General features: G+C 41.6%; 2 protein-coding genes across 8 annotated transcripts; both read right to left on the bottom strand.

The window, feature by feature from the left end:
- Positions 1-54,498: 54,498 nt before the first annotated feature.
- tnk2b (tyrosine kinase, non-receptor, 2b) lies at positions 54,499-109,947 on the bottom strand. Of its 6 annotated transcripts, XM_047589632.1 has the most exons (20): positions 108,617-109,947; positions 98,211-98,431; positions 85,249-85,944; positions 73,485-73,662; positions 72,086-72,156; positions 68,967-69,236; positions 68,607-68,759; positions 68,046-68,209; positions 67,334-67,453; positions 66,875-67,001; positions 66,630-66,776; positions 66,271-66,365; positions 65,883-66,077; positions 64,888-64,979; positions 64,501-64,545; positions 63,713-64,146; positions 62,402-63,604; positions 60,957-61,052; positions 59,251-59,381; positions 54,499-57,232 (listed from the first exon to the last, which is right to left on the bottom strand). In XM_047589632.1, exons 3-20 carry the CDS (start codon positions 85,327-85,329, stop codon positions 57,226-57,228), a joined length of 3,609 nt encoding a protein of 1,202 aa, XP_047445588.1. In that variant the 5' UTR covers positions 85,330-85,944; positions 98,211-98,431; positions 108,617-109,947; the 3' UTR covers positions 54,499-57,225. The 6 variants fall into 6 exon arrangements, with proteins under 6 accessions (XP_047445588.1, XP_047445589.1, XP_047445587.1 ...); XM_047589633.1 differs by lacking the exon at positions 85,249-85,944 and having other exon boundaries at positions 64,423-64,545; XM_047589631.1 differs by lacking the exons at positions 85,249-85,944; positions 98,211-98,431; positions 108,617-109,947 and adding an exon at positions 76,927-77,477 and having other exon boundaries at positions 64,423-64,545.
- A 155-nt stretch (positions 109,948-110,102) lies between these two features.
- Positions 110,103-125,238, bottom strand: LOC125010806 (transferrin receptor protein 1-like). 2 transcript variants are annotated; one of them, XM_047589638.1, is made up of 18 exons: positions 125,082-125,238; positions 118,512-118,561; positions 117,734-117,971; positions 117,350-117,545; positions 117,013-117,235; positions 116,806-116,928; positions 116,562-116,657; positions 115,988-116,127; positions 115,731-115,882; positions 115,526-115,645; positions 115,259-115,344; positions 115,061-115,124; positions 114,846-114,913; positions 114,676-114,737; positions 114,452-114,545; positions 114,122-114,343; positions 113,725-113,883; positions 110,103-113,065 (listed from the first exon to the last, which is right to left on the bottom strand). In XM_047589638.1, the coding sequence occupies exons 1-18, from the start codon at positions 125,122-125,124 to the stop codon at positions 112,823-112,825; spliced, it is 2,379 nt and encodes a 792-aa protein (XP_047445594.1). In that variant the 5' UTR covers positions 125,125-125,238; the 3' UTR covers positions 110,103-112,822. The 2 variants fall into 2 exon arrangements, with proteins under 2 accessions (XP_047445594.1, XP_047445595.1); XM_047589639.1 differs by lacking the exon at positions 125,082-125,238 and adding an exon at positions 123,949-124,070.
- Positions 125,239-125,848: the final 610 nt, after the last annotated feature.

The raw sequence follows: 125,848 nt of genomic DNA, 5'->3' as shown, positions 1-125,848 counted from the left end.
TAATTTTTGTCAATCAGCAACACCAGTGTTGCTTCAAACCAATCTTATTACTGTCGTTTTAAAATGGTAATAAAGATAAAGAAGGATTAATTAAACGTTGGGCAGCGCAGTTTGTCTTTGCTCGCTGGTGTGTTCTGATGTGCAGTATCACTTCAGAGAACAAATATTCACTTAAATCACCATTAGCCTACCAACCATCTATGGTTTATACAATGTACTGATGAAAAACAGTTTGTTTCACTTTTCAGTCGTTGACAATAATTCATTTCCCCCCTCAGAAGCTAATTTTTCATGCTTTAAAACTGTAGAATTAAAATAAAGGATAGCAGTTTCTTGGCTGAATCTGAGGCTCAGTCCTACCACACAAATGAGAGGTAATGTGTTTTTACAAAAGTCACTACTTACTATTCTCTTCTATAAAGCTAAGCAGTGTAAGCATCCTCCACTCATCCATTGTTGTCTGCTTGCAAAAGAGAAGCGTAATTTCAGTAGTAGCCCCATCTGTGTTTTGAAAGCCTCCATATACCGTATATATTTAGCTTCCCTCCATCTTTGCACAGTCCTAGGCAGCACTTATTCCACTTATCAAGAGTCGGGACTGTCTCTGTGGAGGTGAGCAGCAGAGTTTCAGCAGTGATAATGCCAGCGGTACCACACTGCTGTAATGTTTTACTCCTATAGCTGCCACATTATGGTCTGTGTGTAGTGAGCCAAAGTGTTTCAAAACAAAGCATGTATTTGCGTCAAGCTCAACTGCTTTTTTACTGAAAGAATGTGGTTGTAGTGTTTCCAAATCACATTTGGCCGCGTATTGATCAGGTGTGAATGCTTCAACCACTTTATCTAAAGCAGGGGCGGGCCGTGCATTTTCCACCTAGGAAGCAAACAGAACATATGCAATTACTGAATAGGTATTCATGGAAAATATAATTACGCCTGTTATTCAGATATTTTATAGGCCAGTAGCCTTGCAGGCATTGATGGCCCCTGATCTGAAGCTATCAGGTGTTAAATTTCGGATTAACTTAATGATTATGAGTTGAACAAGGAACAAATGCAGCAGAACTTCACACTAGATCGATTGATTTAATGTCTTTGTAAGAACAAGAAAATCAGACGGTTTATTATAATCTCCCCGCAGCAGTAATAGCATTGCATTTTAAAAACGTGTTGCTGCAGAACGTGCGCACACACACTCACTACAACTTAAGAATCCACTCGAAGAAACATCGGGAGCTTGTACTGCAAATAGCTGATGACTTTTGTTGTAAACAACTGTTAACATATATCCAAGATGTCCTTTCTGCCCCATATCCTACCATCACTATTCTGTCCACAGCTTTGTGACTTCCTAGAAAGTGATGATGTCCTCCAGGTGCGGGCGTCAGGGTTTAGACCTGCTCTTTGAACACTGATTGCTGCAGGTGATATTGTTAACACTTTTGATGAAAGCTTTACTCCTTATAGATGTATCCAGTGTTTTTCGTTCTGTTGAGCACAGCGTTTTGTTGAATACTCTGCTGTTTGCAGGTTTCTGTAGTTCTCCTTACAACTGGTCCGAATGATAGCTTTATGTTAAAGGTCCCGCGGTGGATGGGTGGTGCATTGTCTCACTTAAATCAGATATAGGCAAATAAAGGTTTTACGACTGCTACTGTTTATTACACCCTAACACTATATCAGCAGTGGTAATGCCTATATTTATGCTGACAAAAAAGAGGCCTAAAATGCAGGTGGCTTTCGGTAAATTTTAAGCTTAGACTTAATATTGAATAGAGCGTGTATCACTGACGCCTAACAGCTCTTCCTGGTCAGGCAAAATTGTGATCTAATTGCTACGGTCCATAGTCTAACTCAGCAGCATTCCATTTATTATATAAGAACCGAGAATTATACTGTATGAAAAAGACGTCTGGTTATCACTGCCATCTGGTAGGCAGTGTCATCATTTATCGCATATTTAACATGACCTTAGTTAAGTTTTCAAAGCTGATAGTGACACTAGTTCACACAGTGTGTTTTTAAGATGCAACAAAGCTCATTCCCCGAGATAACCAAGCCTTAGAGGATTTTATTTGTATTCGACATCCAGTGCTTGTGTGCGATGGTTGTTCGGAATGAATGCTTTTCCCTATTGTGATGTTCTGTGCGTTTAATTTGTAATCAGGTCACTCTTGCGTGTCTGGATCTCAGTGAGATTTCCTCAAAAAATAAGCTATTGAATGCATCACGTTAGCACTGATGAGTAACTGAATAAGACATATGCTGAATAAATATGTGACATGTTAAGAAACGTCGTGATTAGTGCTAGCCACTGAGAAAAGGCTTAGAATGTGAATGTCAGATAAGAGCAGAACAAAGAAAAAGAATACAGAAGCAATGACCACCTGACCCTCTGTTCTTTAGAAACTGTAACACAGTGTACCAGTATGATAAGGCTTTTAAATGAAGGTTGGACATCTTCCCCACAGCTGAAAAATGATGATAGTACTTGATGGATTATATCTGTCATTGTAGTGTCTAGCAGGCTATCACATTATCAGGACATCTGACTTAACATGCTAATCATTGAAATAATACAGATGTATCAAGTGGCATCTCCTCTTAATGTCAGCTAGCATTTCAGGTTTCATGACATGTTTAGCCAGTAGAGGAAAAATTGTGTAACCCTGTTATCTTCTCCAGCCACAGTTCATTAGTGTGATAGTTATTAAGATGATTGACTGAGTAAAAGCTGGAGAATACAAAACATGTAAACAATACAAAGAGTGTGGTTTCTGTACTTGTCTGCCATTGCTTATGGAATAAAAATGAGTAAAAATAAACAGCAGTCAAGCTTTCAGCACACGCAGGCAAAGACACCAGTCCCCTGTAGTACTCATTTAGAAACAGGATAGGTGAATGGCTAAATGAAACGCAGGCAAAGGTAACAGTTTGCACAGTTTTCACAATTAAGCTGAGTAAGCTCCCTAATTAGAGCTGTGATCTAAGGACAAAACCCTCTGATATCTGATTTATGGTCCTGCTTAGCGCTTTAACGTGGCACAAAATATTGCTTTGTCATTTGCTTTTATTGCTTGAAGACAAAAGGCCTTGTTATGTTTGTTGCTCCCTGTTGACTCTGCCTATTGTGGAGTAGCGGAAAATCCTCAGACAGACGTCTGCAATTAGAAGATGAGTGGAAGAAGAAGTCATAAATCTGTCAGCAGTGTGAAGTGGTCAGTTTACATTCCAATTTAAATTTAGCAGGCAGCTGGGACAGAGTTAAACCGAAGTAATATGATCACAGGATGTACTGGTTTGCTCCATCAATGAGCAGGGCTGCAGGAGGCCTCCATGCCTCTGCTTTGTCAGCACTGCACACATCATGATCGCACCAGACAATCATACTTTCCATTTAAATTAAATGTTGCGATTACGGAAGCCGTGGGTCGGAGAAAACGCTGCATAGCTCTCAATTTCTCAGCAGAGATGTAGTGTTTGCGTGTTCGCACACTCAAGTGTGCCTACTGGCATGCAGGTGACTGTCTTTCAGTTACAGCCTCACAGGAGCGTAGTCCCTCCTGAAGCATAGGTTTTTCATTTGACGGTCATTACTCTTTGTCACTGGCAATACGAGGAGGGAAGCGGGTGAAGGAGCAACTGTGCAGTGAGGCCTGCTTCTCGGTTTGTGGCCACTCTCTGGGGGTGAACGATGCATTGAATTTGCAATTACAGTGGGGGAAATAAGTATTTGATCCCCTGCTGAATTTGTAAGTTTGCCCACTTCCATAGAAATGATCAGACTCTGGTTTTTATGGTTGTTTACTGGTTATGGGTATAGACAGAATATCAATCGAAAATGCATAAAAAACACACAATCTAAAAGTTATAAATTGTTATGTATTTTATTAAGGGAAATAAGTATTTGATCCCCAACAATTCACTTAGAATTCAGGCTCCTACAGATTGGCTGGTGCGCATGTGGCACACAGCTGTGCTCAGTCAACTAATTACCAATACTCCTGAACTTAACTCGTCATGTATATAAAGCACACCTGCTCTAAGAATCAGTTTCTTACATTCCAACTTCTACAGCACCATGGGCAAGACCAAAGAGCTGTCAAAAGATGTCAGGGACAAGATTGTAGACCTGCACAAGGCTGGTATAGGTTACAAAACCATCAGCAAAAGGCTTGGTGAGAAGGTGACAACTATTGGTGCCATTATTCGCAAGTGGAAGACCCATAAAAGGACCATCAACTGTCCTCGGTCTGGAGCTCCCCGCAAAATCTCGCCTCATGGAGTGAGGATGATGATGAGAAAGGTGAGGGAGCAGCCTAAAACAACACGGCAGGAGCTTGTTAATGATCTGGAAGCAGTTGGGACCTCCGTCACCAAGAAAACAGTTGGCAACACACTGCGCCGTTATGGATTGAACTCTTGCAGTGCCCGCAAGGTCCCCCTACTCAAGAAGGCACATGTACAGGCCCGCCTTAAGTTTGCCAGTGAACATCTAAATGACTCAGAGAAGGCTTGGGAGAAAGCGCTGTGGTCTGACGAAACCAAAGTTGAGCTATTTGGCATTAACTCGACCCGCCGTGTTTGGAGGATGAAAAAACGTGAGTATGACCCAAAGAACACCATACCCACGGTTAAGCATGGAGGTGGAAACATCATGTTTTGGGGCTGTTTTTCAGCAAAGGGTACAGGGCAACTTCACCGCATTATGGGGCCAATGAATGCAGCCATGTACTGTAACATCTTGGACAAAAACCTTCTTTCCTCAGCAAGAACACTGAAGATGCCTCGTGGGTGGGTTTTCCAACATGACAATGACCCAAAACATACTGCCAGGACAACAGAGTGGCTCAAGAAGAAGCATATTAAGGTCATGGAGTGGCCTAGTCAGTCTCCAGACCTTAACCCGATCGAAAACCTGTGGAGGGAGCTGAAGCTCCGAGTTTCCAAGAGGCAGCCAAGAAACTTGAAGGATTTAGAGACTGTCTGTAAAGATGAATGGGCCAAAATCCCTCCTGCGCTGTGTGCAAACCTGGTGACCAACTACAAGAAACGTCTCATCGCTGTGCTTGCCAACAAAGGTTTCTCTACAAAGTACTGACTTGTGTTGTGCTTGGGGATCAAATACTTATTTCCCTTAATAAAATACATAACAATTTATAACTTTTAGATTGTGTGTTTTTTATGCATTTTCGACTGATATTCTGTCTATACCCATAACCAGTAAACAACCATAAAAACCAGAGTCTGATCATTTCTATGGAAGTGGGCAAACTTACAAATTCAGCAGGGGATCAAATACTTATTTCCCCCACTGTATATCGCAATATAATAAAGTGCGATTACATGGTGGTCCCGTGACTGGAGAGCAACGTATTGAGTCACTGAACGGCCTGAGACTGACACAACTGGCACGACGTTAGAGGAACATCAAGTCGATTGTCTGAAATTATTTCGGTTTTAAAAAAAGATGATGCTGAACAGCGTCAAGGAAAAGTCTGTTTACATTGTGCAATGCTACAATTGAGTTTTGTTTTTTTCCCCCAGCTTTATCTGTGGAACTTTTTGAAAATTATAGTGTGATACAACCTAACATATCAACGCTACGTCCACATGTATCAAAACTATTTTCTCTCTTGCCGTCGTTTCACCAAACCATCTAGTTGTAGGACGGCTGTATTACATATCCCGGGCCTATGTGTGGCGCTGTTTCTGTTACATAACTCAGCCAAAAAGAGAAGAAGAGGCTGAGCATGCGCATCAACCCTGCACAATGTATACAAACATACGGCCCAGATTACAGTCAGTTTTAGCTCATGGTAGTGGCGAAGCAACAGTATATATTGCTCCAGCCACCCAACAAGGGTCAATATCTGATGCAGCACTGTCACAGGCTCCACCACTGAATAGTGGTGGAGCCTGTGACAACATCAGTGTCCACCACTGATGTTGTGAATGAAACGTGAATGGAAAAAAAAAAAAGAAACCACACAGGCTCCATGTTTGTCTTTTTCACCCTGGGACCTGGATTCAAAAAGATACAGTTCCAGTCACATCCGGATCCGAGATGGGATAAGATTAAACGTTTAGATTTAACATTTACGTTTAGATTTGATATTTACATTTAGACTTAACTTTACCCTTTAGATTTAACATTTAATCACACCTCCTTTTTTTTTGTATGTTGGAGCTAAGTGTAGTAACGATTGTGTGTTCATGCGCAACTTCTCAAATGGCGCCCCCTAGTCACCAGCTGATTAACGTTTTATTGTGCTAATTTTCCAGACTAACGTGTTTATCCAAGTTAACATGTCATATAATCTCTGCTATAACTACTGTCCATTCAGTTCACTTGTGCAAACCATGTTGTACGTTTCAAATTTTTCACTATGCTATCAAGCCTTCAGCCGAACAAGTCCTAAGCTGCCATGAGACACTGAATGACAATCCACTATTCTACATACGGTACTCTGACATCTCCCAACTGGGTTCATCTTTGCCGGCTACTGATGCTCCTGATTATCTTGAACATCTCTCTGCTTTCATGGCCCTTTCCTGGTCCGTCAACACTGCTGGAGGTAGAAAGTTGAGCTAGGATGCTAGCAACCCTACTTCCAGTCACAATCCCTACGCTTCACAGACAAGGACCTACTTTCCATTACCTGTACCAGACTAATAACCTATGGGGAATAGGGCCTTATGTGCAACTGCCCCTGCCCTATGGAACGATATACCACTTCACATCCATTCTGCCCCTTCTCTGCTACTGTCAAAAAGCACCTAAAAACATACCCCTTCTCTATGACCTACTTAGACTTTGTTAAGTACCTGGTTTGACAGCTAACAGTGGCTAACTTTAGCCCCCTTTCAGACGTTTAGCTTCAACTTTATTTTTTTTCTTTTAACTTTATCTTTTATAGTCACAAAGTAAAATGCTCTGCCTCTGCCAGAGAGGTGACAGCAGTTGTCAACTAGAAGGGGACGCGGCGACAGATGACAGCCAGAAAGCTCAGTAAATCATTATATTCAGAACGAATAACAATATTGGTCGGACTTTTATAACAAATATGTGAGAACTGAATATTCATGACTTTCAACACCTGGTGGATTTGTTTTACATTTTAGTGTGCCATACGCTTATTAAGGAGCATTTTAAGACTACAAAATAAAAATGCCAGAAAGGTAAGAATTGCTTCAATGCAAAAAAATTTAATGCTTTTACTGCTCAGCCAGATGCCAGTAAAAGCATCGGTTTAGCATGTTTTGATGCATTACATGGCAGTATCCTCCATGAGTGGGTGTGTGAAACTATCCTTACATAGTGCAAGAGTAATAGTGTAATATCTATGGAGATTCTCAAGACTACCTTATGGCAATAATAATATGGCATCGTCCAGTTAAGATGTGGAACATGCCCATATTACTGTTTAGGATCATACTTTGGACATGTTTACAGTGTATTCAGTTCATTCTCCTCAAATGGTGCTTTTTTCACATAGCCTCTTACCTATTTAGAGTCATCTCCGTGTGTGGCACAAAAACAGACTAGCCAACAGTTTGCACGAACTCGGTAGAGTTTGACAAACACTTATGAGAGACAACAGATTGTGTTTGCGCAAACATTTCAACACCAACCTTTTCTGGAATATGACTGAAGGAGAGAAGAAGAGAGCAGAACACAGAAAAATATTTTGTGCATGTTAACGTAGTGAGTGTGTGTGCAAGCTCTGACAGCTTTCTCCATTTATTTTTCTCCTTTGTCTTTCCTCTTTCATTCATCATCTTATTTAATCCATCCTTTCTGTTTCTTTTTATAGTCATCTTCCCTCACACACATTCATGACTCCTCATCTCTTCATTGAGATCTCTGTCTAATTTTCTCCCTCATCTTTTATCACCACTCTGCCTTCTTTGCCATCTCTTGTTGCTTTTCTTTTCCACATCTATCAAGCATGCTTAACTACATGCTTCCCGTCTCCTCTCCCTCTGTTCTTGGTTCTCATCTGTCTCTGTTTCCTCTTTGTTCGTCTCCCCTTTTCCATGGATCTGGTCGGCTCTGTGAAGTAATTTAGCAGCTAGTGAGACCTGGGCCTAATCTGTCACTACGGACATACCAGCAGCAACACGAGTGATTTCCCATCGGGGCCGGAGACACATCTAATCACATCCTCAGGGACATGAGGAGAAAGAGGCCTAGGGTGAAGAATAATAGACAGGTGGTGAAAAAGAGAAAGAAGCTCTTTGGGTAAACAGGTGAGGACATAACCCCTAACAGAGCTACATACTGTTCCGGTGAATCAATTATGGGCAGGAGTCGGCCAAGCAGGAAGTACAATGACCTCGTAAGAGGGACCTCCTTAGTGTTGACGTTTGATTGGTTGAAAGGGTTTCTTCTCGGTTATCCGCTGCTAATTTTAGAACAGTAACACAAAATGGATTCAAATCTCACAAATGTGTTCCGACTCGAAAACTAGTCCAATCAGTGTGTTTGAATAACCCACCATACCACCATCCTATACAGTTAGGACCATGCTAACTTACTTGTTGTAGCATGAATGCAAGATAAACACAAACTAAATGCTTAGCATGTACAGCCATAGTATCGTGTCAGCACATTAACACTGGAACCCTAAAGCATTCTTCAGGCAAATCCGATGATAAGGAGAGACTGCCTGCGCTGCTAGTTGTGTGATGCTTTGTAACTATGTACCTACACTGGTGACACAGCTTTACATTGCCTTGTCCCGGGCGGGTTCCCACCAATTTTGCCTGAACAGAATGCCAGCATACATTTTCTGCCGCTGTGCTTTACTAGTAGCACCATCGATTCTGCTCAGCACTGTAGTCACTCTGAATTCAGCGTTTTCCGTGCGTTCGCAGTCTAAACATAGCTGAAGAAGTGCTTTCTCCACTGAATAATGTTTTTCACAAGGATGTTCCTATCATTCTGCCACTGATATTCCACCCGAATAGTTTCATTAGCGACTCCTATGACAGCCAATCAGAAGAGGTAACGCAAGACTTGAGAGATAACACACCCAAAATGAACTCAAGGCCCAGATACATGGCCTGTTCTGTGATGTGGCTGTGGACTCCAGAGCAAACATCATCACACATCCACCTGATTTTCTGGCAGGAAGCCACTTTTCCGCTACGACCCAGCCAGCTAAATTCTCCCTCTGTGCACATCTGTATATGTACATATTGTAGGTGAGAAGAAGACCCACTGGAATTTAATTAAAGAGTCAATTAATAAGGACACTTTCTGTTTGTTCTTTCTATCAGCCTACTGGAGTAAATAGAAAAAAGACTTCTTTTTGTTCCTTCTGTCAGTCTGCTGGACTCTATTTTTGTGGCTTCTGTAGCATTTTGTTTATTTCATCCTTGCCGTTCTGTTCTGTTCTCATATACTTTGTTTTATATGTGTCTCACATACTGTGTATATATTCTTGTGGAACCACACTGATCATATTGCACCAAACACACCAATACAATGTGAATTGATGTGTTTTGAGCATCTTTTTATTTATTTTGATTTTTTCAATGTTTTTTTTTCCCCCTCTTCTCTTCAGTGTTTAGGAGCTAAACACTGAAGGATGAGACTGAGACTATTGATCCATGAATGTCAGAGAAGGTGGAGCTGATTTACGTACCCATGGAGCCAGATTTTATTTAAAAAATATATGTTTCATTATAAATCCAAATCTGTAAAGTAAATAGTATAGTAAATAGTAAATTTATAGTAAAATAATAGTAAATTTGTTTTATTAAATACTACTCAAACTTCAATTAACGTGCACAATCTGTCATGGTTGTGTGTCATTGTCTTTTACCTGTGAACCTAGTTTTACCATACAACCGCCAAACCTTGACACAATCAGCTTTGCAATGACAGATGGTTACATCTGTCTTCAGATAACACATTTAAATAAATACGTGTAGCCTGACCTATAGGAAGATGAGTGTGTGCATTTTCATGCAGATATGCCAGTATGTCCCTCTTATCTGACATCTTCCTTTGATTAAAGGGAAAGGCGACCTCCCCTGTCAACCCGCATGCCACATTTAGAAAAAGACTTATGTCCGTATTACAGCCCCACAGGTTCCTTCCTGATTAGGAGAGGGTGGATGGAGAGGTGGATGGAGAGGCGGATGGAGAGGTGACAGACGGGACCCTGAGTTCATTATGTATCTGGATGTGGCACTGGCAGCTCTGATGACGGATGGGGAGAGGCTCTGTAAATTTTGTGACCACGGCAGCCATTTATTTGTATTGACTATGATCATTCAGGAGATGGCGAGACCTGCCTTCGTTTGCCCTTAAAAAGCCATTTAAAACAGACAACACATCTTCTAAAGTAAAAACATCTGTAATGACCATGTGAAAGTTGACAGTACACAGCTGAAAACATTGGCTAAATCCCATTTAAAATGACGAGGACCATATCAGTGATGTTTTGGCTCATTAACTACAAATTGCCTAAACTCATCTGCTCTGCTGACTGTATTCCAGCGCTTCATATATTATTCCGCTACCTTCCTGTCAAGTTTTTGAATTTTGAATGTTTTCTGTGACCCTGTTTGTTTGTCCTCGTGTTTCCTGTTTTGTAAAGTTCTTCCTTGTTGTCCTGCTGAACGTATTGTGTTTTCCCCCTTTGACTGTTGGAATGGTTTCTCCTTGACACTCATCAGTTTCACCTGTGCCTCATTAAACCCCCTGCCCTCTTCATTCGGCGTCTTCACAAACGTTCTTTGTCTGACCCTTCACCTAGGACCAATCTGCCTTGGGACACTTACCAGGGGTAAAATGCCCCGGACAGCACGGCCCCTGGGCTTATCCCGAAGCCGCCTTTTCCACACTGGTGTTGACTCAAGCATTTGGGCATATTGACAAAAAGTCTGTATACTCTTTTGATTTTTACATTTGTGCCTGGATATCATCAATATTATTAAGCATTACTGGCTGGTAGGAATGTACTGTATATCGTTGTGATTTTATCAATACCGATACCAATATCGATACTCCTTATCAATACTCTTATTGATACTACAATGTAATTTAGAGTAAATAATAACAAACTTTTGCCGTGTCTAAGCAGTTAAAGGCAGCGCACTCCCTCAGTTTTATATTATGAGTGCGTGGCAAGTGCTTCATGTTTCTGTTTTCTGGTGGGCTCACACTTTGGATCGCTTAGACCAGGGGTATTCAATTAAAATTCAAAGAGGTCCAGTTACTAAAATTTCCTCTCAGCAAAGGTCTGAATCTATTGTCACTTGAAATAGTGTACCCTGATGTAAATAAAATCAACAACGTATGGAAATTTCAATAATATTTATTGACAAAGTTCAATTGTTTTCAAACTAATACTATAATAATAATATAATAATAATAAACTTTTAACATACCAAGTCTTAACTTATAGAACTACAATATATTTGATTGGCTTGGCCATTGATGATGCTCCTGACATATTAACACAATTAGCGGTGCATGCACGAATGATTAACCTTTTTATTTAAAGCCAGAAGGATCCGTCAAAGTACCCAGATTTTGAATTACCGTTGTTTGCGCTATTGACAATATTCAAAGTGTGGCTGAACACTGGGAAGTTGTGCTTTTGTTTGGAAGACCTTTGTGACATCTCAAGGGTATAACTAACTTAGTTTTTATCAACAAATTCCTCCAAACAACTCTCTCTTCCTGGGGCTCTGCAATCTAACTTCCAGTGTTCAACCACACTTTGAATTCCATCAATGAGCTACAGTAATTCAAATACCGCAAGCTTCTTTTTGTGCGCAGGTCTTAAAGGGTTAATATTAGAATTTTAATGGGTCTGGGCAGAACTGTCACTGGGTCCGTTCCCAGGCCGGGGTCTGCCATTTGGTGATTTGCCTGGTTTAGACTTTTCCGAGGATTTAATCAGTACGCTCATATTTTTTTTTTGTTTGTTTTTTCGCGTTGGAAAGTTGGTTTCTAACTCCTCTGCTGGGAACTGAATGTGCTCCAGCAAAGTGACTGAGACCCCTCAAATCACAGCAGATTACTTGTGGGTCGGTAAACGACCAAACGGGTGCAGTCGGACTCAAGGTTAAATTGGTGGAAAGCTTCAATTTATTCCTCAAATTGCAACAGCATAGAAGCATAGAATATGATTGTTTGAGTTATATGAGTTTAAATATTAGGCAGCGCTTCTCTTGGCCGTCCCCATCACTCTTGAGAAATGAGTGACTTTCCGTTTTGTGAGAGTTGGTATTCTTTCTGGATTTATCATTTTGAAACCAATTTTGGCTCATGCCATGGAGAGACCATAACATTAAGACCATCTCTGTGTCTTCCAGGTTGTCATAGTAACTAACTTGTTCACCTTACCAAGAGTGAAACTGTTGGATGATTGTGACAGATGAGATTTTAGTCTATTAAATTAAAAAAACAACCTTGCTCAAGATGGGAAATATATGTTATTGCACTGCAATAATAATAAAAACTGCTGCTGAAACAGTATCTCCCTCCACTGCTGTACATAACCATCGACAACTCTTCACATAGTCCCTTTAACATCACTATCTAAAACTACACAGGTACTTAAAGTGCTTCTAAGATATGTAGCTCTGAGTCAGATTGAATTACTCTGCCAACAGGTGATTAATGACCCCATGCAACATGAAGGGAGGGGTAATGACTACTATGTTTTTTTCAGTAATTTTTCATAGATTAGTGTGTGTCTTTCAAGCTGTGTATGTGTTTCTGTGTGTATGTGGCTGACACATCATGTTTATGACAGCTGGGTTGGATCTTGTTCAACACGTGTAATGAGCCGGAAAAGTGCGTGTGTGTGCATGTGTGTGTGTGTGTGTGTGTGGACTGAGGATTAGAAAGGGAAACGGTTGAGAATCTCCTGAGAGCCAGAGGTGAGAATGTCCAGTACAAGGCCTCATCACAGCATTGTAGTGAGCTTGTAGAAGAGTCACTGAGGCACAATGAACATGGGCATAAAATTAAATATAAAAATAACAGTAACCAGTCATTCCTACCTGTACATAACCATTCATGAACACATGGTTTCACCAGATACAATATGCATCTTTAAAAGATCCTCGGTGGTGGACTATTTGGCCTGTCACTTTTTTCCTTTTTTCACTCACTCACTCACTCACTCACTCACAATTTTTTCAATTATTATTTATTATTATTATAGTCAATGGATTTTTCACTGATTCACTTCCAAATTTCATCCATTTGATCCACTCACCTTTTTTCACTCACTCAGTATTTGTTTTATTACTCATTCATTTAATAAAGATGTCACTCATTTATTCGTGAACTCACTGAGGCACGACAGACTGTCACTCACCCATTCACTCGCTCATCTTTTTTATAGTAATACCCACTCACTTTTATTTTCTCAGTCACGCACTTAATGGATTTTTTTCACTTATTCACTGCCCAATTTCTCCCCTCACTCATGGAGTAATCCTCCAGTTATAAGTGCCTCAGAGAGGCCAAAGAAAAAGTTCATTTTCATGTCATTTTTATTTGTGGACACTTCTTTCATTGTGATTTATACAGAGATATCTATTCATGCCAGACAAAGTCGAGGAAAGCCAGTTGCCTTGACAAACACATCACATTGGTGACCAAAAGGTTGATGGCAAAAGTGGGAAAAACAGGGAGAAGGGAAAAGGCGTCTGGGAAGCTGAGGAAAAATAGTTTAGCTCGAAAATATTGGAGAGGTTTCTGAAATATTAATGCTTGACATTCCTCAGCCAGATTCACCGTGGCGTTATTGTGAGTGAAGACATATTGTTGTGATTGGGTGATGATGACATTCCTGTGCACGCTCACTGTCATTTTGAATGACAGGCAGGCTGAGAGCACGGCGACTGTCAGCTCCACACATTTCCACAGATTTCTACAATTTCCATGGAAATTAAAAGCAGGCTGCCATCACGTCTCAGTGACAGTAATGAAAGGAACGAAAAAGGAGCTTTTCAATTGCGCGTGTGCATAAATAAGGCAGAGACAGACAGAAGAAGACTGACGTGAGCAAACATCATTAAGCGCATTACGACCCTGATTTTTTTTGGATTTGTTCCCACTTTTCAAAATTAAAATGTTGCATCAGATTTGTAAGCCAGAGTCTCTCCTTTTTAGGATTTCTTATCTGAAAACTTATATATTCCATCTGGTAGAATTTCATTTGTTGTGTTTTTGTTTCATTATTTAGGTTTGAGAATGATGCTGTTAGAGACCACCACAATAACCATAATAACTAATAATTAACACTGAGTCTTTTCACTTTGTAATCTGGTCTTGTTAGAACAGTTTCTTTATGAAGCTTTTTTTCAGTTTCAGTTTTTACATCAAGTCATCCTTCAGGAATTTGGTATCATTCCTAGGGGGAGCTGTGATCTAATGGACACGCAGCTGTAGGACTGTGAGATTCAATCCTCATTCCACGGCTGAAGTGCCTTGAGCAACCATCTAAAACCCCACTAACTTCTCCCCCGGCGCCTTGCATGGCTTCCCAGTGCTCCAAGTGTGGTAGCTTAGATGGGTTTAAACGCAGGGAACATTCCTTGTATGCGTGTTCATTTATACCTGGCAAACAAAGCTGATTTGATTAGAATTTGAGCATATTTAACTCACAGCCGTATTATTTGAGTTTACCAGTGTTTTTTTGTTTTTGAATCCACAAAGAAATGTCGAGCTGGAAAGCATGGTTGGCAATTTACCGAATTATTCACTGCAAAATATGTCATTCAGAGCAAAAAATAAAGAATAAAAAGCCACTCCAAGCAATAATGCTTGGAACGCGGTGACAGCCATACACTCAGATCGCAAAATAAGTTACCTGTACCTGCACAACTTCCTGGCAAGTTACAGGAATAGTCTGACAGCTACTGAGATCAGGGTCCAAAACCAAGGCTCTTTTCTCTCATTCTCACTTTCAGTGAAAACATCTGTTTTATCCACTGGAGTACAAAAAAAAAGAAACCTGAGCTCCTAAATGCATTGATAAATGTCCCTTGTTAATACAGCTAGAATATGTAATCATTTGTTTTTGGTAACTGCAAACCTTATTAACAGTGGGAAACAACAATGTGTTTATTCTCCAACAAGCTGACATACTCTGCAGTGAGGAGGTATAGCATGGGAATTCAACTAAACTTAAAAAATGATCAATTTGAGAACATTTCTTGAAACAAAGGTGATGATGATTCAAGATGTTTCATTTGCTGACAGCATTGAGCTCATACACGTCTCCACCAAGTATGATAAATACAAAAAACAAGACATAATATTACCTCATGTAGTAGACCACCTTAAATCCCAGTCCACCTTAAGTGAGCTGGGTTGGGTTTTCGGTGGGCACCAGAGAGATATTGCACAAAATCAGGATAAGGGATTGATCCTGGATATGTTGCTAATCCTGGGTGAACTTAGCCCCAAGTCACTTGCACTAAAACAGGTTAACTTTATCCCGGATAAGTAACCATGGTGATTTATCCTCTGCAGCTAGCCTGCTCCGGACCAGGCTAACAACCAGGATTAAGATCAATCCTGTGTTGGATCTGCTGTCTGTATTGTGAGAAATGGATGTGTTTTACAGCTTTCCCATGCTCTTTCTACACATGTTAGATAATTTCAATCATCCTGCATCCAACTATTATAAATATAGTATATATATGTAGTAGTATATATATTTCTAAGTCAAACAGTATAATATTGTCAAATGTGTTTAATCTGGAGTGGAACTGCAGTATGTACCTTTTAAGAAGTTGCTACTTCCATCCATCACGGTACCTCCTGGATCGCCTCCATCACTGGTCTTCCTTTATTAAGATCCACTCCCAGCTCCTCTGCTGGGGTCAGCTCCTGGCTAGGTGGACTAACCCCCCCGTGCCATTTCTATGTGCTTTTTTTTTTGACCGCAGTGAATATCACACAGAAATTCATTGTCTGCAGACAACAAATCTATCACTTCATTTAAAAATGGCTATTCAGGCTACAATAATGTAACTTCTTTATGAAAGGAATACGACATGGGGAGAAAAGATTCAATACATAACTGACACACAGAGTACATCATTTCTTTGAACTTAATTATACTCTACATGACCTGAGTAACATGCACTTCTATGGGCCACATTAAAGAAAAAAGAGACACAACTATTGATTATTGGACTTGAAAAGTAATCAGCTCCTGGATGTCTTTATCCTTCCTTTGCTGCTCCCCATTCCTGTGGTCAGTTGGTCAGTTGGAGTTGCCTTGTTTTATTTCTTGCATGGAGACGTTACTTACTCGACTGCCAGCAGACTCCCTGGGGTGATCATGGCTGATGACTGCCTGTCCCTGCCCTAGTGAAAGCTGATTCAATCCATTTCTTGGCTGCTAGGTAAAACAAGTAAAACAAAGAGATCATGAAACCCTCTTTGGTTTTTTTAGTGGTTGGGTCCGGTGTAATCCTTTTTATTCTTGCAGGGCTGCTGTTTGGCCTAGGGTTATGGATAGAAAGCATTTTATTTTATATTGGTGTTTGCTTTTTAGAGGATTTTGATTTAATTAGTACTGAGTGTCTTCTCTTAACTTGACTCGGGCTGGACTAATTGTATTTTCTGTTTCGCCAAAGCCGCACCTGATACGAGAAGGAGGGTCACTGCTGCTGTGTGTTCCACTGTGGTTGAAACTTCACTGTCCCGTTGTATGGACTGTGAAGTGAGTCCCTTGTGGGCTACGTTTATTCCCGGCTTGACAGACAGCGTTTCTCCCCTCTGAGTAGTGGCCTGTATGATCAGTGTCCCTCTTGTCCACCCTCAATGTCCAAGCTGTAGCTTTCCTGGCCTTGAACATTAATTGGTTTTCTTGTAGAAATGTTGATGTACAGGGAAGTAGAGATAATTCAATAAATGTAATAATTTTTAATCTTATAATTTTGTCTCTCTCTTTTGTGTTTGTTATTGTGGATTAAACTCCTGTTTACCGGGTCACACTCACTATGTCTCTGATGCATCTACTTGCTTTAGTAGAAACACTACATACACTGTTTGCTCAACTGTTTATTTCATGTAAATATTAACTCGTGTATCTAAAGAGTGTGACATTTTCACCGTGTATCCAGGAACAAATGTGGTCACTTTTTTATCACAGCAAAGTGACTACATTCCACCATTATGAAATTTGATCATGGCATCAATACAAGGCAGTTGCAAAATATCAATATGTTAGGTGTTATTACATAATCAATATATATTTTGCAAGATGCAGCTACAGAGCTGTAGGTAGGTAGTTCTTCTGTTTTTCTATCAACAGCACCATTCACAGACAGAACAGCTGTAGACATTTAGTGTACATACTGACCTTTCACAGGATATGAAACTTTACTGATTTGATAATTGGATTTGTACTGTGTTCACAGGGGAAAAGTGAAACATTTTCCACGATTCACACTGGAAAACTGGGAAGGTATTAGTCACCTTGAAAAAATGCATCATTTACCTTGAGAGAATCCAGATAAATGATAATAATGCATTGGTTTTATTTAGCGCTTTTCAATTTTTAGATTTTTACAGTTTTATTCATTCGCTCACACAGTCACGCCCTGGTGGTGGTAAACTACCTCAGTAGTCACAGCTGCCCTGGGGCAGACTGATGTAAACGTGGCTTCCATTTTGCGCCTACAGCCTCTCCGACCATCACCAACATCACTCGCTCGCAACTTCATACACCAGGAAGCATACACAAGGCGGGTTAAGTGTCTTGCACAAGAACACAACGGACAGACTAGGAATCGAACCGCCAACTTTTCAGTTATTGGACGGCCACTCTACCTCCTGAGCTACTGCCACAGAAGCATCAGTTCTCATAATACCAGGAAGCCTTCAAAATAAGCCACTTCATCATCATCACATGTGTGTTCTATGTTGCTGACGATTTGTCTCAAGTTTATTGATAACTACTGATACTGATCACCTCCCAGGAATTCACCAATACCAGCCAACTGGGTGAGCGAAATCAGATCCTCCTGTTAAAGGAGGTCATGACTTCAGACATGATGCGGCCGTCCAATAACTGAAAGGTTGGTGGTTCGATCCTGTCCTATAACTAGTCCTTCTGTTATGTTCTGGGGCAAGACAGTTAACTCACCTTACTGCCAGTGTCAGTGTACCTGCACTGGTGCATGATTGCGAGTGTGTGATGTTTTGTGGTGGTCGGAGAGGCCGTTGGCAGACGCGTTTTCGTCAGCCTGCTCCAGGGCAGCTGTGACTACCATGGTAGCTCACCACCAGTAGGAGGTGAGCTATTATTGTTTTATTAGTCTACTTTAGATATGAAAGCTGCCTCCAGAGAGACCAACTGATTTACTGATCCATACCCTATTACCAACATGGTGACCATGTGCTGCTGGGACAATTTTCACTGTGTAATATTTGCTGTGTCATTTTTCTGCTCCCTGTGGTAATTTTGTTTCTTTTGATTGTCACTTTTGTTGTTTTCTTTTGTTGTTCGTGAGTGTTTGTAATTAGGACTATCCACCATTGACAGTATACAAATAAGGACAACATGTGCCCACTTCCTTGCATTGGCCAAACTGCCGCTATTGTCACAGGGATACGGAGTACCGTCCGAGAGTGGAGCATCGACTTCATTGACCCGAGCACACTTCCACTAGACTAATGTTTTCATTTAATTAATACTGCGCTTTGCTCTACCTCCACCAGTTACAAGAAAATGCTGGATTATTGGGCTGTACTTTTTTCTCTCACAGTCCCACAGGACCACTTTATGGAGCGGTTGGCATGGCAACTGGTGGTCGCCATTATGTCACATCCTGTTTCTATAGCATCAAATAATTTACTTAAACTGAACTTGCCCAAAACTTGATACTTAGGCATAGATGAACATTATATTAACTACGTAAAATGACAGAAGCTATCCTTTAAAAAAATGTATTTGACATGTATTTTAGTGTTTTGGCCCAAATCCCATCCACTAACATGGCGTAGGAGGAACTTATGGCCTATACTGCAGCCAGTCACCAGGGGGAGCTCTACTTGCTTAGGCTTCAGTTTTGAGGAGCTGTTCCACCGTCCATATTTATACTGTCTAGGCTTTCAACCAAGAACTATTAAATATCACTTAGGCCCTGACTAAGGGACCTCCTGACCCTTTGGGCCTATGGGTTAGTGTTTACCTTTTTGGCAGTCCATCTATGAGCGCACGCTGCCAGTTAATGAACACTCTGAAGAAAGTGAGCACTTGGTCTAAAGTGTGACAGAATCCAGGCATCTTAACCAGTGCAGTGTATAGAAATTGTAACTTCGAAAAGTACATAATTTAATCCGTTCTTTACAATACTGCTATTGTGCTTTTGTCTTTGATCAATGGCTATTGTTGTGCAGAAAGTTTTGCTTTACGTTGTTATAACCGGTATAACAGAGCGGTGAAACTTCCACTGGGACACAGGGGGTCTGTCCAGTACCTGCAATGCAGAGGTGACTGGGTCTCATTACCCACTGTCACAGAGTGACTGGCAGGTACATCAGCAATGGAAATGTACACGGTGTGGTATTTATACACAACAGTGACAGGAGCTCAAAACTGATGTCCCACTTCATGTCAAACCCCTCCCACCACCAACAACACTATTACTATATGTCTTTTATCTGAACAGCTGGCACAGGTGCAACAGGACCATCCCACATCCAAACATGCACAGTGACCTTTTTCTTTATAGTGGTCTCCCATTGGAAAAAATACACACATGTGCTGATCATGGCACTATTGTCCGCCTGTCACACACTGACATGCAATCCTCCCTGAGAGGAACTCCCATTCAGGGTTTCTTTTAATTGGTTGCACCTCTCTCCAGAGCGAGAGCTGTGTCAGAAGGCGCGGTAATAGAATGCCATGGGAGCTCTGCATTAAACATACAGTTCAACCAAGTCACCAAGGAATATTCAAGCACATACACCTTGCATCACTACACATGTGGATGCCTATTACTCGGATATCAGGAAATAAGCACATCCTATTTCCAGTGTATAGGATATTATGTGGGTCACACAGCAGTGAATGTTCAGTATGAGGTGATCCACGGCAGCCACCGGAGAACAAAGTTAGTTTTTATAATAGTTTCTGAAAAGCTCATAGTGACAGGTTTATAAGAATGAGCCATTCTTTTCTCAGTTATGTAATCTCTGGAAAGTCAATAAAAAAGCGAGTCTCCCTGACAGTACTGTGACCTTTGGTTAGTGAGCTCGCCTCTGTTAAGTATTCTGATTGCTGAGTGAGGCGGCGCTCATCCAGTTATCTAGTGTTTCTATATCCGTGTGTATTCAGTCGAACTTTAAGTAGACACATGATGACTGCCTCATCTATGTACTGTGCATATATAGTTTTCTTCAAGTTTATTACATACTTTAATGTACTTTTCAGAGTAAATGACCCCTACTGACCCCATTACTGGCTGCACATTTATGCCCGAGCCCACTTATGAAAAGCACATGCTGCCAACTGAACATTTGTTATTGAAACTGAAGCTGAAACTAGAAACCTGTGGTAGGAATAATGTGAAGTCAACACAGAGCAAGGTAGCACAGTTACAAGCATACCTGAACAACCCATAGACAAATACAAGGTGAGAAGGTTTAGGGTTAACATTGAGTGCTGTATTGAAGCGATGCATGCACACACACTCATGCACAGTAACATACCTGAAAGTGCATGACTTTTCATTCGGTTATTCAATTACCTGGGAACATGTCCCTGAATATGCCAGGCTTGGCAGAATCCATACCTACCCCGGGAAACAAACAGGTAAATAAATAATAGCAGGGTGCTTTTCAAAAGTAGGTTTAATTATCCGCAGGCAGCTTAATGGGGAGTCAGGGCGGGGGTGTCTCGAACCTTCCTACAGACACAAACTCGCGGACGCACACGCACGGACAACCACATCTTGCGAATTGAAAGCCATTCATCATGGTGTCAGTAGGAGGCCTGTGGGGAGGACTCTGGGGTAAAAGCCTCTTGAATTAGAATCCTATTTCATGTGTTCCTCGATTGTCTGCGAGTTCTGGTAGTGTTAGGTTAAGTGTTTGTCTGTGTGAGAGAAAGTGATGAAGAGGCCCTTCATGCTGCGGGAGGCAAGAACACATGATTAGCATATAGCTTGAACAGTCTCACGCGTAAATTCGATGCTTTCACGAATAACAAGCTTGACTGCCTTGCGCAGAGGGTTTGATGCAATGAGTCGCTCATGATATCTTTTTGTTTTTCCCGAATTGTATCTGTATTGCTGAATAATTATCGCTGATTCGCGATTTCAGATTATATTGTACACAATCTGAATGTGTTGTCATTACCAAATTGTAAACATTTGATAGAAGGACGTTTTGTGAACTTAATGAAATATACATGAACCGACACACTCACTGAATCAGAATAAGTCTCGGTGAAATTCCTTTCGTTATTCAGGGACTTGTCACGGAAATAAAAAGCTCATTTTACAGTAACTCATTTTACATTAGCCAGTTAACCGCAGTGGTTTTATCAGGTTTATTACCCCATTTTACCCATTAATAATGACAAACCATTTACTCAGAACAGTTATTGCTGATTAAAATTATTATTTATTTAACAGAGAGTAATGGAATCCATATCAAGTTTTGTTTTTCGTCTAAATTAATATTGTCAAGTTACGACTCGCAATCAAATCTGGTCTTGCATTTTAAACCCTTGAAATAGAGACTTTACTCTCAAACCTCAGACTCAGGGACTGCATTTTCTTCTGGGCGGATACAAGCCGATACTTTTGAAAATGATGACTCAGACACCCACGTTCGCTTCCTACCACTTTTCCATTGGCGAAAACAAAGTGCGAGTCGTCAGCCTTCAGTACATGTGATTCGTTCAACATGGATCACGAGCTGTTGTCAGCGGCAGCATGTGATGTGTTAAATGATGCGTTTTATCACCCCTGCTGCCTACGTGTGCAGGCGAGCCCCTTTATGTGCCCAGCGGTGTTATCAGTCATACGTGCAGCCCCACACATTTTCAGTAGCGTGTTGGATTATTTCTGAAAAGTTTGCCGAAATGCTCAGCTAGAAGGAGATCATTTTAGTTTTAGAATGACATGTACAGGTGTCGACTGCTCTGGGCAGTTTTGACACACTAACATCAGATGCTAATGGTTGCGGGGCCATATAACATATATTTCTTACCCTAGATTTATTTGCCGGGGAAATCAGTCTCATTCTATATCTTTCTTCTCGTATTTTCTTTTCCCCAAGTCGTGGTCTCGGTGAAATTGCAGCATCTGTGGCATCCCTGTCACACACCAAGGACAGGTGCACTGCAGCTCGAGACACACTTAGAGACATGCCACTCTCTTTAGCTCCGCAACGCTGCCAGTGGGTTCATAATCTGTTCCACAAATCTTGGCACACTGACACTCACACCCATACACACGCTTAAATTGTGCACATGGCAATAGCACTGTTGCTGTAAACCTTTGGAACATTTGTTATATTTTTTTTGGTTTTCTTGAACACCGGACTCAGACAGAAACCGGGAGGTAAGTGAGCATGTTGGTGAAGTGAGAGGCAGAATCATGCTCAAACTACAACTTTCTAAAACTTGTTTTTTCACACAGTTCAAATCAGAGTGGACTTTGGGGTATTATGCTCACACCTACTGTTTATCGGGCTGTAGCTGCATTATCAGTCTCTGTCTGACACTCGTATGAGAACAGAACTGGCAACAGTTTAACTTCTGCAGCGTTTCAGTTTATTCCCAGACAGCCGCCCTGCATGTGAACTCATTACTGGCCAGACCTTTGTCAAAGGTGACCGTGTGCTTTGACCCCTCTCCTTCTGCTTTGATGGGAAAGGTGAGCTCCTTGCACAGCGCGTCGAACGTACGTAATGGAAAATGAGAGCGCTATCTCTTTCAAACTGTTGATCTTTCACAGGTGAAATGGAAGTCTTTCATGTTGGGAGGATGCAAAAGGCCAAAGAGGCAGAAGAAACCTGTCAGACAAAATTTTCAGCCTTATATAATTATTTTCCATTTCTAACTTCTTTCTTTTTTTTCAAACTTGAAAGCCAGCAAGCGGCAATAATGGCATTTGCATTTGAGGCGATATCAGTAAAAATTATTAATGTTCAAAGGTGAGAAAGTTGGATAGGATGATTACACTTAAAATATGCACATAAGCATTGCTTATTAGCATGCAAATACATGCACCTGAGCACACACACACTGGTATTATAAATACCCTGCCTTGCATCAGAACTGCGGTGTCCTTTCTCTCTCCTAGAACGGGTCAGACGGTTCATAAGTAAAATATAAATCATCTGTAGCTGCTGGCCTCACCTATTCTGTACACCGAAGGAGCACTTCTGAGCAAATGGACGGCAGCAAATCCCTGACTGGAGGATGGTATCAAGCTTAACAGATTGCTAACCAAGGCTAAATTGTTGGCAGCCATTTATAGGAGTTGATGGTACAGATGTGAAACATCATTCAAACAACATTAGTGAAAAGGGCGGGGGGACAAAAAGGACCCCCTCGTCTGATGTAACATGTACAACTGAGATTGTCCTGAAACTGCAGGTGAATCAAAAATAAAAGGAACTTCAATACAGCTATAACAAAGGAGACATGAATTAGGAGAGGAGAGGGGAAGAGAGGGGAGGAATTCCTTAATGAACTGGGAGCATGATATTCCCAACCCCATTAGTTCACCACCAAGCCATCTGCTGCAGCTCTAGATACGTTACATATAGACAACATACACAGTGTGTTCCCACGGAGAAGATTCTCTTAAGTGTTGCATATAGTTTTTATACGTTTTTGCTTCAAAGCTATGCCTGTGTTTTTCCTGATATTTCAGACACCAATTATTATGAATTGTCTTGCAGACCAATTAAAGACAATTGGTCAGTTGGGATGTTTGCTCTTGAGCTAGAGCAGCATACCTAAAAGGACACGCAGGCACAGAGAAAAGTGATGTTGGTGGTGTTAATTTGCACTCACTTTGCACACTGTCCTCATACGAAATGTGTCTATATAGGCGACTCTTTATCCGCTGTCCAAAATATACTTGGTGACAAAGTTACTGTTGCTTGGAATAGACAACATTTCAAGAATGGATAGAAGGAAACCAATTAATTCCTTTCCTCAGTCTGCATTGTTCACATTTGCAGTACTAAGCTACTCAGGACAATGGACTTTCTGTCTTACATTTAAGTATTGTTGACTTTTCTAGTTTATGATTCTTAGTCAATACAAGAATACACTTGTTTTATGTTTAGCTAAGTGCATTGTTTATAGTGGTTAGGATGTTGTAGAGGGTGTGAATGTCAGAATCAATACCAAGACTCAGACAGAAGCACAAAGGAACAATTCAGAGAGAGAGGAAAGTGGATAAAGGAGTGTCTTATGAGAAGTAGAGTTAAAACGGTCTTCCAAAAAAGTAAATACACTGACTACAATCCACTAGACCAGGGGTCTTCAATGTTGTTCAGGCCAAGGACCCCCAAACTGATGGATTAAGCATCCCTTTACTAAAATATGTTGGATTCATGTATTTACAGAAATTTAAATTTGTGGGGAAAAATTAAAAAAAATATATAAGAAATGTCTAATCAACCCTGTAATACCTGCAGGACCCCCTACCTACTATATGTGTATTATATTAAACTGGACCTAGTGCAGATTATAAATATATATCATTAATATCGTTTTGCATTCAGATTTTGCCGGGAACCTGAGACAGTCAGTGTAAGACCCTGTGATTGGCTCAGCAGCGATAGGGGCGGGGCCTAATGTGTACAGGAGGCTTAGATTGACAGGTCCCACTCTGTGTTAAACGATGCACTGCTGAGTGCTGACTGAAAGGTAACATCTTCTGCCTCCATTTAGCCCTTTACTAAAATATGTTGGATCCATGATAATGTGTATGTAAAGAAATTTAATTTAAGTTGATGGGGGAAATTGTGCATATAAAATGTCTAATCAATCAAAGATTTTGCGACCTCTGTGAACCCCCTAGGGGCCCCGACCCTCTGTTGAAGACCTAAATACTAGATAAAGTCTAAATGAGTAGTCCGAGCAAGATTTGGGTGAACAGAAGAAGTGGTGAAAAAGTTGTAGAGAAGGTGCATGTGGATCTGTAAAACTATCTGCCCATACCTAGAGATACAGTACATACTCTCCAGTGTGTTTGTGTGGACGCATTCCTCCACCTCTTCTCATCCTCGTGGGGAGAAGATGTTTCCATCTAGTTTAACTCTGTCCTCTCACTACCCTCATCGCTCTGGCGTATGTTTTCCTTGCTCTCTCCTCCTTCTCTCCGCCATGAGCACTGTTCAGTGTGATACCCAGCAGCCACGGGCATCCCCAGCGGCTGTTCACAGCACTAATGGGACACTGACAGAGAGAAAGAGGTACACACAGGAAGAGACAGACGATTGAGGTATGAGTAGTAAAAAAAAAAGAGAGAGAGAGATCGATACCACGACTTCATGGGCATGGCAGCACACTGAGCACACAGCAGGTGTTAACTGTTCGAGTTTCCTGCACGCACGTGTGTCAAGTACTTGCCTGACCCCATCATAGGTACCTAGGGAGTGAATTCTTTTTGTTTCTTTTTATGTTTTAATGCACATGTTGATAATAGGCTTGCAAGAAGAATTATGCCTTCTGTTTGTCTGCTTCAGTGATCCATGTCATAGCTTTTTTTTGTCTTACAGCACTTACAGTATATGTCTGGACTGTCATCGGTAATACAAAACAGAGCGAAATGCCAGCCATAAATATGGAAAACAATCAAACTTGGATTCCACACCTACGAAGTTTATGTGCATGTGAGAAACGTGATGCGACTTTTACAGAGCGATGGTGAGAAGTGATGGTATCTCTGCGGACAGCCAATAATCGCGGCCCAGTAAATGTGCGCCGCAGGCAACCAAAGTGAAATAACACTGGAACAACGTGATGTAAACTGTGATAAAGGACGGCGCAGATAAACACAACGCTGCTGCGTCAGTCTGTTCTTCATTCGTAGCCATTGTACAAGATGAGATGATGTTTCCACTGTGTCAAATTCTATCTATTCCACCCTGTTTAACTGAGTTGGGTGGGGAGCAGGTTGATTGGTTCACAAGGTTTCATTTCTTGTTGAATCAACTGTGCAATCTGCTGTATGTGAGGAAGCCATGTACTTAAAAATTACCATCTGGTTCATTCTGCACACTCCCCAGTATTCAGCGGAAAATATGCTCGAGTTGACACTAGAGCTAAAAAACAAAACTGAAAAAAAGTTCAGTTTCAATAACTGAGTGAAACTGGGTTCTTCTGGTTATTGAAATTGGTTCCTTCTCGTTGTATTTCACTGTCATTTAAGTGGCAGTGGATGTGTTATGTTAGTGAGCAATATTGCCTGCTCTCACCCGACAACGGCAGAGTAGATGGAGTATTCATAACAAATTGGGCTCAACATAACCACAAAACATTGTTTCCTGTGTAGCAAAAAGTACCAAATAGAAAAGTTTTGGCATCGCCATTTGTTAAAAAAAAAAAAAAAAAAAAAAAAACAAAAAACAATTGCCCCTGTAGTCCTCAATCATTACTTTTTATTTGGAATATTATGTAAATCTCTCCTCCTCGTAATGCAGCTACTGCATCGGTAAAACCAGTAGGAATTCTGTCTAGATGTTCCATCAAAAAATGTGAGATATATTACTCTTTCCCAATTTGGTTTGGTTTGTTTATTTGCTGAACTTACTTCACACTCAATTAACACTTCCTCTCTTCTGTTAGGACTAAAATCAACTTTATCTTGTGCCACCAGAGGAACTTTGATGACCGTAGTGCTCAACCATCAGACACTGGGCACAGGTCATCCTCAGTCTGGCTGCACAGCCCCTCTTTGTTCTGAACACCTCTGTCCACGGCAGAAATAACTGGACAGATGGCAGAGCAGGACCAGGTCACAGTCGTGAGGCAAGATGTTTTATTAGCTTTGTTCTCACTCTGGGTTGCTATTCCCTGAAATAGAACAGCCAAAAGACTCACTGCCGTTATTAAGAATTTACATGTCACATGAAACCATTATCGGTTTACCATTATTTGGTAATAGGAAAAATAGTCTCATTCTGTTTCAACTGCATCCTTGCTTCACCACCAGTATTAACAGTATCATCATGTATCTGTTGTGGGAGGTGTGTGTGTGTGTGTGTGTGTGTGTGTGTGTGTGTGTGTGTGTGTGTGTGTGTGTGTGTGTGTGTGTGTGTGTGTGTGTGTGGAAAAACAGCCTTTTTCAAATCACAATCACACAAAGCTCTAGAATAATTACAGTCCGATGCAGAGCATGTGAGTCACCCAAATTGTGTTTGGCTACAAATGTAACTTCCAAAATGAATTTGGAACTTCTAAACCATTGTGGTAAATGCAGGGAGAGGGAGCTGTGTAATTCCAAAAAGATCTCCATTCTGGCTTCCCACACTTTTGAAGCCACACACAATCAAACATCTATCTCATCTGCACCTGTTTCACAATTCGGCTACTCAGCTTTTGTCCTCACCCTCGCACAACAGCAGAGAACAGAAGTGCTGTAGAAGTGCTGTGCCTGCCCTAAATTATTTATTTTTTTTTTTTAGCAGATTTAAACTTGCATAAACTTCTCCCTGGCACGAATAAAGTTCAAATAGTTATCAGCAACTTTTTTCATGACTGCATTTTAAAATCCACAAACTGGTTTGGCAGCGTGTCATTTTGAGGGACTAACAGTATAAGTGCATGCACAGTCACAAAGGCAGATGTTGTTTTAATTTCATATGTGCCGCTGCTGCTGTTGTTCTTCTACTTTATTTATAAATCTTATCCAGTGTGGGTTTATGATAAGTGATTGTAAACAGTGGAGACTACATTTAGTTTTTTCCCACAGAGGGGCAGCCAATTCACAAATGGGTCGGTTGTTAAGGTTCATCTTATGTAGATAAATATTCTGTCTTTTGACCTGATTCTGAAAAAGATTATATTTCCCCAAAGCTGCTGACATGATGAATTAAAGTAAATATTCCACTTCTTGTCCAGTTCACACAAAGCACATTAATGTTCTACTTGTAGCAGACTTCAACTGTGCACAAGACAGCTCCTGTTTTTCATTCCATATTTCTATATGTCCATAACCCTATTGAGTGAGTTTGGCTTTCATGCCTACATCTCTACCCCAGCCTGGCAAACTGTTGGCTAACTGGTTTGACAATGTACAGAGCTGACCCTAAACAGCCATAAGGCTGTGTTGCAAACTGCAATTAATTAAAACGAGATATGGAGGACTGTTATAAAGGTGTTAGATATCCATCTAAAGAATGGAAACATGAAATCAGATGTGATGAAGTGAATGGATCACTGGAAATAGCCCAAAGTGACTATGGACGAGTAGAGAGGAAACATGTGAACAGAACTTCTTCATTAAACTTTTGCTTAAACTCCATTTAAACAACAAATACTGTTAACATCTTTACTGGCTTTTTGGTCTAGGGGTATGATGACCGAAGGGTCCCAGGTTCCCAGGTGCGCCTCCTGCCCTCTCCCGCCCTCTCCATGGCTGTGGTGCCCTGAATAAGCACTCAACCCCCAATTTGCTCCCCGGGTGCACCCACTAGAGGCTGCAGCCCACTGCTCCAACTGTACACACTACTGTGTGAACAAATGGATGGGTCAAACAGCAGGAACAGAATTTCCCCTTGGGAATAAATACAGTATATAAAATATATATATATATTGTAGATCTTACCAAGCATTCAAGAAAATAACCAAGCTGCATGCCTTATTGCATGATCAAAATCGTTAATTTTTACCATGCATTTTGCTAACTTAGAGGTTGTCCATGTTGTTCTGCAGACAAGGAGATTTGGTCAGACAAAATGCAACGGACGGACAGTGGACAGATAGTGGAAGGGGAGGGCAATTCTGCAGGAAATATCCCTAAACTGCAAAAATAAAGGTTTTGTGTGTCCTGTAAAACTAAAAGTTTTTACCCCTGAAAAAAGTTTGTTTTACATTAAAATATTATATAAAATAAAGCTGCCATGAAATATGACAGGTTGGTGGTTCGATTCTGCCCTGTCCCTAGTCTGTCCATTGTGCCCTTGGGCAAGACACTGAACCCACCTTGCTCCCAGGTGTTTGGTCTCTGGTGTATGATTGTGAGTGAGTGATGTTGGTGGTGGTTGGAGAGGCCGTAGGCACAAGTTGGCAGCCACGTTTCCGTCAGTCTGCCCCAGAGCAGCTGTGAAACTGTCCATCAACTATGGCAAAAAAAAAAAAAAAAAAAAAAAAAGGCCAGTTTTGGTAAACAGTAAAAATGTAGAAGTAAGAAGCAAAATAAGTCTTACACTGTTGATCTCAAGAAACACTACCACTATGACTGTAAGAATATTTTAAACTTACTCCTATATAGGAACAATACCAAAAGTAGGTAGACAGTTTTAGGGCAACATGGTATATTCTAGTTATATTCTAGTGCAATGAAGCAGAACATGTGTTTACCAAATTTACCATTCAATTCACCTAGTAAAACTATATAGCAACCTTCAGTGTAATTTCGACAAGACAATTTCAGCAGTGTTTGTTACTTGCTGTATAATTTGATAGTTTAATGATAAAGGAATCATTAAACTACATTGTAACTACATTGTCATCTTGGTTAAGTTTACTTATCACACAAAATACGGCAGGGTGTTTCTGGCACATCTGAACCTCCTCAGCAAGTCTTGTCTTTTCAACATAATGGAACAGATGTTCTTCTTCCTCTCCAAAATGAGCCAGTCGGTTCCTCTGAGCAACCACTGGGCATCTTTCTATTTGAAGTTTGAGGGGACAATCCAGGTGTTGCAAATTGCCTGCTATTCCAACACCTGGATTGACTGCATTTTTTTTTTTCAGTCAGGCACTCCTTACAACAGACGAAACATGGCAAAACTCGTGGGATAAGGCAAGGCAGGACATTTTCTAATACACAAAAAAGCACAGGGAAAAGTAATAACTGCTTGGTTACAGCAGGAGAGGCGTAGTCACTACCAGAGTAAGACTCAGACACTGTGGTCTTAAGCCGCAATTATGCTTCTGCGCATGGCCATGCAATGACCTAACGCACGGACCCTCCACCAGTGCGAGACATTTATACATGTGTGCTGGCCTCTCTGATTGCTCTGTAACAACTCCACTCAAACATTAGATGCCTCTGTGTCTTTTTTGCCAGTTGGGTTCATTTTTGTTTTTACTTCCTGCTTCACTTTCAACTATGGCGACTGAAATTTCAGCCGAATTCCACCGAAATTTTGCTGAACACGAGTCATACAAAAGTCTGTAACTCCAAACTTCCTCAAGTAACTTTTTTTAGATTCTATATTGCTCCAAATCAATCAATTTAAAAATAGCGGAGATGGAGAAGCAGCTGGGAATAGTAAAACAGAAGCGCGTGACTATCGAGCAGACCACTTGCAGATCTTGCACTCTCCGTCACAGAGTAGTAATAGAGTAATAGTGGCCGGTGTTCAATTAATAGCCTGTTAATAATAGGGTCTGTTATAATGGCCTGAGCGTGGTTTACACAAACAAATAAAGGCCAGCCTCAAATGAAGGCCGTGTGTCCTAGCCAGATAATTATAGTTGTAGTAACACACCAGTACCACAGATGACAGTAGCTGCATTTGAAGTGACACATGATTTTCAACAAAACACTGTGAAAACAATGGAGAGCTTTAGCAGCATGGTGCAAAGAAGAAAATTTGAGTGGACTTCAACAAGAAGATTTTGAAATATTAGGAGCAAAACCCTTTAATGTTGGCCCGTGAAGCATAGGTTGCTCTGACACCGGGATAGTTACTCTGTGGTAGCTATGCTATGGCCATTCAAGATGCGGTAAAATTTTCATGTGTGTTTTGTACCGTTTAAAAACCGTGTCATTTTGCCCAATAAATAGTCCCTGTTTATTTTTGAGAGTTCAAACTGATACAGTGGTGTCAGTTATAGCTGCTGTTGCAAAATAGCATAGGAATAAGATCGCATAGAAAAACTTTGAGCACAAATACAATCCGAAACAAATGAAGTTATAACTAAAGGCCTCCCTCTAATTAAAGCCTGTCTCAAATAATGGACGGATGTTCTGGGCGGCTGAGTAAATAAAGGTTCCTGCCAATATTAGAGGAAATATGGTCTGCAACACTTTAGCCAAGAGGCCTAAATTGCGCTTTAGAAGTGGGCTGTCTCTGATTAGGAAACACCCTGATGGACGATTTGAGTGTGGAAAGCCCTAGACTGTGACACATGTAATTTTGCAATGCAAGAGATACTTATTTCAAAGGAGGAAACTTTTCAGAGGTCTGGGAGTGACTGGAGAGACAGTATATAACATATACACAATGCTAAATCTGCAAGACTGGAAAAAAAAAAATAAAGAAGCTGCAGCAGTATCTGCCCTCCATTGGAATCTACAACAGCACTAACTGAAATCGCATGGAAATAGCACAGACTGCTGCTCTATTTCTGAGAAAGTGTTCATGAAGAAAGTAAGTCAATGAGCATATCTACATCACATTTGTGTCTTGGCACAGCAATAGAGCTAAGGGTGTGATTATTCAGTGTCACCAAAATGAAGCACTGAAACCTGGTCTGGTTACTACTCTTTGCATCAGAACCATAAAGTGCCTTCATGATAAAGAGTATCGGTACCCATCCCTAGCTTTTTTAGGCTAGTTATGTCTCACACGCTTATGCTAGCAAGCTAGCTAGCGGTATCAGGGCTGCAAACTTGGACCTTCAACTCATGTCCTAGTATCTGGTATGTTCTCTCTCTAGATTCACAGGACATCACAGCCCAAGATCAGTGCTTCATAAGATATATGACAGACATTGCTCATGAGAGACTTGTTGACACCAGATACCTAGCCTACTCAACAGCAACAGTAGGCAGTGTGCCACACATCATTGAGGTTTTCAAGTGGACTGACTGAACGCTTCAGCATTTTTGACTTTACCATAAGGTGATCAGATTTCTGAAATGAAATCCAAAAACATTTACAGCTCGGAGAGCTGTTGCTATCCTTAGCCATTATCTAACAACAACAACAAACCACTCCCTCACGTAAACAATCAATGCCTTTCTTCTCCTCTGTGGCTTTCTTCCACTGCTTCTTAAGCAGTCTCCTCCCCTGTATGAGTCTATTGATTTCTTGGAGACGCTTAGATCTATTTGTCTGTCCCCCTAGTTTCTTCTGTTTCTCAATGATGCCAAATCTTTCCTTACCATAATTGTAAATGAGAGCTCCCATTTTCTCCAACTTACTCTCTGTCATTCCTTTCAGCTTACGTAGCACACTAGCCAAGTCATTATTGATATCCTCCCACTTCCTAGTTTCAGCTGCACCTGACCTGACCACTGATCTGGCTGGCTGTTCTCTCTGTCTGCCTCAGTGCTAGTATCTTCCTCAACATTGGGGATGCTGATGTCCTGCGAACTGTGGGTTACTTCTTGTCGCTGGACTTCAACCAACTGACTTGATACACTTCTTAAAAAGTAGCTATCAATGGGGGGGGGGGGGGTCCCTGTTCCCCCTACCAAGCACTTTTTTCTTTCCTGATGGATTCTGAGGCTCTTTACCGTTGTTGCCTTTTGCCAGCCACACAAACCAGCTGCTTTTTCCCCATCTCCATCTGAACTACTAGCTTCCACTAACATCTTTTGCCTACTCATTATCAAGTCAAGTCCAAAAACCATATTAACCAAAGGTGATTCATCTTCTGACTAGGGCTGCACGATTCTGGAAAAAAATGTGAATCATGATTTTATTGCTTAGAATTGAGATCAGGATTCTTTGGCACGATTTTTTTTTCTTACAAATTGTTTATTGCACTGATGAACTTCAACAAAACAAAACAAAACAAAAAACATTCAAATGGTCATTCAAGTAGAGTATCAAACATTGAGATTTCCTTAGAATGTAGAGCATATGTTTGAACAATTAGCTTGTTAGCCATCCATTTAACTCTGTTTACCATTGACTTCTCTCTGCTTCTCTCCCTCACTGTTTCCACACACTCACCTGCAGACGGGCTTCCTCCACTGATGGAATCACGTGATGTAAAGACACTTTACCATAGGTTGAGGGAGGAGTTAGCGGCAGTGCTGCCTTTAGGGGCGCTTGAAAAAATCTGTGAAGAAATGGGAGCATTTGTTTGTGATGTCGCTCGTGAAATAAAATGCTTAAGAATCGTTGTCTTTGGAAATGAGATCACGAGTATGTGTGAATTGAATCGCGATTTTTTAATAATTTATCATGCAGCCCTAATTAACATGTCAGCTTGTTAAGCGTTTAAGAGGGGACGACATCATGAAATTTGTATAGCCACAGAGGCGGATCTGTTACTAGAGTTGGTGGAAAAACTTCCATCAGTCGTGGTGTGGGAGCTCAGATGAAGTGCTCAGCAGCACGGTGCAGCCCAACTGTCGGAAGCAGAAGTGATTCAAAAGCCAGATGGTTTGGAGACGGCCTCTGCCAGAGGCAAGATGAGTTTCAGTCAACAAATGTTAGTGCGACACACACAACTGTCTCAACTCCTGTCTGCTGATCCTGTTAGCTACAGTAAAACATATTGAAGTGAGTAAAACAGCTAATCCTCCATTCTCTAGACACAACTTTGTCATCTTTCTGTTGACATGTAGTAATGATCCTTGGACTGATGATCTATTATTACTGTTGTCTCAGGTAATTATTTTCCAGACACTTTTGATCTCGTGGTGTAGACCAACACACATTCTACACAGGTGTTTATACACTCCCTTTTTCCTAATGGTTCCATCAAACTGCTCCAAGCTCCCATGATGCTTCCAACAGCTGATTAATTAATGTCCCAAGAAAGGACAGAAGAACTGCTCCTCAAAAAGCAAGCAGACAGAGCTCCCCCTTGTGACTGCCCGCAGTATAGGTCATAAGCTTCCTCTATGTTAGTGGATGGGACTTTGGCCGAACTAAAACACTATCAAGTAAATTTTTTTTCAAGGATAGTTTCAGCCATTTTTGGTAGTTAATATAAAGTTGAAGCATTTTCAAGTGTAAATTTGGATAGGTTTCATTTTATTTGGCAATTTGATGCTATAGAATCTGGACTCTGGACATAATGGCGACCACCAGTTGCTATGCCAACCGCTCTGTAAAGTGGTTCCATGAGGCTGTGAGAGTTGTAAGAACAAACTTTAAGATTTTAAAATGAATTGCAGTGTATAATCCAACACTTGTAACTGGTGGAGGTAGACGAGAGCGTAGTTAATTAAACAAAAACATGAGTGAGTCTATGAGGTGGTGGCTCTTTGTGACTGTATGGTCAGACTCTGGCTCCAAAGTCATTTCTGCAATGATACAGCTCTTTGGAGCTCTTCGTCAGATTTTTCCCTGTATATGCTAATTTAAAAAAGAAATCAAAACAGATCGACAAAAACAACCTTTGTAGTTGTTCCAATCAGTCAGTCAAATGCCACATTTATGGTACCCTAGCTGCAGCCATCCGCACTGTTGACACAAGCTGTGAGTGTTAATGTTTTCCTTGACACTCCATCTAAAGGTTTGGCAGGCTGTAAACAACATATTTCCACTCTGATGCTTTAACCAGATGTTGCCACGGGAAAAGTGTTTATGCTAATGTGATGATGGAATATGTGGCTAAATATGGCCACGCACGACGTGGCCATATTTGACGTCTGCCAGTTTAGACCCATCAAATGTAATGACCAATGGAGGAATGAGTGTTAATAACACTACTTTTGTTGTCAGTACAATGTATTTACAGCTTCCAGGCAGCCCATGAATAGACCACACCTGCTGTAATTAGTGTTATAGCGCCACTGCAATGTAGCCATTTTTGGCTACTACTATAATGACTACAAGTGGGATGTTAAGGTGATCATTAACTGTCAGGAACAAAGTTGAAATGGTAGTTCATATCCAGCTATTATTACTGGTATATGTATAAGTAGTGGTCTGGCTGCCTTTTTGTGAAGATTTTCACTGCTGTCTTTTTGTGTTAGCCCGATGACAGACTGGCGACCTGTCCACTGTGTACCCCTGTAGCCCAATGACGCTTGGACAGACTCCAGCCCCCTGTGACCCTCTGGAGCAGGAGTGCCCAATACGTTGTGTACATTGCATTCGACTAGTAGATTGCGAAGGTAGTGCGGGCATGTCGTGTTAAATTTTGTTTGCAACATGCCCACACTTCAATGGCCTACATCCGCAGTCATGCACAACATCAGTAACTCAAGATTATCATCGTCCTTAAAGGGACAGTGCTACTTTTGTGTGTTGCACTTCTCTTCTTAGAATATATATATAACAAAAAAAATTTAAAATTGGATAGAGCTATAAACACTGTAGCAACAATTAATATGACTTGAGGTAGGGTATATTAAGTAGAATTATCTGGTAATGAAAAAAAAAATAGTTTCGAAGAAAGTAAGCTGGCCCTAGGGGTGAAATGAAAGGACTGCCATATTCTACATTTATGTTGACTAGTATATAGTATTTTTAGTATTTTATATAGCGTTTCTGATTCAAATTTCTGAAAATCCGTACAGTGGTGAGAGCATCATGTTAATGGGAAGCTTGTCAGCAACAAACCGTATATGGCTAAGAGTAAAACTGCTTTTTGAAAAATCTAATTGTATATTTCAAATTCATTCACAGTATTTTGTGGAAATCTGTTCAGGACGTTTTATTTATTTAATTATTGATTTTATAGACAGAGTTCTCCCAGCCCACACTGATGATGTCACATTCTTTTAGAGACTCACTGATGATGTCACAGTCCCATTCCAGAGTGTACACAAAAGCTCACAGATTCATTACATTCAGTTAGTATTCGTTACAATGAGAAGACAGTTGGTGATAACTAAAGCTTGTTCTGAAAAGATATTTTCAAGACGCAATGTGGGAACAATATGCTCACAGGAAAAAGGAGTGACTGGGTACTCTATTACTATGTGATGGTCATTTTTACAGGTATGCTAACTGACATTTTTGTCAAAAATGTATTAAACATTTATTGTATTAAACTGGAGAATATCAGACGCTTGCAAGATGTTTATCCTCACTCAGGACTAGCCCCTGAACATTCAAGTTAAAGTGAATAGAAGTGTGTGCACAGATGTTTGTTGTTGTTTGCGGCCATCATGTTGTGTTGTTAAATGAGTTCATGTTTTAATTCCTTCTTCCCTGGTGAATATGAGAATGAAGTGATTAGCTGTTGATGGATGCTCAATGCACATTACAACTGGTTTACTTTGGAAGAGAAGACGTGAATCCTACCTACTTTGCAGTCTCCAAACTTTTCAGTTTCCTCTGGGGTCAACATCAGTCTGGATTGATTGGAATTCTGATGGCACAAATGAATAACTGCCTGGTCAGGACTGCTTCAGGCAACGTGTACCCTTAATATAGCAAAATACAGAAAAAAATGATTGAATATTTTGCCAGGAAGATAACCAGTTTCAGCTCAAATCTGCAAAAATGATTGCAGACTTAGGTTGTCCGGATGCCAGTTGTGCAGTGTGTCCTTCTGATAAGCATTCTATTTCTTAATTTCTTGGTGAGGGTTGAGATGTAGATGCCAGCTGAAATTAAGTAGTGAAATTGTCTGAAGAGAATTTATAAGCTAATGACATAACCCCTTATTGTAGTTAGAGCATATTCTGGACAAACATACACTCTCAACCAGAAAATGAGAAGTACAAATACAAAAAAAGGACCATCAGTGTGTCAGCCAATGTGCGTTTTCTGCACTACTTCAACCACCATGTGGAAGATAAATTCTGATTACTGGAAGATCAAGTTTAATAACAGAATCTAAGACGAGTCAAATAGTATTTGACTTATAGTTAAGAATAAATGCATGTATATATGCTTTAATCTTGCAAGTGGAAGTAAGTACTGTTTAAGAGAATAATTTAACATTTAGTTAAATCCTTCATTTCTCTTTTGTTGATAGATGAGAAGATTGATGAAACAGATGTGTATACAGCTATAGCAAGAGCACACTTGAAAAGCCAAAAATACCAATTTTTAAAACTTTGTTCCGTGTTGATACAAGGTCCTACTGGGCCTACTGCACAAAAGCTTAAGAGGTCACAAGGCCCCTGTTCCAGAGCCACTGTCTGAAGTCGTGGTTAATATTTCTTGTTTGAAAAAAAACAAACAACCACAGGGACGAAATGTCCACACACCAGATCAAAACACCAGTGTTTTTGTCTCAGTTTCGGTGTTTTTCCTCTTTGCAGGAGGAATAGGGAGTTTGTACCAAAGGTCCTCATAAGCATTTTTGGTAACACTTTATATTAAGACACACATATTCACAATTAATTAACTGCTTACTAACATGTATATTAGTAGCATACTAGCCATTTGTTCGTCATTATAAGTCACTAATTAATACCTTATGCTGCAAGACCTTATTCTGCCCTTACTAGACCCTGAATTACGAATTTCCCCCATGTAAGCACCTAATTACCCCTTATTCATAGTTAAGTAAGTTGTTGCATGTGAATTATGACCTAAATATGCCTGGCTCAGTAAAGGGCATGTTAGCATGAATACAAAAATCTTTTTTTTTAATGGAGAACTTAAGAAATTAACATACAAATTCATTAAAGTGAGCTATCTAAGATTTATTGGATCTTGAACCCATGATAGGCCTATTGTGTTGAGCTCTTGAGAGTTCTTCTGTATGCAATGTTACCCATATTTTAAATGGTATTTGATAAGACTCTTTTACACACACTCATCATCACACATTCTGTTCCTCATAATTGAGCACTCTAAATCTCCAAGACAGGCAACAGCAGAAAGGAACAAGTCATAATCAGGCATGTGATTTGAGGTTATAAACAGGGTTATACTGACGCCATGCCAAACAGTAACAGACTCAAAATCATACATACTCTAATGCCACAAAAACAGATATTCATACATCTAAGACCACACAGACCAAAAGCTCCCTCCTATTCAGATTTTATAAATCCACTACTGAAATTATTAGGTATCCAATTTATGCATGTGTTTTTACATTACAATTAAGAGTCAAACTGTATCAACTCGCATATGAACAGTACAGTACAGTACTCATACATTTCTCACAGGATATTTTTTCTTAATGTCATGTAATAGCATTCCTAGTGGTCCATCTCTGTGATGGCCTCCATGTGAGTAGGTCCACTCAATTACATCTAAGTGATCTTTCAACATATTTTGTGTGCGGTTCCATCTTAGTCTCCATATAGCTGACTTGAAAACACCCCAAAGACGCTCCAAGTCCTGTGTATGTGCACCTGTAATGGGGTCAACGAACTATTCCTGATGGTTGACAGTCAAGTGATTATAACCTGCATTCTGAAGATGGTGGTAGGACCTCCATCCATCTGAAATGATGGAGCTTCCCCGTCAAATGTGCTTCTTTATAAGTGGCATGAGATGACTAGCTGAACGGTGGCGCACAATCTTAAGAATAGGTCTCCTTCTCTCATCCTTGAGGCCTAACATTCCAAACACCCAGGAACTTCGGTTACAGGCCCGCCCTCTGTTATACTGATATTCACAAATTCAAAGTAAAGATTTTAAACTCTGGACTGACACCCATAGTAAACCAACAAAATGACTCTGCAATCCTATAGATTAGTAGACAATAAATTATTAATCAAACTTTCATCTGTGGGGGAGCAGTGCAAGACTGTTGTGATGTTCTTAAAGGCACACCAGCAACATTTTATACTGTTTTTAGGTTAATTTACTAGCTTTGTAGGACTTTGATGGTTAAATGGCTCATTACAAAGCAAATGAAAGCTCTCTCGCCCTTGTTGTTAGAAAAAAATGGTGACAATAGGGGGGAAAAAATATCAGGCTTGCATGGTATGCTTTTAAAACCGAAATTCTTGCTGACATAAATTGACTACCTACTTTACAATTATGAAGCAATTTTCAGAAAGACTTTTAAATCAGTATATGTGCCCATAGACAATTCAAGTGGAATGCCCACAGGCTAGTTAGTAACTGTTCTTCCATCATGTCCTCCATTTCATTTGACCTGAAATTGTCTTTCTCGCTACATGCACCAGGCTAAACACAGTCAGTATATGCAAGTGATTATCCTTACTCTGACCTTACTCAAAATGCTCTGTAATCTGTAATATGGTGTATGTATCAATTAGACCCTGACAGTCAAATCATTGTCTTTGTGAAATTCTGAATAAATTAAAATGTTTTGTGTATGAAATGTACTGTCTCCACACTCCCTAGCTGTGGTTACCATAAAGGTATCTGAAACTTAACTTCTTTCAACAGACCTTGTAGCGTAACTAAAGTTCAAAATAGGGATAATAATCGAATTTATTTGGGCGCCAGACAGACAATCAATCAATGAAGGTCAAAAATCAGTTATGTGCCTTTTGTCTTTTTCTTTAACCAACATTTTAGGGCAACTGAAATACAGGAATCTCAAGATTTATAACAACAACAAAAAAAACACTCAAAAATTCCAATCAATAACATGAATTCATTCCCGCAGATAAAGACCTCAACTGTCCCAACAGTTTAATACATGTCCAAGGCCGACAACCAAAAATCTATCAGAGTAAATGTTCTTTAAGCGCAGTCACTCCTTAATTATAACGTCCCTTTCCCAAAGTTCTTGCAAAATCAAATTGAATATCCCAAGTCCAAACAAAACCCAATCCCCAAAGTTTGATGTAGTTTTGTATATCAAATAATGTTAGTGTGTAAGTGTGAAAGATAAGGAGAGGGAGAAAGAGCAATGGGCACCCTTGCGGTTTGGAGAGTTGGTTTGGGAAACAGTAGGCTATCAATCCACAGACTGGAGGGTAGTCCTGGTACCAGAAGACTTCAGTACCCAGAGGCCCCATGGCTCCAGAGTACAAAGGCTGATTAAATTCACCAACTCTGGTTCCCTTTGAGTTTCTTTGTCTGTCCTTGGCAGATATATCTTACTTTACCTGTATTTTGGGTATTTACACTCCCTCTGTTCACTTCCTACACTTGCCTTCCCATTGTCTCCTGCCCCCCACCCCATCCCCCCAACTCAGCTCACAGGTGTTGACAATTACTAATTACCACCATCTCCTCCCTTACCCCTCTCCCACTCTCTCTCTCCACACTACTGTGCAGCAGGAATCACCTGCATACCTTTCTTTTATGGCCAAATTTGCTTTCATCGATCAAAACAAGTTGTCCTCTTTTTCCAATAGTCTGTTTGCCTCTCCGTCTTATTCTCTTCATTGCAGATTTGCAAACTCTTTGCAGCTTGTCAGCAAGTTTGCTCAGGGCTGCAGAGCTTCCAGTAATCCCTTCCTGCAGCATGTCCACTTGACACAGACAAAGACATTGTGCAAAACTGTAACAGATCAACCAAAATTCTGAAATTTAGCAGTGACTGTTGTAGTCAATTTCCTAAATTGTCATTGATCTCCCTATCATGAGCACATTTTTTTTCTTTGCTGATGCATATAACAGCTATACAAAACCTACACGAAATGTGATCTATAGTTCTCTAGTCTCTAGTCTTTTTCAGAAATGCCACCTAAGACATAAGTCCACAGCTATTTTTGGACTTGTTGATTGTTGTGAAATATCATCTGGTTTTAAGAATAGCTTATAGAACAATATGTACATTTACAAGGTTATAAAACTCACCTGTATATGAAATGCATCCATGTGTGCAGCCCAACGTGAGAGTTTTCAAACATAGAACCGTTTCGGATGGGCCTGGTGATGGATTTCCTTTTGTGACAAGAATCTTGGCACATCCTGACAATCAGATATTAGGTTAATTTTGGCTAGATCACAGCAGTGGTCCAAACTGCCATGCCTTGCAAATAGCTACACAAAGAGAACTGAAGCAACATAATGGAAAGTAAGCCACAGGTGTGCGATGATATATCGGGTCAGGTAATAGGTAGCCTATAGCCTACTCACCATGCTGACTCCTTTGTACCGTATGGCTTTCTCAACATTTGGGTTTAAGATCAAAACATGAGTATGAGACAAGAGTTCAGAATGTCAGCTTTTATTTCCTGGTATTTACATCTAGATGTGTTAAACAACTTAGGGTATTTAGTGCCCTGCTGTAAATTAAATGTATTTACATGTGTTTGGTTTACAGATATTCAGTACATTTTTAAATATTGTCTGTTATATTAGTTCTATGGTGAAACAAGCTTGAATTACTACAGAGAAATTAATAAGTGCACTTCATTTGGGGGAAGATACTAAAATGTCCCATGTTTTCATGGTCTGTGAATGTCTCATGAGGATCAACCAGGTACCAGATTCTGAAGGGGGTGGGACTAAAAAAAAGAGAGGGAACGAAGCTCGTGCTTGTAACGTGGAGAGACGGGGAAAAGAGTGACAACGCCATGGAAGAGTAGTTGTAAGCCATTTTTGAAACCGCGTGTGTGTGAGAGAGAAATACTTTGCACCGAGTTTCCTGGGTGAGTATGGGCCTTATTTGAACTGGTGACAATTTGAAAATGTATGAGAATGAACAGTGAGTTTATTAGTGTCTTGAATTTATGTTAAGTGGACCTACACACCTAATAAAAATGTCTACCTGCCTGCCTGCCGGTTCACCCGCCGCGGGCCTCCTGCTGCTGTAGAGGGTGCTCAGGATTCACACTGTTGCCGGAGAACCTGCTGCTGCAGGAGGACGTGTCTCCGGGACTAGTTGTCTTCATCTCCATTCACCTTGTTCCTCTGAACCGAGGGTTTGAGGAAACTGTGCTTATCCGTGAGTACTGAGAAACATTTTCACAAGGATACATGAGTTCCAACCCAACATGCACGCCAACGCTATGGTACTACAGCTGAGTTGCAAAATTTTTAATTTTATTTTATGGACTCAAAGGGTTAACAGGTAAAAGTAAAGGGTGATTGTTTTCTTCTGTGTAATAAACATCTCTTTGTTTCAATGTGTATTTGTAGTAACAGTGTTTATTTGAATGTGGTGTTATTAGGGCTATAGCGTGTTAAAGGTACATGCATGGGAGTATTAAAGCTCACAATAACAATATAGCTGTAAAATAAACTAACCAGGCCTCTCTGGATCCTAGGCAGAGTCATATGCTCTAGTTTAAGTAAACACATTATTTTAAGGATACTCCCTTCAATTCAGCTCCTATGCTGAAGGTGTCATCAGGTATAAGGGCTTTACCATGATAATTCTCTAACAAATTCGAGTTGGTTGTGAGGACTACAGATATATCGTCGTTTATACTACACCACAGAATTTTTAGGTGAGCAAAAGTAATGCTATAAATAATCTTAAAGTAAATAACGTTTAATCTTTGGTGGCATAACCCTTGCTTGCAATGACTGCCTCAAGCCTGCGACCCATCGACATCACCAAACTGTTGCATTCTTCATTTGTGATACTGTTCCAGACTTTTACTGCACCTTCTTTCAGTTCTTGTTTTTTTTTCGGGGGGTGTCTCCCTTCAGTCTCCTCTTCAGGGGGTAAAATGCATGCTCAATTGGGTTAAGGTCAGGTGATTGACCGGGCCAGTCCTAAACCTTCCACTTTGTTCCCCTGATGAAGTCCTTTGTTATGTTGGCAGTGTGCTTTGGGTCGTTGTCCTGCTGCAATCATAAAATTCCTCCCGATTAGTTTGGATGCATTTCTCCTTTAATTGGCAGACAAAGTGTTTCTGCACACTTTGGAGTTCATTCTGCTGTTACCATCATCAGTTACATCATCAATAAATATTAATGAGCCTGTTCCAGAAGCGGCCATGCAGGCCCAAGCCACGACATTACCTCCACCATGCTTCACAGATGAGCTTGTATGCTTCAGATCATGAGCACGTTCTTTCTTTATCCACACATTGACCTTTCCATCCCTTTGGTAGAGATTAATCTTGGTCTCATCAGTCCATAAGATTGTGTTCCAGAACTTTTGTGGCTCATCTCTGTACTTCTTTGCAAATTTCAGCCTGGCCTTGTGATTCTTACTACTGATGAGTGGTTTGCATCTTTTGGTATGGCCTCTATATTTATGCTCTCAGAGTCTTCTTCCAACAGTGGATTGTGATACCTTCACCCCTGCACTGTGGAGGGGAATGAGAGTACAGTTACATGTCATATCAGCCTAGAAAATTACGTTTCATTTTCCACTGGTCTTATTACATCTTACAACTACAGGAGAGTCAAGTTTTAATTAAGGAAAATATCAGAATTCTTAGCCACTTTTGAACAAGATGCTAATAGGCAAGATGCTAATAGTCTAATCTGGTTCAATGGTCTATGCTAGGCTGGAGCTAAAAGTGCTACCCTCAGACTAAAAGACGGCTGGATGAACTGGAGAAAGTTAAAACTCAATTGTTAAACTCGAGGGGAGGTGGAAAATTAGTGTATTTCCCCAAATGGTGGCATATCCCTTTAAAACAACACAAGGAGCATTTAAAAGCTGAGTTGATAGGTGGTAGAGAAGAATATTATGTGTTGAGAAATATAAGCGGTCCATAGACTAGAGGGGGATGTGTGTGTGTGTGTGTGTGTGTGTGTGTGTGTGTGTGTGTGTGTGTGTGTGTGTGTGTGTGTGTGTGTGTGTGTGTGTGTGTGTGTGTGCAATGTGTTAGGATGTGTTACAGCCCCTCTAGATTATTATTCTAGTAATGGGTAGAAATTAAAATTCAATCATTTAGAATACAGTTGTAGATAAGAATACTTCCTGATAACTATAAAATATCTCATATAATAGCATAGAGAATATGCTGTTTTGAGTTCATTTGCATATGTTACATGTACTGTATGTGATTTTTACTTTTTATCTTTTTTGTCTTAAAGCTTACAGCACAATGCTGTAAATTTTTTTGTGTTGGAGTGATACTGTATGTATGTATGTATACTATGTCATACCAAGTACCATTAAAGGAGTGTGTGGTTCAATCCTTAGCTCTGCTGTTTGAGGTCAGTAACGAAGATTAAAGTGCTGTCTGTAGGGAAAAGAACAGAGAAAATCTGATACAACATAAACTGAATGGCAAACCGACAACGAACATTTACTGAATGGGGCATAGGTAAATTAAACTGAAAGTGAGTCTCTATGCCCCCATCAGTTAGTGTTAGCTGCCGGTTAACTATAGATCTTTGATGAATCTAATTTTCTCATTCTTTTTCCTACTGACTCTGACGTCAAACAGCAGAGCTATAGATTGATTCACACCGGATGTCTTCTTTTACGTATGACCCTTCACACTCCAAAAATAGTTTGACACCTTTGATTACTCAGGAGCCAAGAAAGTTGGCGAGAAAGGCCAACCTGAATACATTTGTATGCCATCTCGTATTCATTAATAAAAGAGTTATTTTTTATTTGTGCTAACTTGGCTGCCTGCTTGTTGTGTAGCCTACTGTGCGCTGTAATACAGCTAATAGGTGTGAATAGGAGGCACCTTAAGTTTAGGGGACACATGGGGGTTAATAAGTGTCAAATTAATTGTGAATTAAATGTGAACAAAGCCCCAACTTTAGAATAGGCAACATATTACATTACAAAGACTTAATTATGAGTTGTTTGTACACTATTAGCACTTGTGGTTTTGTGTCTAGTTCCATATGAATAGACCATCTTTGATAAGTATTATGAGGGGTGAATAACTGTTCCTGTGGTACTACCACCTTACAAGCCCCACACTGAGCCACGCATATTTAGGTCAAAATTCATATGCAACACCTTACTTAATAACTATGAATAAGAGGTGATTGGGAGCATATATAGAGGAAATTCTTAATTACGGGTTTAGTAATGGTAGAATGCAGGATAACATATTAATTACTGACTTATAATGACTAACAAATGGCTAGTATGCTACTAATATACATGTTAGTAAGCAGCTAATTAATGGAGAATATGCGTGTCTTAAAAAGGGGTTTCGTGATCTTAAGAGCTGCTTGTAGTCTACCATTGTAACACTTGGATAGTGTCAGTCCCCAGTTTTCTGTATCTATGCTAAGCTAAGCTAACCTAACCAGTGTGTGGCTGTAGCTTCATAATTCATGTGAAAGGTTGTGTAGCATGGAGCAGCTGGGCGTTCACTGGGTGTATGTGTGTGCTCTTACTCTTGTGGAATACAAAGATTGTGAGCATATGTCCTCGCGGGCCATTTGTCTGGGCCTCACAACTTTTTTGACCGGGTTAGGGAATGGATTATGCCAATGAAAAGTCCTTTCAAAGATAAAAACATGTTGGTGTGTGTATATGTTTGGGGTGTTTGTGTGTGTATGTGTTTGTGTGTGTATGGTGGGCAGGTCTGTTGACAGCGAGGGAGAAGTGAGCCAATGAAAGTTTAGAGATGAAAGGGGCTCAGGGAGCAAGGGATGAGGGACACTTTCACAGTTACTTTACACACACACAAGGACACAAAAGTCTCCAAACAGATCAGTTTGCTCACCTGCTTTCTGTGGGCAGGCAGCATCCAACAGACCCCAGAATACAAACAACGTTTAAATGTTTTAGCATCACTATTTCAGCTTGATTCATGACCAGAGCAGCAGATTCTCTGTGACAAAGCGGCTACAAGAATAACGGTGACAAAATCTACAAAAATATGCAGGCTACACGGGTAAACTGTCAGTATGGAGGGAGGTCACAAAAAACTTGTTCCTTGATCAGCTCATTACTACGAGTATTAAGCTTCATAAATATTTAAAGACTCTTGTATCATTTATTTAAAGGTGCAGTCTCTAGCTGTCAGCATTCATTGCTAACAGTAATTACAGTTTGCCTGATTATAATAATTAGCAACATCATTACATCATCAACAACTTTAGATACATCAGAAATCTCCCAGCCTCTACAGTAAGTGACTATCTTATCTAACAAAGCTTCAGCTGAAACCAGCTCATGTGTGGGGATCGATCTGCTTGAGGCTGACTGGGTAGATAATCAACAACTTCACACTGATAGTAATCACATTCCAAAACATGGGAGGGAAAAGACTTACAACCAGGTTTGACCCAAGTTGGTTGGTTTGTTGGCATCAAGGAAACACAATGTTTAATGGTAAATATACATTTGACGTAAACAGTGATTTATATCAACAGTAAAGCACACTTTTTTTTTTTACACAGTTTGAGATTTTGCAGACAATACAGACCAACTGTCAACCCAACACTGATCACCAATCACTTGACCAATTACACATCTTGCACACATATCGCAGTGTCCTTCTTTTAGTGACCCCTCAAATGTAATGTAAAAATCACCTCACATCTAGTTTCACTTGTGTTTTTGGATCTCCACTAATTCCTGAGTGGAACCATAGAATATAATTATTGACTGAACCAGATTTAAACAGAATTTAATATCTTTGGTTGAAGCTGGTGTTAGCCAGCTTGATAAAAAGAAAAACCAGGATGAGGTCCACCTGGGTATCCTTGAACTGAGTTAGATACCAAGAAAGCAGGGGCCATGGATTATCTGATGCAACTGCAGCAACCCAATGGGATTAATGCTAGACGCAGATATGAGGCAATAATTCTTTTTTTCACATGCATGTAAACACACTGACTGTCCTCCTTTATCCTCAGTTTATCGTGTATTGTGTTTGTGCTGTAGTCAGACTGAACTTCTGACATCTCATACAGTACTACTGTCCTCCACATTAGTATCCAGAGCCACTCCTCAACCCTGTCTCACTGCCGAGTTTAAATTTTGGTATTGTTGATGACCAACTAACTTTCATTGAGCTTGTTGCACATGTCTGTACTTCATGTTCCTGTTTCACACTGTAAAACTTAGCAGAAAGAACAGGTGATATCTGATTGTGTATGAAGCTCACGTGTGCAGGTGTTACTTGAATCCACATTCATGATACTGCTTGTTCACTCCAGTCATCCCATGAATGGCAACTCTTCCTGCCATCAGTGTGAGATAGAACATCTCCTGTTATTCTTATCACAGACTACTGGAACAAAATACTCTTTTCTGTAAGAGCGTTTTTCTGAGAGTACCCTCCCTCTGTCCTAATAAAATGTTATTTTCTTCATGGCACTTTTGTGCTACTTCACTCATCTACAAGGCTTTTCCTTGAGGCATTGTTGGTTTGATTATACCACATTGCCACGTCACCGAAGGTCCAGTTTCTCTTGACCTCCACTGCTTGTGCCCTTTCATAATGAAACATCTTTCATCTTTCCTATCTCTTTCTGCCATCCTTTGGTCCACCCCCTCTCCCCAAACTGCATCTTCTCTCCTCTTATCTCTCTCATACATCACTCCTTCTCCACTTCTGTCATTTTCTTATATATGTCACACTGAAAGTGTTGAGCAGCTTTTCTATAGCCATGACAAAACTTGCAGCCCTTTACTGTTTCTTTTATCCTCATTTTCACTTGCATTGGTGCATGTCTTCACTAATTACAGAGTGTGATTTGCATTTAGAGAACTCGTTTTTTTCTGGAGCACCTAGACATGGGCTTTTGAAAAAAAAAAAAAACTAAATGCCTGACATGACAGCATGACATAAAAACAAATTGAATGTGTAATTATACAGAAAGGAGTTTTGGGAGAGGTTCTATTGCTGTTGAAACACAATTAAGGCTGTTATGCATGAGGATAGGCTCCTCTTTATGAACATCAGACCTTCCCTAGATTATTGGACAATTACTTTTCACATTGATTACACTGTGACTCTACATGGAACCACCCTGTTTATTTTGCAATAACAGATAACAGTCACTGTGGCAGCAAAGTTGGGTTGTACAGTTTTTATACTACCACTCTTCACATTTCACACATGCACCTGCTCTATGCTACACCTAGGTGTGTATGTGTATTGGCACTTTGCGGAAATTCAATTACATCCATGAGTGGAGGTCTGCTGTGGGAACATGTGCATAATATACCAGCGTAACAGCCATTCACAATCGCAATAACAGATGGGCTCTCGAAGCATTTCACATTCACACATTCATGTCTCATTATGTTGAATGTTCCGCAGTCGCTTGGCTCGTTCAGTTACATGTGATGTTTGAGGCCTCCGGGGAGATTAATTTCAGTATAAGTTAATATTGTAGCTCACAAGGCAGATGATTGAACCGCATATTGAACGAATGTCCAATGTTCACTTTGAGTTTATAGATCAAAATGAGTTAATTAGCTGCTGAAGGTCGGATAACCTAAAAGCACGTGGAGACGTCGAACAAAAGGATACCCCTAGCCATGAGCAAAATGATTAATTGATGTCTTTTGTGTGGAGGATCATTATTGTGTCTGCGCTTTCAATGGCAAAACACACGCCACCTCCCTGTGTTCTCGCTCAGCTACCCAAGTGGACATATGGAAGTAGGCGACAGTATATCCTGTCTCTGCGCCCCATCGATCAGCGCATCTAAGGACTGGACTTTATATTGGAGGACCAAAGAAGAGAACAAGTGAGCAAAGTCAGAGCAGGAGACGAAGAGGAAAATTGGAGAAAGAAGGAAATAACAAGCGCTTTGAGGATGTATTGATTTCTGAAAACACATTAAGTTTTGCTGTCTTAAAGTTGTGCTAGTCAATATTTGTATATTAACAACAGATCAAATGACTATGTGCAAAGTGAGATGTGTGACTCACTGAATAAATATCACCAAAATTTACATTCCCCCTCAGCTCAGCGGCATTTAAGATATTTGCAACACACTAGTTATACAGCTTGCAATGTAACATATTTTTTGTCGTTTTTGTTGTTGTTGTTGTTGTTGTTGTTTTTAAATCATACATATTTAATATAAGTGGACAGCAGCTTGTTCACTCCACACTTTGGATGAATGTCTTGCTTATAAAATTTGGTTCTGCATCTATCACTTTGCAGCCCTTATTCTCCACATGACTGCACTGGCAACATCTCATCATGGCATCTATTTACAACAAAGATTAACGCGTTGTTATTTTCTCAATTTTGAATGCAGGGTTTTGTGATTACTATCTCATGACAGTTCAGAAGTAATAGGGCAGAAATTGAGCACTAGAGAACACATCTGAGATATATTTCTTTTGTCAAATTTTATCGTCACAGTCATACACTAGTGTAAGTTTATACATGTATATGTGTTTAAACCTGTCAGTTATCAATAACCACTTTAACCTGATGTCTCGAAAGTTTTCTTTTCTTAAAGCAATGCACTTCTTTACTATACGCTGCTAAAAGGCTAGCCATATCCTTAAAAAAAAAAGCTGTAGTATGTTGTTGTATTTACACTGCCCCCAAGTGGCCAAATGTTTGAGAACAACCAGTAATATCAAATTAATGATTTCATGCCAACAAATTAACAAACCACAGTTTAGTTATGTTGTAATAGGGAGGGCAAACACAGTTTCACACAGGGCCATTGGATTTTTTTTAAACAAAATTATATTTCTTTATTTTTTTATATATATATATTTTTTCTTATATTTAAATTAGTTTGATGCTCTGATGTGACAAACATGTTGGAGATGAACAACACATGAACACAGAGTCCTCACATCCAGTTGTCCTCACGCAGCAGATTCACAGCAAAAAAAAAAAAATAAAATAAATAAATGGTATAACAGTCCCTGAGTCAGTACGTCATGCAGACAAAAGATACATGGACCACATGCCAAAGTGTCCTCAAGTAAACAACTGGACCTGAGTTGCCACAGTGGTATGCGAATGTGAGTTTCCATTTATTACAGTGTTAATACTGTTTACTTATATAGGCAGAGAGTAAACAAATGAGACAGAAATAGAGAGTGAAGGAAAAGTCCTTCACATTAACGGTTCTCTCAGTCCAGTCACCCGTCCTTCCCTTCTCTTGACTTTTCTCTCCACCCACTTCTCTGATGTCTCTCCTATGCACCTTCCCTTTCCACATCCTCCTATCACCACTCTGTCTTTCTCCTCTCTCTCCACAGCCAGCAGATCCACTGTGGGCTCAAGGTGTGCGTGCCTGTGCTGCTGTTTCAAGTTGGAACAACAAGGGAGATGGTGGGGAAGAAAAACGACACTGCTGCAGAAAAAAAAAAAACCCATACCTTTTCTCGAGAAATAAAAAAGGAAAAGCAGGAAATGTGGCAAAGAAAGATGCTGAAATGATATTCTATAAAGCAGACAGTAGATACACACATATATAAATACACGTGGCAGAGGATGCCGTTTCGGGACAGCACACTCCTATGTGCTCCTTGGCACTTTTTTTGACTGCTTCTTTTCTGCTTTTCCTTAGTCTCTCCTCGCCTTTTTTTATTTACTTTCTCCCGTTTGCGATAATTTCTCTGGGGATTCTTATGAGTCCCCTACCTCAGAAAAACAAGAGGAACTCTAGACATTAATAATTTGCCAAGGGTAATTTGCCTAGGGATGAAACTGTACACAGACAAATACACCAGAAAGATGAATGCAGGGAATGCTGGGTCTCTCATTAGTAAGCAGGAGTTCTTCACGTTCAGCAGTAAAGCAGCATGCGTGTATGTGTATAGAAAAGTGGGATGGTGAATGATGAAGCAGGGAACCGGATCAAATATGATATGTATTTGTGTGTCTGAAGGTTCACTGGTTCCTCCGTGCCAGCCCTTTGTTAGGTTTTATTTTGTAATCAAGTTTTATGTTTTATTGAGCGTGGGACATTATTCATTACCAGCATTCCAGCCAGGTCATCAATAAACAAATGAGCCCATGAGATGCACCTTTGGATCCTAACTCATCGGAAATAGTTTACGGATAGTGATTCATAAAGCGTTCTGTGCTGCAGAGGAGCATGTGAATATAGAATATGAAGGTCAATTGACTGGTGTACGGTGAGGATCAATGTCGTTGACACATGAGACGTCTGGGGTTCTGTTTTCTCAAGGCCTCGCATTGTCGGGATGTTGATGATTACAAACAAACATGGCATAATTGATTGGGATCAATCCGTCTCAACGCACAGTGAGGCCATGTGGGCTGTGGGTGCAGTTTCAACAGCAACCTGTGTTACCACTATTTGTATTAAACACAGTCCACTGCATATATTCCATTTATTCCAATTCTACTGAAGTTCCCGTAGCTCAAGACATCTTCTTCAAATCTCCAAAAGATTCCCCTGATGGTTACAGTACATAAAGAGTCTCATCTATTAGGTGATGGATTGACATGACAGTTCATTTTCTTCATAGGAATAACTACAATGCATTTGGTTCCTCAACTTCACATCTAGTGGTGCAGACAAAAGCAGTAAACTTTTTTGGGGCAGGAGACCCCCGAAGGCTGATAAATATTAAATTATAGTTGTGGAAGTTCTGAATGGCAGTGAGAGACTTCCCTAAGGGGCCTCCACATGACACAACTCTGGGCACAAACTCCCCTTGCATGTCATGGGCAAATTCAAAATGAAATCAAAATGTGAAAAAAGAAAGAGGAGGAGGAGAAAAGAAAGCGAGACTGTAAAGCAGATATTGGCACCTAGTAATAGCACTAAATATTTAGCCTTAATATGGGGAGAGACATTTGAATATAATAACTTTCAGTAGCATCACCTTATATATCAAAATGGGGAGTTTGATTGGAATCAGTGATGGGATCAGTAATGCTTAAAATTAGACGTACGTAAATTTCAGAGCGCAGCACATAAAAAATAAAGCTGCAGCTTGTAAAAGCTGTTACTTTTCTCTACGAAAATATGAATTTTTCACAATGTAAGTCTAGAAAAACTATGAAAAATTTCCCATTGGGACAGGTGAAAAAAAAAGCGAAAAAGAGTTTTTCAAACGGCTACTTCATTTGTTCTTTCTTTGACATCATTTAACTCAGCTAGCAGAGCAGCGCGTCCAGCTCTGGACCAAGTCTAGCTCATGCAACCCAAGGGGGAGCTGTATATTTCATCTCATCTCATCTTCCGTACCACTGAATCCTGCACTACGTTCGCGGGCGTTGCTGGAGCCTATCCCAGCTGGCATCGGGCGAGAGGCGGGGTACACCCTGGACAATTCATCAGCCTATCACAGGTTCCTCAGCTAACACTGAGACATACAACCATTCACACTCACACTCACACCTAGGGTCAATTTAGTCACCAATTAGCCTAACGAACATGTCTTTGGAGGTGGGAGGAAGCCGGAGTACCCGGAGAGAACCCATGCGAACATGGGAGAATGTGCAAACTCCGAGCTACTGTGCCGCCCGCTGTATATTTCATTACACTGTAAATGTAATGACCCATTTCATTTTGGTTCAAACCATTTACCCCCCCCCCCCCCCCCCCCCCCTCCTTTGGGTCTCTCTAACAGCATCTTCTTTAAGGTTATTTATTTCTGTCAAACCATAGCTTGTTTATTTTTTTCTGTTGTAATTGTGTGCAACATTTGCTTCAAATTCTCACCGGAACAAAAAATGTCAGTGTCGTCTGCAAACAAAACAAATTTCCTAATACTGACCCCTGTGGTACCCCACACGTAATGTTCATTAAATCTTTTTGATGGTCACCTATCTGTACAAACCATTGCCTGTTTCTTAAACAGCTTGACAGACAGCTCAACCCAACTCCCCTAATACCGTACTTTTCTGGTTTATTTAATAATGCGTTTTGATGAATGGTGTTTTCAGGTCCATAATTACTCTAATTGCATTTTTAGTTGTCTATGCAGTTTGTGATTTCTTCTATTAACTCCATTAGTGCCAGAAATGTTGATCTGTCCATTCTGAATCCATGCTAGGTAGGTTGTGTTTTTCAATGAATTTTAAAGTGTATCTGTAAAAAGTAGTATTTTGAAGAATTGGCATAGTAAAGCAACAGGCCTGGAGTTTGTGAAATGGTGTCTAAACAGTGGTATCACTTTTGCTATTTCCATCTCGTTCAGAAATGTACCTGATTGGTTTTGCAATTCCTTCAATAACTGTCTTCGCTGTTGCTGAATTTGGAGGTCAGGTCAACACCTTGTGCTGTTCTTCATGTTTTCTGAGTTGTTCCTCAACTATTGTCTCTTGTGCTTGTGTTAGGCTGCATCCCAAGTCTTTAATGTTTAATGTGCCTCATCGATGTATTTTTATTACATTTATTAAATAGTATATGCAACATACTCTAAAGAGTTCATATGAAATGCTATGGTATGTTTCTTTTTAGTCTTTGTATCAGCTCAATGGTCCACCTGCACCTCCTCCATGATCAGAATGATGAGCATGAGGATGATACAGCATCAGCAGATCACAAACCTTTTCAAAAGACTGGTCCTGGAGTTAAAAAAAAAAAAAAAAAAAAAAAGTTTGTCTTTCAGAATGTTCTTTGTCTGGGTCAGATTATTCTTGGACCTCAGTGGACTCAAGTATGGCCTCTGACCACACAGCTCAAGCTTGTAACTTTCCAACACATAACACATTATTTTTTAATGGCGCTCCCATCAGTCTCAGCTGTACTTTTTGTTTACTGCTGCCACACTGGTAAAAGGTGGTGACAACGGTACATACAGTGTACACACTACACAGCAGGCTGCTAACATTATTGCCGCATTAGCATTTAGCTCAAGGCAAAACTGAGTCTATTGACAATGTGGCTATAGAGAGTCCACTTATTTCTCTGCTCTTTATATGTATATAGAGCAAAAATTCATATCGGTACATTCTTGTTTGTCAAGATGTGAGTTTCAGGACAATCAATTTTACATATAATAATTTACATATAATAATATGTTGGATTAAGTGTCCTGATCCTATCGACAAGGTGGCCCTGTGGGACAGTGGCACGATGGATAATCCATCTGACTATAGATCAGAAGATTCTAGCTTTGACTCCTGGCTGGCTCGTTATAAGGATCAATTGTAAGGATTAAACACAAAGGAAGCTGAAGCAGAGACTTACTTGGTTACATATGCTGACTACATATGCTGTTTAAGTCATCCATTGACTTTAGTGTATGCAGCTAATCAAGAGACCATGTTTGCATCCAGTTCAGAATTTCCATATCTCCTTGTTTTCTTCATAGACATCACTTGGTCCAATCATACAACTATCTGCAACTTCCTCTCACGCTGTGATGGCTGCCTGATATTTTGAAACCCTCCTGTAAGTTTAGGATGTGGCTGCCCCTGGTCTGTTCAATATAGCAATCACTTCCCTTTGTACCAGCAGTGTCCTGTGTCTTATTGGATTTGAGTCCCAAGACTGATTAAAAACTCTCGAAATTCACTCGTTGCTTAATTTTGACCAAGAAATGTTCAGTAGTCAAGTGTGTAAAAACATTCCTTGCAGTTAAAATGCATTTGTACATGTATATCTATCACATACTTCTTTATCTATTATGGGATTTCAGGAGAAAGTTGTTTCCAAAGTGACCAAATACTCAAGATGTTAAGTAACTAAACCACATGTAGGTCCTCAACTAATTTCAGTTTTTATCTCACTTCAGAACTTATCTACTTTGAGCATTGTGTGAAGTTTAGTAAAAACAAAGAAGAGAATGGTTAAAAAATAATTAATTCTTTAATAAAAAATACATTTATAAATTCTGCAGCATGAACTTCATTTCCATCAACCCAGGAGGAGAGAAACAATGAAAACCAACTGTACAGTAGGCATTTATACGCACACATTCTGGGAAGCACATATAAACACATAGAAATGAGTAAGAACAAGTTGAAAGGATAAACCGCACAATCAGTATAAAGGACTTTAGGAGAACAGAAACAGACCGGGCAAAGACAATCCACGGGGAACTGAGCAGGTTTCTAACATCGTTGTTTCAACACCACAAAAGGAGAACTTTGCTTTGGGTTGATCACCACAAGGTTCACTTCAGTCCTAATACAACTACAGCAGCTTGGTTTGAAGACGAACAACACATGAACACACCGTGGAGGCCGCCCTCACATCTAGTTGTCCTCATGCAGTCAGCTTCACCCCATCACACTGAAGGAGAAATAATAGAACTGCTCCTGCGCCAGGGCTTAAGGACAACTTCATCTTCTGCGGAGCAAAACTGAGACACCAAACATTTTCATGGCCTGATGGCACTGATGGATGGAGAGGCTAGGAGATTACAGACTTAACAGCAGCCCTATTGCACATGGTAGAGAGCTTTTACTGGAACTTGTCTTCCAGAATCGGTGCTGTACAGCCTTTACAAATATGTGTACACACACACACACACAAACACACACACGCACACACACACACACGCACACACGCACACACACACACACACACAAATACACTAGCCTCTTCATGTGCTCAGTTTGTTGCAGCTCTATATGAGCTTTTAAGAGGCCATCTGAAGTTCTGCTTAGATGTGACATAATGGAGTTGGGTTGTGGACGCATGGAAGTGTTGAATTGTTGGATGTCAGGGCTTACACTTATGTTGTACTTACTAAAAACTACTAAAAAGATGGGGACCAGTTGGTAAAAAAAAAAAAAAAAGGTTCTTTTTTTCTACAGAGACAAAATGAATATTTTTACAACATTTGTTTGACAACATTAAAGTGGATTTCAGGCGTCAATGCATTCCTTTTATTTCTTCTACGTTCAGTTTTCCACCTCACGCAGTGGATGTACAGAAACCTCGACGGGCCCAAACGTTCTCTGCATTGGCTCTAAGTGACATTCACGGAGAGCACTGTCACGTCCAGCACCGACTTCACCCGGAGCCGACACGTCCTCTCAGTCTTAAATTATTGCCCCTCAAGCTGCTGACGAAAATATCACGAGACGTGGCTTTAAGTGATGATTATGTTACAGGATGTGTGAGCCTCTGGGTAGATTTCACTATTCTGCTGTTATTAGCTGCCAACAGAGTCTGGGCGAACACGGACGACAATACGACGGCAGAGTTTTCAGGTGATGCACAGGAGCTCTGTGTCTGCAACGTGCTTAGAAAGAAGGAGTAAGAAAAGACTGTATCCAAGGTGTACGAAGCTTTACTCAATCTGTGGTCTTTTTGTTTTTCTTAGCCACTTGTGGTGATGGTCATGGATTAGTATGAAAATAAAACATATGCTGCGGCCAGTAATGGACATAACAGTCTTCTCTTGTCTCTGAGGATTATGCTGGAAATATATTAAATTAATATACTAGAATTTAATACACTTGCCACAAATACAAACAAGCCTCTCTGCCTCATTAAACATAAATTAAACAGTTTTGTATGTCTTTCAAAGCAAACAAGTCCTGTGTTTATATTGAAGTCTTGATTCAGGTCAATACTGCACTGGTTTGACCTTTTAGTCTTTGCACAGACAGCAAAGCGCTGCCTCACGACCTCCCTCCTGTAGCTGTAAACGTATTGAGGAGATCCGTTTTTTTTCTTTTATAAAAGAGAAACCTTAATGTTTCTTTGGGAGGAGTATCTTTCCCACGCACATTTTCTCTTTCCACCACAGGCTTTCAGCAGCAGACATTCTTCATCATTTTTTATCTCCACTCCTCGTAATAACAGTTATCAGGCCAAATGACTTCCTGTGCTATATTGCTTTGACATATTTTACTGTGCTCGGGTGTGTCAGAGGTACTGTGTGATTTTAAAACATTGTCAGAATAATTGCTGGCACGTGAGGTTCCAGCCGCTAATGCAGGAGGTTGAACTGTAATGAACTGTACACGTACACACACACACACACACGCACGCACACACACACGAGCGCACACACACAAATTGTACAGTATTTAGCTTCTGTGCTGAACTGCACGATATTATTTCAGTAACGCTCTGCCAACTTCTTCACTGAGTATTACTGTGCATGTTGTCATATTTTGCCTCTTCATAGTCATTTCAAGCTGTATTTCTAATGCAGTCCTAAGTATCTCACTGCACATGGTCAACAGTGTGTCTGTGGCAGTAAGAGGGCCTCACATCTGAGTACGGTAGCACCCGGAATCTGTGACTGTGACACAGTCATTTTTGAGAGGACGGTGGATGAAAATATACAGTTTCTTCCTAAGTGCAACTGTCACAGAACTTTCAGGCCACAATCAAACCGTGGCCTTAAGTCTTTTTTTTTTTCACTCAGTGGTAACTATGACTGGCACCATCACGAAGTGGAGTATTCTGAGCTTGATTCTTCCGTCCTCAGATGACAAGTCTTCTGATTGGAGTTGTGCCATCGAACGGAGAGGGTCAGGAGAACGTAGCCCTTCTCTGATGATGTTCTGCTGAGGATGAGCTCCCAGTCAGAGCTCAGCAGCTTGGGATTCCTGTCACCGCCTGCAAATAAACGCACGCTTTAGATTGCATTGAGGAAAACACGAGATGAAATGCTAAGCGCTCCTGAGTGATTTTATCATACTGTCCCGCAATAGAATCCAATATCAACTCTTTTTACATCAGACACGCGTCATGGGGACCTACTTTTATCAAATTCGAGCATGTGTGGAAGACAGAGCACCCGAATGTTTTTCGTGGTGGAGACTTGGTCTGTAACCGCTCTGTTTGGAAGTTTTTATGCTCCAGGAAAATCTCATTGTTTGGACAGGATTCGTGTGCTGATGGCCAGAGGAGTAGCAGCAGCGTAGTCACACATGTCGTCTGTGTGCGGTGGAGGGGAATTTGTTTACGACAAAATGGCTCAGATTGGTCAGACGACTATCAAATTGCGGAGGAATTTTTTTTTCTCTATCAGTTGAATCACGCCTCATAATGAGATCCACATGGCGTGTTACCAGACTAGAAGTATTTCAGTGGAAAATGCCTTTTTGAATCACTCGTATCAACAATGGCAAATCAAATACACAGAGGAAAGGCTCTGTGACAGGATAATATTTACAGTGTGAATAAACCATTTTAATGAATCAGTCAGCCAGTAGATGTGTATGTAAATTTGAATAACAAAACGAATGCTTATTGTGTTTGAAGCAGCAGCGTCAGTAAATCAGTCTGCATTGATCTGTATGATTTATTCTGACTCCAGTGACAAGCCTTCAAAACAACCAGGAGTGGCCAGCGACAGATGATTCTAAAGCGTCCGTTTAAAAATAAACACTGTGTGATTGGCTGGCATGTCTCTACGTCACTAAAAAAGTTGAAGCCAGCTCCGTATTGATGTGTTTCAGTGTGAGGCTTCATATTGTTGGCTTTCTTTGACTTGTAGCCTATTGATTTCTGCTCAAGTTCATTAACTGCATCATTTAAAGGGAGCGTGACACCTGCAGTATGTTCATAATGCTGAAGCAGTGCACAGCCATTACACACAAAATCGCAGCAGACCGGCAGAAAATAAGCTCTTTAAAAATACATCCATCAGATGGGGAATTTACGACATTGTACTTATGTTTTTTTTTCTTTTTTTTCTTGTCAGTTACGTCGGATTACAGACGCTTACCGGAGCTCTGTGTCTCTTTTAGCTGAAGCATATGCTTTGGCCTTGATGGACGGTGGTATAAGCGCTGCTGTGGCACATTTCACACTTCGATAACTGACTGCATGAACATTTTTATTCATTTCTCTTTAAGAAAAGTCCAAAACCATCTGTCATCCTCTAGCTGCAGATTGTGCTTCTTTGCCTACAATAACATCGTGTCCAGGAGAAGCCTATTCTGTTTATAGCTTGCTGTTAGCTGGCACAGCTGCTTTAGACTGAATCTATTAACCATCTATCATGCCTACCCATTTGCATTCAATTTCATTTACCCCCTTTGCACACGGCACGGCTGCATATACATGAACATAAATGACTGGTGTGTTTGAAGATGCAGGGTTGGAGCTGTGCACTAAAATATGGCCCCAGTTGTCCAAGCATTAAAAACACTGTTGTTTTTTTTGTCAGTGGAAATGTTCAACAAAGCTGAGGACTTTCACAAGCGGGAGCACACGAGCATTTTCATTGCATCAAACAACGTCTACACTGTGCATACGCAGTAAACACTTTTACAGCAGCAGCATTTCCTGCAGCCCAAATAGGAAGCAGAGTTTAGAGCTTATTTGTCAGAAACGGATATGAATAAAATGACCTCGTGTCAGCATGAACAACAAGGTCAGAAGTGACTGAATTCAATTTCCGGACACAATGTCCAAATAAGTATACAACAAGCATTACTGTCGAAGATATGGAATCAAATGTCTGGGCCATATTTGAAATATGGGTTAAAGGCTTTAGGTGCTATATAAAGTCAGGACAGATGAATTGCTGGTCAGTAAAACGAGAGCAAATTCGATTAAAAGTGATCAACTATTTGTGGGGTAGTCATGACACAGAGTTCAGCAAGCAAAGCTACAGAATGCAGTACCTCTGTCTGGTTGTGGATCCATAGTTATCTAACATCTGAGTGCTGGCCACTTCCAGGTTCCAGTCACACATCTCCAGCAGCTTGAGACACTCTGACCTGCTCCTCAGACCCAAACAGAACAACTGCTCCACCTGAGGAGAGACAGATCACAGATTAACACAAAGAAGTCAGGAGTTAGCCATGAGGAAGAGGTGCGATGGGAGGAAGGCTCTGACCTTTGAGGGAAACAAAACAACAGACTTAAACAACACCCGGTATTCCTTTTCTAGCTTAATGGTGTGTGATGGGAGTGCAAAAAACCCCTGATATTATTTCAGTCCTCACTACTCAGCGTGTTGCTCTGAACCGTCTCAATTACATTTTTTCTTACAGAAATTGCCGCCGCCATCAAGGAACAATGAAGTGTTCCCTTATGCCCAACTGCATGTTCCATCCTGCCACAGTAGCCAACCGCAGCCACTCAAGAGGTTATTGAGGACTGCAGCAGACGGATCAGAGTGTCTGCGCACTTGTTTATTTGCTGTCGGCTCACTGTGTCAGCAGTGTCCTGATTTTCTCTCAAGGATCATCAAAGTTCTCTCATCATGTCCTAATATGAACCTTCAAAGTAGAAATGTGTACTACGTGTTCGTGTTTATGTCCTGTACACAAAAGGTTATTTGAGAAAACCTCTTGAGACCAGGCCTGAGATGCATTGAACTGGATCTCTGAGGATCCTTCTACAGCAGGGAAGTGTTTACCTGACGACCGTGGGCAGCTGTTAGTAAATGCAGCGCTGTGATATAATAGTCCACTTCATAGAGCCTTGGGTTTGATGAACTAGAACCACAGAATGTTTTTCCACCATAAATCAGACACTTTGTGAACATGGTGACTGATCAATAAAACAAAAAGCTCATCACTGTTTCACAAACATAACTGAATAGATAATGAACCTCATGGGTAATCAAATTCTATTCTGATGGTTTTCCTTGTACATGTCTTGTGCTGCTATCTGCCAGTATCTGGCTCAACAATGACAAACACATCTTTTTGTAGGTTTTCTTAATAGTTTCTGTCACGTTGAAAATGACTTATTCTGCACTCGGGAGCGTCCTCCCTCCCCCTCCATCTGCTTCAGCCTGTAAGCATCCTGTGTGCAACAGGATGGTCGGAATCCTTTTGATGTAAACAAAATCAGCTCATCCCTCAGATGTTGACAACCTCGCTGTTATTCTTCTTTCCATCACCACATAAAGCTCGCCTCAAACTTTTTGACTGTCCCGGCAGATCTTTGCCAAAGCGTAATCAACCCCCAACGGACCAACTCCAGACCAACTTTAGGCCACACAACTCTGGCTTGTACACGTAAGAAAATAATAATAATAATAATAAAAAAAAACACTAAGGAGCTGAAAAAGGTAAAAGATAAATAGCAGAGGACCAAAAAATTAGTTCAACAAATTGGAGGTACAATGAAAACAGCTCTCTAATTTACCAACCAATTGAACCCTGAAGGAATAATATCAACTCAATTGTCTTACAAACTCAATTTGTGTGTTGGACAAAACTATCTAGACTACTTGTGTAATAGCTTTCCCCGAACTCTTCTCAATTTCAGTCCACTACAGAACACTTTTATGAAAACTATGCATCATTGCGACGACTACAGAATCATAGGATATAAGGAAATGTATGGTTTTCAAAGGTTTTGTAAATGCTCTCACCTTTAGGTAATGCACAGCTTTCTGGACATTCCAGTTATGGTTCTGAAGGGCGGCGTGGCACTCCTCTATTGTCACACCATGCACCGCCTCCTGCACCTGAATCAAAACGACAACACACACTGAGTACTACTATATACTTTGAATACTGCTATGTTCACATCAGTAGCATCAGTAGCATCTATTTTTCATGTGATAAAATCCTCTATATTAACTTGACATAATACTTCAGTCAGTGCTGTGAACATTTTTCACTGAACAGTCCTAATTTAATTTTAATTTACGAATTATATTATATGTGCCTTAGTTCTACTAATTATTTTATCCACCTTGAGCTATGATTTCGACATTTTAAAGCTTCTTTTCAGGGTGTAGTGAGACTGTAGCAGCATCATCACTGATTTTCGTTGTCAATATAACTTTTTACTAGACCTGAACTCCTCTGCACTGCAGTTAATCTATGATTGTATATTGGAAGTGGACGACTCCTTGTGTGCAGCCAAAGATCTCAGCATCTGCTGCAAAATGCCAAGTGCCTGATCAATGCAGAGCCTTGAGCGTCTCTGACCTCAGGCTCGCTTGGCGTAAGAATCAATCGGTAGGCGCTGAAAGATCAACAAATCAAAATCTGGTTCCTTGCCTTTGAAGATTCAATTCTCCCAAAGAAGTGGCACAGTTTAAAGAACGTATGAGGTCTTTTTAAAATGGAAAAACCTGCCTGCTACCAAGTTTTGTACTGAAAAGATATTCAAATGAAATTCCCCCATTAATGGGTCTAATTCGCTGGCTTTCCCAAGTATAACTCCAAAATGATGCTGTTACCAATCAATTACAATTTGCTTCTCAGAGCGATCTGAAGCTGAATAGAGAGGTAATCTGTTCAACTGTAACAAAGTTGAGCTGTTCAAAGCTGCTGCAGTGCTGTATGTGCCACAATCAGCATATTACTCACTCGTTCTCTCATTTTCAAAGATACGAGAAACACATTTGCAATCACGTCCAAAGCTGTGTGTGTATTCAAAAGTGATGTTCACGGTGACTCTCCAGAAAATTGACATTTCTGAGAGAACTCGGGCAATTCATTAACCATGCACGGCACACTATTTCATCACATTGAAAGTCTTCTTGCTATGGCAAAGTGCCCCTCAATTACCCTGAACGTTACACCGATGTTTTAGTTCTTCGATGTCTGATAAGGACTTAACCTCGTAAGAATGGAGCCATATGCTTTCTCACTAATGACAGAAAACTAAGAGCAGATGGTATCGGGTTAAGGTCAGTACATATTAGCCAATTTAAAGTAGTGGCAGTAGTGTGAAGGAGAAGATGAGGACAGCTATATATATAACAGGTAAGCTATCCCAGAAAGCAGATAATGAGAGACAATAAATACAAACTTTCAGCACGTGATATGACTCCTCACATCATCCAACTATCTCTGTATTTACCATTTTGACCCTGTCAGCTGAGTTCCCTCCTCCGTCAGTCCTGGTGCAGGAAGCAGGCGCCGTCAGACCATCTGAACTGACACGAGGAAGACTAACTGATGTCTTCATCCCTGGCCGCGGTCCGCTCAGATTGCTGTTATTATTGGTGGAGAAGTTAGCCTTGAGTTCGCCCAGCGGGACGAGCCCCTGCCCCTGGGCGTGTCCCTGCACTGTCTGACTGCTGACCACCATGGGTCTCACGGTGGCAGTGTTAGTGTGCCGCACATGCCTCTCCTCGGCTTCGCTGCCAGGAACGCTCTCTGCCTCCCTGAAGAAGCGGTCGAACCGATCCAGGTACGGTGGCCTCTCTGGCAGAAGGTAATAGTGCGTGTTGCTGACTTTTCGGCCGTCGCGGACGATGGGCAGGATACAGGGGCCCTTGCTGGAAGAGTCCTTCCCCTGCGCCTGGGCTTGGATCACTTTGGGTGCAGCATATTTAGGATCTGAGGCAAAGCTGTGTGTAGTGGGCATGAGTTTACCCGGAGAGGTGGAGAGGTAGGAGCTGTAGGTGTGTGTTGAGGAGCTAGATGAAAGGGTAGCTTGCATGGCGGTGGGGCTGGCAGAATACAACCTCTGCTGGGGCGAGCCCACGACCAGACACATGGGGCTTGGAGTTCTTGAGCCCGGCTGAGACAAAGGGTCTCTGGGAGGGATCTGAGGTGGTCGGTCTTTGCCTGTGCCTGAAATGTCCTCAGTGATGTCAGCTGGCATTGGAGAAAGGGAGAGGTCCCTGGACCAGCGAGCAGACGTGTAGTCACCCCTCTTTATAGGGCGAGGGGGGATGGGAACACGTGGGGGGATCTGGGGTTTATCCTCAGTGGAAGATAGGACGCTTTGCTGTCCCTCCTGGGTCTGGGGACATGACACTGAGCTCTTGTATGGGGAGCATGACCGATGAGCACTTCCTATTGGTACGTTGAGCTTCCTCATGCATTCTTGCTGAAGTTCTTGAAAGATCTCTGCAGACTGGGAGAAAGAGGTGGACAGGCATTGGCTGTGCTTGCTGGGGAGGAAGAGGTTGTCCTCCAGACCTGGTCCGTCTTGCCCCCTGTGGTCAAGAGCCTCGCCGTCCACGTTCCGTGCATAGGAGGGGATTTCATCTGGATTGTGGACATCGCTGTACTCCTCCTCGTGCTGCTGCTCCGAGCTGTTGATGGAGCTCACCTTTGAAGAGAAAGAAGATTTAAAACATTCAACTGAATCTAGATGATAACAGGTGATCATTTCATTTCTGTTTAATTTTAACATAATATAAATGTATTATTATTATACCTCCATATCATCTTCATCTTGTGCTACATCGTCATAGGCTGGAGGTGGGGGTAATGGACGTGCATCCCAGTCCACTACTGGTGTGGGGTGAAGGGGCCGGGGCAACGATCTAGACGGGCTTTGAGGTGGAGTCCTGTCCAGGATGTTCTCTGCGTCCAAAGCCAGCTTGGCCAATGAGGGAATCCGAATTTCAACCACAGGGGAGGGAGAGGGTGTGGATGGGGAGAACTCCTCCCCAAAGTCAATGAGGGACACTTCACTGTTGGGGTTTTGGGCTGAGCCTAGCGTCTTGTTGCTCCCTTGTTTGGAAGCAGAGACCCACGCAGCTGGTTTAAGCTTGAGGCCTTTGAGAGAACCTGTTTTCCGAAGTGATAATCTCTTCAGTCCTGCCGAGGTCAGATCTTCATCTTCGTTTACAGGATCATAGCAAGGTTCTGGTGACAAAAACACAACATTTATTTACCGACTAAAGTTAAGAGAGTAATGACACCGAGTCTCTGAGATCACTTGACACCACTAATACAAGACACATCCCAAAAAGTCTCCAGGTATGAGGTTAGTCCTACAGTGCACAGCAAGCACACTGCACACCTGTTAGTGGAACTCAGGGGTGGAAAGATGGGGAAACCATATTGTTATGAAGGGGAAAAAACAGATGGTGGAAGCACCTCAAAGACAGGCAAAGGAGAGGTGAAAAATGAGCGATGTACCTTTGAAGAGCGGAGCTAGGAGGGAACAGAGAGGGCAGGAGCAATGGGTGAAGAGCTGCTGAGAGAAACCAGACTTACTCTTGATTATTACTGCTGGCTGAGGAGGGCGGGGAGGAGGCTCCTCTGGAAAAAATAATAAATGGATACCACCACCGAAAAGGAGCAAGAAAGAGGAGGAGGGAAAAAATGACAGCAGGAAAGATAGTAAGGTTAGAAAATTAACTGAAACGCAAATATCGGATTGCACATATAAGCTTTGTTAGGATGAAAGAAAAGCAAACTATGTGGTGGTCTTTCTCTGCAGCAAAACTTAATTTTTACCTACAATCTGATGTAAATGTAGAAAAATGTTAGCACATAAGTCTACCTCTGCATACTGCATGACTTTGACTGCTCCAACGACAATTCAACAAATGCTTATCTGTGTTTGTGTTTTTAAAGATAGGTTATGTTTCGTTTGCTCACTTTTAGATCGTCCTGGTAGCTGTGTGGGCCGAGCAGCACTGAGGTCTAAACCCAGAACATCAGGAGGATCCATGGGATTCCCGAGGTACAAACTGGACAGAAGAAAAGGGCACACATTCAGTATTCAGTCAGTATACTGTACTTAGGCGCTAATATTTATTTCAATAAACTGGTTGGATACATTCATAAATGGCATGCTAGTGCCACCTATTGGTGAGAGTATGGCAGTGCTGCAACAAGAGACTTGTGCAAATTCAAATATGGGGAACAATACAACATATTTGTACGGAGGAATAGTAAACAAAACAAAAAAGAAGTGGTTATTTTATTTTCATTTTAAAATTGAAAAAATCAAAATGGAAATTCAAGGCATTTTGTCTTCCTCATTGTGGAGAATGGATAAACTTTAAAAACTGGTTGATTTTCATTTTCTGCTTCTAAAAACTAAAAATAAAATTGTTAGAAGAAAGAAACAAACGCGCCCAAATATATGACTTCTATCTGTGGTTTCCGTGGAACAGGCTAAAATGTCTTTGGAACCCTCCAACTCTGACGTTATTTCTGACGAGGCAAAACAAGCCTTGTCACCTGCAGAAATCTCTGCCCACATATCAGAGTAATGTTAGCTATGCTAGCTGTGTCATCTTCCCTGAGACGCACTCTTTTATTGTTTCAAAAAACAATGTGCTGATCCATGTCCATTCAACCTCATATGTGCTCTTACTTTGGAAATGACAACGTGTGGTTGCACAATAGAAACAGAAAATTAAAAGCGAGCGGTTTCTCAAATTTTATCCATTCTCAACCCCCATAAAGAGAAATGCCTTAAAATTCCATTTTCATTTTTTGAAACCACTAATTTTTTGTTTTTTAATGTCCATTTCTGAATGGGAAAATCCAATGACCAAAACCTAAACGGACCTCTGTGTACTGTGTTATTGGTACTTTACATTCAATTTATAAGTAAAAGTCAACAATCAGAAGGGGTATCATACTCATCAATCCTGTCAGCATAGCCCCAGCAGCGTTGGGGGTTGCTGTCCCCGTGTCCTGTGTGGATGAAGCTGTTCTTGAGCGGCCGACTGATGTCGTGTGCAGACAACCCCGCCACCGACGTCACCACGTTCCTGGGGAACTGGCCGACCTTAAGGGTACGCTTGTTTTGACCTCGCCACCAGTAATTCTCTGCCCTGAAACATTGTGAGACAACGAGTATGAGCAAGGGGCAAATTTCTTTATGCCTTGTATATCTGCAGGAGATCACTAAAGCACATGCAGCAATTTAACATTTCAATACCTAAGAGAAATCAGTTTAACAGGCCTGTCTTTATAGTAAAGTAAAGCATATCAAACAACTTCTTTTTCAAACTTGTTGTCACCCACCTCCCCTCTATGATGGTAATAACATCGTTGATCTGGATCAGGAGTTTGTCCTGCTCTTCAAAGTCCTGTAGAGCACACATGTCTGTGGGCATGGTCTGAAAAAGATGTAAACCATTATTAACACAGCAACCGCACTTAAGGTTTTGTTAGGAAAGCAGTCACTTTTAATTCCAAGGTAATTCCACTAGGTGGAGCTATACGTCATCTTAAGACATGATGGATTGGTGAGATGAGAACTCAAATAAAAGATGCCAAGCATTACCATCAAGTGACTCTTGCAAACCTGTTCAAAATAAGGAGCTCAGCATTCATATCTTGAACGGACACACCTTTGGCTATCCAGATGACTGCTTCCCTACCTCAAGCAGGAATTCACGCAGGGCGACGAATGTTGGTCTGTCGTCTGGTTTCTGAGCCCAGCACTGCAGCATGACATTATAGATATCCTGCGGACAGTCCTCTGGCTTAGGGAGGCGCTCGCCTTCTTTATCAATCTTATGCAGAATCTGTAAAATCATAAAACAGAACCGAAGAAAAAGATAAAAACTACGAGTAAACCTCCCTACTTTATCCATGCGCTCAGTATCTTTCTTAACATTTTTACCTGGCTGCCATTAAGGCCAAGCCAAGGCTCCTGGCCATGTGTGAACATCTCCCAGAGAGTGACTCCAAACATCCACGTGTCCGTAGCATGGGAGAAGGTTCTCGTCTTCAAACTTTCTGGGGCGCACCTGCAACAAGAGACACGTCGTCTAGAGTAAAGGTCTGGCCGGATGTTTGGGTGAGGGATTGTACTGAGCCTTTAAACGTGGTCTCTCTGACAGACAGACTCTAAAAACATGTATAGAAATCAAAATGATAAATGCACGTTAATAAACTACAGGATCAGGGCAGATCCTAATTTATTGCTTGATTAATGCTGCCTGGTTTTATACTGTCCTGACATTTCTCTGCTGAAACCTTCTGCAACATGATCACATACGTTCACACCCTAACCACTAAATTCCACTCCTGGATCGCGCCCAAGGTTTCAGCTATTGTGTTGCTCGATCTGTCCACCCACCATGCAAAGGGGACCTTGCGATGCTCCTGCATGACATAGTGCTCGTGGTTGTTTGGCAGCGCCCTCATCAGGCCAAAGTCACCGATCTTCACTCTGTGAGCTGAGGCCAGCAGGATGTTCCTGCAGAGAGAGGGCGGCGTACAGTATTTAACAATTATCTGTGCAATTTAAAAAGAATCATACAAGTTGTGACACAACACATTGGTATGTAAATAAGAGTTTTTTATTATGATAATGACAATAGTAATTGAATTGAAGATCTTAAACTCAAAGTGTGAACTGAATCATGTTATAGTGATTAGCTGTCGGGTAGGTCCGTCAAAGCCTCAGCACATTAGGAATGCGTCTAACTTTGGCACACTTAAACAGCCGTGTGCGACGATTAACATTTTATCACAGCTTTAACTGTGAAAGTGACTCATTTTCACCAGCCATTAAGGATTTTCTCAAACATCTACATAGTTTCACCACTTCGGTGAACGTGACTAATTCGGGCAAGACCAAGAACTTAAACCACCCAGTGCACGCAGCCAGCCCATGACTCATTGTGCCTGTGTGCCAAGTCTCCTGGTAATGGCCTGTAAATTTGTGGGTGGAGGAGAAGCAATAGAAATAATTCACCGTACCATAAAACGTGTCCTGAATTTGAAGAATACAAGCAATTTAAAAGAAGTTTTGGACGTTTTCATAGCTAAATCTCTCTGTTCCCCACCTGGCTGCCAGGTCTCTGTGGATGAACCTCCTTTGTTCCAGATAGGCCATGCCGCAAGCCACCTGCACGGCATACTGGCACAAAGTGTGGATCAACACCGGACCCTGTGGGCGAACGCAGCGCAACCGCTCCAGGAGAGAACCCAGAGGAGCCAATTCAGTCACCTACAGAATACAGAGAGACAAGGAGAGAGTGGGTGAAAAGAGGGGAAAGGAACACAGGAGTAAATAAAAAAAGAAACGCACAGATGATATAGATAAGAATGTGATTTGAAGAAGAAAAGAAAAGGGAGAGGGAATATGAGGAAGTAAAAGGAGAATGTGGTAGTAATAACATGGTCTATGGCAGAGGACAAAAGTAAAAGGTTGCACAACAAGGTTAAAAAGACATGCTTTATTTAGTGACTTTCCATCTGTGTTAAGCATATTATGTGGCCATAAATTCAGTTTAAGAGAAAGCAAGACTCCAGCTAAGTGACTGATGTCCTCCCTGTGTGCTTGCGTATTTCATTCATTTCTGTTTATTCCTCCCTGTGTGTGTGCGTTTCTGTGTGTCCACTACCATCTTCATTGGGTGTGTGAGCACCACACCGTAGAGGCGAATGAGGTTCTGGTGGTCCAGGGAGTGCATGGCGTTGACCTCGCAGATGAAATCCTCCAGAGCGTCCGGCTGGCTGAGCACATCCGTCTTCAGACACTTCACAGCTACGTTCAACTGGAAAAACACACATGTAATTAGCATATTGAAATTCATCGGAGCGTCACTCACTGTCACATGTACCTATTTCTGTTTATTCCTACAAGCAAACATGTTTTATGCAAGAGAACAGTTTAAACATGTCTGAAAATACAACCAACACACTGTATACTGTTGGCGTTGTTTTAAACTGTGAATAAATCTGACAAGCACATATGTCCTCACCACCTTTCCAGCAGGTGTCAGCCACTCTCCTCTCTTCACGACACCGAAGGAGCCGTCCCCGAGCTTCTCAAACAGCGTCAAGTCCTTCTCCGGGATGAGGCAGGTCAGAGCCTGCTGCTGCCCATCAAGAGGAGCCCCGACACCGGACTGCGTGGACAAGACTCCGTCCCCCAAGCCCAGCGGAGGCGTGGTAGACCTCTTCCGAAACGAGGAGGCTGGCTGGCCCTGCTGGGGGAAGTCTCCTCCGTCTGGACGCTTTCCACTGAACACCTAGAGAAGGCCAGAAGAAAAGCAGAGTGGATGAAGCCGGCAGTACAGTGAGGTAAACAAAAGTGGAAAACTAGACGTGAACACAGAAAGTGAGTGTATTGGAGAATAAATATGATGAAACTGTAAAATAATGAGGCCAACTTAACTTTAAATGAAACTGCTTTTCTTTGACAGCTTCACAGAGAACTCTTTACATCTCTGTGGCCCTGCTCACGCCTGGTATTAACATGCGATTGGGTTATCCAATCAGTGTGTGTGTGTTCACGCTTAGCAATAAAATGTGCCACGACATGCGTCTCAAGTGACCACTCGTGATCAGATCAGAGTTCTGTGCTATATATGCAAACCAAACACCTAAATTATCTGGGGTGAAACGGAATATTGCGCCAACAGCTGTTGTATCAAAGTAAATGATGGCCATCTACTGCAGTTTCAGAACCACAATCAGGTCTATCCGTTGTGCACGTGCATTGTGACATGATAAAAAAACATGGAACATAATGACATAAAATACCTTGCGCGCTGAAAGCCTATTATTAGCCTATTATAACTTGAACCCCGGAGGCAATTATATTCACAGTAATGTGACTGCTGTGACATTTCTCCCATCCACTCCCCTCCACCCTCTCCTCTAACTTCACTGTGAGATGTGAGAACCTATTGCATCTACACCACTAACCAGCATTGTTGGCGTGAGACAAAGGTAAGAGAAAATTAAAACAAACACACCAATAACAGTTGTAGCGTTGATATCTTAATGTAGGTGTAGTAAAACTGTTTGTGTCAGCTTTGCCAGGGCTTTCTATAAGCCTGCAAATCCCCACCTCTAACTCTGCTGTAGGGGCTTAAGCACTTTTCGTCCTTCTTCGTTTGTTCCAGTTGAAATGTGCACCTATGCAATCGATGTACTGTATGCGCGGTGTGTAACGTAAGGAGGGAATAGTACAAATATACTATAACCACAAGGTTATTAATAGTGTTCGACCGGCGGAGAAAATACCTAACAATGGATCCATTGGTTCTTATCTGGGCCAGAGGACGTACTTGGCAACCTCGCTACCCTCACCATGAACACTCAAAACCCTTAACTCCAGGCAAAAGCGCACACACTTAAGGTATTGAATAACAAATACAGGAACCGAATGGAGTCAGTAAAAAACTATACACATGAGTGCACACACAAACCCTTATCATTAGAGCGGGAGGAGAAATTTCCTGCCTTTTGGCTTAAGTACTGACAACACAGCAGGAATGACTTAGCTGTTAGGAAATACTCATTAGATAACACTATTAGATTAAGTGACCTGAATGTTTCTGTGCGAGTATGTTTGTATGCCTGTGTGTGTGTGTGTGTGTACTTGTGATTCCTTTCCATTCTCCTAAATGTGAACCCACACAATGTGTGTGCTGTGTGGAGCCATTAAGGGAAACCTTTGTTTAGAGTCCCTGAATTAGATTGTTTACCAAAAAAGGAATGCACGGAAACCAGCGGTGACATCAGCTATTGAGAACGATATCAAGCCAATAACATATCAGGTAAGGGGATGTAACTTCTCCTACAGTATCTTCCAAAAGGAAGTGTCTGTCTTTTTCCGTGTATGAAGCAGTCAGATATCAAATCATAGGATCAGAGGATGCTCAGAATTAATTAACAAATGTCAATTCATTACTGGCTCGTGGACAAAAGGTCGCTCCTAAGAAATAGTGTCATCAGTGAAAAAGAGGTGTCAATGAATCCCCTGGTGCCAAACATATTTGACTGGCTGGATATAAACAGTAGCAAGCCGTATGTGGTTTCACATTCACACTGGACCAGACATGACATAATGCAGCAGACCTTTTTAAAAACACCACCTCTCTGTAGTCATGGTGTGGTAAGTCGGTTTCAAATAGGAGGCTTGACATTCAAAGGATTCTGACTATGGCAGCATGGACACACACACACACTTCACACACAGACACACACGCACACACACGCACACTGAGGAAATAGATTACTCTATCTCAGGACGGTGCCAGAGGCGGAAGCAGACAGGTGTAATTATAGATGGCAAGCACCGTTCTGTGGACGCCACAACTACACACAGCTAACGCACACAGACAGTTAGAGAGAGAGAGAGAGAGGGAGAGAGAGAGAGAGAGGGAGGGAGAGAGAGAGAGAGAGAGACAGCTTCTTTTGCTTAAATTAATTTGTTTAAGTATTTGCGTCAACGTTTTAATACATGTTTCAGGACTGACATGAAGCAATAGTCCTGCACGGATCTACCTCTTTAAGGGAGACACTTAATCCCTGATGAGACAAGATTTCTGTGAATGCAGCATGCTCCGAGTCTGTGTGTCACCAGCTCTTGTGACCCGCGTTTGTCTATAGTTTCATAATGAACGTGCTCATTCGCCTCATGTGTTCTCTGAGGGAATGTTCCTCGCAGATGCGGACACATCTGTTTCACTTTTAAAAAGAAGACACGAAACCTGACGAAGAAAGCCCCTAGAACTCCTCCATAATCACCACAGACCGTCGCATGCATAACTGATTCAGTAAAGCCAGAAAGCGACAGCTTGACGTTACTCCAACACTAAAGATTTAAAAATAGACAGCACCTTAGAAGCAAGCGAGTATTGAATTAACACACATAGTTATGATAAAGCTGCATTTCAGAGGCGAAATCCACTCGGAAAACTGCCTCTCACGTGTATTGTTCACGAGTTATTGTGTCCACACGAACTTATCCACACTGTTACATACAGACAGATGCCACGGCGGCGACATACTGCCAAGCATACCATGCACCATAATTAAAGCAGCCTCGTGTGAATGTGTGTGTGTTGAGCCTGTCTATGTCTGTCACCTTGCTCATCCAGGACTTGCGCTTGCACATGGCTTTCCTCCTTTTCACAGCCTCCCATAGCCGTCTCTGGCCTTTATTAAGGAGAACCAAAAAAGAAAAAAAAAAGAGAGAGAGAGACATGCAGTAATGGTCAAAGATTAAGTAGGCAAAAGAATGAAGACAGCGGCCCATCAAGAGGACCCTCTGCACAGCTAACACATGAGTGACGGAGGATATATTACACGGAATTTCAATGATGGGAGATAAATGAGGAAATAATGAACAGCAAGGCAGGAGAGCAGAAGGACAGACATTAAAAGCCTGGAGAGCAGGGAGCTGAGAGGTGGAGAGAGATGAGAATGAATGCGTGAGCAGGAGAAGTGTGTGCAATTAGTTTTAAGAGGCTCAGTAGACGAGACCCTCAGGGCTTCAGTAACTGGATTTAGAACATTAGTGCTGTGATCCTCCTCACACACATACCACAGACAAAGGGTTTGGCACTTTAGTGTCCCCTCCTATTGAACATAATTACCTTTTGTGGATTTAAGAATTATATCAAGGGTCTTAGTGATGGGGGATTCACTGAAGCTACATCAGTGGTGAGCCAAATTACACACATTACTGAACGCAAAAGTAATAGCTATCAGCACAACAATTAATGATAGAAAATGACAGTTTTCAGTGAAAGAAAACACTGAAGTGGAGAAGATTAAGTAGTTCTACCAGTCTTTATACACTTGACGTGACGTGTAAAAACAGCAAAGACAGGAGCTGAAAAGACACTTAATGACAAAGTGTTTTCATGAGGGATCAACTACAACAATGTCTGATTTTCATTTTCAGACTGCAGCCAAGCTATATATAAAGCTCTGTGTTGAGTCAGAACACCTACAGTCTGTGGTTATCGATCTAACATGCTAATGTTAGCAGGTACAATGTTAACCTCATTCACCTACATTGTTTAGCATGATAGCATGTTGCTACTTAGCACTGAACGCCAAGTATAACTGCAGCTGATGGGAGTTTTGCTCATATTTGGTCACAAACCGAAGTACTGGGAAAAAGTACTAGTGGTGTTATCACAGGACCTATGTATGTACAAAGCTGACACAATGGCACTGCAAGACACTGTTGCAATGTGTTAGCAGAAAGCAATGTGTAGAAAGAGGAAGAAATGCCAACAGTCTGTTGAGGCTTACAGAAGTGAACATTCGGTCTAATATTTTGCCTAGATTTCACAATATACTTGGATTTTTCAAGCCCAAAAGGTGTTTTTTTACTGGGCCAGGATCTAAACCTTAATGTTACCATTAACCACCACTCTCTTTTTTTTTGTCTTTGACCAAAACACAATCGTACAAGATATACACTATAAATACAAACCGATATTCTGCACAACTTTAAAAATGTTCCATCTCACCGGGTCGACCCATGCCAATTTTCTCCAGGTCTTCATTCTTCACATAGTCAAAATGTGACAGCCGGGTGACGTTGAGGTCATCTCGGATCCGCAGGAAGTACTGCTGCAACTGCACCTCCATCAGCAGCTCCAGCAACCATTCAGTTCCCTCCTCGCACTGCATGCTACTACCCAGTTTCTGGAGAGAAAAAAAACACAAAAATAAAGAAAACTGAGTATAAATCATTCAACATTCACAATTCAGTCAACAGTTTTCTCAACACTTGCTTCAAAATGTGCAAAATACACAAGCAAACCATTCATTTCTGTAAGAAAAAGGGAGGAAACTGAGCTCAGATCCATTGTTTCTTCCCCTGTAATTGTTTACAGCACACTGCTTAGACTGTACATCATAGTCTCGGGAGTTAAAAACATGTGTGTACTGTGTGCATTGCAGATTGGGGAGCCCAACTGTTCAGAAAAGGACACGGAGGGCGAGGGTCCAAATATAGCTCAAGTTAAGTACACTGATTTTACTTTAAATGCTAGGTTGATTGCATGGATCACATTTTTCATGGTGTAAATCAACCACTTACAAAATGGCATCAGAATAGATTAAATAAATAGTGGATGGCTGATGGATGTATTTTGGCAGCCTGTCGGCAGACAGTCCACGGACACCCTGCTGTATGTATCTGGTGTCCATAAGTGTCAGTGAAGACGAAGGGAAGGCCCCAGAACAAATCGACAATCGCATATAAGACTGATTCCAGCCATCAATCATCAGTGTCAAAACACAAACTCCAGCTTAAAACATCATCAATCACTGTCCACTTAACGTAAGAAACTGAAACTACAACACGTTCCTGAAATTCAACTTAAAATACAGAGGGGCTTATTCATCGGGCTATTGGACAGGTTGATGGAGTCCAGTTTAGAGTAAAGACGGCAAAGAATAATAAAGAGGAACAATTGCACCTGCTCATCATTCCCAGAGAGGGAGTTCATCTGCAAACCGACCTAATCAACGCAAGCAAAAATGACAAACATTCCTAATCTGCAGAGACTGACAGGGAGACCTTTGGGGTTGATGCTCTGTGCCGTAGGGGTCACTTCACTGAGTAGTAATTAGACTCTGTCAATGAGGAACTTCCTGTGCTGGCTGAGACAAGGTTACAAGGTCCAGAGAAAATGTCACAGGGGTCACAGCTTCCTCTCTGCCATTTAAACTTCCTAATGGGCTTGGTAAGAGGCCACTTCCTATTGCTTAATGACTGCAGCCTGAGGAGTTGAAGACAGTTCTCACATGCACCCACAAATGCACACTTCAACGTTGGGACCTAAAATAAACTTTGCACGTATGTATCTACCATGCTTTGTGAGAGTGACAGGTCCTGTGTTTTCCATGAATTTTAGATGTGAGCTCTGACAGGCTTTAATCTACTGGGAGGGCTCAGTCCCCAATGGTTATGCCAGATGTGAGTATCCTGCTGCAAATTCATTCCAATAACCCACAAAGGCGGGGACGGCCGACAACTTTTTGCACCACCCAAATGTGCAGCTCTGACCGTCTGAGTCAGCGCACTTGTTTTGGCTCAAATTCACACTGTGAGAACGTTCTTTGATGCTAGGTTGAAAAAGAAATCCTCGTCTTTATTGGAAGCAAAAACTAGGAAGGTAGTGCTGTCAAACAAATAAACCGCAGATAAACTAACAAAATAACCTGCAAAGTTTGGATCCATTGTGGAGAGATCCAGGGTGAAGTTCCGGTTGTGCCTGTGGTTTTAGGATTAACTACAGCTGCAGTCATATGAATCCAACTCAATATTTTGCATTGTGCTGCATCATGACTAACTCTTACCCGAGAAAGATGATCCAACAGCCTGATTGGCCAGTCCACTACAGCATACCATGTGGCATGTTTAAGCTGAGCTGCAGTTCCAACTAAGTGTTTAAAGGTCCAGTGTGTAGGATACTACAAATGTAATGTAGTATTCATAGTTATGTTTTTTGTAGGGTTAGGGCATGATCGCCCGAAAATAGTAGCTATGATGTTTCGGTTTGCTTCGCTTGTAGTGAGCCACCCTCCTAAACAGAGCCCACCACATAGTGTGGCTGCACTCAGCTGTAGTTATTTCTTATTTCTTATTTCTGGCTGCCAACTTAGGTTCACCTACATGCTTGGAAAGTGAAGCTACTAAATAGTCACTGGACCATTAAAGCAAAGGGATTCCCTATTAACATTCAAACAAACCGTCTTGCATTTAGGAAGAGTAGATCTCCCTACTGTATATGGAATATACGCCACCACCCACTACACCCACTATCCACCACAATGCAGCTCCAAGTCTGAGCTGCCCTGGCAGTCAGCACGTAAGTGTTATTTCTCAGCACGGTGCCAAAGACGCCAGTCAGCTTCCTTCTGGGCCTCTTTCCATGACAGTGTCATATCTGAAGCATGAGGGGTCAAAATAAAGGTGTTAAAGCCTTATATTCACCATATAATCATCACATAACCTTACATGGGTATGGAAACATGCAGCAGACGGTGCGTGCTGTAGTTTGCGAGACTGGCAGAGCATCGACATAAGTCGTCATACAAAGGTGGAAAGAAAAGGGCACAAAATTATCGGCACATCACACAATTGGAGGAAAAAAACAGTGAACTGTTCTTCCTTCTTTGGTAGATACTGTCATATGTTAAACTTTTACATCACTCGAATGGGCTTGAGTTGGAATTGGATTAAGAGGAAAACACTGTGGACTGTGGAGATGTGAGGCTGACAGGAGGAATGCTGTGTTCCAACCATTAGGCGTGACTTGTGGCAGGAGTCTGTGGAATCCAACTGGGGCCAGAAGTCCAGTATTGGGTCTCGCATTTCTAAAATCAAATTAACACGACACGCCGGAGAGCTCGCTGCTAAAAAATAGGGCAAAAATAACCAGAAACAAAAACAGAGACAGATCAAGTGTGACGCAGAGAGGAGAGGGAATTTAGATGCAGAGGAACAACATGATGTCCCTGCTGAGAAATACTTCTGGCCTGAACTCATTCCTCATGGAGGTGGTGACTTGCATACACGCACAGTCGCACACACACACACACACACACACACACACACACACACACACACACACACACACACACACACACACACCCTGGCCAAAACCATGTCCTGTATCAGATCTGCTCTGCTCTAACATCCTGCTGCAATAACAACAAGCCTCCCAGAGGAGAGCCTCAGTCCAGATGGCGAGTCCACACATACACAGTGACAGACCACTGACTCCACCATACTATATCCATCATTCATTTAATCTAATGCCTGGATTAACCACATGACTTTAGTTACAACGATCTGTGTGACATTACCAAAGAATGAAATCCTTCATTGGACAAGGACTCTCCCTTGTCCAATGAAGGATGTGATTCTTTGGTAACAATCCAGAAGACCAGACTTACTCGATATACGTGAAAGTGTGCCAGGAAGGGAAATGTCTTTTTCAGCTTGTCAAAGCGTCGCATCTTGAAGTCCTTCTTCTGGATGAGTGTCGGTGCAAATAATGTGCATGCACGTTTAAATGGTCAGCGGAGGCTCCTGCTGCTGCTGCTGCTGCTGCTGCTTGTCCTTTAAACCATTACCAGAGCCGCAGTACTCCCGGTTTGATGTTCCAAGTCTCAGAGGGAATTCCAAGAAGCGCGCACACTCTTTGGATCCAGACCCAAAGCCCCGAACCAGAGAGGGGGAAGGAAAACTTCCTGCAACCCTGCACGCAAATCTACAACATTCCATGGCGGGGCAATCCTCCTGTAAGCCCCTTCTATAGCTTCAGCTCCCTCAACAAGTCAAAGAGGCATTTGTGAAGCACCAAAGTGTGCCAATGAGGACTCAAAGGGTTTCTATAGTATGATTTTAAAAAAGGCTCTAGAATGATTAAGAGCTTCTGTCTGCAGCAGAGAGATTCCAGTTGTAGCCTCTGCCCAGTCCAGCCATGTGTCCTCCACATACAGCTATGAGCCAGTGATCCAAACTTGCAGAACTTCACAAATAAGTCACTCCTCCTTCCTCCCTTCCTTTCACAGCCCCCTCTCCCTCTCTCTCTCTCTCTCTCACACACACACACACACACACACACACAGGCTCACTCTCTCTATTTTGCTCTCTGTCTCTCAGCTTTAGCATGTGCAGCTACTGTCTATTTGCTTTTCCATCCCTCCATCGAGCATGGGACTAAAAATAGGAGCGACTTCTCCCCGATTCAATCGCCCGGCAGTCGGGCAGGCAGCACAAGCATGTGTCGGGTTTCACATTTTAGGGTGCAACAAGATGTGTGTTTGGGTGGTTCCAGATCAACAGCGTGCTTGTTTAGAGGTCGCACGTGTTCTTGAGCTTGGTGCTGATTGTTTAGAAGTTCTATATCAGGGTCACGGCAGTGATATCTTCTTCTCCAGCCCTACTCCTCTCCTGCAGCACGTACCCCCTTATGCTACCTCTTCTTGCAGATCTTCTCTGCCCCTCGATCTTGCTGTCCTCCCCCGTTGCCCCCCCCCCATGCAAGCAGTAAGACAGTGCATGCAGTGCAGAGCAGTGCGTGGTGCAGAGGACAGAGGCTTCATGGTATTCAGCCCGGAGGAGCATTTGATCCAGGGCCAAAGGGTCACATTCAACCGCAGGATGGGGAACTTGTTTCCTGTGATGCAACCCCCCCCCCCTCACCCAAACACATACGCACATACGCACACACACACACACACACACACACACACACACACACACACACACACACACACACACACAGATAAACACTACCGCCACACTACTACTCCTTCCTCTCGTCCTTCCATCCTCCCTAATATTTTAACCTGCTCATTGGTAGATGAATTTCAGCTCCATTTCACTAAATAACTAGTCTAGGAGATAAGTTATTTCTGTGAAGTGATTCATCATGTATAAAATATATTTTCTCTTTTATAATTTCTTGCAAAACATTGATAAAAATCTTTTCACGTCAAAGGATTTTTTTTATTTGACATTTGCTACAATCACTTCTAGTAACAACCATGGAAATATCTATGTAAGGTTGCTTAAAGCAACATAATGCACTTTACCTACTTGACATTAAACAGCTTCACAATCACTTTGATGGTACACTGATTTGTAAAAGAGAGAATTGCACCACTGTTGTTCTGTTGAAAGCCTGTTCTTTCTCTTGCACTATGTAATTTGGTCAGTCAAGTGCAACCTTGCATGATAAGTGTGCGTTGCTTTATGGCGCTGCGTCACCAACAATGGGCGTCCAAATAGCGACAGAAGGAGCGAGCTCGTTGTTCTCAGCGCCAGAGCCGGAGAGCCCAAGAGGACCTTTACTCAGGAGGCTAAGAAGATCCAAAAAAAGAATAACTGAGCAAAAGGTCAGCAGAGATTTAGCTGCTGGCTTCACACCTGACAGACACGGCTCCGCTCAACCTGTTATAAAAGCATTAATTAAACTAAGTAAAGGGAGAGACTAGCAGCGGTGTTAATGAATGTTAATGAAATTCAGCAAGTTGAAACAAAAAAGATGGTGATCCTGATGCCTTTCAACTAGACGCCAGTGATGGTAACTGGCACACTAGTACACTATCAATATGTTTATGTTGTTTTGTTTGACCTGGAAACATTTGAATTGGGAAATATACAACAGCATTACTCAGCTACAAATTAATGGACAACACGTAAACTGCTTTATTTATTAGCAGGACTTAAGTTGCCTGTTGCACTGGAAGGTTTCCATATTAATGCGATTTTATTTTGTTGCATGAGTATTTGTACCCTCCACTCTTCTAACTTAAGAGCACTGGAATCCTGTTGTTACCCCACGCGGCCACAGAAGGCACTGTAGCCACTGCTCGGCAAAAGTTGAGGGAAAAAACTTCAAGCACAAACCATAAATAAGAAAAACTGATCACATTATTTAATGTTTGTCTCTATCCAGTACAGTATAGCATTCTTTTTTAAAGTAGGATCCCCGATTTTACAAAAATAGGTAGCAAATGTCTGACTAATAACTCAAGTTAAAGATTAAACACAAGCTAAATATATATTATTTTAAGAGCCGCCCAGGCAACAACCTCACTGCAATCAACGCCTCCACTCCTCGTCTTTTCTGTCTTTTACCGGTGTGACGTGAAGCTCCTGCTGTCACCATTTTTCACGTCCATTACTTCATTCATTAATCCTTCTCAATCCCTTCTCCTTCGCTCTGCTCCCAGTCCTCCCTTCCTCTTGCCCACTCCCCTTCCCCGAGGGTCCGTCCAAACCATTGCATTTTCTTCTTTATTTGGTGCTGCCTTTTATTTCCTGCCCGTAATCCTCTAAAAATGTTATCTCTCTTCCACCCTGCCGACTATAAACAAACCCTTACCAGCTGCCTTTCAGACCATCAGTAGGAGCACACCCTCAGTCAAGTTCCACTGCATTGTTCCTTGGAAGTTAAACCATCAGTCTGTGCAGCATATTCCTTGGCTGTTCTCTTTTTTCAAACAGTTCTCTCTCTGTTATTTAATGTCACTCTCTTGTGCTTTTAATTAGGACGTATGTGTTTACTAGAGGAAGGAAGGAAGGTGAGCAGACGGTGGAGTTATGGAGAGGAAGGGAGAAGAAACAACTAAATGGGAGTGTCTGACTTTAATCAAAGGCAGCGCAGCACACCACGGGTTGCGTGGTACGGCCTTGTTTATTAGTTTGTTGGTGAGTTAGTCTGTGCCTACGTGCTTCCATTCACAACAAAGTTTATTTACTTTTTTTGGGTCAGGTTTATGTGCTTTGCTTACATTTTATCCATTTGCCTCTTTTGTGTTTTTGTGCCTCAAACCATCTCAGGACTCTGGTTGCCTCTTCAAAGCTCCAGTGGTGCTGGGAGGCACCGTCCAATCGTGTTTGGAGACACTTTTTGGTTCCATTTTTTTTCTCTGCCCCCAATATTTCCTGTCCTGTTCGGTCTGACAAGTGGAAGAACATGCTTCTCGCATGGAAGCACAAAATTACAACTCGCTGAAAGCCGCAATTAACAATAATGTCTAAGGGTAAGGAACAAGAGCAGTGCATAGACACTACACCTTCAACCACCTGAAGTACATATGATTAATGAAAACACAAAATATCTATAGCATGAACTACCGGATCAGATGATTTCTGCCCCATCACCCTAATATGAGAAGGCACAGCCTTTAAAGTCAATGCTCCTAAAGTGGATGGACGACGATCTGCTGAAAACGAGGAGAAGGTAAAGTAGAATGATTAGTACAAAGATGCATATTTAGAGTTGAAGAGGGACATCTTTACTACTGCTACCTAGGTGAGTAATGTTCGTCCTTTGCTTCAATCACATTGCCTTTGTACAGATTTGATTCTCTAGTGCTGTGTTAAGCAACTTGTGAATGAGACGTCCAAGTTAACCACATGTGAAGAAAGGGTTTCAAGGGTCACAAGGTGCCATTAACAATTCCTAGAAGATCTCTTCTTAAAGCCCAGTTGGGAAACATGCTTAGAGACGAAATAGGCCACAGTTGAGTTTGCCTTAGCGCTATGACAGAAAGGAGAGTAATGTTAGCTTAGGGACAGTTACATAATTCACTCAGAAACAGATTTTAAAATAGCCAACATTCCTTAAAATCAGCCATTGGATAAGAAGCCAGTGACGGATTCTTTAACTAATACCTAGTTGTAAAAACCTGAAAGAAAAACTACCCTGGCTCAAAAACGAATATCCAGGAGACAGGCGGCTAAATCTCAGCTACGTGTGTAGCCAAGTTTCATCAGCAGCTGACGGTAAAGAAGCCGAACCAGGCAACACTATTATGTCCCATCGGACAGATCATTCAAAAAGCAAGAAGAACAAGAGGAAATGTGGTGACAGCTGAGGGTACGTTCAGTGAAAGGAGAAGCTGAATGAGAGTGTGGTCAAATATCCGAGTTCCACTGATGCTTAGTAGTTTTAAATCGGTGGAAGGAATGTGTCACAGTACCGTCAGCTGCTTCCTCACTAAGGGGATTAGAGCAATACGATTAATGGTCAGTAAGTCAATGTGCAGCTCTGCCATAACACCACCAGGTGGCACCAAATCTTAACATGGGGATATAAGTGAATCCCCATTAACAACATTTATTGTATGGTATCAAATTTCACGTTAAAACACACACTACACAAGCCAGAAGATCAATGCATCAAGTTTTCATCTATTGTAGTGTTTCACATTTAATAATTTCTTCTTTTTTCTTTTTGCAATTTATTAATGATGACACCGACTGTGAACTGTGCCTCTTTCTCAATGTGTACAGGTTGAGACTTTGTTCACCATAGCCATTTAAAAGGTAAAGTGTGGGCATAAAGTTGGATGTATTGTTAGTTATGAGTTTAGCTCTTTCGGGCTGCCTTTATTTCAGTCATTCATCATCAGGGCTTCATTTCAATGCCATTCTTTGAGGTGCTGCAGTGATAGAGTAGTTAGTCATTAAAACAAATTATGTCACAGCACGTTATTTAACAAAGTGTTGAATGTCAGGGAGAGTCAGACTTTGGTAATAAAGTTTGCCAACTGAATTGAATTTATTTTCATTTGTGATTTTGTTAACTATCATCTGATAAAGGAGAGTGTGACTGTATTTACTCCACACCGTATTTTAAGAGACGAATATCAACATCCACTCAAAACCTGGATACAAATGTACTGTGGTCAGTGTTTATGTCTGTTTCATAGTTTCTGATGTTCTCAATTTAATGAATTGCTTCCCGAGAACACTGAAATGTGGGTAAATAAAACAACTTATTTTGCCTGATTTAGTTTCACCCCAGCATTTAGGCAGTCTAAGCTGCTCCTGCTGCTTCTCTCTGGCCTTCGTCTCCCCCTCTCTCGCACAGAGAGTAGTTTGAACTGGAATATCAAAGGATGCGAATACTGTGAACTGACATCAATATAGCGGTTTGATGGCTAATAACATTACGAAAAACAAAGTACTACAGGAGGTCTGCATTCTGTCCACAACACACACACGATTCTGTAACACGATGCTCAGTGTACACACACACACAGGCATGCAGAGGCATGCGCTCACATCGGCTGGATTCACACAGACGTACAGTGCCGGGCATTAAGCTAGCTTAGTGGCTGCCAGAGTATTTCTAAAATAAGTTGCAACCTTTTGGTGACAAAACATCGATCTGCGGTTTGGTGATGAATGGCTAAAACCAACGAGGCAGAGTGAAGGGCTAAAAAACAAGCTTCATTAATCCCTCTTAAAACTGTGCAAGCAAAATACAATCCACACACGCAGAGATGGTGTCTCTGACGGAGGCCTGCAAGCACAGGCAGACAAAGAGAAATGCGTCATTCCTGATCTCACAGATAGTAACCATCTGCCAAAGTCTGCCTTTTACCTTCTCCTTAAATCCCATCACCGTCCCAGCACCTCATCATTCCCAGAGTTGGGAGAGGAGACGCATCATGACACAGTGGGCGTTAACGTGAGGGAGAACCAACTGTGGGAATGAAAGAGCCCTGGATGCAAACGGGCTGGTCGAAGGCCAGCGCGGCAGCATGTGTGTTGCCTTTTGTCCGCTGCAGTTGTTTTGGTAGCTTTGCTTAACATCCATAATGCCAAAACAACCCCCACAGGACACCACATCATAATGTCGTCTGGACCCCTCCTTAGCAATCCCTCCTTTGATCCCGTAAAGCTGGTTAAGAGGGTGCTAGGAGGGTACTAGGAAAAATGGTGGTCAAACATCATGAGCGACATGCTGCACACGGGCCACAAATCTAGCACAGCATGCTTCAGTGACATAGATGGAAAATATTTAATCTTCCTACTCTAAAGTATAGCAGATGTACAGCAATACAGTTGGATGATACCAATTCAGCATTTGCAGACATAACCCACTAATCCCCTGTTTCCTCCACAGGGGGAAAGCATATCTGCAACAGAGCTGTTTAAGGGATAAAATAGTTGCTTGCAAAAACAAATGTGTTAGTATTTAAAAGGAGTTTGTCTCCACTACTACAGTGAGTATTGTCTTCGTTTTCTGTCTGAACCCGTGCTGTTCTCTTTCCTTCGTTTAGTCCCTCCACCCCGATGTCTCATTTCTCCCTTTCATTCTGATGGAGATGAGGCGGCCGTGTGCAGGGTGCTGGGGTCGTGTGCGCCGAGACCAGAAAACCGCTGCATTCAGCACAAAGCTGCAGCTGTAGAAGGAGACTGATCTGATTCAGGCCCCCAGCAACGAGGACAGCTGCAGCGTCCACCGGCTTAACTCTGCAGAACTGGCACACAGAGCCCCCCCCCCCCCCCCCCTCAATCCCCAACACACAGCAAAACATTCACAGCATTTAAACTGTTGCACAGATCTACACATTCATCTATCCTTTTTATATACTCGCTTATCCTCGGCGGGGCCGCAAACTCCACCAAAGACGCGGGGCAGGGTGTCGTTTGAAGCGGTGGGTGCTAGGAGCCAACTCGATCTAAACACGAGCAACTGTAAATTGTAAAAATAATAATATACATTCTATATTCAGGCTTTAAGTGCTTCCGGTAGCCGTCAGTGGACAAAGGAGTGAGCTATGTCTGGGCCAAAGTTAAATATACATACGTACACTTTTTTAGAACTTTTTTTTTTGGATATCTTTTGGGTATAATATCTAGTATGTTTAGTGGCTAAATTACACAAACTCTTAGCACTTGTGTAGTGGCAGGAATAATAAGCAATCAACCGAAGTTAATTGCAATTTCATGATACTATCAGCCAACACACACAATGCATGTGGTAGTCAGACGTCTCATTGGCTCTATTTTCTGTCTCTATTTTCCTGCACTGATTCTACCATTTTTGATAACATTTAAAAAAAAAAAAAGGGTAATGCAGAGGCTTCCCAATCACCTGATGGTATACAATGTGTACCAAAGGTCCATCCAAACCCGAATGAGCGGTCAGGCCCGTCAGTGCACCACCGCATTAGCGAACCGGCGTAGGGGTTTTGCGGAAGAGGTGGGAGGGTATAAAATGTCATACTCCGCCTGTCACCGAGCTCGTTCCACAGCACTTCATCAATGACCTCATGGTTCTGCATTCAATAACTCGGCGGGCCCGGCCTTGTGTGCGTGGGCGAGAAATCTTGTCTGCGGTGTGCATGGGTATGTGGTGGTTGAGGAGGGCGCCGCTGACATGCGAGTGTAAAAAAAATAAAAAAAGAAAGATAGAAAGAAGAGACCGTAGTGTGTGTGGCAGATGAATGAGCGCTCAGGGAAATCCATGATACGCGACTGCGTTTACACGATCCAGCTGGCCTCTTTCTCAGCAGACATCTGACTTGTCATGGTAGGACAAAGCACAGGTGTTACTAATGACAAGGGCTGTGCTGCATTCAAGATTCTCAGTGAGCCCTGACAGCGCGACAATGACTGAACATGGACGAAATCACAGAAGCTAAAGAAGCGAAACGATCTGCAGCCACATTTAATTTCACTGCTAACACCTTTCTCCTGAACAATACGTGATTCCTTGTCTGCCACTTGAGGTGCTGCTGACCCATTACACCGGTATTAATAGGAGGAGCAAAGGTCAGGACTAACTAAAGCTGCTGTGCATTTCACCAATATGGTCTCAACCGATCAGCTTGCACCCTTCTCCTTCGACAGGATTCACTGTACCTCCAAAGATTGCTGTACACCGTTTATTCATCTGCTTGTCTAAAGCTGAGCAGGAGGATTACCAGTACTATATAATCAAGGGAACTGTAGAGGTCTACCTCTTCGTCATCGCTGGGCAGGCGTTGGTAGTCACACTCTGACGTCTCCTGCAGTCTCTGGTACTCTGCCGTCTCCCCCATCGTCACCACCCGGCCGCTACCTGCCCCGGGGCTACGTGTCCTCCGAGTCCTCAAATAGCTACAGCTCCAGTCAGAAAGCAGCCCACGCACTCAGTCAGGCGGCTTGCTTTGAGGTCCACGCTGCCATTAGGAACACAAGGGCGGCATCCTGCGTGCATTCACAGGAAATGTTTGGCATTATTTCACCCGGCTTGGCACAATATTTATCACAGTGCTGCTACCTCTGCTGTCGCTCTTGTCTCATCCAGCGAGGCTACGTTCATTGTCTGCATCAAATGGGTTGAGTCAGCGTTCGTTGAAAACGGCCGGACAACGGGTTTCACATTTTCACGTGGTTAAAACAGACTGAAAATCTATCTGTCTGTCTATCTTCATGGAAACAATTAATCCATCTGGCATGCTGCAGAGCATAAGTCCCAGCAGAATGCACATAGCCTGAGTTCCTGCATTGTTGTCTGCAGACAGGAATCGCTCCTCCTCAGACGAAATATAAAAACACAATCCACTTGTTAGAAGAAGTGCAGCTCGTCCTCGTCACGTGTTCCAGTCCCAAATTGGCGAGTCCAAACTGATTTCCCGGCCGTAGTTGTCCCTTTCTCTGGGCCGTCAGAGTGGCTGCAGTCAGGAAAGAAGGAGTGTTGGCATGATGCAGCCAAGGTGTGGCACAGAAGGTGACAAATCCGTCAGGCTTTATTTGTATCGTCCCATCAACCTCTACCCTCAATCTCTCTCTTGCTCTACCTCCCTCCCCTGTGCTGTCACTGTCTCTCTCTCTCTCTCTCTCTCTCTCTCTCTAACTCTTGGTCGCCCTGCCTTAGTGCTGACGCATGCTCTTCATAGGCAGCGATGCTCCTGTCTCACTCCCAGTCATCAGCTCGGCTAGCTTACCTCCTCTCATTCACCGGCAGGAGTGAAATATCAAGGACAATACCGAGGACAGGCTGCTCATTATCACCTGTTTTATTACATTCCTTCTTTGTGTGTTTCCATTTTTTTTTTTTTTTCCCCTTCACAGCCCTAGAGCAGCTGTCCAGTCGGACTGGCAGATCAGGCGTGATGATGACGACGGCTGAAGCTGGGAGGATTTTTGGCACTGCTCTGTCCTAAATGGACTTCCTGATTGCTCGGCCGAAGCCTAATCCCTTGCTGTTGTTATTGTTTTTCCCCTCCTCTCCTCCTTTCAGCTCCTCGCCCCCTAACCCGCTTCCCAGGCCTCTCCACTTGTTTTTTTTTCGCCCCCCATTTCAGCTCCGGCGCGATGATCTGGTGAGTGGTCGCCTCCTCTATTGCCGTGGCAACGTCAACCCACCCCACCCTCCTCCCGGCTCCTACAGCCCGACAGCCGCAGCGACGCAGTCGGCAGTGGTCCTGATGGACGCAGCCAATGAGGGCGAGGCGGGCCGACGGAGGAGGGAGGGGGCGGAGGGAGGCGAGAGGCGGGGGAGCCCTAATGAGGAGAGTTAATCTTCCCTCTGAGAGGGAGAAAAACATGGCCATGCTGCTTTGTGTGTGTGTTTGTGTGTATGTGTGTGTGTGCCAAAGCACCTCTCCACTACAGGGAGGGCATCCAGGCCATCTGGATGCTTGCTGAGTGGACATCTGGATGGAGGGGAAAATAGAATAAAAGAACAATGTGTGTGTGTGTGTGTGTGTGTGTGTGTGTGTGTGTGTGTGTGTGTGTGTGTGTGTGTCTTTCCCTGGTGTGACTAGCACTACGGCAGTTCAAGCACTGATGTACAAAATTTTGAACACATACATTAAATGACAGCAGCACAGTCGCGCATCTTGTTCTCTTCCCCTTAGTCAATCCCTCTTTATTCTTTCCACTATTTCGTTCTAAACTCTCTTTTTTCGTTTGGCTCCTCTCATTTCTGCCTCCTGCCTCTCCTCCCTCTCTTGGAGTCCATTCCAGTCCCGTTCATGTCCTCGGGCCTGTTATTCGCAGCCCACTGAGCAACATTTGTATTTCTGCTCTCATTCCTCCACGTCTCCTCTGCTCTGCTGCTGGAGCCGGTCCTCCGGAGGGCCCCGGCTGTCACGTTCGCGACAGTGGCGCCGCGAGGAGCACAAAACACGCACGCAACTCCGACCACTCACTCACGCACACATGCAGTGTGTCAACAGCTGTATTCAGGCAAACACAATACACAGCTACACTGCATTTCTGCATGTATTACTGGACATGACATCGTAATATCATCACATTTTATGACAGGATCTGACGGAAAACAACTGAAACACCATAAACAAGCCATGCAGTGAATTCTTACAGGCTGATCCCTCCTTTTTTTGTTCTCCATCTGAGCTTTGTTTTCTTTTGTCTCTGGTGCGTGCCCTTTCAAAATCAATAATCCTTTATTTTGGATCTTCAGAGAGGCACCTTGATCAGATCTTTGGGTGAGCACCTCACTTTGCCAGCATCACCATCACCTCCAACCTCTCTGCTGTCAATTTATTCTTCCGTCCAGTCATGTGTCTGCGCATAAACTGAAAGGACAGTCAGGCGGTATTAGTGTCATCCTTTTCTCTGGACGCGGTTCCATTCCCATGCACGTACGTGTCCTTTGGAAACAATAAAATTACTGAGGAACTTGTCGCGCATCGTGTGCCCATTTGGAGCTACGCCGCCTGTCGCCACGTTCACACGAGCGCCACTGTTCCACGAATAATCAGAATAATAGTCCAATCAGAAGAAAAATGCCTGGCGTTGCCTCAGCTTGAACAGATCTTGATCTGAAGGAATTTTCTTGTGGGATTCAGAGGAGCGGTGCCAACCTTTGGCGACCTAGTCAATAGGAAATGATTGTGACTAACAAGCATGTAAATGCTCGATCTGGCAAGTCCTTAATAAATATTTTGTCAGGTGAAGTTTTAGGAAATAACAGAAACTTGGAGGCAGCAAAGCAACGGTAACGTAAATCCACATATACTGAACAGATTGGAACAATGGATCCACACACCACAAGGCTGGACATATAATTTATCTCTACTGTATGAAATATAAAACAGACCGACGTTTACAGGCGAGAAGATGAGCAGGAGAGACATGGTGGTCAACTGAGGCCGTGATAAGTGGAGCAGCGCTGAGCTGTGGAGTTATGTGGGGTCACTGCTGCCCACCAGCTCCCCCTGATGAAGTTAACACACTCCATTACAGACAGTATGGTAGTGGGGGGGGGCTGGAGGGCAAGAATGGAGAGCATTTTTGATTTTTAAAAATCAGTTAGGGAAGACAGTCAGGGCCTGATGCTGTTCTATAAAGCAGAGCATTGGTTACTAAAAATACAATCCCTACTCCAAAATGCAGACAAACTGGAGTCATAGAAATAATCTAAAAATGTTCCTGCCTCAGAGAGCTGTGTGTACCATACACCTGCTCAGGTAGCCTCCCAGTATGTTGTGCAGCAGGACACATCAGAAAAGAACCCGGACAGAACCCAAACAGTGAACTCTATAATGTTCCCGTTTTCATTATAGACCACATTTTAGAAACTCTGCTCCAGAAACCTGGAGAACTCCTTTAATAACCGCATTCTGGGGCTCGACCTTCGACCCCTGGAGCTTCATTTGTCAGCCACTTTGTGTCAGGGGGAAGTTAAAGCTAAGCCTGTTAAAACATGTAAACGCCTTCTCTATCCTCATGACGGAGAGCGAGGAGAAGCACAGCAGACAGGCTGTGGGTGTGATGATAAAATGTTCCCAGCCCAACACCACAAGGCACTTAAACCCACCTTTAAGACACGGTTAGTCCTGAAAGACTGAGAGGACCGTAACTCCCGGGTCCCTTCTGCCTCTTTACGACTGTTGGTGGGTAGACCGCAGTCTCTGGGGCAGCAGTGAGCTTTTCAACAGGAGCTGGATCAAATCCCTGATGTCTACTACTGATCTGGGGCTCGTAGGGTGGAAATATAATCAGGGTAGTAACTGGACAGCACAGAGCTAGTGGTTATGTTGCTCTGTGTCTGTGTGACTCCGTGGAAAGCACATTTTCTTTGAATCTTTGCCGTTACTGGCTCCGACCTTTCTACATTTAAAAGGATTATCCGATTCTACGGTTTTACTGTTAATAATTCTGCCGAATAGTTGTTAAAGTAACGAATAAATCAGTGAGTCTAAAAAATTAATAAATAAAAATAAATGCTGACCGGTTTACCAAAATCCCCAGTTCTTTTTTTTTCCAAACAAAAAATGAATAAACCCAGCTATAATTATGTTTCTCACTTTTTGCACAATTAATAAAATTACCAAAACGTCTGTAGGGACCATCCTAAGGGGAACTGAGGAGCAGAAAAAGGAACTAAAGGTTTAATTCAAGGACTACTAGTTATAATTGTAAAACAAAACCCACTCGTCTCCAAATGTTTAATCTGTCCAGCAACTCACAACTATTTAGAATTGCTCCTCTTAAAAAATAAAAGTGGTCTAAAAATTACAGGTAGAACTGCAACAATAAGTCAATACGGCAATTTACTGAGATGGTAAATGATAAAGAATTAATGTCTGTTCAACAGCTGGATTCACTGCTTTTCTTATTTTTAACAGATTATTCTTTGGTTTTTGGTCTTTTTTCTTCATAGACACCAAATTATACAGTTATAAAATAACTGGAAGGTTGTTTTTTTTAGTAAATGAGTAAATGACAGTTTGAACATCCTGAGGTTATATTTTGTAAATTTGAGGATATTAAGGAATATCCTCAAATTTACAAATATAAAATATACAGCACATCCAGATATACATACATTTGTATGTTGGATAATTGATGTTTAGTCATCTAACATTTACCATTTTCCATTATTTGTCACGGAATCAACTTCTGAAAGACTTCACTGTACTTATGAATTCAATTATAAATGCATCCTATAAGTAGCGCAGTAGAACAAAAAAGATGCTTTTTAGTAGTAAAGGAGAACTAGTTATTATGATAATATTCTAACAATACAATCATTATTACAGTTACAGTCTATCCCCTACATGTCAATTAAAAGGTTAAATTTAAAATGTGTTACAGACCCGCTTCTTCCCAGGCTTCACTTGAATTCTCTTTCCAACCAATTTGGTTCCCGGCATCAAGACGCACCAAGAAGAAATATTTCTTCTTCTAAGTCACTGTAGTAACACCATCCCACAAACTTCTGGACAAAGATGTAATTTTGTTGCTTTAGGTATACTCACGGCCAGACATGCCACCAGATGACTCACTGCTCCTCCATACAAAAGAAGACATTGAGATTGACCAATGACTCTGCTGCTGCGCTGAGGTCAGTGCTCTTGAGGAAAATGCTGACACAGTAAAAACGTCATCATCCAGTGGGGAAGCTGTGGTCTGGGTGTGGACTCTTGAGAAACCGTCCACAGCTCCCTCAACATTTCTGCTCCGCTTGTATTTTCACCTTCAGCAGTGGGCTAAAACCCGCCCGCTGATCCGTGGGCATCAGTTCAAACTATACTTCTGTCTCTCTGAACTCCTCACGCAACCCCAGCACCGAAAACCTTTAAGATTCAGGGCCAGACTGCTGCTAGACATCATATGTTTTCAGTGCTTCAGTCTGCTACATAGCTTTTAACAATTTGATGTTAAACTGAGAGCTCATTTCACCCCACAAAAACTAGTCAAGTTCTCAACCAATCACTCACCCAACTGCTCTCTCTGTCCTCAGGGAACAACAGCCACATATTTCCAGGTGATGAGTTACAACTTTCTCCATAATCATTGAGAAAAATGTACCTTTTTTCACCTGCCGTGTTTCTCTTGCGATCTTCCAATCCCCTATCGCCGTATTTTATTAGCTGGCAGCAACAGCTACTTAACATGGCACAGCAGTACTCATTCATTAATGGATATTTTGTACTTAAAAACACGGTGCCAAACAGGATAGTTTAAATTTGTTGAGAGAAAAAATAAAAAATTTGGTTGAATCTGTTGGTAGAGTGACAATTCTCTAATTAAATAACATGCAACAAAGACTTTGTTGGGTCTAGGCAATATGGGTTTTTTAGGCATTTTTTTTAATTTATTATTCTTTTTTTGTGGGGAGGGGTGGACGTGGGGGGTGTATATTGTATATTATGTTGTGTATTGTTGTCCTGACCTTTTGTTCTCGACCTATTGTTGTATTGGTTTTCTGTTTGTGGCTCATGTGGTTTTTTTGGTTTGTTTTATAGTGAGTATATAGTGAGAATGTGTATATTGCACTGCAGCCTGTAAAGTTGAAATAAATAAAAATAGTTTTCTGTTATTGTAAATATAATACCTCAGTTTTCTCTGAATCTTTTAAATAATTCATCTAGTCTCGCAATTTTAACATTTTGTAATATTTTATAATTCTGAAAAAGAAAACTGAATAACTGACAATGCAAATATAATTGTACTTCTATCTAACAAGAGCACAACGTAAAATAAAGCAAAATAATGATTGATGTTTAAAATGCTGATTTGGTTACTGGTGTATTAGCAAATGCTTTTTATTACTACAGACTTCTAGAGGCAGCTAAACAGTTTTAATAATGATGCCAGGGAGTGATTTGTCTTTTCCATTATTTTGTTAGTAACTGTATTCTGGTTTTACGCTACACACATCATCGGTCTGTGAACAACAGGGCGGATCCTGTTACTACAGCCTGCTCCTTCCTCAGTATTACTACCACTTCCTGAAATATCTTGAAATGATCTGCTGCCAGTAAATATGACACAGTGGCTATTGTCTTGTTTTTGTAGATACGTTTTTAATAAACAGTAGTGGTAAGTGCCATGCTCACTGCATCTCCGTCATTATAAAAGTCAACTTTGCCAATTAAATGCAATAATGTGAAGCTGCAGTTGCAGTTTGCCCTAGCAGCAGTCTCTGAACTCACCGGCTGTTGCCTGATGACAGTTAGCATTTCATTTATTCGCTGAAACTGCCACATAAATTAAGATCATAATAATGATGATGTAAACACTATTTGCTCCAGCCTCAGACACTAGTGTGTTTCTGTTAAATATAGTGACCTAACAGACACTGACTTCAGTGACAATCTTTGCCATTACAACTTGACCAGGAACATAAAGATCTTATCTATATTTAACATGCATTTAATTATAACTCATTTAATTCTGCTGAATGAATATTGTCACAGTCTGACTCTGTAGCCTAGCTGTCACCTTTTTATCCAGAGAAACTTGCAGCTTCACAGCAATTTGCCCAAAAACTCAATAAAAATGTTGAACTTGAAAGATGGCCTGGTGTCTGGCCTGAGACCAGCAGGCTCATTTGGGATCAATGTGGGTGGGGCACGGAGCCAAACATCCTAATGGTATTTATTTACTATTTCAAACTGAGTTGTCAGAAGAAATATTATCCCCGACAAATCCCCTCTTATCGCCCCTTTCGCGGAAAGATTTCCACTTCAACTGAACCAGACGTGGGACAGTCACACTAAACAAATCCACTGTGGACGGAGGTGTTTGTGTGTGTGTGTGTGAGAGAGAGAGAGAGAGTCCCGAGGAGACAAAGACACAATGTGCGCTTGTGTGTGTGTTTATGTGAATGTGATGGAGACAAAGAGACAGATAGACCTCTCGGCGATATAATCCTCAGCTCTCATGTCCTCTTTCTAGGAAGTGTCGAGGGGCTGAGTTGGTGGTGTTGGCTTTCCTCTGGCCCTCCAGGCTAAACAGGTGGGATTTAAGAGGGTGAGTTAAAGCCTCAAGGGGGGGCAACACTCGGCGGTTCAGGGCGGCAGAGGACGGGATTAGGAGGGGAAGAGAATGGGATGCGGGTCCTTGTGTTTCACTTCATGTATGTGTGCATTTGGGCCAAGGTCGCAGGTGATGACTTGTGCAGATCATCAGAAGCTGGAGCTCTGCGTTTCACTGCCATCTGGGCGCCTGGCCGCGCGTCACGCCAGGAGCTTTGTGCGGTGACATTGAAGTGACACCGAGCATACCAACTCATTCACACGCTGACCTCACATGCCAGCCGTGCCGCCTGGAATCAAGGAACATCCCACGTGTGGCTCTTCATTTTAAACCATTGTCATTATATAATATCGATCTATCAAACTTTATATTATACACTTCTGACATAATGTGTCTTTGTACTGTACAAAGTACAATACAAAGTTAAAGTTTTACATGTGAGATTAATGTAGTTAGATGTAATGTGTGGCAACATAGCAACTTTATAGCACGATCTTATCAATTGTTATTTATATTAGTTGTTGCATACATAAATATCTTGGGCTAATTACATATTGTATCCAACTCAATGTATTCAACTGTATTCAACATTAACCTGAACCACCAGGCAAAACTCCAAAGACATTCAGTTATATGTGTATACAACATTAGCCTAATAGCATAATTGGAAAACTCATATTTGAATGTTTTTGGAAAACAACAAAAAAATAAATAAAAATAAAAAATTAGCAAGCACAGTGGTATTTTTATTGGTTTTGTAACAGTAAGTCAAAAATGAATTAGGAAATGATTTGAAAGCCAACCAGTCAATCAGTCCCTTTGCTTAAAATCATTCTTTCCAATCAAACCTTTAAGACCTCATAATAGCATTTAGTCTGAATTAACAGTGAGGAAAAGCAATTTTGTCCTTTTAAATTTTTTAAAGCCCTTTTAACTTGCAGCATACATTAAAGGGAACAAAGCGTTTTCAAAACTGAGATTGTACTCTGAGCCATGTTTTATCTTATATTACTTCATCCGGCCACATGGGGGCAGTCTGAGGCAATGAGAGGGAAAGTAACACTTGAAGCACGTTTTATTCTGCATATGTTTATATTATGAGGCTGGTGTGAGCGTTAAACCTTATTTTTGGCGGCAAAACACAGATTTAATTCTGATTTGGCCTTTATCATTTAGTCCTGTTATTTTACATGCTCCGGTTGAAACAAAACTCTCTAAAAATAGTGTTTCCTGAGTATTTCACAGATAACGGATGTTAGCGAAGTTATTCAGAAAACACGAGAAAGACTACAGCCCAGAGCGATGCCAGGTTAGATGTTAATAATTCTCTGTTAACGTGTGTCTGCGGCTTCCAGGGACATAATCTCTTCTATTTTTAGAAAAAGCAGACTCACTCTCTCAGACTGATAATGGCACGTAGAAGTGTGCTGCTTATCCTTCAGCTTGGCACTGAGAAAAAGTGAAATGCTTGCTTAATGGTTTCAAGTGACACACCACTCACCATGGCTTCATAAACAACCTGATGGATGGGTTTTTAAAAACTTTAAAAACTTCTTAAAAAAGGTATAATTTACAACTATTTGTGAGGCTTTCTACATTTCTGCTCTATATAGCTGCCTGGAAGTGAAACAAAGTTTAATGCAGAGTGTATGTCAGTGTGTGTGAGTGTGTGTGTGTGGGCGGTAATGTGGGCTCCGTCAAGGACCTGCCAGAGGAATTGCATCATCACTCTCTACAGCGTTGCAGAGGTGTGTGTGTGCGCGAGCCTGGCCAATGTGTAAGCTGCTCTTCCGGTCTCCTATACTCTCCAGTGTGTAACAGATAACAGAGACAACCATACACACTGTACTCTGTGGCCCTGAGTGTGTTTTGCCATTGAGCGGAGCAGCCACGCGGCGCGCTACGACAGGGGCCACGGGGACTGTGCTGTCTCGTGGACTCAGAGACAAGCAAGTGTGACAAGAGGATTTAACACAACCACTCAAGGTTAAGTTTCTGTTTTTGAAAATTACATTACAACAAAGTTGGTAGTCATTGGGGTTATGTATGTATATATTTTTGGACTCTCTTTTCTATAGCACTCTTCCACTAGGTTACTGGATAGCCTCGTGGTATTTCCCTTTACACAGAGGTTATCAATCTTGTCAGAGGTGGAGGGCCGATGGTTAAGTACACAAACTGATGATACATATGTCAGACTAATCACAAGCAGATTTGGGTCAGTTAATCTTTCAGATGTTAAATCAGCGCTGAAGCTGTGGGAAGTCTCCCAGTCTGCAGCAGTGAGCTGCCAGTGTCACGAGATGATCTATTACAGGGTCACTCAATCAGGTAACCCGATGCATTAACAACACAGCGAACATACAATACACCCGGATGCCACGGACACCACGCCAGCCCTCCTGGAGGCTGGTAACGCAATACCTGGATATCTGTGTGCAGAATCTGAGAAAAAAAAAATGGGAAGAAAAACGACAGGTAGAAGTGAAAGGAGAGGAAAGCTAGAGAAGGAGTGAGCGGCCCAGCGAGGCGTGTGGCGACTGGTCTGCAGGTAGACAGAGTGACTGAGAAAGAAGCCAGCAGACTGGGGTATGGGGGGTATGGTGTGACAGCCGGATGCAAGTTCATGGTTAAAATAACACTGTCCTCTCTCTCACACCCACACACATACACTTTGACTCCCGGAGGCTCTCTTTACTCCAACTTCTCCTCTGTCAGTCTGGGCCCCCAAGGCCCTCCAAGCATTCAGAGACACTCTCCACAAAAAGCACGCTCACTGATCACTGCTGCTATTCTGGGAGCTTCCTCTTCACTTCTCCACTTCCGTTTGGTCCCTTTCTGTCCATCCTCACAAGCCTGCCCCTCTCTCCTGTCCGTCACTTTTACATAATATTCAAAGCAAGGGTGACAAGTAACTCAATCACCCGTTTCCTAGGAAGTACGGGAGGATCCTTTAAGAATCAGCAGCCGTAACGAAACAAACATACCTCTTGCATTTTACCAAAGGCAGAAAAACAAAGAACATTTTTGCAAAACCTCAATATCTAGGAACTAAATGAGTAGATGATTATATTAATAAACCTTACAGCAGCCATTTATCTAAATTCAGCTATAAAAAAGTATTTCTTTTTAATATAAAGGAACAAACAATGTCTGCATGACTAACAATGACTAATACGATACATTTGCAGCCTCATAAAGCGCATGCAAAGTAGAACAACTGATGTTGGCAATTATTAACGAGCAGACTGCCGTCTATAAAACGCAGCTCTATAGCAACGTCACACGCAAATCACTTTGGTACCGAGTTGATACTGTGGAATGAAAATGTGAGATGCCGGAACTCAGTGGGCGGACTCGTTATTATGAAAATCGCTGCACTGCATTCAGAGCCATAAACTGTGATGACAAAGGCGCGGTATGTGAACACTGCAATGTGGAACAGCCTGGGATAGTGGTTTCATGTGTCATTTGGATTTCATTATGAGGCTTGTTTCAACCGATACAGGAAAAAAAGAAATACTTCTGCATGTAACTGGACACCCCAACAACCAATTAACTAAAAGTCACCTGTCAGTCACCACATGTCATCGCAGGGCCTCTAGTGTTTGGTGTAGTGGAGGGGATGGATTGTCCATAATGGAGAACAGTTTATGCAATGTCCTCCTATTCCCTCACTGAGACAAATGACTCCAACTCCCTACCGATCACATGTCCAGCCTTTCAGGTCAGTTTGTTGATCCCACTGATGTCTTTTTTGCTGGTACTACTTCCCCAACAAACCACAGCAAAGAATAGGACACTCACTACAGCAGACTGGTAGAAAGACTCTAGTGACTCACTGCACATATTGAAAGACCTGAGCTTGCTGAGAAAGTAGAATCTACTCAGGCCCTTCTTATACACAGCATCACTGTTGTCCTTCCAGTCCAGTCTGTTGTTCATGTGGACTCCCAGGTACTTGCAGCGGCCCACTACTTCCACCTCCAGGCCCTGGACGGACGGAGATGGCTGCAGAGTTGCCACACAGTGTGCTATATTACTTCATTTCTGTTAGCAGGATTTTGATGGTGTAGATGCTGTGACTGGAGGCCACACATGTACTCCTCCAGTCAGCTATAAGAGCTAAGCGGGGTATTCCCTCTAGTAGAACGAGGAGGCCTGACTCAAGCAGTTCTGCAAGATATTCATCTTTAACAAGGCTGCTTCTCCTCCGGCCCGTCAACACAACATAACACAGAGCCATTCACAGACCTATACACCGATGGTCTGCCGCTGATAAGTAAACAGCCTCAATCCAGCCATTCATGTGCCGTCCACAAAAACAGACCTACAGCGTCACGGACTGCACCCGCTCACACAAGGTCACGTCGGCACATTTCTTCCCGCCCCATACAACGAATACAACATAAAGAGCGCATTACTCTAACCTATCCCTCCACTTCATGATCCCTCTCAAAGACACACTCGTTGCGACTTCTCTTTGCGCTGCCGTTTCTAGACACCTGTTTGGGAGGGACTGGCTGGCCGGCATCCTGTGCGTGGGTCTGTTTGTGCCTGAGAAACAGAGGGGTTTGTATGAAAGCCACCAGCGTGACTCTCACTTCCTCCTACTCTACCCCATCAGCGAGGAATTGTTGTTCAGATGACTGAGGCCCAAAATTAGAAATTAAACAAACCTGTGACGTGACAGATCCTTTTTGCCCGATAAAGCAGGAAGTGCCCGACCACATCCACCTTCTGTGTATTTTTAAAGAAAACACATGAGGTTTTGAGAAATCGCCCTCTTTCCATGGCAGTTCTGTTATGTTATCTGCGACTTTGAGCCGCACAACAGAAACGGCGTAATGGTGTGACACCGGATGACATCATGCCCGTGCTTTTCGAAGGTGAATAGTTTTCTTTCAGACCTACGCCGTGGACAACGGCACAGTCACTGTTTGGCATGATCTCATGTCTGCACAGCTCGAACGCGCGCGCGCATGCACAAACACACACCGCGTGGCACGGCAGCAAACAGAAATGGCAGAATAGCATCCAGATACACAACCACGCTCGTGCGTGTGTTTAAGCAGTGCACATGGTAACAAAAACAATCATAGCACACAGTCACACCCAGCTGCAGTGAAAAAAAGAAGGCATGATACTATTGTCCGACACACTGAATGTGTGAGTGTGTACATACACACACACTTCTTACCAGCAATATCCGAGCCACGGGAACCTGGATTCTTGTCTGATGCTGTAGGCGCTCCTCTCAGGTTGATGGCAGAAGCTCAACCGCAAAAAGACGAGGCCCCCAGTCCATCGAGGTGAGAGTTCACCGAGCTGCGCCAGGCACTGCAAGGCTTGCGGACGCTCACATGGTTTCATCTCCATCCATTGATGGACACAAACCCGGGAGTTTGTCGCCTGAAGTGCCTGGAAAACAAAATCAAACAAAACGATGCAATGGATTGGATCATGGAAGTTCAGGAAATATCATTTGAATGCTGACTGCAGACATGCAACTTTACTAGCGCCCACTACCCTTGTCTTGAGTGAGCGAGCAACATGGCTCTCTGAGCCTCTGAGATCACAGAGAGTTAACACGGTGATGAGAGAATGAATCAGAGCCCAGGACCCTGGAGGAGTTTCCTGGATTTCAACAGAAGGGGGCCTTAATTGGCCCTGCGGACACACACTCACAGTCTGCGCACATGATGACCGCAGAGCGGAAACAGGACGGCTGATGTTAAAACTGAAACCAAACAGCAATATCAAAAGCATGACGGTTTAAATAATGTGATATTCAACCCAGAAAAATGAATACATACGCAACATGAATCATTAAAAAGGTACCTAACCCTTCAGATACACTATAGGCTCACTTACAATCACCTACCAGTCTGTTTGAATAAAAAAACCAGTGTATTCTAATGTGACAGTTTCACAGTAAATTAGCTTCTCGAAGCTTGAAGATGTTGAGCATTTAGGTTCAAATAACTGAGAGGGCCGTTGATTCAACTCTGCTTTCACCGGAGGCTGTGGTTTGTAGTACTACTGATTTAATCTACTAAATCCTCCGCAAAAGCATCAGACAGTTATATCAGAACGCATCACTTGTGTACCGAATAAACTGGCAAGCGAGTGAAGATCACACCTGCAATGTACAGATCCACTATGAAGTGATTTTCAAGCAAATCCTCCTGTTAAATTGAACCTCCTGTTTCTGGGTAAATGAAAGTCCGCATGTGCTGAGATGAATCAGACGTCAGGCTCTTGACAGTAACTATCCACCCACTCACACATGACCTAACAGAACGCTGGCAACACCTGAAGTCAGTTGAAGAGCACGCATGAGTAACTCCCTCATAATAGGGACACTATTGCAAAACTGAGAAGTGAAAACATAAAGGTCGGATGAATCTGAAACGTTCCTTAAAGCATCTGCGATGATCAGGCAGGGGCACGACTCGGGGAGCAGCAGAGATGAGCTGCCATTTGGCAGCGCATTAATGAATCAACGCCACACAGCGGGCTGCTACCGGAAGCATCTTCAAGCACTGGATGTGAAATGACTTGACATCACTCTAAGCCAGGTCTGGGGGCTGGAGTAGGAATGCCTGAGGGGCCCTTCGCAGGAGAGGGCAGTGTGAATGAATAAAATTTGATTCACACGGACACACGAGGACACAGTCCACCCACCACCTAGTAAAGTGGCTGACTCGAAGTCCTCAGTGTCAGAGACGAAGCCCACAAAGAGGAGAAACACCGAGCTATTCTCTTTGCCTGCGTGCGCGCCACAAACGACCCCATTGTCTGTGCGAAAACAGAACACATACGCAACCGCTAGCGCTGCAGCAGGGCAGCAACGCACATATTCATAGGAACTGTAAACAAATACACACACTCGACAGTGTGGCGGCTTTTAAGTGACAAGCGCCCACCGGGTCGTCAATTATTTATCGACGTGCGCTGTTCACGCATTAGTGGCAGAGGAAAAAACAATAAAGCGCTTCCTACATCTATTGACACAAACCGTGCAGCGCGCCAGAAGGACACAACAGCACACAACAACACCCAACAGATTTGACATTTTTGGTAAGCAACAGGGGGAAGGTAGTCCATGGGCTGCAGCCCCCCGTCCTGGCACACACAAACACCTCCCAGTCCCTAGAGAGTGTGAGAAAGACCAAAAATAAACTGCGCGCACACCACAGAGGCCACTACACTACAAAACACTACACTAAACGTACAAGAGCGGCAGCTCTGGTACACAGCTGAGAGAATCAGCTACAGTGACCAACACTGTCTGCTAATGACCGGGGCTTTCTATGAATTTCTTGAAACGCAGAGAAGACATTTGGGGTGTTCAAAAGGAGATCGGTTGTCAGATTTATGTCAGCAGTGATTTACTGTGTGGTGCTACACCTCAAACCAATGCCATGGTCACATGGCCAAGGCCACTTCTGGACCCTGCATTTATGTGGATGTTACTTAGACATGTAGAACCCACCTAGACCAGACCAGACACCCCCACCCCATAGCAATGACACTCCTTGATGGCAGCAGCCATCCCCAGCAGGATGCAGGGGATGGCTGCCTTACCCTAGTACATACGAAACTGAATATTGTGTTTGCTGTGTGTGTCCGGATGACCCAGATCTTCTTTATATTTGTTCTAATCCCCCATGCACCTTGGAAGTGGTTGAAGTCGTTCTAGAAATACAACTTCTTCCACAGCACTGTCATTGGTAGCAGGCTGTAGTCAGCTGGGAATCAGAGAACATTACTGTACCACATCCACCAGCATGGTGGTGGCTTCTTGTTTCTATCAGGACATGTATCGCCTTTTTTTTTTTTTTTTTTTTTTTATAAACAATGTCTCACATGAAATGGTCCAGTCAAACACACGGGATTGGGATGTAGGCTCTCGCATCATATCGAAAACCAGCTGTAACAACTATCGTCATAAACGTAGGTAACTGGAGGCTTGTGTTCTATCTATCCAACATGGTGTGGATGTGTGGATGCTGGCACTACACTTTCTTAAAATGTTTATGAACTAAAACTAGTCAAAGTGGTTGCAGGGTCCAACAGCTGCCCTTTACTCCACTCCACATGTCTACACAGGGTATCATGTACATGCTTAGCACTATAGCATTAGATATACTGTATGGTGCCTATATATGTTATTAAGACTCGTTACAGAGCTCACACATTGTGTAAACACATATTAAGGACATATTAGGTTTGGTTCCATCCTACTACTATAAACGTCTCTCTCAATTCTAAGTATTTCAAATTATACATCTTTTATGTTTTCTTATTTAACTTTATCATGTTTAGACTTTGGTTTATTCCAACTTTCAGTTATATCTTATTTAACCTTTAAATTGCTGATTTGCACAGTCGAGGGTTGTTGCAAAGTCATTTCATTGCTGATACTTTAATGAACCCCTTGAAGCCTGAAACACTGCTTTTATTAGAACAGACTGTACGTCATCTGACGCATCAAAGTGATTGCAAACAATAAGATTGGGTGCCAAGACATATTCGTCCCTAAATAGTGGCTGCAGAAAGACGCTAAAAAGACATGTGATGTGAGTGTGTACAGCTCTTCATCCTATCTCTTTTTCATATAAATCGGCTTATAATTAACCCGGGTTTGTGAGGCTGAATAGATAGGCTGCGTCCCCTCTCTTTATCACTGCAGTCACTGCTGATTCATCCACTGCACTGGCGACAGACAAGCCTTTCTCTCATACTGCATCACTGAACAAAAACTAGTTTTGAACTGCATCATCTTTAGTTCCTCTAGTCTGAGTCTTAGGTCTTAATCTAAAACCACTGATAGTTGTGTAACATATAACAGTATGTGATTTACTCATGACACAGGCTAAACATGTGCGTCCGTCAATCGACAGTAATTCATAATCTATTTATTGACAGAACTTTTCTATTGCTCCCATGCACTGTTATGGTGACAAGCGATGAATGGAAAGTGGCCGAGGCAACTGTATACTATCCGCTGGACAAAGACAAGCAGCAGTTTGGGTCATACGATACGACGAGGGAGGGCAACACTTTCTCTGGAGCAACTGAGGAAAAGAAGACATGAACTATGAAATACCATCCTCTCTTGTCCTAGAGGACACAGTGCAGGAAACCCTATATCCTCTATTGCCATGTCACGCACAAACGCCTTTTGTAGGTATTTAGAACTTAGTGAAGAGAATATGTTGCGATGAATAGATTCATATATGTCAGCATTTAGTAGCTTTCTCTGTGGCCACCTACGATACACACATGTAAATTGGGGCTTAACTAAATGGACTCATGGGATTTGTAGCAATATGACATGACAGTGGCTTTAGATGAGCACTGCAAACATTGTAAACTTCAAGTGTAGAGGGACAGTTTTAGGGCTGGGCGGTATGACCAAAAATGTATATCACGGTATTTCTCAAAATTCTGACGGTATCACGGTATTTATTTTCCATGCATAATTTTTTACATTTTTCTACTGGTTGAGAGAGGAATTAATGCTGCAGATTGACTATGGATGGACTATTTTACTGTGATGATGAGTAAATATTGTAGAACAATCCGACACTAGTAGTAAAACAGATTTGCATGGCCCCATGTTAGCGCTGCCTGCAGACGCGGACATTTCCAGCTCGGAGATTAAAAAGCTAAAATCTGGGACATTTTCTGGAAAAGCTACAGCCGGGGGACAGGTCATCCAAAACGGGGACGGCCCCCAGAAATCGGAGACGCCTGGTCGCCCTAAAAAGAAAGACAAACAAGCATCGCTACATCTTTTTCAAGTCCTCTTGTTGTGCCGCTTCATTTTTTGGACTTTCTCCAACTTCACCACGCCTCGCAGTGACACAGTCACACCATGCGCGCTTGGAAGCGCTACACTGAAAATGGTCTGGACTGAAACAGTCTCACGGTGCAGCGTTCCTAACGCTGTGTATTTAAATGCACCGGTATATTAAAAATTCATATCATAACAGAAAAAAATACCGCTATGAACTTGTGTACCGCCCAGACCTAGACACTACACACCAGACCAGTTACTATGAGAGACAGGTACAGGTGCACTGGTTCACATTTTTAAACTGTCAACAAACCTCATAAAAGAAGCGAAATCACACTCTAACATGAAATGCTGTACAAAACTATTTTCAGGAGCTGATTAACACACATTTGCTCTTCTATAATAAACATCTACAGCACCGTGAGGCGCACACTCAACATAAAGAATCCGTGATGATTTTTTTTTTTATGATTTCTAGGCTTAAGCACACAAAATAAGTAGTTTTCCACATTACATTTTGTAAGATCTGTTCATGATACAGCCCCACCCACTTACCTACAATAACCCTACTGAGCAATCAAACTCCCACCTCCAGAAAGCTTCCGGCACACTTTTTCTCATATCTTATTCTTGGCCGTCATTCTTAATTACCCGACTTGGACATTGCGGCATATTAACTACCGGTTAAATTGCTCTGAGTCATAAGGTGTTTTCTGAGATTTTGTATTCAGACAGGAAGGTGGCACAATACCCTTGCAGACTTCCTGCAGGAGAGTTGGCACTGTGCGAAATTGGCGTTATTCCTGTCCTGCCGACTGCTCGTCGAGCATCGCTCCAGCCCTGACAGACTGCTTTCTCTCAATCTGTTTCACATGTCCCGTCACATGTAATCACACCGTCTCAGAGCAGTAATAACAGTTTTGACACCGACATCTTCAGTTAAAGCCGAGTTTGTCTCTCTCATTTTCAAAGACTCTTTTAAGGGATTACAATCATCACACTGTATGGTGTCATTAGGGAGGTGCTGCCTGGTAATGTTGGTTTTGAATACCCGTCTAAGACTGGCAAATCAGGATAAGGTAAACACATATTACTCTGATGTTATTATTGTACACCTTTCATTTTTATGTAGGATCTCTGAAAGCAGTCCTCACTGGAAACCTGGATAAACTATCTGCAAGACTTCACCAGATGATACCACAAAAGCCTGTGTCTCAACTGAATCTATAAACCTATGTATATCACTCTATCCCAATATCAATAAATCTGACGGTTATTTTCTCAGTCGACAATCATTTAATGTTTGTGATGTATTCTTAATGATGACTGAGAAGATATGTTCAGCTGTAGAATCAGGACCAGTCATACAACGGCATCCCGTCTGCCACTAAATCAGTCCTAGGGAGCAGAGCGTGACTATGTGTCAGTAACTTTGTTTAATTGCATTTACATCATATGACTGTGAGCCTTCTTCTTCTGGTTTAGAAACTAACACAACATCCTCCAAGTAATTAGCACTCGGAGGATGTATTCTATGAAGTAATAGACGACTAGATCAAAAGAAAACATTTTTTTTCTAAAAGATGCAGGCTGTTATGATGCAATGAGGTGACACTTTCATGAAGAAGTATTTAAAATAAGTGATTCCGTGTCTTTCTATATTCTGGAGATGTACTGTAGTGAACGGGCCCCAACACCAGAGGACGACCAGAGGACGACCAGGTGACTGCGACGGGTTGGGACAAAGTCAACTTGTAAAAACAATGAAGCCTCTGTCCAGTTCTGTGAATTACCCAGAGCTTCCTGTCTGCAGTTGGCTAAACATCATGTGGACAAGCCAGAAGACTATTGGGAAATTGTTTTAAATGAGAGGTGTCGTGTTTGGAGATGAAACAACACTGCATTCCAGCATCAGGACCTCATCCCTCCATGAAACATGAGGGGGGTGATGTCCTTGTTTGGGCCTGTTCTGCCACATCCGGGTCAAGACGACTTGCCATCATTGATGGACCAATGATTTCTGAATTATACCAGCACATTCTAAAAGAAAATGTCAGCACATCTGTATACGAGTTGAATCTTTGAAAAAAAAAACACTAGGTTAGACAAAACCACAACAACCCTCAAAATACAAGTCATTCCACAAGTTCTACTAGTTAAATAAGAACGCCATTGATGTTTTGGAAGAGCCAAATCAAAGTCCTGACCTTGATTTAAAAGACATGTTGTGGAAAAACCTGAAGCAATTGGTTTGTGTGAGGAAACTGAAGTGGTTCTGTTGTGAGGAATGGGCTAAAATTCCTCAAAGCTGACGACTGATCAGCAGTTACCAGAAATGTTTAGCTGCTTTGATTGCTCCACAAGAGTCACATCGGATACTGAAAACAAGGGTTCAAATGATTTATTTCCTTGAATAAATAAATGCAGAGGTATAATACGTTAGGCCTTTTGATTGGCTTCTCTTGGTCTGCTGTGAGGATGTGAAAGTCGCCTTGTTTTCAGCCATTTTTATGCAGAAAAATGTAGAAAAGTTTGAGGGGTGCAAATACTTGTAAGCGCCACTCTATGTACAATGGCAATGAGCAGTTAAACAAAAAAGGCTTTGGTGCAATATCAGGAAGGTACTAAGATATGAAAATATAGGTGGCACCCGTGTCTAACAGTATTACAGTGTTATATGTGTAATGTTGCATAAATCCTTTTCATGGCTGTTTTAAGGGATGACAAAGTTGGCGTTTGTGCTAATTTACTAAAAAAACTTTCACCGCTGCATTGCAGGCATTTTATCTCTTCTGATTTTAGTCGTGAAAGTTATAGCGACAGACTCACGGTGTGTGTGTCGTAAAGCATGTGTGGTGAGGAAACGTAACCAGGAAACAGCCTAACAACCGCACTGCAGCTTCAACACCGTGGAAGGAATATCTAGTAACATCTTTCGCCATCGTGCAGCAAGCCTGTGGTTGCATATTCTACAATGTGTTCAGATCTGTGCAAACAAAGGTGGAGAAACGGGGTCGAAATTGCTGTGGCCTGAATGGCTTTTGTTGAGAAAGGTGGTGTATACGTTGGCATGCACACCAACTTATCCAGTTGGGATAAGCAGAGGATATGTGGATTTTCATTGAGTGGTCGAGATAGGTTGACGGAAACTTTAACCTAGGTGCCTTCAACTCGGATTTCCAGATCGTAACAGCCATAACAGAATATTGATTTGATTGATCCATCTATCTGAGACGTGGACTTTGCCCCGTTGGGAGACAGTAGGTCAGAGCAACTTTAATGTCAAACACTGGCAACCATTAAAATTAAATGCTCTACTAAAAGAATAAAAAATATCAGTAAGGAAGGAATGGCTTGCATAATACTGAACATAAAAGTATAAACTTTACTCACAGATTTGCAGATAATGGCAGCTATTATGGCAAACTGGCACAGGGCGTGTGACATGACAGGTAAGGGGCAGAGGAAGTGAAAGGTAAAGAGGGTTTGCAGTTTGGCGACGTATAAGGCCAACGTGAGGACACTTTGGAAAACTGAAGATATTTTGACCAGTGCACATTTCCTTAAGCTCCTTCGAAGGAATGTTTAAGGTTAAATTTGGTCTTAGCATTTAGTTGGAGGTGAGGGTTGGCACATGTCAGTGTACGTCCTCTCAAAGTCACAGTCATACGATCATCTGTGCGGTTGGGCCGTTTTCGAGAGGTAAGCCAGCTGAGGTTAAATTTACACAGCTCCGCCGCCCTCAGGCTTCCCATTTGACACTATCGTTTGTTAGGTGTGTGTGAGAGAGAAAGAGGAAGAGAGGAGTATACCACAAGAGGGAACAAGATAAAAGCCTCTGTGGAGCGACGCCTCCTGTTGTGTCCCTGTGAATCCAACTTTCCTTTACTTGAGGGTGTTTCATTCATCTCGTGGATGTGATCTTATTAAACCACTTTGATTTACTGAACGCAGTTCCTGACAGATGGTGAGGACTAATTGTGCAGTGTATCCCAAGGTGACTGATAGGTTGGTAGCCTAAGGGAGAAGGAGACGAGTTATACAGCTCTCATCGCATGCACATGCAGTTCAACTCTTATAGAGATTGTGCTTCTATGATTTTAGACGTTGTGGTGTTTCTGCATTCTAAGTGATCACAAAGGAGACAGAGACAGCCTGGAGGATCCCTGGGGATCCGTCCTGGGCCACATTAAAAACCTGTAAAAGGCTTGTGCATCAGTTGAGTTTTGCCTCATTCATTCAGGAAAAAAAAAAAAAAAAAAAAAACATACACAACCACTGTCATAAATGATCAACTAAAAACAGAAAAGGCTCCGTAAGGATTCAACCTTTCTGGAAAAAAAATACATAGGCGATTTAGCAAATTGGCTGGGAAGGGACACGTCCCCGAGATTACGTTTATTAGGAGACAAGAGGCAAATTTGAAACATAATGAACAGTGAACTCTCTGTTATCATGGTGGGCAGCACCAGGGCCACCGGGACAATACTCAAACATTGGAAAGCACAAAATAAAAACTGAAGTAAAAGAATGGATTAACACCATGATAAAGACTACCCCATGTGAGCTTATGATTAATAGGCTAAATAACAGAAATAAGGCTGAGGTATCGCTCTGAGAACTCCTTTGGACTCATATCACTGAGTCCAATTGTTCCCATATTGTGTTTTTTTATTTTAATGTACTGTATTTTACTTTGTCTCCCTACATTATCTCAGTTTTGTTATACAGCTGTTGATACGTGTTTTGAGCAACGAGGAACGTTTCATACTGTTTCTGTACTGTTATAATGTCAAACAACAAAGCATGTTTGTTAGTAATAAGAACTTTTTTTTTAATGATAATAATAATAACCAATGAATACATACAAACTAGAATTAACAAACTAATGTATTAAATATGAGCTTAGTGTGTGTCGCCACACCAGTGACCAGACGCAGGAAGAAGATCCGTGTTCGCAAAAAAATAAAAAATACAATAAAAAAAATATTATAATTAAATGCGTCAGATTGTCCCAAAGTTATTTCTTCTTCCTTAGTTGACAGACTGCATTCATATTCACTCCCTTTCTGCATGACGGTCACCTGTAGGTGCTGCCTTCCTATTTTCTGTACGGGGAGGTTTGTATTTGCAGGGGAAGCTGGCTACACTAGTCATATTTACCTGCAGAAGGAGGAACAGGTTGAGTTCCTTTTCAGACAAAAGTAGGCTGAGTGTGACACATTAAACTTATCATTTTATCAGCGGACATTTTGACTCACAGCAGGCAAAGCGGGGAGCAGGAGTTCAGCCATCTTTAATATGAACATATGGACATTTCTCATGAAACGTGCATCTTTTAACTGATTGATGAACTAAATCATTGTGCGTTTTATTTATTTATTTTTATTTCTTACTTTTGGTTTTTACTGCCACCTGTCTGAGTCACATGTGCTGCCTGCCTACTTCACAGCAACCTGCAAGTCCATCTGAAGGCTGTCAGGCTAAAGTTAGCTCCATCAGTGATCCAGGTTGTGTAACAAGGTGCCGCAGTGTTTCACAATAGAGAGAGCGGAGAAGAGAAAGCAGCTCTCACCTGCTGCCTCCTCCCCGGCCTGCAGCCCCTCACACCGGGCAGAAGCGCACTAAAGCACCCATACACGAGGACACCTCACTCCTCAGCATCCCCTCCGAGTTAGGCTTTAAATGCAAAATTAACGTTTTCTGATGCTAATAAAAGAAAAACGAAAAAAAAGAAAGATAGAAGAAGGCTGAGCTGTGTCTGCGTTGTCTCTCTCCAGTGAGTGCACTTCACCTACCTGTCAATCTCAGCCCCAGTCACTTGCTGTCACCCTCCGTGTTCCGGTGTGGGGGGTTTGGTTTTGTAGTCCAACGAGCCGGCTACAAGCCACAAAGTTGTAACATCTCGTTTAAAGTTCCTTAAACGGCGGGTGAATGGAGGCCGGCAATGTTTGCATCAGCCTGAGTTGAACGGCTCCCTTTGCAGACACGCCAGCCCTGTCCGTCCGGGGCAGGACACGGTCCACGGTCGGGGTAGAATATGCTCAGGCTGCGGCGACCGGGCGGGCGTCACTTCTATGAGGTCTTTGTACAGCACCAAGATCGTCCGCATTTTCGAGATGGATCACTCCGGGCGTGCGTTGGCTCTAGACTGAGCAGTTGTTTCTGTCAGTTAACTTTATTTCGCCGTTGTTTTTCGCATATTAGGTATTTCTGTCGAGGTGTAACTTGATGTTTTTTCTGTATCTTTTCCACAGCACTATTGCATGGAAAATATCACATATTTTTGAACATTTTTGACAAAGTTATTTCATAAATAAACCGAAGAAAGATCAGGGGGCATAACTTGTCAACAAACCTTATAATTTCGTATTTTTTATATATTTAATTTTATCTCTTGCATGCACGTGCCTGCAAACTTCACGCTGCTGTAATGCCGCAAATCCCCCCACTGTGGGTTGAATAAAGGATTACCTCATAAAATCGTTTTATTAGTTTAAATAGCTTTACGATAAAAATCACAGCGTCGTAACATGCCCATCTAATGGTACTTTTATGTACCGTACAATTTTGGCGAAAAAATTTTTTTTTTTCTTTCTTTAAAATATCACTCTACTTCAGCAATCAGTAGCGAAGTGAGACCTCTTCGTATTTTTCATATCTCTGGTACAGAATCAGGCTGTCTGCCCACTCTTAAAGGTACATGACACCCTTTTCAAAAATAATACCATTTACTGAGTGCAGCCTCCGAGGAATAAGTTCAGTGCAGGTCGTAAAATGTGTTCGGAAATATTTACAATCTTACTGGTAAAGCAAGAGGCATTTAAAGAGGACAATAACTCTCCTGCAAGGATAACACATGAGGTACAGTAGTTATTTTTTTTCACTCAATTTTCTGACTTTTTTTTGTCACTCTGTGAGGAAATTCCAAGAGGCTTCACACTTTGGTGAAAAAATCCTGACCTTTGGATATATATATATATATATATATATATATATGGATGTGTGTGTGTGTGTGTGTATATTTTATTTATTTTTTTTATTTTTTGACGGTACTTTGTCTCCATCATCTGGTCAGAGAATGACACTACAACATTTTTTTTCCAGATGGATCCTTTTCTAAGAGCACACTGCTGGCTGTGTTCAATATGCTCCTCCAAGACGACAGCTCTGATAAAGCTCTGTTTTGAAAACAATTACGTTACCATCAATAATTTCACAAAAAAAAGCAATTATAGAATTATAGACAGTGAAAAAGCAATTATGTATGAATTAAGTCATGACTTTAAACACATGTGATTGTTTATTGCAGCAACAAAAAAAGTAAAGCTAAGCAGACTTGTATACAGTTTGAGGGAGAAAAAGCACAATACTTGGACAATTTTCAAACACACCCTTTATCCATGTTGTCAGAATTTTGAATGACCTCCAAATAAACAGAAACTTATTTAAGATTGTGTCTTGACTGTTGATAACATTTTTGTGGGTGCACCAGTTGCAGATATCTGAAGTACAACTTAAACTGCCACACATGACTCAGAGTAGCTCAGAATATATTAGAATATTTATCCAATCACTCAAAATGATTGATCTTAAAATGGTTGCTGGACTAAAACAATAATAAAAAAAAAAATCTATGGTTGCTTTACATATTTCAATTAAAAACAGTGACAGTGTGAATAAACTTCAGATCAGCTACAGAAAGGAGGGCTCTGTTAAGTAGTGCAACATTTATTCTGTAATTTTGAATCCATTCACATCAGTTTTTTTTCCCCCCAATTCTTCTGATAACTTTATCTAATGGTGTTGGAGCTCAACAGGCTTATAAACCAGTAACAACTGATTGTAGCAGACAATGGGAAGAAAAAAAAACACCAAAACAAGCCAAACAAGAAACTCTAAAACCCCTTTAAGTACTCAGTGTAGAATCTCAGCTGTATTATGCAGTCACAAAGGAGAAAGGCACAAAATTAATCTCGAGAAGAACACATCAAAATAGAAGTACGTACTATCACACCGAGTGAATCATCAGAAACTAAATCCATAACGCAGAGTGGTGGTGTTAATGGAAACATTGGACCACACCGCTGTGAGTGGTCCCAAAGGCTCCTCTTTAAAGGTATACCAGGTAGGTTCATCCTAAAATAAAAACAATTTACATACTCTCAAAAAGTAATCTATCTCAAACATCAGCCACTAGAAGTGTGAGGGCTGCGATCTCAGGGCAGTCGGTAAAGTGCCACTCACAACACAAAATCCGCCAAAGCAAGCCCTGTTTAGAAGTGTGGTCATGTTAGCTTGTGCTGTAGAACGTAATCTCTATGAAACAATCGAAAACACTGCTCCCTCTCTTCATTCACTGTCTAGCTCAACTCCCACGTTTCTCTTTAGACTGATGAACCAGGGCTCACTGGCCAGGATTTAATGTTGTGTTTACGCAACAGAACAAACAAATACCCCCTAGTACACCTTTAAAGGAACTCTCTTTCCATATTAGTTGCATACGCAGCAAAGAAAAGACAAAACAATACCAGCATTTGATTAAAACAAGATCAACCTCTCACTAAAGATATGCTTCTTTATCTTCCCAAAGAGACAGATGCTGATCTGTCAACACAAGCTCAGGCCTCACTCTGTCTGAGGAAACTGTGGAAGCATTAGCATGGAAACACAAAAGGGACGTAAAGATGCGAACGTGCATACTGTAAGCTATGCAATGTATTTACACATTATGGGAAACACTGTTCCCGATAATAAAAACATCCACTCCTACAGTGAAATATGGAGGGCACTGCCTCCGATACGGACACCCACTGGTAGGCAAAAACTACCTTCTTTTTTTCACATTATGGAAGACACTGCTCCCGATAATGTTTTCAGGTCGAGAAGTGTACATGAACCAAAGACGTGGTACCGGTGAGACGCCCAGAAGTGTTCAGTAAGTATTGTTAGGTGTGATATGTGAGCTGGCGTTGTGAAAACGCCAGTCTAGTGTCAGTTATGTAGGAAAAGATAATGACTCAGAGGTGAACCCGATTGCTCTGGTCGGTACTGGTCGTCGGTCAACATGTACACTTCCCTAAGCAGATGCTGCTTTTGTCATTTCGACAGTATAACTGTCATAATTATGGAAGGCACTGCTTCCGATAATTATACTTTATATAAAAAGGCAATAAAAAAAACTATTTATAGTGAACCCTGCCACTGATAAATAAATAACACAATAAATAGACAAACGGTTTGTTTCAGTGCCACATGGTTGAAGACCTTCTCCCTTGCTTTTTGAAAGGCCTGCACAGATCAGCCTGAATTTTAACTTTCGCATACAATTGTAATGTATATGTAACTTGCTTTTTGAAATTTCAGAATCTCTAATAGTGACTTATGTAGTCACGTCCAGCACAGAACATTGGCCCAGGTCTGAACATCAGGCTCCAGCAGCAGAGGAAACGCCAGACGTTAGGAATTGTAATTATTGTGGTAAACAAATAATTAGCTTACAGCAGTACTGGAATTATAGATGTTTTGGTATCTGAGCTCTTGCCCAATACTGTACTGGAAGAAAAATTAAAATAAAAATCCCTACATTCAACTCATTTAGAGGCAGTACCAATTAAATGCGTTCACAGAATATGAGCATCTGAAGGTAGTTAATAGCACCAAAGAATTCAAGACTGTGGTAAATCACCACATTTTCAGATTTAAGATTTTGTTCTTTACCCAAAAAAAAAAAAAAGAAATCTATTTTTTTAAGGCAAAAGGCTTATGTATGTTGTATCATTAATGTTTGGCTTTATGAAGCAGCTCAATTCAATGTTAGAGTAGTGGTGATGACTATGATGTAAGTATCCATTTAGATATAGCTTGATGTTTAATCGAAATAGCCAAAACTGTTAGTTAATCACAACAGAGGACTGTTGTTACACTGTCAGTTGTGATGGGAGGGCCATACCATGAACGAAGGGCGGTTAGCACTTCTTTTCTTTTTCTTTTTTTTTTTTTTTTTAGATTTCATTATCCAAAGACCAGATGTCGCCTGCTAGCGAGTTGGCGCAGCCTTGAATGGTCCAGGTCGCCAGGGCAAACTCGTTGCGGAACACATCAGTGTCTGCCTCGGGGCTGTTCACTCTGAGGGCGTCAAGGTGGTTGGCCAGACCCTTGAGGGTGTGGGGGCCAGAGCCGAGCAGGATGTGACGGAAAGGACTATCTCTGGGAGAAACGTAGGGGGACAGGAAGTTCCTTTCCACCTGATGAAACAAGAGGAACATGAAATTGTTGACAATGTTTTCATGGAGGTTCATGAAGTTGATGAAAAAAGGTGGCAAACAAGGTTGTAATTCTTTTAGACTCATTATACACCTAAAACCACTGTGATAAATTCTATATAACACATTTAATATCAGATACTTTGGATAATATTCAGGAAATGACAAAACAAAAAAGCTTCTGCTGAAGAAGAGTCCAAACTACTGTTAAATTTTACTACGCAACGGATCAACACAAAATGATTTATGTACATTTAAATATATGGCCAAGCGGATCTTGACTCAATCACAAAAACTGTTTTGGATTTAGCTACGATCATCTCTGCAGGACTATTTTTTTAACAGCAGTAACCGATACTAAGCTCTATAATATAAACCACAGTGTAGTAACCACATAGTGGGAGTGTGGTTTTCAACTATGGTTTGTAGTTCCTGCAAATTCTAAACACTTTATCACTGTATGCACCTATGTAACACTTGCTAAATCTTTTGTTGGATTCAAACTTGACAAAACTTAAAACCTATGGCTACTTTGATGCTTAATATTAAATAACTATTTCATCCATTATCTGGTCCAGTATCGTTTTCCTATGCTAACAGGTTGTTCTCCGTTTTCAAACACTGATCACTGGAGCTCTTACTGTCATGATGCGGTCATTGATGAGGCGACACATCTCGATGTCCTCCAGGTCACTGTCCTGGATGTCTGTAGTCAGGCTGCGAGAGGCGCGGCTGTAGGAGCCAGAGGCTGACATCAACCACTGCATTGTCAGGGCCTTGGGCAGGATATTAGGCTGCAGCTGGAAAAAGACAAAACATCCAAAGGGTTCATTTTGTTTCCTGAAAATACAAAACTAACCTTCTGAGCACAACTTCCACTTATATATGATCAAAGCCGTAACAAGATAAAACTCTTACAAAATACATGAACGTTTAATGAAGTTTAGATCTACTACTTTTGAAATTAATTCGTTTTTTCAACAGGAAATTCAAAATCTACGAGCAAAAATACTTTCCAGATAACAACTGGACACTTACCCTCTGAATAGTTTTGACCTTCATGTAGATCTGAGCTACTTGGGTACGGATTATGGAGTCATACTTCATCAGGTCGAACCGCAGCAGATGATCATGGACCAGCCTCAGCGTGATATGACCTGCAAATCGTGCTGCCTTTTCAGCCAGCGCAGACATTTGGCCGGCAGTGGCAGTCCTGAGCCTCTCCATGGTGTCCAGTTTTGTGCCGAAGTAAGTGTAGTCCTAACAATTACACACGGGAAAGATAATGAACAAAGCTATGATGGCACAAAGTACAATGCTGCCATGGGTTATGGTATAACACGGTTGTAGTAAAGGAAAAAGACTTACTGAACTACCAGCAGTGAATCCAAAAGAGACTGAGGGAATGCCAGAAAAGGCAAGGAAGGGATATGCAGCGTTGTCCATCTTCAGAGGCTGCAATCTGAGAGGGAAAAAAAAACACAGGAAAAAGATAAGACTTTCAACAGTTGAACAAAGTGAAGACGACAGTCAACGTGTTACATGTGATGCTGATGAGAAAAGCTTGGATGTCGTATGACTGACACACTTACATTTCTTTTTCCCATTTGCTTCCTCCAAAGTTCGAGGCCAGAGTCCCAGTGTCCATCTGTATCTAAGTACAAAACAATTGTACATTTGCTTTATAAAAAACATTCTGAAAAAAAAAAAGAAAAAAAAAGAAAACTGAATCAAAGTGAATTCAGACTAGCTGTGGATTTACCTCCTTCAGTGTGCTTCCAATCAGGCTGTGAAGCAAGGGACTGGCCGCTACTTTAAATCCACTGCGACCTAGAATAACATACTCATAATCAATTATTCTCATTAAAAAAAAAAGAAAATCATTGTATACACAGATGGTAACTATTCAACAGCCAAGTTTAGGGCTTAGCAAGAAACCCCAACACAAAAGGGTAAGAGAATCATGACAGTAAATACCTGTAACAATGCCATCCAGGCTGATGTAGGTGTAGGCTTTCATGCTCAGAGAAGACAGATAACCCTAGATAAAATATACAAAAAAATTATTGTACAAGAGTACACACACACCGCTCATTAACTTTATATTACTGTATAAAATGAGTGGATGGAGAAAGTAGGCAAAACTCTGGACAACACTTTACATGCATTTCTCACCTCTAACCACTCAGTGGCACCAACGCTCCCATATTCGCCACCGCTCCAGCTGGCAAACACAATACTCCTCCGTGGCTTGAATCCATCTGCCAAAATAAGTTTATAATAAGAGTACATTAACACACACAAAAAAAGCAGCACTCTCACTAATAACAGACATTTGTAGCCCCTCTATTACATACATTACGCAGGATCCGATATGAAGCATAAATCCTGTCAACACTTTTCAGATTTCGAACTAGACATCAGCTGCTATCCAAGACTCACCGTTCTTCACCATGTCTGAGATGGAACGGGCCAGCTCAACCAGGACGCTGGTGCCCACCGTTGATGCAGCAAAGCCTGGACCCCATGCATCTCTCTGGGCACCAATAACCACGTAGCGGTCTAAAGACAACAAAAGGATATTCATCAATTCACTGAACTGAATTCCTGACCGCACAAAGCGTCCCTTGCTAAATGCTCATCATACCTGCGTCCACGAAGCCTTTGATGACCCCGAAGACATTATTTATCTTCTTCTCAACAAGAACATTGTTGACTTCCACAGTAACCATGTCATTACTGTCTCCTAGTTTGCTGAAACCAACCCAATCGTCAGGCGGATTCTGACCTCCCAGACTCCTGTAACATTTGAAGTTCATATATTACAGCACAGTGTTTATTACAAACCTTAATGATCTTTCGGATTTGACGCACACCATTTCACAGTGCATATATGACCTTTACCTCAGTATCTTGATTCCTGTGGCTTGTGTAATAGTCTGAGCCAAGATTTTGGGGAGGCCTGAAGACTGTATGGGAGGAAACTGGGTGTGGTTGAAGGAGGGGAAGCCAGGGGTGTAAGGATCACCGGAACCCAAGTGGACCTGTGGGAGACGGACAGATGTTTACGTCTTGGTTATCAGCTACACAAGAGCGAGAGAGATTTTTACAATTTACAATTATGATTACTGACGAAGTGAACATACCAGTTAAAGGCTCGGTCAACCATACAAACCATACCATACCAATATTTATTAAAAATAGAATTCTTAAAATGATTTTTTTAGCAATGGATTTTCATCAAAATAGTTTGGTAATCATTTCAGTTTATGCTCATAATGTGTATTTGTCTTTGAGCCTTAATAAAAAAATAAATGTTCATGTTTCATATGTAGTAGACTTCTTATTTAGTGTTTATTTTACTGACAATGTGTTGTCATGTAAATGTTGATAATGAGGATGGTGCTGATGAATTGTACCCATCCATTCATTAGCATGTGCATGCTTTATGCCTTCAAACTGTCCTGTCCTCACTCACATGTCCATAAAGCTCAGTGGTCTCTCCAAAAGAGTAGTCAGTGGGGTCAGGATAGATCAGCACAGCGGAGGCATTCAATTTGGCAGCATTGGCCACCTATAAGCAAAAAGTGGAAAGGAAATGGTAAGGGATGTACAGGAAATGTTAAATATAATTAATTAACTGTTACTTTTTGTTTTACTACTAGCAAAAAAAAGAGTTTGCAGTAATGTTTAAGTCCTATATCCTTTCTGAAACTACCCACCTTCTCTGCAAAGCTGTTCCTACCAGCTCTGATGAGCATCACCCTCCCATTAATGTCAATGTTCTTGTCTCGCAGCAGCCTGAAGTCAGCTTCCCGCCCATAATGGCCATAGAGCACAGCACCCTAGAGTCAAAAGAGAAAATAATTTCACTACATCTTTTTATAACTTTAACATTTTGTCTTTCCTTCATTTATCTTGGCAATTACCGTTACACTTCCAGTGGCACTGTAGGACAGGAATCCAGTTTGTTTTATCTCCAAGTTCTTGAAAACGATTTTGTTTGAGACAGTAGTTGGAGGGTCCTGAACCTTGATAAAGTGCTCGTCAGTCCAGGTTTTCATGCCATACTGTTTAAACTTTCTGAGCACTCTATTAGCCAGGATTTCATCACCATCAGAACCAGCCTGGTGGTCGTTACTCAAAAACTCGCTGTGATAGAAGATGGGGCAAAGAAATTTGAGACACGATTATTCACTTGTCTTTGAATGCAAATGATGAAATTTCTACAGTGTAACAGTGGCAGTGTGCGGGGCTTCTGATCACCTGAAAACAGAGTCTAATCTGCCTGCACCCAGTTGTTTAGCAAGTAGGCCTTTGACAACGTCCCAGTCCATGAGGGGAGCAGCACCTGTCTCATGTTCAACAGGGACGTCAGCAGGGAGGCCAGCAGGGACGACAGAGGGAGCACAGGTGGGGGCCAAGGCTTTACTCTGCTGAACCAGGTAGCCGATCAAGAATCCTGAAAGCAGCAGCGGTTACAAATGAGGAATAGAATAGAGGACATCTATCCAAAAAAGATCTCAGACTTCAGAATGCCAAAAACTGATCTCATTTACGCAAAGACTGATCCCTGAGGAAATCCACGTTATTTTAAAGTAATTCAAATGAAATGTAAAAACAGCAATTTCTTTCAATGCCACCTCTTACCGATGATAAAAATGAGGAGGACAGCTGCTGCCATGAAGATCAGGTTTTTGGGTGTACGACCAAACCTTTGGGTTACGTAGGGTTTGCGGTTGGAGACATGACCGTGGCGCTCCCCAACGCCGTTCCCCCCAACCTCCTCATCCATGTCAGAGGAAAGCTTCATCTCCACTTGGCTGTTGTCACCTTCCATGTTTTGGGTCAGGTTAAATCGTGTGTAGGAGTGCGGCTCGCCATTGAACTATTAAAAACACAATAAAACAAGTTGGTTTTATTATTCGGCTTTTGTTAATGGGAGTTAATAGGATGGGCCTGTGTTACAATCTATGATCAGTGTATTTTACAATTTTAATAATGTTAATGGATCCTTTCTTAATGCTTATTTGCTGAGACCAGTCATTTGTTAGCTTCCATTTCCTCCTCCATCTGGTGTTGCATCTTTGTTATAGCAACCACCTAATTGTCTACTTGCTTCGTGAATGTATGATGACTTGTGAAAATGAAAACACAGATTTGATCATTTGTGTGGAAGGGTCCTGGCAGAACAGAAATCAAGAAGTATTTAAAGGAGTCTTACTTATCTATGAGAGCAAAAATTATTACATTTACTTTTGTACATTAAATGCATTTAAAAAGATTCCAAGTCCAAAATAACATAATACTTGGTATTATTTTTTTAAAAAGAAAACTGTTCCTAAGTTCCTGTGTATTAGTTCAAGACCAAAAGAAAATCACTCAATTGTGCAACCGTCTCCTATACAAGAGTACTAAGTGTACTTACAATTTTGGTTATTGTTGATCGTGCTTGGTCCATTGACTCTTCGCAAGATTCTAAAAAGGTAAGCAAACAAAAAAAAAAAGGTTAGCGCTTTACACTACTTACACTTATTATAAACTTTTAAAACAGCCACACAAAAGTTGACAAAGACAATTACTTTTCCTAGAACATGTCTCTTTACTTTGATTTACAGAGTTCAGCGCGCTACCATTTAACTTGTGAGAATATTGCAGCGTCCAAAGAGCACGTCCCACCTCTTGTCCAAATATCCATGGGGTTTCCTTTGCTGCTAACTAGAAAGACAGCACTGTTTGCAGACACAAAAGGCCAGTGTCCTGCACAGGTCAACACAGACTCTATGTGAACTCCATCACCAGCAGAATACAATAACAGAACAACTAGCTTCCCACTATGTTCAGCTCAAAGCATACGCCAAACAAAGCAATGATTCAGTTCAGCTAAGGAATTAGTTCTGAAATTCAAGTCTTATGTATATATTTTTAAATACTCTAATCCGCAACAAAAGGAATAACGGCCACGCATATGATGGTCCCCAGGAGAGAACTGGTCTGTATGGTGCTTCAGCTACAGACTGTCAGAGTAGAACCCTGTAGATTTTGACAGTACTGAGCATAAAAGAAAGAGGAGAGAAATCACATTTTAAATGCAATTCAGGACAGTTGTCCACTTGAATGTTGTGTGGTTTCTGCACAGTTTTATTTTTTGTTTGTTGAGCACTTATGGTCATTTCTTTAAAAAGAAAGTGTATATAAAATTGTTTCAATAAAGGATTTCTAAACACACTGTATACTGTAATGATGCATGGATATACAATGCTGCACAGTCGCTTCATGGCCATTCACTGATGTTTTTCAGTGCTGACTTTTTTCTTTTTAAACTTGGGGTAATAAGCTCAGTATAAAACACAGGATTTAGTTGTTGACCGATGCCAAGTACAATAGTAGAGTCTTAACAAGTTTGACTTAATATTACACCCTATTGTAAGTTTCCCAAGTACAACACAATTAATGGGTTAACCACAAAAGTAGTAAATGGTGACACATATACTGATTCACCTTCAAAGGTTCTTCTTAACCAGAAACACCCACATATCATAAATAAACGTCTTCAACAACAGGACCACAAAAACATTGACATTTCTATGTCAGTGGTATTTGCGCGCCTTAGACTAGGAAGTTACACAATGAACAGCTTTGCTACACATCAGGATGTGGGTTTTTTGTTAAGATATGGTTGAAAAGATGGAACCGATCCATACCATGCACCATATATGCTACAGGGGAGAGTATTCAGATTGAACCACTAGCTAATTTGGAATGCACTGATATTTTGTTTTTCAACAGAAAAAGGATACACTTACATTAAACACAAAATTACAAAGTACTGCGTACAGTAAACCATCTTATATACACTGTACCAATACATGCACACAGTAAACACTGCAATGGAGAGGGGACGGCATAGTGTCCTGGGCAACAACTTATATATTTCTAGACTCTTGCCTGCTGCAGTTACACTGCTCCAAATGCATTCCAAGCATTTGTGCATTTCTTCATTAGGTGACTGAACAGAAGATGGTTGTTTCATTGAACAAAGGTTAACCAACAATAACCCCAGTTCCCCTGAGCAGACCAGATGCTAAGTCTGATGGCTCTCATGACCTCATCTAACATGTCTGACCTCCAGAAACGAACAAAACACACTCTTCTCATGGCCTCAAGTAGGTCAATCCTGCAGCTTTCAAACATAAACCTCAGCGCACAAATCCAAGGGTTAAATTATTACCCAAATGACAAACTTTAGACCGATGCTTTGTTGACAGTAGGCTCAAGATCAACCCATATGCACCTGCTTTGGATTAGAGATTTATTTGTGCATCATATCATATTAATAACAGTGTAGCCAGTGTAAACAAAGTAATAAAAGAACAACTGAAACTTGGACAGTCAAATAGGGGACAAACCCAATCACCTCGAGGACCCAGCCCTAACTAGACATCGCATGAGGAGTGTGAGCAAATGTCAAGGGGACACAATGAGGCAGGCACCCCAGTCCTAATTTGCAGCACCAAGGAATTGCCTTGATAAACGCCAATGGCCTGCATCCCAGACAGCATAGATAAAAAGCCTAACCTTGCATGTCAAGTACATTTAAATAAAGCAAACGAGGGTGCAGACATGCTGGAAAGTGGCCACACACAAAACTAGCCACAGAAAACACTTTAGCTATTCTAGACATTATGAAGCACAGCTATCTTTAGGACATGCATTGGCCTCAGCCCACGACCATCTTGGTTTCTATGACCTTGGGGGGAGGGGGGGTGACAAACCCCCCCTTAAAAAGCTCCAAAGGTCAGGTCCAACCCTAACCCACCAACAACAAAGGACCAAGACTGACATTTTTCAGGTTTACAGCCTGCTTGATAATGTAACTTTAAGTCTGACTGATGTGGGCTGGAGAAAGAAGGATTAGTTGCTGTTTAAAGCTAATTGCTCTCTATGGTGGGCAGAGCCAGGTCCTTAATCTTACATACCAAACATACCAGTCTAGCTAATACTTTAATCAGATTAGCTACTATTTTAGATGACGAAACCTATTCATATTAATAATATAAAACAGAACACAAATGCACGACCAACAAACAACTCTTAACACAAGACTAACAACTCCCTGAAAAGTGATGGTTTACATATTCTCACAGCAGACTTAGGAATCAATTTTGAACAGCAGTATATCGCTGAAGAATTTTGGGGCGCATATGGACGAGTGAGATAGTAGAGAGAACTCAAGTCACACCCTTGAAGAAGGATAGCGGCTCGCAGGACATCCTGTCCCTCTGAGCTCAAGAAGGAAAAGACATTTGCTACTGAGTAGCTATTGAAACGCAAAATAGTTAATTAAATGAATGTGGAAAAAATATGGTCAAATCCGCAACTTTACACTAAATACATTATTTTCAAACAGCAATAAGAACCACTCAAAATATTGATAATTGAATTTTTTACTTCATAAAAATGTGTAAGAGTCAGATTCTGCTCATCAAACATTTTACCAATACTACTGGTTAATAATGCAAAGATTCTACACATTACAGCATTTTTACTCAATGTAATGTAGTTACTGGACTATTTAAGTTCAAGGTCTATTTTTACAAAACATTTAACAGGCTGAAAATGTTTTCTATGATTCAAGTTCAACCTCAAGGACTGCATGGCCCTGCAGTCAGATTAAATATCACCGTCAGTGTTTTAAAGGTGAATGCATCTCTGATTACATGGGCCAAACGAGTCACAAAAACCACCTTCATTATAATGTTCTCAGCAATAGCAAAAAAAAATAAATAAATTGCTTGGGGAAACTATTACTTCTTTAATAGGTTTATGAAGCAATAAGACTTTAGCAACATTACAACAGCACTATTGTGAATTATGATGCTAGACGTCACTGAGAGTGGAGGAAGGGTGGAATGTCTGTCATACAATTGAATCAATCACACTCATTCACTAAAGGGACTTATTTGAACCGACAGGAGACGTGTGAATGTGCACTGTTCCTCCACTGTTTTCCCCTCAGATTTAGACATGCATTTTAAATTGCTGCCATGATCAGTCACCAAACATTGCACAAAACTGAAAAGGTTACAGAATGACTATCCAGTGAATCCTAAATGGATTTGTTATAGGCACAGTAACAGTAATTATCGAGTAAAAAGCTTCACTTATGTGTATCATATGCCATCAACAGCTTTGTTGGTGTTCGTGTTTAATTAGTGGTTATAACAGAGTGCCTACTAATCTAGTATTGAACTAGGACTCAAATGGACTCTGTGGACTTAAAAGGCGTCATTATTTCTTCATTCCAAGAGAAAAAAAAAACATCTTCTTCCTGTTATCGTAACCGCCCTGTAGAGAAAGTACACGCAAATTCCCTGAAGCCACACATCTACATAACACACCTTTAAGAAGAAAAAATAATAACTAGTCTAACCAGTCAAGCTGAAGCTTAACTTGTTCAATGTCTTTGAAAACCTGGACTCCTAATAAATGGATTAAAGTAAAGCAGAGGGGAAAGGAAAAACTGAGCTGTGGGATACAGTGAGAAAAAGAGAACAACGTCGGAGGAGGGGGGGGGGGTCTGGAGTGGAGAAGGAGAGAAGGGTCAGGGGTGCATAGGAGTCATTATGGTGTGGCACATCATGTGAGAGTCATACTGGGGGAAAGTAGCTCAAGCAGCTCCTGGGAAAGAGAACCAGAAGTAGAAAAGTGTAGCAGACAAATACCACTTATTTTGCCTTCACAAGCATTTAATAAAACAGCAACGGATTCTGAGCCGTAACGTGGGATTCACTGAGAGGAGGCAATGACCTTGTGTCAGCTTATAGCATAGTTTTTACAACAACGCTGGTTGTAATGTTGCCACTTTCACGATAGTGACACTTTTATACACACACACACCATTCCCACATCGTGGAGCAACGGCGTCTGAGCACGTTTCACACATTAATCCTTTGTGGCGAATAAAGTATAACTATATACATTAGTATAAAGAGTATAAATTATGCATTCAGATGCATGCTGACATGACTTTGCTTTTCAGCAAAGGCTGAAGTGAAGTGTTTGAAATGTCAAAATCACCTGCTGCTAGTCTGAACAGTGCCCTGGATGACTAATGACAGTAATGACTAACAAAGCTCTACACTGCCTTTAGGACAAGTCATCCATTGCCAAATCTATTTCCTGTTGTACCATGTGTTAGCATAAGGTCTCTACAAGCCATTTTCTGCTGCAAATCCCTGCTCAGCTTCATATTAGTGAACACATGGGGGTTAGATTATTAAAAAAAAAAAAGAAAAAGAAAGATTCTGGGTCTAAGGTTACAGCCCTGAGTATTAGCAAAGATAGGGTTATCTGTACTGGGGCAGACAGCTGTCTGTCAAGGTCAGCAGGCAGGGGCAGTGTAATGTCTACCTACTAACACTGTCACCCCTGAGCAGTCCTCCAGTGAAGCTAGCATAGTATTTTCCACCTACACAGCGCAGGTCACCTAGCGAGACCCGATGAACGTGACTACCGGCTTCCTTCGTTATGGCGTCCAACATTCACTACTGTTACAATGAAGGGGGACGTGCAGAAAGTGACAGGTGGAGTAACCGCTTCCGCTTCAGCATGCTTATTTCATCATGCCAGGACAAGAATCCAGCATTTAATTTACACTTATTTAAAATGAAGAGCATTAAGTATAAATAGGAATATATATTCAGAAATTAGCAGCGCACTGTCCGAAGAAAAACGACAAGTTAAACCCGTCCACAGTGCCGACTTTGAAGCAGAGATAATTTGTTTCAGCAATGAGCCTTAACATCATGCTGCAGCTCTTTCTGAACTGCTGCAGCCGACTACTAGCATAAATATAATCTCACCTTCTCTTCCACACCGGTTCAGGCAGACAAGTCTTCTTCCGTTACAACCCTTCACACGAGGTGGCCTCTATGCTACGTCCTTGTACCATGCGCTTTATCTGGAGCGTGCGTACTCGCGGGGTGACGTACATTCTCGCGAGATATCTGCGTGACTTGGACGGGTGCCCACTGAGCGGGAACAGGGCAAATGTGACTACCGAAATACTAAACAAAATTAAATAGAAAATAGACCACTTTAACGCAAATATACCGCATGAAATGGCAGGATGCACTACAAATAAAGCTACACGTGGGGTAAAACAGAGAACCAAAAGTGGAAAGGAGGTCACAGTTGGAAAAAGTACCTGATGTATGTACATATTAGTTTACTTCACTGACTGGTTTATTTCCATATTTACTTTCTTAGGACTTCAGTGCGCTTCATTGATGGCTTCACTTTTTGATAAAGAATTCTATATAGATAGAAATAAATTGCAACAATAAACTAAATCCTGTTCGGCTTTAGTTAAACGTATTTAACCCATTAAAGCATAGCATAACCCCATAATATAATAAATAAAAACATTACAATGACCACTGTGCCTAATACAGAGTAATTTACTTAATGTTAGTGTTTTAATGCTTTCATGTGCATTACAATTCATTTTTGAAATATGAATCTATTGTTGGATGTGATTTGCCTATTTTATTTACATATAGAATCTGGTCTGAAAACTTTCCTGGTTTTTAGTTGCTGCAATTTGACCTTGTACCAAAGATGCATTCATTACATCCATACAAAAAGTCTATAAGTCTATACTTAGTTCAGGCAGTGAACTGCAGTGTCATCCAGGTTAATGTCAAGAATGTAAACTCGACTAATTATTACTTGACACCTTGATGTGGTCTCAGTGGTGTCAAGCAACAGATATCTGTGTGGTACCTGGTCACAGCACCGTAACAATACTACAACAGTGGAAATGTAACGGTGGAAATGCTCTAACAAAAAATAACATCATGAGGTGGAGTTGGTTCTGGATTTGCACTGGAAGGAATATATGAACATAACAAGTATATCAATAGAGATTCCAATTTACGTTGCGTCACTAGACCGACTGATACGGAGGTAGCAGAGAGTTTATCTAAGTCATTACCTTGAATGACCCCCGGTGAGTCAGACAATTCGGCGACATCCATCTTCTGTTCACCTTGAAATGAGAATAAACACCAGACTGGTCTGCCCGGGATTGTTACCTCTTCAGACCCCACAGTCGGCAAAACAGTGTTTTCTTTATACTGCAGCTGTGAAAATGTCCACTCTGCCAAAGGAAAGGAAGTGAGGATCTATTAAGTACAGTTGGTGCGCTGACTCAGACAGACATATTTATTTCAGTTCAGTTCTCTGGAACTGTTTCTGCTTTATGGGTTTTTTCATGCATGTGCATGATCTGCTGACATCCAGAATAAATTAATATCGCACAGTGTTATACAAGTGCAACTTACAGACTTACAGGCCAAAACAAGTGGATAAGTTAGCTTGGTCTGCCTTTATTTATGTGAAAGAACACATCTACTGTGTCAGCAGGCACAAAAGGGGACAATATTGATAATTTGGTCATTATATCACTCACTGTTATGTTCACGCAGACAGGGTTGACAAATCAACAACCACTGTGATTGGGCATTAGTGGTGGGCAGAAGCAAAGCAGTCGCCACTGGTGGTAAATTATTAGTAAATCTCTGTAAACAGGCAGTTCTTTTTATTTTTTGATAACTGGTTTTGCAACCTCATTTATTTACCACCACTTTTAATTATTGATTATTGCACCAAAACAGCCTCAGCAAGATTATACGACTCTCCCTGTAATTTCTCTGTTGGGCCAGCTTCAGTAATACATGTTTATGCCTGTTGTGTGGCTGC

The sequence above is a fragment of the Mugil cephalus genome, chromosome 7, assembly GCF_022458985.1.
Source record: "Mugil cephalus isolate CIBA_MC_2020 chromosome 7, CIBA_Mcephalus_1.1, whole genome shotgun sequence".
Classification (NCBI taxonomy): domain Eukaryota; kingdom Metazoa; phylum Chordata; class Actinopteri; order Mugiliformes; family Mugilidae; genus Mugil; species Mugil cephalus.
This window is presented reverse-complemented; position numbering and strand designations above follow the sequence as displayed.

Bases quoted from the DNA above. Each gene is read 5' to 3' on its own strand.
- tnk2b (XM_047589631.1), bottom strand. From the start codon at position 76,989: ATGCGACGCTTTGACAAGCTGAAAAAGACATTTCCCTTCCTGGCACAC. The intron at 67,002-67,333 runs GTGGGTGGACAG...CTCTTGTTGCAG, and splicing joins CGCAAGGTCCCCTTTGCATG to GTGCGCCCCAGAAAGTTTGA. The intron at 66,078-66,270 runs GTGGGTGACAAC...ACAATGTTTCAG, and splicing joins ATTACCATCATAGAGGGGAG to GGCAGAGAATTACTGGTGGC.
- LOC125010806 (XM_047589638.1), bottom strand. From the start codon at position 125,124: ATGGATGTCGCCGAATTGTCTGACTCACCGGGGGTCATTCAAG. The intron at 115,345-115,525 runs GTGAGTCTTGGA...TTATTTTGGCAG, and splicing joins CTCAGACATGGTGAAGAACG to ATGGATTCAAGCCACGGAGG. The intron at 114,546-114,675 runs GTAAGTGTGTCA...TTTCCCTCTCAG, and splicing joins AGCAAATGGGAAAAAGAAAT to ATTGCAGCCTCTGAAGATGG.